The sequence below is a fragment of the Pseudochaenichthys georgianus genome, chromosome 13 (assembly GCF_902827115.2).
Source record: "Pseudochaenichthys georgianus chromosome 13, fPseGeo1.2, whole genome shotgun sequence".
In the NCBI taxonomy this organism is placed as follows: Eukaryota; Metazoa; Chordata; class Actinopteri; order Perciformes; family Channichthyidae; genus Pseudochaenichthys; species Pseudochaenichthys georgianus.
In genome coordinates this window covers 30,842,561-30,960,150 of record NC_047515.1, presented here as the reverse complement: position 1 = coordinate 30,960,150, position 117,590 = coordinate 30,842,561, and the positions used below count along the sequence as shown (strand labels likewise).

General features: G+C 41.7%; 1 long non-coding RNA gene across 2 annotated transcripts; it reads right to left on the bottom strand.

The window, feature by feature from the left end:
• Nucleotides 1-40,975: 40,975 nt before the first annotated feature.
• LOC139435015 (uncharacterized) lies at nucleotides 40,976-116,897 on the bottom strand. Of its 2 annotated transcripts, XR_011644292.1 has the most exons (6): nucleotides 116,736-116,897; nucleotides 116,601-116,620; nucleotides 43,788-43,863; nucleotides 43,668-43,704; nucleotides 41,701-41,770; nucleotides 40,976-41,095 (listed from the first exon to the last, which is right to left on the bottom strand). It is a non-coding gene; the product is annotated as an uncharacterized lncRNA (long non-coding RNA). The 2 variants fall into 2 exon arrangements; XR_011644291.1 differs by lacking the exon at nucleotides 40,976-41,095 and having other exon boundaries at nucleotides 41,537-41,770.
• Between the last annotated feature and the right edge of the window lie 693 nt (nucleotides 116,898-117,590).

The window sequence follows — 117,590 nt, the reverse complement described above, 5'->3', positions numbered from 1 at the left end:
ACACACACACACACACACACACACACACACACACACACACACACACACACACACACACACACACACACACACACACACACAAGGGCAGAACAAGTGGAAAATTAGGTAAGATATAGATGAAATCTGCTACTGACACTGTAATACACTGAAAAGTAATAATGCTATTAAAGCACCAAACAAAATGTTAAAAGTACTTGGAGTACTTCTCTCTGCTCTATGTCTGTTCTTATCCTAAATATACTAAAGACCCTGGTTCGCGGAGGATTAGCCTCAATTCAATTCAATTCAAAACCTTTATTTATCCAGGTAAAATCCCATTGAGATCAATGATCTCTTTTTCAAGGGAGACTTGCAGCAGTAGGTTCCACAAGAAGACATAAAAACATAAACAACAGAACAACAAAAGGACATCATACAGCAAAATGTACAGGGATTACAATTTACATATTTAACCACATGTACAGGTACCAACAGCATCTGATTTTGTAGCATCCAACCGAGCTTTAAAAACATGTAGTGGAGCTTGGTAATTTTCCATTCTTTTTGCAGACCGTTCCAAGTTAGTGGAGCTGCACATCTAAAAGCTTTCTTCCCTAAGACAGTCCTAGCACTTGGCACATTTAATAAAACCACAGTATGCGATCTCAGGCCTAGAAAGACAAGGTCAACTTAACTAATGTGCATTTAAAAAAGAGGAATAGTTTTGACGAAAACTAAAAGGTACCATGGGGTCAGATTAGAATTTTCCAAATGGGGGTTCGTTTAGCGTAAAACACTTGAAATAACTCAAGGATAAGTTAAAAAAGGAAGTAGAAAGAAAGTGAGGTCATAGAAAACTACTTCTGCTAAAAAGTTAGCAATGCAGACCTAAACATTTCAGATGTGTGTATCTCACACTGCGCTGTAACTTGTATTCATGTACCTTCTTTATCCATGTTTTACTATCTTTGCTTTTAAATAAATGTTTTTAAATGCCATTTTATATCTTTGCTTTAAATTAGTGTTTTTAAATGCCATTTTATATCTTTGCTTTAAATTAGTGTTTTTAAATGTCTTTAAGCACTTTGAATTGCCTTGTGTTGAAAGGTGCTATATAAACTTGCCTATTCAATGGGAAGAAGATTTTCTGTGTGCGTATGTGTGTGTGTGGATGCGTGTGTGTGGGTTGCAGCATATTCCTGCTTGAATGATATTGCATTAGTCTTGTATTCCCTGAAGAGACTCCACAGTTAATAGATGTATTGCAGTGTAACCTTAATGTCTAGTGTGTGTGTATGTGCATATGGGGACGGCAGGTTTGTCTTTCGGCAAGAATGTTAACCATTAAATTAAAAGGCGCTGGTGTGATCTCCATCATTCATAGACCTGTTGTAATTGCTGAAGTTCCCTTGAACAGGGCTCTACACAGTACGTTGGTGTAAGGACACCTCAGCACTATAGAAAATAATATGATTTCTGAATATTTCGAATACGATTTTATATCGATATTGCTTGATAAATAATACTCTGAAAGACATGTTACGTGACAGAAACGTGTAGTTTTCATTGGTCTAACAAGGTGATGTTGGGAGAAGCAGATCAATATAGTCAATGCCTAATCCCATGGTAAACTAACTCTACATGGCAGGTGTCTGAGGCTTCTTTGAGTTGAGACTGGCTACAATTATAATGATGATGGTTCGTGTTGTGGTATGACAACTGATCTACGCTGCATCTTCTAAATAGTTTATGTATTTCCAACCATAATGTTAACAATGCAACACAATGGTGGTTGATATACAGCTGCACTGTTGTATTTAACAACGTCATAAAAATGAATTTTTCGGTATTATTGTATACTGTATGTCTGAGGAAACATTTGAACTCTGAAAAATAAAGGTGAATACACTTTCAACAGTTCTCATGAGTGTCACATTTTTAAGACAGATACCTTGAAAAGACTATGGGAATCACAATATGCCACTCAGGGTAATACAAACAAAAAGGACATTTTTGTTTTCGTGAAAAGTCCCTTTAATATAGTATTATTTTTTTTCATCCATTAAGGAATGTGCCTTTCACTACACAGCTTCACAAACTTTGTTTTGATTTCACACAAACAAGGCATATTTTAGAGACATACTGTATATGTTATTCTTTCTCTTTTTAATACACACACTCACACAAACATGCTGTTATAATACAGCTTCTGGTTTTGGCCCAAACGGGCTGGTTTCCCAGAATTGGTGTGGTCCTGATGATATATCTTATGTATATATATCTTATATCTGAATTGTACTAATATTGGAAAGCAACACAATCTCATTTTGAATGCACTGTTCACAAATCAACAAGACAAAAACAAAACCAGGAGATGGCATTTCAGAATAAATAACATTTCCCTTACGTGCCTTTGGATACTTTGCATACTATGTGTGTGTGTGTGTGTGTGTGTGTGTGTGTGTGTGTGTGTGTGTGTGTGTGTGTGTGTGTGTGTGTGTGTGTGTGTGTGTGTGTGTGTGTGTGTGTGTGGCCTAGCATTACTATACTTGTGGGGACCTAAATCTGTTTACGCAGTCACGTGTGGGGACTCGCCTCCCTTATGGGGACAAATTGGAGGTCCCCATGAGGGGGATCATTAATTTTAGGGTGAAGACTTGGTTAGGTTTAGGATTAGGGTTAGGGTTAGGCATGTGTTGGTTATGGTTAAGGTTAGGATAAGTCTCCAGGAAATGCATGTAAGTCAATGTAATGTCCCCTGAAGTGATGTATACATGGCATGTGTGTGTGTGTGTGTGTGTGTGTGTGTGTGTGTGTGTGTGTGTGTGTGTGTGTGTGTGTGTGTGTGTGTGTGTGTGTGTGTGTGTGTGTGTGTGTGTGTGTGTGTGTGTGTGTGTGTGTGTGTGTGTGTGTGTGTGTGTGTGTGTGTGTGTGTGTGTGTGAGACTGATTAAAGCCATACTTATTATATGAATAAAACACCTCCTCAGGTACTGTTTTAGACGACAGTCTGTTTCATCTATGATAGGAAGACTTTGGCTAACAGAGTGGGAAAAAGATACATCTAGTAATGAAATACACATACTAGAATCAAATGGAGTATCTCGCTTGTTCGTAGGATGAAAGGACATGATAAGAATTGGACATTTCCTTAAATCCTTGTATTCATGCAAGCCTGTGTGGAATACATATTTATATATAATACACATTTATTTTTTATTAATTCTTCAACCTTGGTTTTATTTTGATCTAGAATGACTCAGATGGAGTGTGGGTGTAAGACATTTGCTTTGCAGTATATTTGAATGAAAACTGCTAGTGTTAAAAGTTTTTTAGATGAGAAATGTGGGTAAAAGTTGAAAGTTAAAATCCTGTCTTAGCCATCGTGCTAAAGTAACACGCATAACCAACACAGGGGCTGCAGGATAATTAGTCCCCAAATGTGCAAGGGGACAAGATTTGAATATGTTTGAGTGGGCTTTCTTTAAGTGCAAGCAAACAGTCACTGCAGAGAGCAAAAGAGGCAGGAGGCACTAGCCTAAATGCAATCAGAGACCCCATTAGCTATAATAATAATAATAATATATTTTATTTATAAGCGCACTTTTCATTTGCGTAAACAAAACTCAAAGTGCTACAAAATTAAAAATTAAAAAGGGTGAAACAACAATAAAAAAAAAAAAAAAAAAAGGCCTTTTTTGAAAGCCTCCACAGTCTGTGGTGTCCTCAGCTGGCTTGGGAGGGCATTCCACAATCTCGGAGCAGCGGAGCAGAAGGCTCGGTCTCCCATGGTCTTCAGTTTTGTCCTTGGTGGGATGAGGAGGTTTGCCTTTACTGAACGTAGGTTCCTCGTGGAGGTTTGTGGGGTGAGCAATTCCTTGATGTAGGAGGGAGCATTTCCATATATGCACTGATGAGTGAAGAGGGTGATTTTGTAGTCAATCCTGAGTGAGACCGGGAGCCAGTGCAGTGATTTGAGGATGGGTGTGATGTGTTCGTACTTCCGCACTCTCATCAGGATCCTAGCAGCTGTGTTTTGGATGTATTGCAGCTTCTGGATGTTCTTGCTAGGAATCCCAATGAGAAGTGCGTTACAGTAGTCCAGCCTGGAGGAGACAAAGGCGTGGACAAGCTTTTCAGCATCTGGCAGACTGAGTGTGGGGCGGAGTTTCGCAATATTTCTCAGGTGGTAGAAAGAGGTCTTGCATATTTGCTTGATGTGGGCCTCAAAGGTCAGGTGAGGATCCATTTTAACTCCCAGATTGGTAACCGTTGTTGAGAGTGGAATGTTCTGACCGGAGAAGGTGATGCTGGTGATGGCAGATGAACAGACCTGATGTGGAGTGCCAATAAGAATGGCTTCAGTCTTGGAGCTGTTTAGCTGGAGGAAGTTGTGCTTCATCCACACCTTTATCTCCTCCAGGCATCTGGTTATTGTGGATGATGGCAGAGGTGCAGAGGGGGTTGGGTTTGCTCTGATGTAGAGTTGTGTGTCATCAGCATAGCAATGGAAAGATATTCCATGCCGGCTGATGACACGACCAAGGGGGGATATGTATATCCCCCCTATCTGACAATGACACAACTTTCATTAGATTAAAAATGATCTTGTAAACTGGCTTCTATTTATACAATATTTTCATACAAGTGGTTTCTGAACTCCAACTCCCTTATTGCTTCAAGTTGCTAATCAGACTGTAAACAACAGTAAAGCACTGATATCCACTGGCTTCACCAGAACACCAAACACATATCCCCTGCACCCAGAGGTTTAATATTGTATGACCGATAGCCGATGCATTCCAAGAGATGTCCCTGCCCCGAACCTTGTAAAGGTAAACATTACGGCCTTTTTACACATTGCAACCTTAATAGAACAGGGAATCACACATCCTCTGAATCACTACCTCACCACAGTTGTCTTTCATCTTGTTTGTTTATTTTCTGCTGCTGTATGTATCGTTTTCTGTTGTTTACAGTGCTGTGGAGAGGAATTTCCCTCGAGAGACAAAGTCTAAAAAAAACATAATTCTGCAGTCACTCAATTTCAGATATGCACCACCACTAATAGCCCATGTCAAAGGTGAACAGGGCAAAGACCATTGTTCTCTTTTATTTTTTAAATGTCTCTGCCTATTTATTCTTTTGTCCTCGTTGTCTCATCCCCTGCTCACCTCTTCATCCTTCCATCCTTTGGCTTAATGTCAGATGAAGGGGGGATTAGCTTCGGTAGAGGGAGACGTGTGCAGTGTTTTAGTATGGATTGTTGTGTGTGTGTGTTGGCATATATAAGTGTACTAACCAAAAGCCTGAGAGCCATGTCAAAGACATTTCTTTTAGACAAGTTAAAAGAAGCAATCAATATCGAAAATAATAGACAATAAGTGAAACGGAGAATATATGCACTCCAAGTGTTGCAGCTGTGGCATTTCAAGCATAGTAAAACTAAAGTATTTTCCTATGCTTGAAATGCCACAGCTGTTTATTTGGACTCAGACAGGTGTTGTTAGTATTGCATACTTTTGTAAGTAACACACATTTGAGCCGACCACAACAGCTATTATATTCAAGTGAGAAACTCTAACTTTAACAGGCACATCAAAGCCTGCCAGAAATTGCTCCTTAATACTAAAATAATATTTTTTGGGGGGCTAGCACCACCTAAAATCCTAAAATGTTTGCTCCTATGGCAGAAATGAAAAGATAACGATATTTTTTCCACATACAATTTGATTTTGTGTGTGCTTGTATGTTATTCGTTCTAAGATACAATGTTGTAAGAAGCTTTGGCCTATGTTGATTTCAAGTAAAAATAATAATGGTTTGTTCGAGTTGGAAAGATTAAAAAATATGCTCTGATAGACATTAGGACGTGGCTCTATTTCCAAATTATTTAAAATAACCGATAATTTACTTAGTTTAAGACTACGTTTTCAACATAACATATTGCTTTGTTCTATTGTTTAATTTCCTGTACGTCTTGTACGTCTTGAATGTGTGTGTAGGTCAGAGGGGCAGATTCCTCCAGGTTCCCATGTCTGTCTTTCTTGGCTACCCTCTGGGAATCTCTTAATGAGCTCATCATCTGTGTGTGTGTAGGTAGGAACACGTGAGTGTTTGCCTACCCATGTATGTTTGTCGCAGTATGAGCAATGAGGCATGCAGTTCATGTTAGGCTGGTTTCATGTGCTGGGCTTGCATTATGTTGCCGTGTAAGGGGAGGAGAAAGGTGAGTGCACGTCTGTGGAGTATGTTTATGTCAGTCTTCGTGTGTGTGCCATTTCAGTGGCAGCGCAGTTTGCAAATGAATGCAAAATAAATCATATTACTTTACATGTGATTTTGCTTTATTTTGCCAAATTGTGACGATATTGGAAAGACTTTCTTTGCTACCATATTGTGTGTGTGTGTGTGTGTGTGTGTGTGTGTGTGTGTGTGTGTGTGTGTGTGTGTGTGTGTGTGTGTGTGTGTGTGTGTGTGTGTGTGTGTGGTGTGTGTGTGTGTGTGTGTGTGTGTGTGTGTGTGTGTGTGTGTGTGTGTGTGTGTGTGTGTGTGTGTGTGTGTGTGTGTGGCCTAGCATTACTATACTTGTGGGGACCTACATCTGTTTACACAGTCACTTGTGGGGACTCGCCTCCCTTATGGGGACAAATTGGAGGTCCCCATGAGGGGAATCATTAATTTTAGGGTGAAGACTTGGTTAGGTTTAGGGTTAGGGTAAGGTTAAGGGTAAGAATTAGGGTTAGGCATGTGTTGGTTATGGTTAAGGTTAGGATAAGTCTCCAGGAAATGCATGTAAGTCAATGTAATGTCCCCTGAAGTGATGTATACATGGTATGTGTGTGTGTGCGGTGTGTGTCTTTATACATGCTTCGTTCCGCTGTGTTGTCCTCCCAATCGTCAGTAATTAGAGATTCTGTATCTCTAAGTTGAGTTACGGCATCCTGTAGTCTAGAGGGATGTGACCCTGTGACCATCTGAGTGTGACGCATGTTCACCATGAACACAAGAGACACACATAACATACACATACTGTACAAGGCAGCTTTCATTTTTGCATCTAAATATTAAGGTGTCAGTATAGTTCTGATGAATTCTAATTATTTTTTGTATTTTCATCACTTCCATCTCAATCATTATTCCTGAACTTGCTACTATATAAAATGCATTGCCATGCATTTACAAAATCTGTTTGTTTATTCAGGGTGAGCGGTGCATTTTGATTGATATATATATTTATTTTGCTGTCATGCAACTGAATCTGTCGTTACTGTAGTAACTACAGGGTATTAAGAACATAAAAAACAAACAAATCTGTGTATGAAGGTAATCACTTTTAACAATGCTTTGTTTGTTTGTCTTTTTAATTTGGATCCTCTTGTCAGCTGTTTCAGTAGAACAGCAAAATTATATTACTTAAGAAGTAACTTACGATGAAAGTAATCGGTATATTTTTGGTAATTGCAGGTTTTTCTTGTGAATTTCTGTCAGTTAGTTATGTTTCTTAGTGTGTGGTTGTCTGTGTTTGTGCTTGTCTGTTGTTTGATGTGTTTGTGGCAGCTTATCACTGGGTCTGTGTGTTAAGCTGGCTTGATACACAAAGCGAAGGAAGGATTATTATGACAAGCTTATCTGTCCTCTGATATCCTATGATCCACCAACACAGTTCCAAGGTCTACAGGTTACTATCACATGCTTGCATTAGGCTTTATAAAGTCAACTGGTGGCATTACATGCAGACATACACACAGGCATGCATACGACAGTTCATACACACATTTTTGGATCAGGCAGGTGCACACACAGGACAAACACATGCTCTAGCAACATGAATATAACAACAGCAGTGCACAAAAGCTGGCCTTGTAGAAATTAATGAGACAACCACCCATTACATTAAAAAAGAGACACACATAGAAAACATTCAAGCACACACACACGCACACACACACACACACACACACACACACACACACACACACACACACACACACACACACACACACACACACACACACACGCACACACGCACGTGCACGCACACACACACACACACACACACACACACACACACACACACACACACACACACACACACTCAAATGAACAAAACATGGTTTAATACACCACTTCTACACAAGAATAAACCAAGTAAAACGGTCCCTGACATAACTAATTGGCTTCGTTCCTGATTATCAAGCACACAGCAGAGTCATACAATGTTAAACTAAACCCTTTACGGTCATTACAAGAAAATAAAACACCTTTTTTAGTGTCTAAGCATTGAAAAGCACAATAAAACACAACACCATTTTCTCAACAGGACGTTAATTCAATTGTGCATTAAAATGGAACATTTCCAATGGTTTTCTGAAACTTAATCATGTCTAAATAATATATAACACTGTAATCAGATAATTTGTCATTGTCACTTTCTACTTGTGTTACCAAGGAGGTCCCGCTATTCTTAAGATCCAAATGTGAGTATATAAAAGAGGGTATAGGTTAGGAGTGGCATGCCATTAATGGTCTTAATGAAAAGTGTGCTGTTCGGTGAATGGTTTCAGTGTGGGTAGCAGAAGGGAAAGGTAGTTTGAGGCTTGTAGGAGGTCCAAGCATTTTTACATTTTGAATAGACGACAGCAGGGAAATACATGTGAAAAGGGGGTTATAAATAAAGAAGGATCGGATTCAGAAGTATTTTTTAAGTGTTTGGGAAATAGTTCAGATGACAAATATAAATACAAAATATACAATTCTGAAGCATGTGGCGGGTACCCATAATATCTGTTGTTATTATTAATATTGTTAGTATTACAGCAGAGATGGTGAAAAACACACTAAAGTTGGTTTCATAGAAGTAAAATGGATGGGATATTTATACTGATTCTGCATACTGACACTATACAGAATGAGCCTTTTCTTTTTTTAATGCGTATTTGTCACATATTTCAACCATTGTGCAGTTGCCACTTGCCTTGATTCATAAGGCACTAGAGGCTACAGCACTACAAATACAAATACACACTGAAACCGTACAATTGAAGCCAAAAATGTTAAAAAGCAGTAGCTCCACTTGTACGTGAATTTACTCTTTTACCTCCTTTTGATAGATTCCCCCATTTGAATGTTCGAACTATCTCAAGACACATTATTATTTAAATAGTTTTTTTATTGTGTTAAGACCATTTAACATTCTAGTCATACTAAAGAGTGGTGGCATAGATTGAATGGCCAATTATGGTTTGTTCCATTACAAGTTTAGCTTGTCTAATTTAACTCGGCCAGTGTATCATCATGATTTATAAAGTGCACACACTGTGCATAATCTAGTTGACTTGAAAGAGTTTCCAACTGATGTTGAAATTATAAAGGATAGTCTAGCCTACTACAGTATATTAATAAATGGGACTGTATGCGTGTGTGTCTGATAAACTGCAAAGATGAGTTGATGAGAAGTTTGAATAATTAGTCGACTGTTACTGTTATTCCTTAGGCCAATTTTATTTTTTATTTTTATCTTTTTTTTTACATATTGTGTGTATATGTATGTGTTGTTTCTAAATAACAGTGAAGCATGTTTGCAAAAAAAGTATTTTGTATATTATAGGTTGTGTTTCTCGAAATGTCAAGTAGTCTCCAATGGGCCCGTTAATCCCTGTTTTTCACTGGTGGTCTGCACAGATATTTAGCATGTGACGTGACATGATAGCCTGATGCACACACACATCTCACATACGCACACACACTTTTCTTTTTACCTCCCTTATTCTCTGTAGTATATGAGTTTTCTCTTCAACTGTAAATGAACCTGTGCGGAGTCGAGATTAAGGAGTGTGGGATTCCCTGTTGTATACATTTCCAAAATCAAGCCAAGCCTGAAAGGCTTCCACTCAATTCAATATAACCATGTAGCTTTTGATGGAATCGTGCTACTGGCTGTCAACACTTATTTAGTTTGCTTATCTCATTCTCAAGCTCCCTAAACCAAGGGAGGGAAGACACTGCAATGCCATCGTTTTCTCTGGAAAAGAACAGCCGTTTCTGTGTTATGTATTTCTTTCTAAACAAAACATATGTTGCAATCAGAAATGCAATGACTTAGACATTTTAATTATAGTGTGGAAAATTACATGTATGACTGTGGGTGTTAGTGTATGGATGTTAATAACCCAGCACTTACAACAATGCTATATTCTCTCCACCTTTTTGAATCAGTTTTACAGTAAGGAAAGTGAACGGCAACATCTCTGCAGTATAAGCAGCAGAAGGAGCAGCTGGGATCTGTTGATCCCGCAGCCACAAACTCATTATTTCCCATAGTGCATAACATTTTGTGTGTGGCATTGATTGATTAACTGACTGACTAACAATAACTTATTCAATTCATTATGCTACTGAAATCAAAGCAGCATAAATCAAAGTGTAAAAGAAAATGTAATGTTAAAAACAACATATTTTACAGTAAGTAATACAGATTATAATGAACCACAGCGCACAGTATGTTAAGTAACCAAGGCACCCACTAATCTGTGCGGCTGAAGTACTAAACTAAAGGCAGAAATATGCAAAGGAAAAGTGACTACACTGCACCAACCCTTCATCCTCGCTAATTATTCTTCAATCCTGTATTCCACTTTTGGGGCTAAGTGGATACAGGTCAGTGACCTTATTTTGCATTAAGTTTAAAATGTCTCTAAACTTTATATATCCAGGGAGATTCTTCTGCCCTAATTCACATTCATAAGCGTACTTTTTGTATTTTCACAACAGGATGCTTCTGCTGACCCCTGAGCTGCTCTATTGAAACAGTTTGGGGTTTGAATGCTGTGCTTATGACTGTGCTTGTTTTTTGCCAATTCAAGAGATCAAACCGATGATCCGTTTCTGAAAGGCATCGTTCTCTCACATTTGGGCCACCGCTACCCAAACAGATAACAACTTTACCATGGCAGGGTGTCTGTGTTCTAAGTGCCGATCCTTAATGTCTAGATTATTTCAATTTCCCATATAAACAAACATTGCAGGTACTCAGTTACTGAACAGTGCACAATGTAGTTTGACTTTACATATATGGACATCATCAAGAAGGACACAAGCTAAACAGGTGAATCCTGATCTGCTTAAGACATTTTCTTGATTATATCTGTTATGGCCAGTGTTTACCATACCCAATTCTAAAGAGTATGTGTCACCCCCCTTAAACTGATAATCTAAATGCACCCACATGTAATATCAAAAGATAGATAATAGCAAATGGAGTCATATCTGCTTAGTTTATAAGATCACTCGTGGGTTGGCTCCTCCTCCTCTGGCTGGCTTTATCAGCCTAAAGTCCAGCTCAACCAGGGTTACTAGAGGTGCGGCTAGGGGAGACTGCACCATCCCATTTAGGAAAAGCGCATTCAGCCAGGCTGTCTTTTCATTCCACGCATCCCATCAATGGAATTCAATACCTCAACCAATAAGAGAATCCTCATCCTACTACACATTCAAGCACAGTGTTAAAAAGTGGCTCATTAATAATCGACAGTGTCAGCACTGATGTGTGGGTGTAGGTGTGTGTATGATTGTGTATTGTAAATGTTTTATTTATTTATTTATTATCATGACTTGCTTTTATCTGTATTCAGTGATGTCATCTATTGTAAATGTGTACAATGGTATAACAATGTTGTGGTATTTTTATTATTGCTATTAGGATGTCTATCACCATCTGGCAAAGGGACTATCGATGAAAACTAGCCTTTTGGCTAATTCGAGTACTTGTACATGTTTTTAATATGTTGATTAATGTACACTGTCCCTTGTTTTAAATAAATAAATTCAATTAAATTCAATATTTTATATTGACCTGCCTTCCATAAGCCTCCATTAGGCCTATATTGCACCATTTTGCAGGGTTACATTTGATCATTCCCAAAGAGATGTGAATGTTATACGGCTCCTTTACACACTGTGCGTCAAAAGACAACAACACATTGAACGATTTATGTTTAGTGATTATTTTCTACACCTGCAGAGGATTTACAAAAGGCAGAAGGATATAGCGTACAAATAGTTTCATAACAATGATGCCACTTCACCCCCTTGAAAATACCATACAAATGTCGTCCCTGAAAAATTATTTATTTGACCAAATAAGGATGGTTTTTCTGTTAGTTGTTCTTTTCTGAAGAATAATGTGATTTGCTAGACATTTGTAATGTTATGAATGAGTTTTCTTTTTTGGCCAAAGCCTAAACTGTTGCTGAATGGGAAAGATTTATGTTCTTCTGTTGTGTCCCACCCCTGAGACAAACAAACTGGGCAACAACTGCTAGTTTTCATATTCTAATCATTTATCAGTTAATTATTCATTCCCCTCAGGCTTGTAGAGCAATATGATTGGCATACAATAAACACATACTGTAAATAAAGATGGTGAAATCCTTCATGCAAGCAGTCACACTGACAAATATAAATTGCTCTCCGGTCCAAATGCTAGTGTCAGACTGTTCCTGCCATTTTACTCACTGCACCTTCAGGCACTTTGAATGAAAGCAACCACTTACATTCACTTAGTGGGCATTACATTTTACAGTATATTTTCATATTCTTAAAGTCAAGGCCGTGGGGTAAATCATTTTTTGGCAAATATTAGGGTTGACTTTCTTTGTAGTAAGCCAAAAGGGAGATGATGGGCATGTGCTCAGAGAGAGGAAGACACTGTAGGGCACAAAAAGAGGGGAGGGAAAAGACATGTCTGAGTGAAAGAGAGAAAGAGGGAGTGATGAATATAAATGAATGGCAAACTCAAGAGTATAAGCATCGAGTATTACATTCATCAGTCATAGTACGCTGCTGATTCAGCTGGGATGATCAAACACTTGTCTTGCATGCACAGATTCTCTGTCTTTATCTCGTCTGTCTTTTCATCCCTTGCTCTCTCCCATCACCACTTTGTCTTTCTTTCTCTTTCATCCCCTCTATCCCTTTTTATGGATGCAAAGTAAATACATAAGACAGCATCCTTCAGAATTCAGATCAATGTGCCTCAGGCCAAAAGTCCTCTGCAGCAACTCCAGAGGGCCAACACACTTATTATGTGTCTTTGATCCAATCAGAATCTAAGTTCTTAATGTAATGTAGTATCTATATTCTTTTTGTAACTGCAAAGTTAGGTTTATTAAAATGGTGGTTATTATTCAAAAATACTATCTACTTTTGATCTTACAGTCTATTTAGCAAAGCATTGCATGGTTGGTACTGTATGTCCCTATCTTTGGTCCCGGGCCAAACTACTGTATGGTAGCGTGCTAAACTTAGATTGTAAACCTGGTAAATCGTAAATGATGATGTACGAAATTTTAAGCGCAGCCTCTCAAAGCTGCTTGCACGACGGCAGACTTTAAGACCTGTTATGAGTTGTTTCTCTTTTTATAAGCTTCTCTTTCTGACTCTAACACCGCTCCTTGGATGCAGCTCTACCGTCTTTCTCTTTCTTTAGATGGATGTTCATTTATTCTACTACCCAATCCTTCAACTCATCATTATGCTCTTCCTATATTCCCTCCATTCCTTCTTCCCTACCTTTCAAGTTACTCATCCTGCTTCTGTCTTTTACAATCCCTTCCTTCCTTCTCGTTTCCCTCTCATTGTCACGCTCTATTCACAATGCCTTTCATCCTCCAGCCCTCCATCCCGCTGTGCTCTGCCACCTCCCTCTTTCCTCTGTCCTCTAATCATCTCTCGGTTTTTAATTTCACCGGCAAACGGATCCAGTGCTGGTCCATTTAGTCACAGGCTTTTAATTAGGGGAAAGTAGATTAGGAAGGCCACTCTTTACCCTGTGAATTCACACACACACACACACACACACACACACACACACACACACATAGTATGCAAAGTATCCAAAGGCACGTAAGGGAAATGTTATTTATTTTGTCTTGTTGATTTGTGAACAGCGCATTCAAAATGAGATTGTGTTGCTTTCCAATATTAGTACAATTCAACGGACAAACTTTGTGGCTGAAGGGAACACATGGTGTATATTCTTATCGGACACATTGCTCATAGCGAAATGACAAATTGTAACTGTTGAAATGTAATATTTGGATTTAGGTGTAAATAGATCTGTTTCCCTTAAACATACAAGATGGGTCATTAATGTAGATAAAGACCTTTCTATATCACTGTGAAGCATGGATTTTGATTTAAGTCTCCCCTGACACAGCTGGGGCTTTAGAGGATTTAAAACAATTACTACATGATCTAGTAAATACATGTAACGACTTATTGAGCAGCAATTTGACGGATTTACAAGAGGAACAACAACGACAGGCATTCCTATTACATTATCATCTTCAATTTAGGGCTTTAAGTAATCCTACTCGGTCAGGTTTAAAAAGAAGGAAGTGGAAACAAGGACTCATGGAAAATCTGTTTAAATTAGTGTGGAAGGAACATCACAGCCTCCTACACATTGACATGAAACTGAGAGCTAATGCATAGCTCGTGTCAAAACAATGTGTCATGTACAATAAACGTATAGCTCTTTAAACTCCATATAGCAACATATAAATATGTCGTTTCAATCAAGAATCCACATTCCCAAGCAACACTCAAAATATATTGAATCCAACTCGTACCCAAGAAGATTATCCTAGCTGACAATAAAGTTAACTTTCTATCCAAACTAATTCTGCATTCCTGCTGCACCTACTGCAGATTAGCGATAACACCTTATTTAGATTATATGAAATTGGTGCTGCTTCCTCCCAGCTCCTGACAGAGTATAACCATAGCTCTACAGGAGGAAGTATGTGTGTGCATGGGTGTGAGCGAGCCTTTAATCATCCTGAGGTGGTCATCAAACTCTTGTTATCTTCCAGTTTTCCAGCAGAGTGCATGGGTCCTAGTGTCTGCATGGGCCAAATTAGAATGCCTTAAGCATATCAAGTGATTTCTGTGTGTATATCAGTGCATGTAGACACACATTAAATTAGCACACATTATTGTGTGTGTTATTCCTCCTAATGGGATTTGAATAAACACGAATTTATACTCTTCTGCCCAGAAGGCAACTTCTGCAGTTTGCAACACAGCTGTTCTTTTTGCTGTAAGACAATAAAGCCGGGCTTGATCGTGACATCCACTATGAAGCAATGTTTTATTTTTCCATGAGAGTATAATCATGGCGTGACTTTCCAGAGCAAAATACAATTGCAAACTTATTTTTGGAAGTAGAAAGTGCTATGCAAGGCTGTACAGGGCAATATGCCAGTAACATGTGTGAATACTCTCAGTTTATCTTTATAAAACTTTAACCTTTCGTCACTATCTCAACTAACTAGTTATTCCTAACTCTTTCTTTTGCTCAACTTTTCTTGAGTTGAACTTTTCTCATTTCATAATTTGTTTTGCTACCAACCTTTCCTTCTGTTCCCTGAAAACACCCACACACACCTCCAAATGCTTAAGCTGTGCTACTGTTTATCATTACAGAGACTGTGATTCACACTGACTGAGTGGCTGGCAGTGTTGGGAAAGTTCACTTTCTACATGAACTAGTTCAGTTCACAGTTCACACATTTTAAAATGAACTAGTTCAGTTCATAGTTCATAATTCAAAATGTTGAACTAAAGTTCATGGTTTCAAAAATGAACTAATTTATAGTTCATAGTTCTTTTTTCAATATGTTGCTGCGAGCTATTATTTGTCTCCTGTACGATGTTAATGGGCCATTTCAATTTTTACAATATCCTCAGAGGGCCGTACAAGTTATTGACCTCTGCTTAAAAAAACTAAAATCACAGCCCATTCATTTCATTCTGTGCAAAGAAAAAGCAACCTCTTAATCCAGATATCTCACCATGACTCGCGTATGCATGCACGTGCACGGTGTGGCGTGACCACCAAAACAGAAAGATATGGACACAAGATGTGTGCAAATGTATTTAGTTTCCTATTCATGTGAACATGATTTAAGTGGGGGAGGGGGGACCTAACCTCCTCTAGGGGGATCCGGGGGGCATGCTCCCCTGGGAAGATTTTTTTTAAATGTTGAAGTTAAAAGCATCAATCTGGTGCACTTTGAGAGCAACATTAGGAGAGCTATGGACACATCTCTCAACACCCAAACACAACTGTAAGCAGATTTTCTTTTAATTTATGGATATTTGACAAATCACTCCCCTTTCAAACTGTATTCTTCTTTATTAATAACTATCATATAGTATTTTATACCTGTTTACTTTATTCTCTTATTTTTTTTATAACTATAATGATCATATAAAGATGTGCCTTTACCTCACTGGTTGTAGACAAAGCTTCTTATATTCGTTAGCATAGCTAGCTAACCAGATGCTAATGATAACAACAAAGTTATTGACTGTATGACAGATGAGCAGATCGCCACTGGGCTTTCAACTAAAGACACAGACACGCAGAAACTGCGGCATGTGTATGGACTTTCTGCCATTTCTGAAGTGCTGGAGTGGCGTTCTGGTGCTCTCCGTCAGAACTGCACCCCTGTCAGTCGAGACATATACCACGTGATGACACGTTAGGCTCGTGTTGTGTTCAAGGACCCTGATCTTGGCCAGGAAAAACAGGCACTTCCTTGTTTAATTATTTTGCGGTCTAGATTTCTTTCATTTTTTTATTTTTTGCGTGTGTTTATAAATTACCTCGAGGGCCGTACCAAATTGTCTCGCGGGCCGTATACGGCCCGGAGGCCGGAGGTTCCCCACCCCTGCCGTAGAGTCTCACTCTGAGCGAGTGCTGCTGCAGCTGCTCTCGGCTTCGTCCATACTAATTCATTCATTCAATGCTCGCCGGTTCCGCGGTTCCACATTGTTTGTTGTGAGGAGTCTGATATATTTAGTATATTTATATTTTAGTGCGACAGCCAGGGGTGACAGGCGCGTACGCGTCACAGGCAGCTTGCTGTTGCCAAATTGGGTGGTTTTCCGCATTATTTTGAAGCCTGTTTACGGTGTGTTTTAACTGGGTTTTCGGCTGAAAGGCATATGAAATCGGGTACACTTTTGAACGCCGTTATAATACAGTGCTGAGAATGAACGCACTTTTGAACGCCGTTATACACCGCTGAGAATGAACGCGTTCTCAATTACGTTCATCTAGCGGAAATACAGTACGTTCAGTTCACGTTCGCCCAAAATATGAACGCGTTCATGAACGATCGTTCATTGAACGCGTTCAGGTACATCACTGGTGGCTGGCATTTACAATACAATACCAAGGGAACGTCAGTCTTCCAATTCCTCATTAAAAGATGACCTACTGTAGTAATGTCAATAGTACCACACAATGTGTCTGATCTTTTAGTATAGTGTGATTCATTCTCTTTACGGTTTAAACATAATAACATTTCTTATAAAATCACGAGTGGGACACTTGCATTATTCTTATACGTAAATAAACCAACCAAACAAATAGAGAAAGGTTGATTTACTTATGGTAGGCTATAGGTCAAGTTTTGATTGCGGATGGAAATTAGCTCAAAGCTAAATCTGGCACTGTTACACTTGACACATTATAATGTTTTAAGTGTTCATTACTGTGCATTGTCCCTGCCAAATAAACGATTAAATGAAATGATTGTCATTGACCATTTTTCTTTTTTTTCTGATTTAAGTACAGCTCAATAAATTAATACATAGTACACTTGAAATACACTTACATGATCTCGGTCACTCAAATAATTATAAAGCCTGATTTAAATACAGGTTACGAACATAATACTTAGTACACTTCAAATACACTTAAATACAATATCTAAGATATAGTATGACAATACAGTTCAAATAAAAAAAACGTTGGCATGACTGGTTGCTTAATATCATTTTTTTTGCACCATAAGAAAACATTGATTGTAGTCTTTAATACGTTTGAGTAACGTTGTAATTTGTTCGTAAAAGACTGTTGACTGGGCAGAATATGTGTTCTTGTGTTCAGCCTTTTTTATTTTATTTACCATTCTCTTCTCCCTTTTCCCTCTCACTGGTAATGTTATGTTAATCAAGTGTCACAGAGAAAGTTAATGTGTTAATTTGACTTTTTTTTTGTAAGTGACTGCTGGTGTGTAGGTGTTAGTATTCCCTGAGAGTGTTGGCATGTATTTCTTTCTGTGTGCAATTCTATTTGCACTTGTTTATGAATGTTGGATATAGGTTCATGCATGGGCCATGGCAATATGTACAACTAATACAATAGCACGCATGCACACACGCACCTATATTAATTCTAGCTGCACTGGTTCTGTTCAACCCAAAGTCCTTCTCCTCAGGGCTGTTCTTTCATTGCTTTCGTACAGCCTTGAAGCCACACACAGCGTATCACTGAGGAACAGACTACCCTGTGTATTTGTGTGTATGTGTACTTTTTAAAATGTAGTGTTACTTAAAGTGCTGTAAGGTAGTCTCGATATTATATAATTCTGCTGTCAAAATAACTCTCAGTGATTTAGCAATGTCTGTTTTGAACTATAAATTGAAGAAAAATTGAAAGAATGCAATTTCTACAAAATGACCTCAAAATTATCTTCCCTGCTTCCAAAGCATGTGGCCCGATTTACAGTAAGATTAATCTGAAGATGCTTGAAACAAACACACAACTTCACAAACTGCCTGACTTTATAATGATACAACAAAGCTTCTTTTCTTATTAACTCATATATTCTCTCTTGCTTAGAGGTAGCCAAACTACATAATGCCATTATGTAGACAATTAAATTGGTTGGTTTAATTTATGCTCCTACGCAGAAAATGAAGGAGAATTACATTTTGATTCTGGTTTTGGTGAAAAATGTATTATCTTTGGCTATAATATATATTTATTACAGATACACTGGTTATAGAGATTTCCATAAGAGCTGCCATGTTTTTCTCGTTAAAATCCGAAGCAAAGCCCAGTGACAGCCTAGCAAGTTGTGCACTCATCCAGTCAGGTGAAGAAAGGTTTCAATTCTAATGTCTCAGTGATGGAGAGAGCTGTCAAGCATCCATTGTAAAGCCATTAAATGGCATCCGTCCTAAATTCATCAATGGCCTTGCCACACAACATCTGGATTAATCAGACTACACACACACACCCACACCCACACACACACACACACACACACACACACACACACACACACACACACACACACACACACACACACACACACACACACACACACACACACACACACACACACACACACACACACACACACACACACACACACACACACACACACACACACACACAGTGATGTACCTGAACGCGTTCAATGAACGATCGTTCATGAACGCGTTCATATTTTGGGCGAACGTGAACTGAACATACTGTATTTCCGCTAGATGAACGTAATTGAGAACGCGTTCATTCTCAGCGCTGTATAACGGCGTTCAAAAGTGCGTTCATTCTCAGCACTGTATTATAACGGCGTTCAAAAGTGTGCCAGATTTCATATGCCTTTCAGCCGAAAACCCAGTTAAAACACACCGTAAACAGGCTTCACAATAATGCGGAAAACCACCCAATCTGGCAACAGCAAGCTGCCTGTGACGCGTACGCGCCTGTCACCCCTGGCTGTCGCACTAAAATATAAATATACTAAATATATCAGACTCCTCACAACAAACAATGTGGAACCGCGGAACCGGCGAGCATTGAATGAATGAATGAATTAGTATGGACGAAGCCGAGAGCAGCTGCAGCAGCACTCGCTCAGAGTGAGACTCTACGGCAGGGGTGGGGAACCTCCGGCCTCCGGCCGTATACGGCCCGCGAGACAATTTTGTACGGCCCTAGAGGTAATTTATAAACACACGCAAAAAATAAAAAAATGAAAGAAATCTAGACCGCAAACAAATTAAACAAGCGAGTGCCTGTTTTTCCTGGCCAAGGTTACGGTCCTTGAACACAACACGAGCCTAACGTGTCATCACGTGGTATATGTCTCGACTGACAGGGGTGCAGTTCTGACGGAGAGCACCAGAACGCCACTCCAGCACTTCAGAAATTGCAGTACCGATAAAGTCCGTACACATGCCGCAGTTTCTGCGTGTCTGTGTCTTTAGTTGAAAGCCCAGTGGCGATCTGCTCATCTGTTATACTGATCAGACAGTCAATAACTGTGTTGTTATCATTAGCATCTGGTTAGCTAGCTATGCTAACGAATATAAGAAGCTTTGTCTACAACCAGTGAGGTAAAGGCACATCTTTATATGATCATTATAGTTATAAAAAAAATAAGAGAATAAAGTAAACAGGTATAAAATACTATATGACAGTTATTAATAAAGAAGAATACAGTTTGAAAGGGGAGTGATTTGTCAAATATCCATACATTAAAAGAAAATCTGCTTACAGTTGTGTTTGGGTGTTGAGAGATGTGTCCATAGATCTCCTAATGTTGCTCTCAAAGTGCAACAAATCTTCCCAGGGGAGCATGCCCCCCGGACCCCCCTAGAGGAGGTTAGGTCCCCCCCACTTAAACCATGTTCACATGGATAGGAAACTAAATACATTTGCACACATCTTGTGTCCATAAATTATCTTTCTGTTTTGGTGGTCACGCCACACCCTGCACGTGCATGCATACGCGAGTCATGGTGAGATATCTGGATTAAGAGGTTGCTTTTTCTTTGCACAGAATGAAATGAATGAGCTGTGATTTTAGTTTTTTTAAGCAGAGGTCAATAACTTGTACGGCCCTCTGAGGATATTGTAAAAATTGAAATGGCCCATTAACATCGTACAGGAGACAAATAATAGCTCGCAGCAACGTATTGAAAAAATAACTATGAACTATAAATGAGTTCATTTTTGAAACCATGAACTTTAGTTCAACATTTTGAATTATGAACTATGAACTGAACTAGTTCATTTTAAAATGTGTGAACTGTGAACTGAACTAGTTCATGTAGAAAGTGAACTTTCCCAACACTGCACACACACACACCAGAGTTCCCGTTAGCCGGTAATTACCGGACTACGACCATATCCTTAGGTTGGTCATTTATTACAATTTAAAACATGTTTTAAACATAAAATATTGCCTATAACTGGTCAGTTGGTTTAAGTCAGGTGATTTCCTATTTATGTTCTCAGGTGTGTATATTTCAGTATAAGAAGTGCATATTCCTGAGCAGCAGCAGAGGAAGGTTAGTCGAAGAAGCTCATTAATATACAGTTCACTCCGAAGACAAGAGAAACACTCCACCTGTCTCTTCATCTCTATCTCTAACCGCAACAACACTGCGTTTATCAACCACTTACCTTCAGACTCAGACTGTCTGTCGGTCTTTCTCTCACACAGACACACGCACAGAAATATTTCCAATTATACTTTGAAATTGCCATGCTTGAAATCTGTCATGCAATTTTAAAGCACATTCTCTTTAAAGATGCACACACAGTTCATTGATATTTAAATGCATATGTTGCTAATGATATCAACAATACCCACAAACATGTGCATATACATATTCATTCTCTTCTTCTTCTTCTGGTGCATGCTGGGAGTTGTTGGAGTGTGACAGAAAGAGAAGAGCGAGACTTTTTTCGTTATATTTTCCGTTTATTTTTGTGTAATGGGTGTTTATTTAATATAGGTTATCGGTGGTGGTTTTGATTTTCTGTACCTTTCGTGCTTTTTGGTGGTGTTTTTGGGGTGTTTTGTGGGCTTCTCCTGCCGGTGTCTCGCCGGCCGGCGTCTGACGCCATGGTAAATGGAGAGTTTGCCAAACTCACGAGGAAGCACGGCATTACAATCGCAGCCGGCTTCCCATGCACTGTGGAGGAGATCGGGCTGGCTGTGGGAGAGAAGGTCGGGCACAGCAGCATTAAGTCCCTGGCGCGGATGAACAGCGCGGTGGTGATCTTTCTGGATCAGGTGGAGAAGGCGAACCGCGTCATCGAGACGGGCATCGTGGTGAGAGAAATGTTTGTCCAAGTACAGCCGCTGATGCTTCCCGCAACCAAAGTTGTACTGTCTAATATCCCTCCCTTCATAACTGATGAGTTCCTCAGTAGAGAACTGTCCAGACACGGGAAACTTGTTTCTCCCGTAAAAAAGATGCTGTCTGGATGTAAGTCTCAGTTACTGAAACACGTAGTGTCTCACCGCAGACAAGTGTATATGATACTGAACAATCGGAATGCGGAGCTTAACCTCCGTTTTTACGTTAAAGTAGATGATTATGACTATGTGATTTTTGCAACATCATCAGTTATGAAGTGTTTTGGTTGCGGGGAGGAGGGGCACACCATGAATGCCTGTCCGAGGCGCGGGGATCCGGCTCCGCCTGGTCCGGATGACCCGCAGGCTGGGCCGTCCAACGTGCCAGCGGCGGGGTCGTCCACCGCTGCGCCGGGGCCGGCCGCGCCGAGACCCCCGGCTGTGCCGGGGCTGTCCGTTGCGCCGAGGCCGCCCGTGGCTGCGCCGAGGCGGACTGCCGCGCCGGCGGCCGGTGCGCCGGTTGTAATGGAGCAGCAGGTGGCTGCTGCTGAGGGAGGGGTGTCACCCACGGTGGCGGCCGCTACGGTGGTAGAGGGCCCCCCTCCGGAGGCGGCCGCTGCTGCTGACAGCAACGCTGCTCCTGAGCAGTCGGCGGTGGCGTGCGATGTGCCGTCTCGGACGCGGGGCGGGCGGGGGCGCGCTGTACAGCGCGGTTCTGCTGCTGTGCCCGGCTTGCGGTGCGATGGTGTTGCACAGAGTGTGGGTGTGGGTGATTATGTCCAGGAAAATGAGGTGGTGGTTTTGTGTGATGCAGAAGAAAAGGGCGATGGGAGAAAAAAAGATAAAAAAACAAATACAACTGGTGAAAAAAAACCTGGAATAATCAATGAACCACAAGGTGATTTGGCAAAAGAAAATGTAGGCACAGGTGAAGTCAGTAAAACACAGGAGGAAGATAGGGAAACACATTTGGACAAAACAAGAGAGGAGAAGAAAACATGGGGTGAGCAGGTGGAGGTTGCTGAAATGGAGGAAGAGGAGGTTGCAACAGAAATGATAAATAAGAAAAAGACTGCTACTAAACGCAGGAGAAGTAAAAAGGATGTACCAACCGTTGCAAAAAGCATTAAAGTAGTGAGTGAGGGAAAGGAAGAAAGAGAGCAAGAACAGGCGGATGAGAGTTGGGATGATTGTGTGTCTGACAGCAGTGATGTGCCAGGTTTTATGAGCAGTAGCCAACAAAAAAAAATGTACTCGGCCGAAATGATAAAAAATTACCTGGTGCAGACAAAAAACCAACATAATGTAATCATAGAAGAATATTTCCCAGATTTGTCCGTTTTCTGTGCCTCAGCAAGACTCCACATGAGCCGGAAAGAGCAGTCTGTCCTGGATGAGCTGGAAATATACAGACTAAAAAGAATTGTTACAAAAGTGAGGAAGCAAATGGGCAGCGTTGATTTTAAAAACCTCGATGTCTGTGTTTAATTTATTTGTTTTTATTTTTGCTTTTAACATCTCACTCGAAATGGACACTTTTAGTGTGGGAAGTTTAAATGTAAATGGAGCCAGAGAGGAAAGAAAGAGGGCTTTAATATTTCAGACTGCAAAAATAAAACATATCGATGTCCTCTTTTTACAAGAGACGCACAGCGACGTTTTTAATGAGACGGACTGGAGAAAGGAGTGGGAGGGGGAAGTCATTTTAAGCCACAACACCTCTCTTAGTGGGGGGGTGGGCTTCCTCCTCTCCAAGTCTTTTAGTCCTGTCTCTCTGGAGGTCGAGCATTTTATCAATGGGAGGTTGCTTTTAATAAAAGCACGGTTTGACCTTTTTACAGCTGTTTTTGTAAATGTGTATGCTCCAACAAACGGTGCAGAGAGGAAGCTGTTTTTACTCAAAGTTAACGATGTTTTAAACGGTTGTGCCACGGAGGATTTTTTATTCTTGGGTGGGGATTTTAATTGTACAGAAAATGCATCTTTGGATCGCAACCATGCAGAGCCGCATCCAGCATCCCAGCATGCTCTGAGGCAGCTGGTCCACTCCCACGGCCTGGTGGATGTATGGAGAAGGATGCACGCAGACACCAGGCAATACACCTGGTCCCACATCAGAGAGAATAGAATCTCATCAGCTAGACTAGATCGTTTTTATTGTTTTAAGCATCATTTTAATATTTTTAAAATGTGCAGCATATCACCTGCTGGTTTTACGGATCACTCTTTGCTTTTATGTAATGTTTTTATTTGAAATGTTTTACCCAGAAGTGCATATTGGCATTTTAACTCGGTTTTAACATTTGATAAACATTTTAAAGAGGCCCTTATTTATTTCTGGAGTGTTTTTAGGCAGAGAAAGGGAGATTTTAGCAGTCTTAGGCAGTGGTGGGACCATGGTAAGACTGAGATAAGATTGCTCTGCCAACAGCACACCCTCAATGTCACAAAAGACATCATTAGATCTATGAAAGACCTGGAGAGTGATATCGTGGAACTAGAAACAATAAGTGAAACCACAGGAGATCGAGGATATATTGAAATCCTCAAAGAGAAAAAAATGGCTTTAGCCAACCTGCTGGACGTTAAAGTTCAGGGTGCACTAGTCAGGTCCCGGTTCCTCAACACCAACGAGATGGATGCTCCCACTAGCTTCTTCTTCGGCCTGGAGAAGAAGAATGGGCAGAGGCGAGTGATCCACTCACTGCTGTCAGACACAGGGCAGGAAATAACAGAGCCAAGCCAGATCAGGAGGCGAGCTGTGAGCTTTTATTCCACCCTCTACACAAGCGAGTATGAGGAGGGGGAAACTCTGTCCGAGGGGTTCTGCAAAGAACTACCTCAGGTCTCCGAGGAGACCAACTCACAGCTCGAAGGGCCGTTAACGATCCAGGAGCTGCAGACCGCCCTGCAAGGCATGCAGGGACGGCGGGCTCCTGGTATCGATGGCCTCTCCGTAGAGTTTTATAAAGCCTACTGGGACGTCTTGTCACATGACATTTTAGACGTTTTTAATGAAAGTCTGGCCTCTGGCTCGATGCCGATGTCCTGCAGGAGAGCGGTGATCACGCTGCTACCAAAAAAAGGAAACCTGCAGGACATCAAAAACTGGCGCCCTGTGTCTCTGCTGTGTGTGGATTACAAACTTCTGTCCTAGGCTTTGGCCACCAGGCTGGGGAGGGCTGTGGAGCAGGTCATCCACCGGGACCAGACCTACTGTGTGCCCGGCAGGTCCATGGTGGACAATGTCCACCTAATTCGAGATGTTTTGGAGGTCTCCAGCTCATTGGGCATTGATACTGGTCTGATTTCTCTAGATCAGGAAAAGGCTTTCGACCGCGTTGAGCACAGCTTCCTCTGGAAAGTAATGGAGAAGTTTGGGTTCAGCGCTGGATTCATAGCCAAGATCAAGGTGTTGTACAATAAGATTGAGAGTGTGCTGAAGTTCAACGGTGGGCTGTGTGCTCCGTTTAGAGTGTGTAGAGGGGTCCGACAGGGCTGTGCTCTGTCTGGCATGTTCTATGCACTCTCCCTAGAACCCCTCCTCAACAAAATACGCTCCAAACTGCAAGGGCTGTTTTTACCTGGTTTTAGTGGAGGCATGGTTTTATCAGCATATGCGGATGACATCATTGTTTTTATTAGAGACCAAAAAGAGACAGACATTTTAGTTAACATCATGAGGGATTTTAGTTCAGCATCGGCAGCGAGGGTGAATTGGAAGAAAAGTGAGGCCCTCGCTGTCGGTGAGTGGAGTGGCGGTCTCCCAGTTCTTCCCCAGAACATGCTATGGAAGAAAGATGGGCTAAAGTACCTGGGTGTGTTCCTGGGTAATAACAGCATAGTCCTGAAGAACTGGGAGGACGTCATAGCAAAGATAGAGGGAAAGCTGTCCAAGTGGAGGTGGCTGCTCCCTCAGATGTCTTTTAAAGGTAGAGTGTTGGTTTTAAACAACCTTGTGGCATCCCAACTGTGGCACCGTCTTACCTGTGTGGACCCTCCCTCGGGCTTACTAGCCCAAATACAAAAGAAGTTGGTAGATTTATTTTGGGAGGGTCTACACTGGGTGCCACAGGGGGTGCTGTTTTTATCTAGAGAGGAGGGGGGACAGGGCCTTATCCACCTGGCCAGCCGAACAGCCACTTTTAGAATACAGTTTTTACAGAGGTATCTGACTGGCCCGGCTGATTTGGTATGGAGAGATGTGAGCAGCTGCATTCTCCGACGCGTGAGTAACCTGGGGCTGGATGCTGCTCTGTTTTTAACTGATTTAAACATTTTAAAGTTAAGTGGGCTACCTCCTTTTTATCAGGGTGTTTTTAAATCTTGGGCCCTTTTTAACCATAAAAGGTGTCCAAAGACTGACTCTCTGTACTGGTTGTTGAGGGAGCCTCTCATTCACAGAGCCAGGTTGGACGTCAGCAGCAGCGAAACACCCGGCCTGACGGTGTCGCTGTGCCGATCCGGGACCCTGTGCCTTCAGCAGCTGGTGGATGCAGTGGGGTCGGAGCTGAGCGATGCCCGGGCCTTGGGCTCTCTGCTGGGTCTGCACTCTGTCCGGGTGGCCGAGAGGATCCTGCAACTATGGAGCCAGATCCTCTCCCCTGATGACAAAAGACTTTTAAGGAGCTATGGACAGGGAAGAGCCAAGCCGGACCCAGCAGACCCTTTCCCGGAGATCTACCTGAGCCCAGGGCTCGGAGAACTGACCGGCCCCCTGCTCAAGGTCGCAAACCAAGGACAAATGACCATCCACAAAGCTGACAAAAAAACAATATACATGAACATTGTAAAGATGACCAACAAAAATGCACTGAAGGACAGGGCCTCCACTGTGTGGAGCACCAGACTGGGTGCAGGAAGCGGACCAGGCCCACAGTGGAGGATTTTATACAAACCTCCCATAAAAAAACGTACTGCCGACCTCCAGTGGAGAATTTTACACGGTGCCATCGCCTGTAATTCTTTTATCTCCATTATTAATCCTGCTGTTTTTAACAAGTGTCCATTTTGTGGTTTTAGAGAGACTGTTTTCCATGTTTTTACAGAGTGCAAGAGACTCACGGGTTTCTTCTCTCTTTTAACATTGGTTTTTAGTCTTTTTAGTATAGCTTTTACCGAGAGTGTTTTTATCATGGGGGCTCCATATAAAAAGACAAACAAGGAAAAGTGGCAGCTCCTGAATTACTTCTCTGGCGAAGCAAAAATGGCCATTTATTTAAGTAGAAAAAACAGGGTTGAAAATAAGAAAGGGGAAGAGGCAAAAGCGATCTGGCTGTGCAACATCAGAGCCAGACTCTGGCTGGAGCATCGTTTTTATAAACATATTGGAGACTTGGATGCTTTTAAACAACGTTGGTGTTATAATGATATTGTGTGTTCTGTGGTAAATGAGGATTTGCACTTTGCACAAGTTTTTAAGACATAGGTTTTAATATACTATTTTAAGTGATTCGTTCATTTTTTTGCTCAATGAAGCACTTTATTGATCGAATGTATAACTGATCATATGTAAATAAAGTGTTTTTGCAAAAGTCTTCTTCTTCTTCTTCTTCTTCTTCTTCTTCTTCTTCTTCTTCTTCTTCTTCTTCTTCTAAGGCAAAGTAAGAATCTCAAGTTTTAAAAGTGCCATGGTGTCTGTGAATGTTTGTCTTCTCGCCTTCAATTCCTCTGGAAGGTCAGTGTTTTCTTTAAACGAGAAGGCAGTCAAGGATTTCTTTTCAGCTTTATCAGACTGAGACATTAGTCATCAACACATTCTCATGCAGTTACAGAAGTGTAAAGAACTATATGGGAAATTCACATCTGTGGAGTCGCCATTCATTGACTCATGTCTTGTGAATCTGTGTTTGCAAGGCAGCAAATGTTCTCTTCTGGTGTTGCGTGTCTTCAGGCTTTGCTTTCTAGCTGTGAATGTCTCTATAGGCCTTTGTTTGGCTGTCATGGCTTAATCTATATTGCATGTTCATGCGCACCAGTCATCATTACGCGACACCCCTTTGGATCAATACTTCACCAACCCCTACAATTCCCCCCCCCCCCCCCCCACACACACACACACACACACACACACACACCAGAGTTCCCGTTAGCCGGTAATTACCGGACTACGACCGGTAAAATATGCTGAAGACCAGCAAATCTAAATCTCTCCGGTCAAAGTGTCCGTTCAAAATAATTTCCGTTTAGCGCAATACCACATCAGTTGCGCAACTTGCACCATTTATGTGACAGACAAAAGAGTATGTGACAGACAAGAATAGTCAATTCTAATGTCTAACACGTAATGTGGAGAAAGAGATGTCCTGTATGGGTTAATTGTGCGTTGATCTGTTGGTAATGCCTCGGGGTTCCGGTGGGCATGTAAACAAATGCATAATGCTGCGCTATACTTTGTGGCCTCACCCGGTTGCATAGCGACACTTATTGTTTAGGTGTCTTTTAATAAGCAGGTAGTCATATCATTAGCTAGAACTAGCTAGATCTGATTGATATGGACATAAACGCGTGTGAAGTCTAATCTGACGGGAGAGAGATCAGCTCCTGACGAGTCGACACGCAGCTCTGCATGATCAGCGGTGAGCGGACAAAACACAATTCAGGTTAGAATATCACACGTAGCTATTTTAATTACCTCTCAAACTACCGTAACTAGTTATAGAAATGTTTAGTTTCATCAATCAATCAATCAATCAATCAATCAATCAATCAATCAATCAATGTTTATTTATATAGCCCAATATCACAAATGTTACATTTGTCTCAGTGGTCTTCACAGTTTATACAGAATATCAGTATGACAATACGACACCCTCTGTCCTTAGACCCTCACATCGTACAAGGAAAAACTTCCAAAGAAAACCCAGTTTAAAGGGAAAAATGGGAGAAACCTCAGGGAGAGCAACAGAGGAGGGATCCCTCTCCCAGGACGGACAGATGTGCAATAGATGCCGTGTATAAATTGAAAAGATAATACATTTGCAACATAGGTAGTCCAAATGTTTGGAAATGCATGTGTGTATAATAGGAAGATGAATCCACGAGGATATCCATCCAGGACCACAGCCACGACTCAAGATCCAGCGCTCGCGATCCAGGACACAGGACCGCAGGATCATCCATGACTCCGGATCCCAGCGTATATAGACACCAAAAAGAAAGACATTTGGGGAAGCTGGGTTAATCGGAACATGAGAGTACACAGGTATAGACAGAGAGAAGGAAGAAGTAAGATGTCCCCCGACAAACTAAGCCTATATCAGCAAAACTAGGGGCTGAATCTAATCAGCCCTAACTATAAGCTTTATCAAAAAGGAAGGTCTTAAGCGCACTCTTAAAAACGGATAGGGTGTCTGCCGCCCGAACACAAACTGGAAGCTGATTCCACAAATGTGGAGCTTGATAAGAAAAGGCTCTGGCTCCCATTGTACTTTTAGAGATTCTAGGAACAACCAACAACCCTGCATTCTTGGAACGCAATGCCCTAGTAGGACAGTAGGGTATAATGAGTTCTTTAAGGTAAGATGGCGCCTGCCCATTAAGGGCTTTGTAGGCGAGAAGAAGAATTTTAAATTCTATCCTGTGTTCTATAGGGAGCCAGTGTAAGGCAGCCAGAACAGGAGTAATGTGGTCCCTTTTCCTAACTCTGGTTAGTACACGAGCCGCAGCATTTTGAATCAGCTGAAGCGACTTGACTGACTTCTTGGTACTCCCTGATAATAAAGAGTTACAATAATCCAGCCTAGAAGTAACAAATGCATGGACTAGTTTCTCTGCATCGTTTTGAGGCAAGATATGCCTGATTTTTGCAATGTTACGTAGATGGAAGTAGGCGGTCCTTGAAATTGATTTTATGTGGGCGTTAAAGGATAAATCCTGATCAAATATAACACCAAGATTCCTTATAGTCTCACTGGAGGCCAAATTAATGCCATCCATAGTTAGTATATCTTTAGATAATTTGTTTCGTAGATTCTTCGGGCCAAGTACAATAACTTCAGTTTTGGTCGTGTTTAACATCAAAAAGTTTAAGGTCATCCACGTTTTTAAGTCCTTAAGGCAGTCTTGAATTTTATTTAGATGATTAATTTCATCAGGCTTGATTGATAAATATAGTTGAGTATCATCCGCATAACAATGAAAGTTTACAGAATGATTCCTTATAATATTGCCTAACGGAAGCATATATAATGTGAACAAAATAGGTCCGAGCACTGAGCCCTGTGGCACTCCATGGCTAACTTTCGTTTGCGTGGAAGATTCATTGTTAACACGTACAAACTGAGAGCGTTCAGATAGATAGGACCTAAACCAGCCTAAAGCAGTTCCCTGTATGCCAACTAAGTGCTCTAGTCTTTGCAATAGGATATCATGGTCGATAGTATCAAATGCAGCACTGAGATCGAGCAAAACAAGAATAGAGACAAGTCCCTTGTCTGAGGCTATTAGAATATCATTTTTGACTTTAACCAGAGCTGTCTCTGTGCTATGATGTGTTCTAAAGCCAGACTGAAAATCTTCAAATAAATCATTGTTTTTTAAGTAATCACACAACTGTTTTGCGACCGCTTTCTCAAGAATTTTTGAGAGGAACGGAAGATTAGAAATAGGTCTATAGTTGGCTAAAACCTCTGGATCGAGGTTGTGCTTTTTAAGAAGCGGTTTTATCACTGCTACTTTGAATGATTGTGGAACATAGCCTGATAATAAAGACATATTCATAATATTTAATAAATAAGTGCTAATTAATGGAAAAACTTCCTTCAACAGCTTAGTTGGAATTTGGTCTAACATGCACGTTGATGGTTTAGAAGAGAGAATCATTGAATGTAATTGTTCAAGGTTTATGGCTGAAAAGCATTCTAGTTTATTATCTAGTGTAATATTAGAACTTACGTTTCCGGGAGCTGTTGATAACACTATACTGGTCAAAGGCAAGAGGTCATTAATTTTGTTTTTAAGAGTAACAATTTTATCGTTAAAAACGCACATAAAATCATTACTACTGAGTGCTATGGGAATAGAAGGCTCAATGGAGCTGTGGCTCTCTGTCAGCCTGGCTACAGTACTGAAAAGAAATATTGCATTATTCTTATTCTCATCTATTAATGAAGAGTAGTAGGCTGCTCTCGCTTTACGCAGTGCTTTCTTATATTCATTGAGAGTAATATGCCAAATTAAACGAGATTCTTCAAGTTTAGTGGAACGCCATATCCTTTCAAGTTGTCTAGACTTTTGCTTTATTTTGCGGGTTTCGGCATTATGCCATGGAGCTAATCTGTGTTGTTTTATTTTCTTCTTTTTCAAAGGAGCAACAGAGTCTAATTTTATTCGCAGCGCATCTATAGCACTATCAACAACATGATCAATTTGGGGTAGTGTACATTTTGTATAAGTTTCCTCCCCTACATGCAGACATGCTATCGAGTTAAGTATTGGTGGAATCTCTTCCTTAAATGTGGCTATAGCACTAACAGATAGGTTTCTGCTGCAAGAGCTTTTGACTAATGCTTTGTAGTCTCGTAATAGTACTAAAAAAGTTACTAAGAAATGGTCGGATAGAGCAGGATTATGCGGTTCGACTAATAGTTGCTCAATTTCAATACCATAAGTCAGAACAAGGTCGAGAGTGTGATTATAGCAGTGGGTTGGTTTATTTACACTCTGACAGAAACCAACAGAATCTAATATAGAGTTAAATGCAACAGTAAGGCTATTTTTATCATCGTCAACATGAAGATTAAAGTCACCTACGATAATTACTTTGTCTGTTTTAAGAACCAAAGTTGATAAAAACTCAGAAAATTCTGATAAAAATTCTGAATAAGGACCTGGTGCACGATACACTGTAACAAATAAGATTGGCTGCAAAGTTTTCCAGGTCGGATGCGTAAGACTAAAAACGAGGCTTTCAAAGGAGGTATAATTTAATTTTGGTTTAGTATTGATAAGTAAACTTGAGTCAAAGATTGCTGCAACTCCACCTCCTCGGCCCGTGCCTCGAGCAATATGAGTGTTGATATGGCTGGGTGGAGTGGCCTCATTTATGCTGACATATTCTTCATGTCTCAACCAAGTTTCAGTGAGACAGCATATATCAATATTATAATCTGATATTAAATCATTTACCAATATTGCTTTAGATGCTAGAGATCTTATGTTTAAGAGACCACATTTAATCTTCCTGTTTTGTTGCACTGTAGTAGTTGTTACATTTACTTTTATTAGGTTATTATGTATGACACCTCTACATACACCGACTCACTGTCGGGTCACTCATTACTGATCCGCGAGCTCTCAGTGGCGGAGCTAGGGGGTGGCTACTTGGGCTCAAGCCCCGGATGTTTTCTGAAAAGCCCCGGATTTTTTTTTTTCCTTTTTGAAAACGTCTCGGGAGTAATGTGCAGTACCGGAGTCCACCAGAGAGGCAGCCGCTGCGGGACATTAGCCTGCATACTGCGTAGCCTGCCCTGAAGAAGAAGTGATCCTTCCTAGTGCCTGACGAGTTTTAAGCTAATAGCCTATACAGTTATGGATATTAGAAAGTTATTGTCATCGAAGCAGGAGCCACAAGCTGCAGCAGCAGCAGTATCAGCAGCTGACAACAATGTCATCACCAGCAGTGAAGAAATGGATGATGTTTCAGGTTTGTGAATCTAATGGTGATATCTGCCCTCTGGCTGACTGAGTAAGAAGTGAAAAAGAGTGATGTAACGTTAATGTTATAGCTAGTAAACATGGAGTAACCACACTAAGTATACCCTTATATGTTAGTATGTATAAAGAACATGACTAAAAATTATCCTACGATGTAACGTTAACCCTTCATACCCCAGTCTACTTTTAAGACACTAAAATAACATATTCCAATTTGTATTTTGTTTTCGCGCGTGGAATTATACCGGCTCTCGTTTCAGTACACATAACAACAGAACTGACATCCAACCCTCTGAATCAGACTCCGATTGGCTGTGACTGCATCCACTCAGTGTCCGATTCAGAAACGTGACTCTTACACTCTTTACGTCACAAACAAAGATGGTGGATGAGAATAGATCTATAAAACGATAAGCAATGCGCCAGAATCAAGGTGAGACTATCCGCATCCCTGTGTATTTGTGTGTTTGTGTACTTTTTAAAATGTAGTGTTACTTAAAGTGCTGTAAGGTAGTCTCAATATTATATAATTCTGCTGTCAAAATAACTCTCAGTGATTTAGCAACGTCTGTTTTGAACTATAAATTGAAGAAAAATTGAGAGAATGCAATTTCTACAAAATGACCTCAAAATTATCTTCCCTGCTTCCAAAGCATGTGGCCCGATTTACAGTAAGATTAATCTGAAGATGCTTGAAACAAACACACAACTTCACAAACTGCCTGACTTTATAATGATACAACAAAGCTTCTTTTCTTATTAACTCATATATTCTCTCTTGCTTAGAGGTAGCCAAACTACATAATGCAAATTTAGTTGAAGACAATTCAAATTGGTTGGTTTAATTTATGCTCCTACGCAGAAAATGAAGGAGAATTACATTTTGATTCTGGTTTTGGTGAAAAATGTATTATCTTTGGCTATAATATCTATTTATTACAGATACACTGGTTATAGAGATTTCCTATAAGAGCTGCCATGTTTTTCAATCTAATGTCTCAGTGATGGAGAGAGCTGTCAAGCATCCATTGTAAATCCATTAAATGGCATCCGTCCTAAATTCATTAATGGCCTTGCCACACAACATCTGGATTAATCACACACACACACACACACACACACACACACACACACACACACACACACACACACACACACACACACACACACACACACACACACACACACACACACACACACACACACACACACACACACACACACACACACACACACACACACACACACACACACACACACACACACACACAACCACTCCATTTAAGCTAAATTGGCCACATTGAGCTGTAGTGAGTTTCACTACCTATGAAGTGCAATAGAATGAAGCACATTACAGTAATATTGTGTATATTGTTGTGAAAAACATGTATGATGTGTGTTTTGAGTTTCAGCTTCACAAAAAATCGTAGTATAATATATACTGTATATTTATATATACATATTTACCTTATTTCAGTTTGGATTGTACAGTAACTTGCGTAACTCAGTTAGATCTAATTTGACGTGGAAGTAACGTTTTTGTGATGTTATGTGTAAATAGTCGGACTGGTGGATGTTTGTTGTTAAAGATTTTGCAAATTCACCCTTACATTTTGTCTGGTTGGCATGGCTTACCTTCCACACTCTCCTCCCACGAGTGTGCTTTCTTGTGACTCACCTGTCAACATTTCCAACCCTACCATCCTCTTTTGCAATATACAAAAATATTTTAAACCACCAATACCCTGTCCGTGTCTTGTGTTTGTGTCCCTCTTATGTACAGGGTTTGCAATTTACAGAAAGAGTTTTTTTTCTCAGCATTTTGACACCTGGTGTTTTATTGTAGGCTTTTTTAAATTGAGAATTTCTATGAGTTTAAGCTGATATGTGTGTGTGTGTGTGTGTGTGTGTGTGTGTGTGTGTGTGTGTGTGTGTGTGTGTGTGTGTGTGTGTGTGTGTGTGTGTGTGTGTGTGTGTGTGTGTGTGTGTGTGTGTGCGTGTGCGTGTGCGTGTGTGTGTGTGTGTGTGTGTGTGTGTGTGTGTGTGTGTGTGTGTGTGTGTGTGTGTGTGTTAATTAGTGTTTATAGTGTTCCTCCCTAGCCAGTAAAACTAGAACAGCAGTAAAACAAGCTAATTGCCCCCACAGCCCTGTGAGATAGAGAGGGACAGAAGGTAGCAGGGGATGAAGTAAGTGATGGAGGGAAGAATGGATAAAACTAGGGCAATTAGTTAATAGAGATACCAGGTTGAGAGTGAATGAAGTGGTGAACTGATAGCTATTCTGAATTACATATAAAATAAACATATCTTCATTAACACAACAAAATACATCCAGATGAGAAGAAAATAGCATGGTTTTACTCAGGTTTTATAATTTAGATCCTTTTTTTGTCTTTTGAATTGATGCCTACATTAGACTTTTCACCTTAATTGTTCCACACACCCTCACAGGTGTTTTCACTTATCTTGACTAATTAGGTTTATGTTTGGTGCATCTGTGTTGGGAATGGATAAGGTCACTGTACGCCATGTATTCAAATGACTGTAAGTGTATCCGCCCCAAGGTGCTACGAAGTAAACAATATCAATCACAGTCGGCAAGCTCAAACTGTTCTTTACGTGTTCTAAACTAATCCAACCGAAAATACACTTTCAAAGGACCAAGACCATAGAGGCTCTGACTGAGCCTGCATTTGAACAGGAATTGTCAAACCCACCTATAAAGCTTGTAGTTGACTGTAATAACTCATAGATAGCAACTTTGATTTGGCCTTGAAGTTGCTTGCAATGTGCTTGTGCTTTTTGAGATCATCGATTTTAGTCCAAAAATGTCAACTAAAACATTGTGCATTTCTAAAGGTAATTTCTGTTAGAATACTTACAGCTCCTTTTTTTTCCTATGGCTGTAGAATCACTCAAAATTCGACTTTATTAATACATCATTGAATGGCATAATTAATAGTCTGAGCAGAGGCAGCTAGGCTGGATCATACCCACATGTGTGTCTTTGAATGCATACACCATGTTGCAAATCATAACTTGGATGTGTGTGTACGTGTGCCTTTTCGTGTGTGTGTTGTGTGTGTGTGTGGTGTGTGTGTGTGTGTGTGTGTGTGTGTGTGTGTGTGTGTGTGTGTGTGTGTGTGTGTGTGTGTGTGTGTGTGTGTGTGTGTGTGTGTGTGTGTGTGTGTGTGTGTGTGTGTGTTTGTGTCAGTGTATGTACGAAGGCCTCGAAGGTTCCCCTTGTCATGCATTCTGAAATTTGCCCTGTGGTGGTTCGACTGAGCAGCTGCTCTCTCCTCAAAGGCTCTCTCTCATCTTCTGCTCCCATTTCTCTCAAGACCTATCTCTCTGCTTCTGTCTGTTTCTGTTTCTCCCTTCATATCTCATTTGGTGTCATCGCTGTTTATGCTCATCTACTTCCATCTATTCCGCGTGCAGAATAAACATGGACTTGCACCTGGAAATACCACACAGATCTCAATACACCTTAAAAACGTTACTTCTATTCCCGCAGAAAAAATCTGGTGCAGGTGCAAGTCACACTGATTTTATTTCCAAAACACTTAACATTAAAACCAATATTTTCTCTTGCTGTTATATACATAATTTAGCTGGTTAAAAGACATTTAAAGACTTAACTGACCATTTTAAAATGAAGCTAGGCTTCTAGTGTAGAATTAAAGGGGGTCTGTCGTCTTCAAACCTTAACACAATTGTAAATGTATGGAGAATTTGTGACGCTGCCACATCAGCACTTCAGCAGCTAACTCCTGTGTATCATAGTACATAACACTTTTCCACAATTTCTTCCAAATCAATGTCTTTTTTTCAATGAATCTTATATCTGATTAAGGCCTTGTAACTGTGTAGTTGTTTTGTTTCTGATATGCCAATTGTGTTTTTATGCCTATTTCTTGTGCTCTTTTTTCTCTTTTTTAATCCTAATAAGTCTGACTGATTAAATAAAGATACATTAAAACATTTATGTAAACTCAAGTAACACATCTAATGATTTTGGAAACATCTTAAAATAATTTACTTGTGAATGATTTATGATATCACTATGGCGTTTGACCTTAAAATAACTAAGGATTAATCAACATAAAACATTTAAATGTGCAGTGTAGCTATCTAATGTAAAATGGACAGAAGTATCCCAATATGTATGATGTACCAAAACCCAATTTATAAACTCATATTGTCTAATTTTGTTCCAGTGATAACCAGTAGAAGCATAACAAAAATACAAATGTGTTCATAAGACATTAGGTTACCAGCAGTAAATAGCCATCTTGCTGTTCACAGAAAGCAACAGGATTGCATACATAGTTAATAGAAAGCTGCAATAAGATTCAAATTGCTCAGTGGTGGTGTGAACTATGGCTTTATGTATTGACATCATGAATGTGGAAGTATGAGAGAGACTTAACATTAAGAAATAACATAAAGGTATTTAGCTGACTGCTGATATCGGTCATAGGCTGGGACACACATGGCACACTCCCAGGCATCCATTGCTAACAGCCAACGTTGTATACAGTTGTTGAATTGGCCGTTAGGAGCAAATCAACTCAGACTGCACACAACCTGACATCCGTCAAGTAAAACAAAATAAGCTTGGCTTTTTGTCTCAACCCGACCTTGGTCTTTGTTTGGTTGTTGCATGTTTTTATCTCACATTTTGCTTATCTTTACTTCAAAAGATAATTGTTTATGATTGAACTCTAAATGTGGTTTTAAAATGATCCATACTTTGTAGTTCTCTCTCTATTCATCCAACTCTGTTTCTCCCTCATCATTTCCACCCACCACCCCTCTATCCTCCACCTCAATTTTCAATTAGAGAGGAAATGGAAGTGAAACATGACAATGAGGCATTTTTCTATTTCACCTCAATGTTCAATTAGAGAGGAAATGGAAGTGAAACATGACAATGAGGCATTTTTCTATTTCAGCTGGCCAAATAGGAGAAGGCTATTGCATACTGGATGAGAGTAGAGAAATACAAGGAGAAGCAGACAATCTGGTGGCTGTTATGTGATGGAAGTGACATGCTTCCCTTTGCACTGTGATGCAGAAAGGAATCGCCCTATTGCTTATTCTCTGTGCTTCCCCCCACTTTTCATTTCTTCCAACACTACTTTCCATCTCTCACCATCACTTCCCCTCTTAAGTCTCTTGTACCTATCAATCCCTCCATCTAATCTAACTCTCTGAGTTTCTGACAAACTCTCTTCCCATCTACACCGTTGCCCCTCCCCCTCAATGGGCTCTTTAGATTTTTAATGAGCCTATATTTAGCACTGCTGGATAGGAGGAATATTTCTGAAGCATTTTACCCTGAATAGCATTTCTCCTGTCACCTTGGACATTTTTCCCCATCTGCCACATTAATGTAATAGTCAAGTGTCTCATCCTTGCCTTGTACAACTACTTTTATCCATCTAACTTTCCTTTCAAGAGCACCATTATGACATATCAGATGCATTAGGAGTAGAAATGAGGGCAAAATATACTTGTCTCCAAATAACAACCTGTTTTCTCCATTAGGAACCTATCTTCCTGCTCTCAAATGTTGTGAACGGTGTGTGTGTGTGTGTGTGTGTGTGTGTGTGTGTGTGTGTGTGTGTGTGTGTGTGTGTGTGTGTGTGTGTGTGTGTGTGTGTGTGTGTGTGTGTGTGTGTGTGTGTGTGTGTGTGTGTGTGTGTGCGTGCGTGTGTGTGTGTGTGTGTGCGCATAAGTGCATGGTTTATCTGCCTGCATAAAGTGCCAACATGCATATTTTAGTCCAGCAGAGATTTTACTATCCCTAAAAAGCAGCAGATTGCATGGTGGATGGAGATATAGTTCTTAGCAAGACTTTTAGGTGGTGGTCTGAAACCATGACATTTTGTTTTTTTATCAATCCATCTGCAGGCCACTATACCCAAAGTGTGTCAGTATATTTACTATAACAAATCGTACCCTAAACACACACAATATATTCATAAATGAGTATTAAGAGAATGTGTATATTTATATTTTGTATATTTATATTTTGTATATGCGAGGGTCTCTTTAACCATTTTAAAAGAGTGTATTTTATAATGATAGATTATGGGGGAAAGGTTCTCAGGGCTGGGATATTTTATTGTAGTACTACGGTTCGTCACAAGGAAGAAATGGTCGGAAAGAATAGCATGGGATGACCCTGACATGCCATATGGAGTACAAGGCCTAACATTTGTGATAAAAAGCAAGGTTTTCAAACTCAACTTCTCCATTTTGCTAATGTCTCTAAACCTAGTCAGACACATGTGCGCCTCAATTTGCAGTACAACTTTCAATTGGCAAAAATCAAAGCTGTTGACTTGGATTTTCTTTTGTACGGGAATATGTTTCCCTCTTGTAGGAGGTCTGGCAAACTGTAAAACAATATCTTGAATGTAGATACCATTTAGTTCAGTAATCATCTTGTAAAGGGAAAAAGAAAAGCATACACACTTTTCTCACTAATGGTATGCAGTGCAGAATTCCCTAACATGGCCTAATTGCTTGATTCATTTTGACGTCTAACAGTTCTAATGTTCCTTCATCCGACAGCACTGTGGGGTTCGATGACTGTAGTGAAAGGCAAAACGAAAGTGGAAGGCAACTCTATATTTTACTCACAATCAAATTCAGATTAGGTTATAGTGCTCCTGGAAGGTTGGTAAGAAAATACATTATTTAAAATATGGAATGCAGTGTTAAGTGCAGAAGAGTGCCTTATTCAAAATGAGCTACGAACAAAATTGGAAACATTAAAATGACTCGCAGTTTAAACGCTTTATACGTCTTTTTTAAGATAGATATTGCGTTACATGATCTGATTTATTCAGGCAAGAAAAAGTATTCTGCAGATGCGGTCAGATTCCCAAGACTTTTTAGGCAGGATGATTAGTACTGTTCGTGATTATTATGCTCATAAAATCCAAACATCAAAGGACAATGTGCTTTCATAACCAGACCCCCTGGACATTTATAACACAGCCTGCACTGACCCCTGACAAAAAGTCACGACCCCTTCATGGAAACTCTTGGCACTTACTGTAAAGGTAAGCCGGTTCCTCTGGAACACACACATGCAACACATTTGTGCTAGGTGGAAGCTGAAGTAAAATACAATAGCAGGAAGCTCTCACACACGCACAGTCAGACACACACTCTAATGAAACAGTGGAAACAGAATGGAAGATACATAAATGCTCGAGAGAGAACAAACATGCTGAGGCAGGAAAAGACACAAACAACACTTACGCACGGGGCTTTTCTCAGCTGTTGAAAACTGTTATCCAGTGTTGGTTGGCGGGGGATCAGTGTTGTGTCATTAAACTTTAAAGAGAGTTGCTTCTTCTTTTATCACCTTCTGTCAGGAAACACTTCACCATCGGATAAAACATGAACAACTACTTCACAGCTGACCATCTTCTCTTTCCTCAACAGCCTTTCTTTCACATTTTTTACTCAATTGCTCTTGTCCTCTTTTCATTTGAAGTATACCTCTCCTTAACCACCTTTCCACAGGAGAGCTGCCATTGGGTTGCCAGTGAGATGCGTTTCATTATTTATGTATTGTCTTAAATATTTGTTTGTTTTTCAAACTAAATTGGAATGAGTTATAATACAAATCAACATATATGGGATGTGCTATGTGTTAAAACAAGAATAAAGACTAGAATAAAATGAAATAGATCATAATCAGGCCGGCTTACACATTCTAATTCCAAACTGGTAAATTACCATTTTTATTAGATACCTGTGAGAAAATTAAGCCTGCTAATCTACTGACTAACAATCTTGCTACTATTCAGCTCACAGTGGTGATCAGAGTCGTATCTCCCCTATCATAAAATAAGTCTGAATAGCATTTGCAATAATGTTGCCAAAACCTACTGTTTCTTTCCTTTGTTCTGTACACACACACACACACACACACACACACACACACACACACACACACACAACACACACACACACACACACACACACACACACACACACACACACACACACACACACACACACACACACACACACACACACACACACACACACACGCACACACATACACACACACACCACACACACACACACACACACACACACACACACACACACACACCAACTTTTAATCAGGAAAGGGATGGGTTCCTTTTATAATAGATCATCATGTGCTCTGTGTGTGTGTGTGTGTGTGTGTGTGTGTGTGTGTGTGTGTGTGTGTGTGTGTGTGTGTGTGTGTGTGTGTGCGTGTGTGTGTGTGTGTGTGTGTGTGTGTGTGTGTGTGTGTGTGTGTGTGTGTGTGTGTGTGTGTGTGTGTGTGTGTGTGTGTGTGTGTGGGGGGGGGGGGGGGGGGGGTACACTGAAGGTATGCATGTGCCTCTGTATTCCTGTGTGTGAGCTTGTGATGGAAGACAATAACAGGTGATCAGGAAACAGGGGACTCCAGGAAATTCCTCGGGGCATGGGAGAGAGCATCTGCAGGATGCAGGAATGTGCAAACACAACAAATACCCACAAGAGAATGAATGTGCACGCATGCACACACGCACACACGCACACACACACCCACACACACACACACACACACACACACACACACACACACACACACACACACACACACACACACACACACACACACACAGGCTTTTTTATATACTGTAATGAAACATTTATATACAGTATAGTGAAACATTTTTTCCCAGAATGTTGAACATTATTGCAACATCAAACACTATGCATTGTTAAAATATGGCAGTTAGTCATTTTAGGACAGATAGAAGAACTGTTTGTCAATTTGAGACATTTTGAAGTCTTTAAAATAATTTTCATTTGAAATCTAGTGTAAAAGAGTGGAGCTAAAATAATGTTTTCAATTTTGACATGTTGTGAAATAGAATTAGTTGCGAAGTGCAACAAAAAAAGTAAATTATAAGTAATTAATGTCAGACTGCAATATAATTACTGCAATATAATTACACCCATCACAAGAGTCTAATGTCCACTTTCACACTTCCAACCCCCTGCTCAGACCACACCCACCTTCAATGTCAGACTTCATTTTAGTCTCAACTACTCACCTGTGAAGTTTGTTACTGCCTCCTGCATGGTTGAGGTGCTTCTACTGGAACCACTGTCGACATATAGTACCTGGAAAGGTACTTAAATCCATCTCTGTGGTACTGCTCACTCAGTATCTTAATAATCATATTTTATCATTATGACACGCTCCCTCTCAAAGAGTCCCAGTGTAATGTTCCTAATGAACATTAACAAATGTCTGAAGTAGAATGGACATGAATATTCTTAATTGGCTCTTCGCATTTTCAATCCAAACTAAATTTGGCAGAAGCAGATTCAGTAAGGAATGAAATCAAGCAAACATGTTTCATTGTGAACGTTTAACGGTTTTACAAGTTGTACAGAGACATATGGAAGAAAGGCGTGTGGAATAAAATAAATGAAGCTTTCTGGTTAAGATTTTAACTCAGTCTGTCTAAACACATGCTGCCTGTTTCCAATGCAGTTAGGGAGCAATATGTGGCCAAACACAATCATTTACTTTCCTTTATATTTAAACTCAGCTGGCTTGTTATTTCGCTGAGAGGGAGAACACAAAACCACAATTTAAAAAAAGATTCTCCAAGGCTCCTACTGTGCTGCTAACATAGCAAAAACGTATTTTGTTGACACTGCAATCATGTTGTACATCAAGAGAAATCGTTGTTTTTTTATCGCAAAATGCTGTGTCATTATATATGGTGGAATGTAATGAAGTACATTTACTCAAGTACTGAAGTTAAGTACAATTTTAAGGTACATGTACTTTACCTTCTGCTTCACTATTGCGGAAGCAATTATTGTACTTTTACTACATTTATCTGACAGTTGTGATGAACACATAAATGCATCAATAATAATAATAATAATCCATTCATTTTTTATATTTAATAAGTATACTTTAAGTATTTGATAAGAATATTGTTGTACTTTTACTTATATTAGACTTTGAATGAAGGACTTGAGTTATTTTACGCTATTGCTACATAAGTATCTGAGTACTTCTTCCACCACTGCTTTACACCCTTAAACAGACAGAACTATCAAGACAAAGATAGATCGTTGGTCTCTTAATGGCTTCCCACATGCTAATAATGCAAATTAAGAGAGTATTGAACTCTAACCAAGTCAGGGGCACTGCTGCTGTTAACATTAATCAAAATTAGGCTTCTTGTTGGTATTTAACTCAGTTGATGTATTGTTTTATAAGAAGTCTGTATCTAGCAGATAGCCTTAGTCCTCAGCCGGTACCGCATATATCATAGAATCTGTCACTCCACAACCTTCATTTAAATAAAAATGCCTTCATGTTTGGTGGTCAAAATGCTTTCTGGGAGTGCTGAGATCATGAAGCTCAAATGATTGTACCGACAGGTGTAATAGGAACTATGCTGCAGTAATGAACAGGAGGTAAAGTGATGTATCGGGAGGGAGCCGCATGAAGGAGGTTGGGGGTGCTGAACTTACCTGCTGTCTGAGAGAGGAAGAATACTAATGACACTGAGACAGAAGAATGGTGTGTGAGAAGGAGAAAGAGGAGGAGAGAGACGGGTAGCTAGGAGTAGATGACAGAAAGCTGGGGGAGGTAATGGAGGTGGCGAAAGGGAGATAAATGGTATGAGAAAGTTAATAACAAGCATTGTGGCTTCTCAGCGTCGAGTGTAGGAGAGGGGAGAAATGAGGAGAGAGAGAGGAAAATGGCTAAAATGTCAATTCCCTCAGAAAAAGATAAAAGACACAGATTCCTCTCTTTCAAATGTTCAGAAGCACAAAGACCAAAATAATAACAGTCATGAAAACTGTGATCACACTGACAACTCCTGTCAGAATGAACAAAGAAGGAATATTGTAGAAGTCAAATATTTCTGCTCTTTGTTCGATGTGTTATTTTTTCAACTGTGTCTCTGACGTTTTAAAGAGAGCAAGAGTGTCCTGTTTTTCATTATTGTATGATCTGTAAATGGCAGTTAAGTGAATATTTACCTACCTAACATCTCCAGTTCTGAAGTCTTCACACTGGCTTCCTGTGTGTCAAAGAATAGATTTCAAAATATTGCTGCTGGTTTATAAAGCTTTGAATGGTTTAGGCCCAAAATACATTTCTGACCTCCTGCTAAATTATGAACCATCCAGATCTCTCAGGTCTTCAGGGACTGGTCAGCTTTCTGTCCCCAGAGTCAGAACTAAACATGGAGAAGCAGCGTTCAGTTATTATGCTCCAAATATCTGGAACAAACTCCCAGAAACCTGCAGGTCCGCTGCAACTCTGACTACTTTTAAATCCAGGCTGAAGACTTTTCTTTTTGTCGCTGCTTTTAATTGAACTATTCACATCTTAAACTGCACTGTAACTTTTATCCATGTATTTTTCCATTTAATGTTTATTAGCTTTTCTTTTTTAATGCTTAATGTCTTTCATTTTTTGTAAAGCACTTTGAATTGCCTTGCGTTGAAAAGTGCTATATAAACTTGCCTTGCCTTGCCTTGCCTTGCCTTGCCTTGCCTTGCCTTGCCTTGCCTTGCCTTGCCTTGCCTTGCCTTGCCTTGCCTTGCCTTGCCTTGCCTTGCCTTGCCGATTTGTTAGAACTCAACACACAAAAGTCATCTTGCGGTCTTTGTCCTAAGTGAAAGTTATTTAATTTGATTCAGAGGGACTGTTTGAGTTTGAACATTTAAAGCTACCTCAGGGGGCTTTGCAATCTATACAAGTCATCTGTCCGTAGGCCCTTGGAGCAGAAAAAGGAAAAAAGCTCCCCACGAATACAAAAATAAAGGGTAAAGAAAATGTAAGAAACTTCAGGAAGAGCAAAAGAGGAGGGACAACTGTGGATGAACAGCCATGCAATAAACAACATCATACAATTGGAACATAGACAGTCCATATGTGAATTATGACAGTTTAATTTATATGAAAAATACTAATCCCACCAGAGCACCAACTCTGAATATGATCAAACAAAAGACGAGAGAGCAGGGATGATGCCCTGAATTCCAAGTTAGTTACATACATTTATGCAAAATGAATGGAAACACATTGAGAGAAGGAGAGAGGAACTGAGTGTAAGGCTAGAATTAATTATACTTCATGTATGTAGGTCTTAAATGTGTCGAAGACTGAGTTCAACTTGCAAAGTTCAAGTTCCCGTGGATGAAAGTTCAAAGACGAAGATGACAAAGAGATTCCCACAAGAGTGAAGAGTGTGAGAGGAAATGAGCAGAGGCTCACCGTTGCATGAGAAAATATTTGCTGGCATACCAAAACACAGAATGTGACAGATGACATGTGATGGCACACATATGTTAGCTCTCTGTCAGCAGCCTATGAGATAGAGAGAGAAGGAAGAGGCTGACGCAGAGGAAGGCAATTAGTGTGAGAGAGGAAGCAGTGTGAGAGAGGAAGCAGTATGAGAGAGCGACAGATCGAAAGTGACACTGGGGAAGAGGAGGCAGACTTTAAATGAGGAGGTGGATTTTTAGAGTAAGACGCAAGTAGGTAGGTCATGGAACAGTAAACAAGTACAAAAGTGAAATGCACTTTATACTGTAAGGCAAACATTTAGAAAATCTAATTCAACAACCCCACTCACTCACCCCAGCCTCAAACAATTATGTCTCTGACAGAGCCTCAACACAAATTGACATTTCCTTCAAGTCAAGTTGTAAAATGCGATGATTGCTCACACAAACTACAATAATGACACATACTGTACAACTTTTCTTATGATCAGCCACCTCCATTGCCAGGATAACTTTGTTTCTACAGTATGCCTTTCAAAATCCTTTCTCGTATCACTATTGAGAAAAATATCAGTTTTTATGATGTGACAATGCTATGGTAAGTTAGGTGAGGTATGCTTTTGGCACATACATGAGTTAAGATCATTTATGATATTCTCCATAATTTCTAGATTCAAAGAATAATTGTAACATTTTGGTAAAGTGTAAGTTTAATAGGGGAAACATTCTTTATGGTAAAATAAAAAAAGAATAGTTGACTGACAACTATCTCCGGTGTTGTTGATATAAATCCACAACCTCCCTACACAGACTTTGTTTTGTATAACAGACAAATACATAATTTGTTCAATATTTACCCAGCTTTGGTAAATGAAGCTCCAACACAATACTGGGTTCATTTGATCCTGTGGAAATGTGTTGTCGTGACCCATAATACCAATCGGTTACTGGATCAAATCAAAGAAAAGGCCTTTTGTTTTCTAGCATGCCCAGTGCTTTGTCAAGTGCTTGTTGCCACCTCCCTTCTTTGCTCTGCTTTGCCACTTCACTGCGTCATATTTTGATTTGAGTGCTGGCTAAAACCTGCTAATGCTGTTGCTCCTCTATGGAGGAAATGCTCACATCATAAGCTGAACAGAAATAGGTTTTATTGCAGAACTGTTCAATTTGATAACATTAGATTCAACCAAAGGTTTCCCTAATGAATGTTTTAAATACTGCAGCTTTGTGAGCTACAATGTCAGTTCAGTGAGGATAAAGGGTTGTTCATTTACTTAATGGATTCTAGTTCTTCATACATGTCGCGTCTATTTAATTTACTCCAAGGCTGTGCACTATTCTCTTGCGTCTGTAAATGTGTTTCAGTGTCTGTGTGTGATTCATATTTCACGACGACCTATTTATTCCGCTTTTATGTATGTGTCCTTCTGTTACTATGCACATGTGTCTATGCATGTGTTTGGAGAGTTGAATGTGCATGCATGCGTGTGTGTGAAAATGTGCATACTGTATGTTTATATTCCACACTGCTATATGGCCACTGTGCTGCCATCCTTGAGCCCCTTAGGGGTATCATCTTAGAGAGAGAGAGAGAGAGAGAGAGAGAGAGAGAGAGAGAGAGAGAGAGAGAGAGAGAGAGAGAGAGAGAGAGAGAGAGAGGGGTGGGGGGAAGGCATAAAAGAAGGTTTTAAAAGGAGATGCGGCATTAGAGAGCTAAAGAAGGGACAGACTGATAGAGTACTCTGAAGATGAGAGAGGGAATGACATTTAAGGAGGAAGAACGAAGGAGAGGCCTTGCATAGAAATGCAACACTCAAGCCATCATGGAGCATCAATAATTAATTCTATGAATGTCTGATTTTGCTGTTTTAACACAAAATCAATTAAAATCATTATTTTATAATGTAAACACAAGAAAGCAGAAACATGCCTGTTCAAAACGGATGACAGCAAGTTCCCATTTTCTGCAAATGGTATTATTTGCACAAAACATTAGTAAAATGAAGAAAAGAAAAACAGAGAGTATAGGGAAGAAAGGCGACAAAAATGCCAAAGGCAACAACTGAACATTTCATTTCCAGTAAGAAGAGATTGAGTGGGACACTAAGAAAATGGGGACAGAGAAAGGAATGATAAAACTGTAAAATGTGAAGCAAGCAACACATGAGAAAGAAAAATCACAAGAGAGATGAAGAGTCATTTATGAGTTGTTCTTAATGTTCTCAGCAACTCAAAATCGAGGTGTATGAAAAAGATGAGAGACCAGAGAAGCAGTATTGAGTATCAAATGAATTTGTATGGCTAGCTCCATTATTATAACAGCAGGTGAAGTCAAAAGATACATTCATTTTCAGCTCTAGGTTTCATTCAGTTGTTTATTAGCATCAATATATATTACAGGAACAATCATGTTTGCAGGGGATTGTTTGTGTCCTCACTATTGAGGCGCTGTGAGCAATAGCACATGACTATCCTCTCTCAATCACAAGACAATGATAAGACTGAACAATTGAGGTAGACATGCTGTTGTGACCAATAGAGAGAAAATGACATTGCCAAGATCAAAGGGAAAATTACAAGCAAGTTTGAGGTGTGGGAGAGGTGATGCAGGATGCAGAGCTCTAGAAAGCCAGGGATGAATGAAAGATGAGCCATGGAACGTGGGGAGGAGGCTAATAGTGAATGCTGAAGTTCAAGGTGGTTAGAGAATAAATAATATCACACGAGAGAAATATGGAAGACAGTTAAATCTTTTAAAACCGTCAGGACAAATGATTCATAGTTAGATAAATAACTATCTTACAAATAGAAAACAGAGCTATTAAGGTTAGTCATGGAAAGCGTGTTGGCAGATCATTCTATTCCTCTTTCTATGTCTCCTTTGAATATATATACATATACAAATGTATATACAATACATATAGGCAGATGACTGAGTGACCATGTGTAAAAAATACATTTAAGGCTACAGCCATTGTTCGAAATAAGATTATCAATAGAAGTCGTGGATAAAAGGAACTTTGATGTAATCTCCATTCCACAGGTACATTAAAGTGTTTGTTGTATGTCTACCTAGAGACTGACATTATATTACAGCAGTTGTGAAGAAATCTGTAGTGTTGCATAGTAAACTACCTGATTCTCCTCCACAAAGACAAGACGCCAGGGGGTACAATATCAGCAAGGCGTTTTTCCACCAATTGCCACAGGATAGTAAAAATACAATTTCATACAATCTTTAATGCATGCAGTGTGAAGGCCAAGATGAATCTAGTCCTAACAGCCGCATTAAAATAAAGTCCAAACACCAAGTTGATGGGCTTAAGTCATTAAAGACGATGTCGATCTTCTTCATGTGGCTCCTCAGAAGTCTGCTCACACATCTGCTGTGCGATAAGTTTCAATCATGTGTTCGTTTAATGCAGTGAAACATCTGTGAGGGAAGTATGCCCTCTTGATCAGATATCCGCTCTTTTTCCTAATACACAACTAGAGTTCTCTAATCACACCATTAAAAAAATAATTATCATTTATTAGTATACTGCACTGTATAAACCTGCAATTGTTGGGGTTAGGGAGGTGACCAACATGGACACTTATAAAGATCAAATTTGAAAATACTTTACTGCTTTTGTTGCATACCAGCTTTTACATTTACATTAGAGTTTAAAGAATCAACACTCAAATGTATACTATAAATACCAATGAAAACTACTGTGTGTTTTTGTATGTGTGTTTGCAGTGCCAGGCTGCTGAGGGAAATTCGGCACCCAGAGCTGTCGGTTCTGTGCAGTGGAGAGCTCTGAAAGCTCAATGACATTTCTGCTATGTTAACTGGGGTGGCTTCTATTATCTGAAACTCAGAACACACAGAGACAGGCTACAGGAGAACATTCACACACAGCCAGACACACAGTTGTGTGAGCAGGAATGTCGACACTAAGCAAAGCCCACAGAGAGTCACTGAATACATGTATACACCTGAACATAAACACAAGCTCCACAGAAAGACACAGATGGGCATACAGACACAGTCACTGTTAGTATTCTTTTCAAGCACACTCCCAAATAATGTAATTCAAGTCTTCCTCTCTTCAGTGTGTTGGACCCTGTTTCCAGACGTTGAATAGTTCTGTCTGTTTGAAGCCCGGGCTGAAGTCTGCTGAACAGTTGTCCCCCTTTTATCTTCGTCTCTATTCCAAACAGTGATCCCTCTGATGGCTAAACTTCTGGGAGTGCTGCCACTGCACATTTAAACTCTGTTAAATGGTGAGAGAACTTTTACAGCGTTTCTTACAAAGAGCTACAAACTCCAATGCAACTGTCTGAAGTCACACTCAAATTGGTATTTGAATTCAAAAAGCAAAAATAATCTAATATGTACATGAAGTCAATTGATTTTGCCTTTCTCTTCTATCTTTCTTATCCTCCAGTATTGGCAACTAAGCATCACTAACCTTGGTAAAAATGCATGGATTTGCTCCTTCTCAGCATGATCCTCCTTTCTTAGCATTTCTCTTTTTTTACTTTTTGCTTCTGCTCTTCCTCTTGACCCTCATTTATCCATTTGCACACATTGTTTCCTCACCTTTTCTCCTTTCCTTATCTTCTTATTTCACTCTTTTGTCTCGCTTTGCTGCCCTCTATGAACTCATCTTCATCTCTCTATGCTTGTCTCCCTCCCATGCCTCTTCTCGTCTGCGGCTCTCTCTCTCTCTTTCTCTATGCTGGAGGTGAAAATTGAATGAGAGTGAATGAGCCCGCTGGAAATCCCATCTGAGATTCAAAGGTCTTCGCAGTTATTAATTACCTGAGATATTTATATCGGCATACGCTGCAGGGAGGGAAAACATGAACAATCCTGTCTGTAGATAGAAATGTATACAGAAACAGATGCACACTGTGTGCACAACAAGCACTGGGGAGAAGGAGGGAATCATCTTAACTCGTACAATAACATGTCCAACACTAAGGGCCGGAAGAAATTAAGTGTGGCAGGAAAAAAAGGTAAGGCAGGGAAATTGAAAGAATAAGGGGCATGTGTTTAGTGGCTTGGGTCTGATACATTGAGACTAGATATGATACGATTAGGGCTGAACGATTAATCGATTTTAAATCGAAATCGCGATTTGAAATGGTGCGATTATGAAATCGCAAAGCCTGCGATTTTTTTTAACTTTTTTTTTTTTTTCCTTGTGTGTCAGTCATCCACACCAATCAGAAGTGCTGTGCTCCACATGTACCAGCCATTGTTAATCAATCAGAAGTTGCCCATGATAGAAGGTGATAGACAGATTGATCCAATCACCTGCCAAGTGTTTTTGAAAGTGCCTGCCCTTTTCCAAATGGCTTCCAATGGAGCTTTCCTAGATGGTTCAGTGAAACAAACCACCTGAGTCAGGTTAGTAATGCTCCATCAAATGATTTACATATATTACAGGGTGAATCTTAAACTGAAGCTTGACTTTAATGCAACCCAACGGAAGTTTCATGTAAGTTTAGTTCTTTCACTCGTAGCTCGGGCTGCGAGGGTGCTAGAGACGGGAGTACGTTGATACGACCTTCCTAGCCGGAGTTATGGCCGCATTTTACAATAAACTTCCGTTGGGTCGCTTAAAAACAAATATCGCAATTCGAATCGCAATCGCAATATTTGTCAGAAAAATCGCAATTAGTTTTTTTCCCAAAATCGTGCAGCCCTAGATACGATACGATATACTTTATTGTCCCCGTAAGGAAATTTGTTCTGGGCTCCGTCCTGCAGTTCCGCATACATGTACAGTACATATACAAACATAGTGGACATTAAGAGACATACATATATCATCAGTCATACACCGTTGGAACAAACACAATACACAGACGCACTTACTGACAATGGCGACCTATTGCACCTCATGGCCAACATTTAAAAAGTACATTTCATTACATTTGACTACATTTCATTTCATGTGAAATAGAGATGTCGGCTTTAGAGGAATATTCCACTAAATACCTGTGTGTTGTTGAACGACTCATCACATGTATTTATAAAGTGTGTAGCTTGCTCCTTTGAGGATGACATTATCTGTGGTAAGCTTTGTTTAACAAATACTATGCATTTCTCTGTTGACCTTTTTTGCCAAAAATATAATGAAAACTTCCATTGAAACTTCTTAAACCACTCCTGCAGCATAATGAACTAAGACACTGAGGAGCAAAGAGATGGATCCGCTAATGTGTTTTGACCTCCACAGCAGCTGGCTTTACAACCAAAACATTTAGGAACTAATGGAGAATACGTATTTACTGGGAATTAATGAGCCTAATCTGTGATCATAAAAAATGGTGTCTGGAACCTCATAACAGCTGTGCTAACTAATTGGTATACTGTATATTTACCAGGTGTATACTGTATATCCACCAATACTCTCATTTTACAGGGTTGTAAAGGAAGATCATTTGCTAGATGTGCTTGGAGGTGAATATATTCAGCAGTAATTATAGAGCGATCAAATATTTAATGCAAGAGATTCTGATGGAGTCAAGTACAAGATCAAAGCTAAGAGCTGTGAGTGAAAAGCAGCAGCATGTATATAGACATTTATGTGCAGGGTGAACATGAAAAAAGAAATCATGGCTCAGAAGGCACAGATTTATGGGGAACTGCAGGTCCAGAGCAGCGGCTGTGGTCCACAGAGTGCAGAGAGCAGGTACACCGCATAAATATGTCTTTTTGGCTAAATGAGTGCACTTGGTCTTTGTCCAGATGATAGATACAGGCAATTTGTGTTACAGTTGGAGCTTTATCACCCAAGACTGAATGAGGGGGTGTTCAAATACCTGTGCACACCAATTACAGGAGTATATGATGCCACTGTTTGTAACACCAATCTTAACTATTTTGGGGCAGGGGATTTTAAAAGTCTGCACTGTGACAAACAAAATCGAGAACACTGGGTCCACCCTTACTCCCTAAAACGTCAGTTCCCATAATGCTTTGGGGTTGTCAACACATAGCTACAATGGAGAAAGTAGCACCACTAAAGGTATGCCGAATTAGCCAGTTGCAGATCCATGTTTTCACTCTACAAATATATAGACTATCAGATATTAATGTATTACTGAGGACTTGAAAACGTGTTGATTCTCAGGCAATTCTGGAGTTATATGGAACGTCTTTTTGTGAGTTTTCTAAGCGGATGAATACGTATTGAATCGCGACAGCCAACAAATATCATCGAAAAGTGTAAGTCGCTCTCATTTGAAATATATGTGTACTCAACCCAGTCTTATGGCATTTCGTGTTCACCAACACGATTTTTAATCTATTGATTTGTGTTCACCAACACGATTTTCCCCTTTTTTTTCGTGTTGCACAGCACGATTTTAAAAGCAATGTATTTCTACTGCCTGCAGCACGTCTTTTTCTCCGGTCGGGTCGTGGAAGACCGGAAGCTGTGTGGTTCATAAAAACATGTTCTTACTCAATATCAAGCCACAATTATTGCTTTTACTTTAAATCGTATAATTTCGGACTTTTGTTGCCATTTGTGAGGAAAATAAATGGGGCTCAGAGCCTCAGAAAACTGAAATCTGTTAGGATTATGTTTTAAACAGGACCCAGGCGCAGGCAAGGACTGAAGATGTTTAAATAATTTATTGCTTCGGAGACTCAGGCAGGTTTGGTGATATGGAGGTCCGGAGTGGAGGTAGGCAGTGAGAGGCTGGACTGATTTACAAGGCAGGCAGGAAGAAACAGGCAGGTTGGCTGGAAGCTCTGGTGGACGATGGCCGAGGGATTGCACACTGATGTAGAAAACAATCTGGCGGTGAGTTGCTGGGAGACTGGAGTAGATAAGCTGTGTCCCGATTAGATGATGAGGGACAGCTGAGTCGGACGGCCAGGTGAGAGCAATCAGGCTGCAGCCTGCAAGGGAAAACACACCCTCTCCACACACAGGAACACAGTTTGGACCGTGACAGTACCCCCCCCTCAACAGGAGCCTCCAGGCGAACCGCCAGGCTTATCTGGGTGGTCTCTGTGAAAGTCCCGAATGAGAGAGGGACCTAGAATGAGCTTGCGGGACACCCAGCTCCTCTCCTCAGGACCATAACCCTCCCAATCGACCAGATACTGGTACCCACGGCCCCGGCGACGAATGTCCAACAGCCGTCGGACCGTGTAGGCCGGGTGGTCATCAATAACAAGGGTGGGTGGAGGGGAGATGGCTGGAGGGCCCAAAGGGCTGGACAACACTGGTTTCAACTGAGACACATGAAAGGTTGGGTGAATTCTCATGGAGGGAGGCAGCTTGAGTCTAACAGCAGATGGATTGATTATGCGCTCGATCACATAGGGGCCAATGAAGCGTGGTTTCAACTTCTTAGACTCAGCTTGTACAGAAATATTTTTTGAAGAAAGCCAAACTTTCTGACCTGGTTGGAACTGGGGAGCTGCGGTCCGGTGGCGGTTTGCAATATGTCGATTGCGTTCATCGGAGCGGAGAAGGGCAGAGCGGGCATCCTTCCAAATCCTCCGACAACGACGGAGATGGGCTTGGACAGACGGAACTGCGATCTCGTCCTCTTGGGCTGGGAACAAAGGGGGTTGATATCCAAGAGAACATTCAAATGGGGACATACCGGTGGCAGCACTAGACAGTGAGTTATGAGCGTATTCAATCCAGGGCAGATGTAAGCTCCAGGAGGTGGGATTCCGGAAGGTGACACAGCGAAGTGCAGCTCCAAGGTCCTGATTGGCTCTTTCGGCCTGCCCGTTAGTCTGAGGATGATAGCCTGAGGAGAGACTGACAGATGCTCCAAGTGCTCGACAGAATGCTTTCCATACCTGAGATATGAACTGTGGCCCTCGGTCGGAAACAATGTCTGTCGGAATGCCATGAAGCCGGACCACATGATTGACTAAGAGGTCAGCAGTTCCAGAGGCTGTGGGGAGTTTAGGAAGAGGCACAAAATGAACCGCTTTGGAAAAGCGATCAACAATAGTGAGAATAGTCGTGTTACCCTGTGAAACCGGGAGGCCGGTAACAAAATCTAGGCCGATGTGACTCCAGGGACGACTAGGGACTGGGAGAGGCTGTAGTAGACCGATAGGAGCCTGGTGTGAAGACTCGCTACGGGCGCAAACAGTGCAGGCCAGCACAAAGGCTCGAGAGTCCGCTTCCATAGAAGGCCACCAGAAGTGTCGTCTCAGGAGGGATAGGGTCCAACTCACACCCGGGTGGCAGGCAAAGCGGGAAGCATGGTTCCATAGGAGAACCTGTGAGCGGACAGAGTCAGGTACAAACAAACGGTTATCTGGACCATTTCCTGGATCTGGATGGTCTCTCTGTGCCTTCCCCACTGAGTTCTCAATCTCCCATGTTACAGCGCCCACCACTCTGGTAGCGGGGATTATGGTGTCAGGAGCTATGGGATCCTGATCCACTGCAAACTGCCGGGACAATGCGTCAGGTTTAAGGTTTTTAGAACCAGGTCGGTAGGTAAGGGTGAAGTTGAACCTCCCAAAAAACAATGCCCAGCGTGCCTGACGGGAGTTTAGTCGTTTGGCAGTTTGTATGTAGACCAGGTTCCTGTGGTCTGTCCACACAATTAATGGATGTTCAGAGCCTTCCAGCCAGTGCCTCCATTCTTCCAGCGCAAGCTTTACAGCAAGAAGCTCCCTGTTGCCAACATCATAGTTGCGCTCAGGGGTTGTCAGTCGTCGGGGAAAAAAAAGCACAAGGGTGAAGCTTTTGGTCGGAGACTGAGCGTTGTGATAGAACAACCCCCACACCGGTGTTGGATGCATCAACCTCAACAATAAACTGAAGAGATGGGTCAGGGTTCGTAAGAATAGGGGCCGAGGTAAAACGTCTCTTCAGCTCAGAGAAGGCAGCCTCAGCCTGAGTAGTCCACGAGAAGGGGATTGCAGGGGAGGTGAGTTGGTTGAGAGGACCGGCAACACGACTGTAGTCTCTGATGAACCGGCGATAGAAATTTGCAAAGCCCAAAAAACGTTGGAGCTGCTTCCTGGTGGAAGGTTTGGGCCATTGGGCCACTGCTTTTACCTTCTCTGGGTCTGTTCTCAGCTGACCTTGCTCAATGATGTAGCCTAGGAAATCCACTGAATCCACATGAAATTTGCATTTCTCTACTTTGACAAACAGCTTGTTCTCGAGGAGCCTTTGTAGAACCTGCTGCACATGTTGGGTGTGTTCCTCCATGGTCTGTGAGAATATCAGGATATCATCAAGATACACAAATACTGAACGGTTCAGGAAGTCACGGAGGACATCGTTCACAAGAGCCTGGAAGACAGCTGGGGCATTGGTGAGTCCAAAGGGCATCACTAGATACTCGAAATGGCCTAGTGGGGTGTTGAACGCTGTCTTCCACTCGTCTCCTTGACATATGCGGACCAGGTGGTAAGCATTCCTGAGGTCGAGTTTCGAGAAAATGGTGGCCTTCTGTAGGGGTTCGAAGGCTGAATTGATGAGGGGCAGTGGATACTTGTTCTTGATGGTGATGTTGTTAAGGCCTCGGTAGTCAATGCAGGGGCGTAGGGAGCGGTCCTTCTTGGATACAAAGAAGAAGCCTGCTCCGACCGGGGAAGAAGAGGGTCTTATGATGCCAGCAGCCAGTGAGTCTTTGATGTATGTCTCCATGGCCTCACGCTCAGTTCGGGACAAGTTAAACAGGCGACTGGATGGGAGAGATGCCCCAGGAAGAAGATCTATTGTGCAGTCGTAAGGGTGATGAGGGGGCAGAGAAAGAGCTCGCTGTTTGCTGAAAACCTCTCTCAGGCTATGATAAACCGGAGGGACAGCGGACAAGTTGAGTGGCTCCTGCTGCACTGGGGGAATACCGACCTCTGCTGGGGGAATTACAGACCGCAGGCATGAAGAGTGACAAAAGGAACTCCAACTCCTTACTTGATTCTCCGACCAGTCCATGTGGGGGTTGTGCAGTTTTAACCATGGCTGGCCCAGAACTAGGGGTGTGTGAGGGGAGGACATGACGTGGAACTGAATCATTTCATGGTGATTACCAGACAGGACGAGATGTAGGGGTTCGGTGACATGGGTAACGCGTGCTAGGAGCTTCCCATTCAGACCTCGAGCATTGAGAGGAGCTGTCAGAGGTTGAGTGGAGATGCCGGCTGAAGCAACCAGTTGGGCATCCGAAAAAATCTCATCAGCCCCAGAGTCCACTAGGGCAGGCAGAGAGAGAGACTGTTGATTTAACAGCAGTGTGGCTTCAAGTGGCTTGCGGGTCTGGGGGGTTGAGGAAGAAACAGCTTTGCTCACCAGTATCCCCACCTTTACTGGCGAGCACCCTCTTTTGAGCACTGGGGGCATGTGTCCACGAGATGACCGGAGTGAGCACAGTAGACACAAAGTCCTTCTCTTATTCTCCGGAGACGTTCTTGGGGAGTGAGTCGGGCTCTGCCTAGCTGCATCGGTTCCTCTGAAGACAGGAGAGGAGAAAAGACTTCAGATGGAGCAACAGGACTTGGGAAAGTCTCCGACCTGAATCTTGCGAGAGGAGACGAGACAGGGCGAGAGGGGAGTGACCCAGGAGATCGGCTGGCTCTTTCCCTACGGCGCTCCCTAAGGCGGTTATCCAGTCTTATGGCTAGGGAGACCAACTCATCCAAGTTAGCTGATTCGTCCCTCACTGCTAACTCATCTTTAACAGAATCAGTTAGCCCGGTTTGAAAAACCCCTTGAAGCGCTGTGTCATTCCACCCTGCCTCTGCAGCTAAGGTCCTAAATTCCACCGAGTATTCGGCTACACTACGGGAGCCCTGTCGCAGTGAGAGGAGGCGTTTAGTAGCGTCCCTACCGCTGACGGGGTGGTGGAAAACTTTCTTCATTTCTTCTGTAAACTCTGGATAAGAATAACAAAGGTTGGACTGACTCTCCCATACAGCTGATGCCCAGGCTAGGGCGCTACCTGTAAGTAAACCTATCATATAACAAATCTTAGCTCTGTCATTAGCATACGTAGACGGCTGCTGCTCAAACACAAGACAACACTGCATTAAGAAAGATTTACATGTCCCTAAGGCACCTGCGTACCGCTCTGGAGTGGGAATGTTTGGCTCACGTGAAGGGAGAGCGGGCTGGGCTGGAAACGGTGCTAACTCTTGTGGGGGAGCTGGATCCTCAGGAGCAGGCGGAGCAAGATGAGTGGAAACCAGGTTGAGGTGATGTCCCATCTGTGCTACGTTGGCGGCTAGTGATGCGAGGTTATCCATAACCTCTCTGAGCATCTGGTCATGCCGGCCCACGAGGACGCCTTGGTTGGAGAGAGCCTCACGAATTGGGTCCGGGCCTGCTGGGTCCATGGTGGCCAGATTGTTCTGTTAGGATTATGTTTTAAACAGGACCCAGGCGCAGGCAAGGACTGAAGATGTTTAAATAATTTATTGCTTCGGAGACTCAGGCAGGTTTGGTGATATGGAGGTCCGGAGTGGAGGTAGGCAGTGAGAGGCTGGACTGATTTACAAGGCAGGCAGGAAGAAACAGGCAGGTTGGCTGGAAGCTCTGGTGGACGATGGCCGAGGGATTGCACACTGATGTAGAAAACAATCTGGCGGTGAGTTGCTGGGAGACTGGAGTAGATAAGCTGTGTCCCGATTAGATGATGAGGGACAGCTGAGTCGGACGGCCAGGTGAGAGCAATCAGGCTGCAGCCTGCAAGGGAAAACACACCCTCTCCACACACAGGAACACAGTTTGGACCGTGACAAAATCTTTTTTTTTTAAATATTTTTTTCATTCTAATTTGTTATTCTTTTCAAAATAACACACTGTTATTTACTCACCAATAACACACAATTATCCTTGCTTTTATTTATTAGATTAATTTCATAATCTCGTGCTTTTTTGGCGTCCGTCAGGAACTGAATTTCAAAATAAAAATAACCGGAAACAGACGTAGGCATTTCGAGCGATTACCCAAGATCCTCAGCTATGGTTTAAGCTCGCTGATTGGATGTTTTAGCCGCAATGCATGCTGGGATTTGGTGTTTATATGATATGAAATCCGGAAAACATTTTAAAAGAATAAAATAATACATAATTCCGAGTGTTCTTGCTTTTCTCTTTGAAAGTCATCACATAACGGCATTGTAATACACGGTTCGGCTGCATTACATATTACAGATCTGCCGTAGTTCTTTATTTATAGAGCCCTGATGAGAAGACCTTTGGAAAAACTGGAAGAAATGCCGCCGAAACTGAATCATAAATATATCAACAATTAAACAACATCTTCAATTTCTCTTCACGTCTCCTTGCAGTATCAACACTAATTCGGCTGACTTTTACATTTGATTTAATTCATAGATAGGTTATATTTACACCATAACGGTGCACAGCTGATATAAAAGGACTTGTAGTTTTTAAAGATATTACTGATTTTCTTTGAATATAAGAATGTAAATACTGAGTCAGAAATAGTATAGCAATATGCTGTAAAATTATGTGACAGCATGAATAAAACTACACATCTTCAGATGTAATACATAAGTGTCCTACATCCTACATAATACAAAGTTATTATGTCTGTGTGTACCTTGTGTGCACCGCCTAGTGGTTAAAGCATGTTATTGAATTATTGATTTTATGTGTTATATTTGATTACAAAAATATTAAGAGTACATACTTTCATAGGAGGAAAGTAGAAGGTCTGTGATAGAAATATAGAATATAAAAATCAACCTTTGAAAAAAAAAATCTATCAAATATCTCTCCTGATTGTTGGCACTTGACAATCAGGAGAGATATAGTTGTTGCTTGAGAAGACTAAACATGTATCTGCAATTGACATGAATGGAAACGAGTAATAAAGTATATTCATTACTCGTTATTCTCTACTAATAGTTAATTAAAGACTGTATATTATACTATTTTGCATATCCCTTTCAAGATTTCAAGATTTTCAAAGGTTTATTGACATTTCATATACACAACTAGGGTATGCAATGAATGCAAATCTTGGGTCACAGGTTCCTCAACAGCGCATTACAAGACAACTATCAATATGTGTGTACCTCCACCATTAAACTGTCATATTCTGTAAAAAAGGGGAAAATGGTGTTGGTGAACACGAATCAATAGATTAAAAATCGTGTTGGTGAACACGAAATGCCATGAGACTGGGTTGGTGTACTATATCTGTGTGTTGAGATTTGACCAAGCTACGACTCGAGAAGGATTCGATTTTGGCCCAAATTGCCAAAATCCGCTGTTTTAAACTAGTTTAATTGTCTCCATGTCGCACAGTTAGACATGTCTCACAGCTGAGCGTTAAAACTTCCTGAGCCTCTGCAACACGTTCACAATCTGAGTATGTGACCATTTCAACATGAATTATACCTTGCTCAAAGGCTCTGCAGTCTCCAGTCTTTAACACACAATTATTCTTATACGCTAACATGCTTTAGTGACAGAAAGAGAGGAGTAAGGGTTGAGTCCAGTGCCAAGGCTGACAGATTGGTTGGATTGTGGGTTTGGATTACTGCTAAGTAAGAACGAATCCCTCACGGTTTAGCAGTTTAGCCCATCAAATCTGTGTTAGCTACCACAGTGTCACCCAAACCATGATGCAATTTATCTTCTGGATTTTATTGTTCCCATATTCTCTCTCTTTTCTCCTTCCTATCTCATTTTTATTGATTCCTCCATCATTTGCTTCTCATCACTCTGTCTTAAAGGTTGCAGTGTCCCCTCCTTCACCTGTAAAATGACTACAATTTGAAATGTACCCAATTTAGCTCTGTCTGGTCTTTTCACCTGCTGTCATATTCACTCATCTATGCACTGCTTACTTTAACCTGTTTGACTTTCATACATCTGCTCTCTCATTTGTACATTGCATGGCTTGCTGTGATTGCCCCTTTGTTTAACTCACCTCCCTCTGTACACCTGCTGCAGACATTCCCTTTCACCATACATGCTATGCTACCCAGTGTTCATTATTATTACCTAAATGATTACTATTAGAAGAGGTTTCTCAATACTCTAATTTCCCTTCCTTGACTCCTATCCTCGAGACTTAGTGCCGCCCACAGGAGATGCGACCGGAGGAGCCGAGGAGGGGAACCGAGGAGAGAGGAGGGGAAGCAGCAGACGGTTAGAGAAATGAGAACTCCTTTCCTCTGAGCGGTCATTTTAAAGAGACGTCCATTAATGATGACAGGAGGCACAGCAGCCCTCTGTCTGATGGACAGATATGTTCATGACGACTTATATATTTACTTGTAATTCATTGACAGTGTGGTATAATGAGACAATAACAGGCTACAGATGCGGACATATACACACACATATATGTATATACATATATACAATTTCAGAATCAAACAAGTATGAGAGCACTCTCATAATAACTTAACACAATCAGAGACTGGATATATCCCCCCCCCCCCCTCTCTCTCTGGTCGCTGAAATGGGGAATTTAAATTATGGGCCAAAAGTTGTATTTACAAGTATTAAAAGTAAGCAGAGGACACCAAACCAACTGAGACCTGTCTGTCCGCCGCATCTACGCACTGTACAACAACACACCTACACACTGTACCACACACACCTACAGCTCCTAAAGCATAATCAGGCTACAGCCGTTGTGTAATTTATTATGTGAAGCACTAAATGGTCTTAGAAAAATATCGACTCTTTGTTTGTAGATATCTACTAAACTACAGCATACAAATACAGAGAGTAATGTAGGCGGGTCATTCTACAGAAAAAGTGGAAGTGCTGTCACTTACTTTTGCAGACACCAAAATATATGACGTTGACCTAATACTCACATTCATTATATATGTTGAATAAATAGAGATTGTCTTTGCAATGGTACTAAATAAAAAATAAATAAAAAATGGTTTTATACATAAATTGCAATTTATTTAAAATGCCAAGTTCAAGGAACTGCCTTGTCACTTTGATCATACATGGAAGTGGAGCCTATAGTTTTAATTTAAAATATATATTTTTTAATAAATAAATCTAATTTATATTTAAATGACATTACATACATTAAATATAACACTGAAATGGTAAAAAAACGCAAATTATTATTAATAATATCAAATAAATGTCAGTCACCCAAAATTACGTCATTGGTGTTACTGCTACACAAAACGCTTTTATTTTTGAAATAATGTACTGTCTCTGAAGTGCCTCCTGTAACAAGAGATCATTTGAGGCAGTGCAGTGGACAAAGACATAAGGAAAGTCAGATACTTCTTACTTTGTTTGTTAAAGGTGTCATTTTATCTTCAAATTGTACGTGCGACTTTCAAGTCTGTCATTAGTGTTACTCATTGTTCAGCCCTAGGGGTGAACATTTGAATGGGAAAATGTATTGTATTGAAGAGTTAAACTATTTTGATATTGACTGAAGCCATATTTTACGGTGGCCCTGAAGTGCAAGACACCACAGCATTTCAGAAAACACCACAGCATTTCACAAAACACTACAGCATTTCAGAAAACACTACAGCATTTCAGAAAACGCCACAGCATTTCACAAAACACTACAGCATTTCACAAAACGCCACAGCATTTCACAAAACACTACAGCATTTCACAAAACACTACAGCATTTCAGAAAACACCACAGCATTTCACAAAACACTACAGCATTTCACAAAACACCACAGCATTTCACAAAACGCCACAGCATTTCACAAAACACTACAGCATTTCACAAAACACTACAGCATTTCAGAAAACACCATAGCATTTCAGAAAACACCACAGCATTTCACAAAACACTACAGCATTTCAGAAAACACCACAGCATTTCACATTGGACGGAAAGGGTATTCCTTTAGGGAGAACACTTCTTGTTTGTGATTGGACAGAGCCAGCCAGAGAAGCACTGCTGTGATTGGTTGTTTTTGCTGCCAGTCAAGAAATGACGCTTCGTGATTAGCCCAACACATCAGCCGTTAGCTGTTAGCACACACTCAGAGCTCACAGCTCCTCATATCTGTTCAGAAACTGGACAAAAGTTAAACATGTACAAACCACAGACTGTCTATGTCATGGTGAATACAGTCGCTGCTTTATTTATGTCTGTATGACGTTGTTGTGAGTGTGGACGGAGCAGCTACAGGTTAGCTCAGCCTGATGGATCCGATTCCGATTTACATGGAGCAACAAGTCCTCCAACTCATACGACCAAATGGGTCGATTGTTTAAGCCCTTATTACGACCAAATATGTCGTTTGTTCAAGCGCTTAATACGACCTATAATTACGTTTGAAAATTGTCGGCCTCGATTGCTCCCGTTGAATGCAAACGTTACAGAGGGTTGTTTATTCACAAATAACCCTCTCTGTAAAATCCTAAATTGGAGGATAGTTTGGCCATTAAAACGCTTTATGATTAGATTTCTAGCGAGAAGTATATATTGTACTTTTAGAATCCACGTCCAGTCGATATGTAGGATCTATAGTTTGATAGATATTACGAAGATGATTTGAGATTTCGTCAGGAGAACGTGTATATGCGGCAAGCTTCCATGTAAAGTTACGGGTTGAAAACAGTATTTCCGGTCTCGCCGTTTTCATAATAAAACCAATGATCAAATGATTTAACAGTGATATCTGCACTACTCATCCAGTAAAAAAACATCAGTTTATCCTAGTTAATTATACGACATTAATTGGTTTAAATTGTGTACAATGCTTTTGTGTTTTTCCCATAGGTTTTTCTCTTTCGATTCTGAGAGACACATTTCTTTTTTCAGAGGTTTTGATAGGCTAAAATCACGCCGCAATGCACGTCGGGATATGGTGTTTATGTGATATGAAATCGGAAAACATTACAAAAAATAATAATAATACTTTATTCCGAGTGTTCTTGCTTTTCTCTTTGAAAGTCATCACATAACGGCATTGTAATACACGGTTCGGCTGCATTAAATATTACATATCTGCCCTAGATATGTATTTATAGAGCCCTGATCAGAAGACCTTTTGACAAACTGGAAGAGATGCCGCCAAAACTGAATACGTGACGTGGACCATAAATATATCAACAATTAAACAACATCTTCCATTTCTTTTCACACAATACGTCTCCTTGCAGTATCAACACTAATTCGGCTGACTTTTATATTTGATCCAATTAGTAGATAGTCTGTATTTACACCATAACGGTGCACAGCTGATAGAAAGGGACTTTTTTGTAGTTTTTAAAGATATTACTGATTTTCTGAACTACCTTTCCAACTCCTCATGCAGTTGACTGTTACAGGTCTATACAGGTTCATGGTACAATGCAAGCTTCACATCGAGAGACTGAAACTGTATTTTCCTTTACCGTTCTGTTTTAAACTCACAATAAAGTGAATAGTCATATTATGTACGATATTATTATCTTTTATTAACTAGACCACTGGTCTAAACCGCACCTCCTAGTGGTTAAAGCACGTTATTGAATGTAGTTGTTGAATAAGTTATATTTATTTAGTTATTGATGAAAACATTTAAATATTAAGAGTAGCCTACATACAAAATAGGGGTCAATGATAGAAATATAGAATGGAAAATATCTAGAAGATACTGTAGTGATCTCTACAATAAAACAGTTTAGTGCAGGACGTCCAGAGATATTAACAGGAGGATGTGCAAAACAGACAAAATGATAAGGCTGAATTTTACTCAGGTGTAACTAAAGTCTGATTTAAGGGTTGTTTATATTTCACATCATTAATCAGAATCTGCAAAGTAACAAAAATAAATGTAGTAGAGTAAAAATACCAGGTTAACCTCTGAATTGTAGTGGAGTAGAACAAAGTAGTACATGCTGCTGTAACAAAAACATTTCCCAACTTGGGATCAATAAAGTATCTTATCTTAAGATGATCGATGGCTACTGCCATTTTTGCTAAATGTGCATCTGAACCTTGACAAGTGCATGTTTCAGGCTTATCAATTAACAACAGGAGGGGTCACAGACATAAGACCAGCTGTCATGTGGTATTAATGCTGCCCATTATGGACACAAGCAATTTTCACCCATGTATTAATTATATGTTTTAAATTTGATAACACCAATGTGTTTCGTGTCCCCTAAACCTCCAGGGATGTATACAGTTTAATACTGGCAACTTCTAATTGTGGGAAATACGAAAACGTCTTTTAAAACTACATTTCCCAGTAGAGACGTGCCATAGAACATGTTGCGAAACACACAATAGCCAGCAAGTGTAATTCTGGGGGGGAGGGCCGGGCTGGACCCGTCCAAGTCCAGTTTTGGATAGTCTGGCGTGGTTCCATTCCATTTCAAAGAGCTTTGACGCTCAGCGTAACCTTGTCGCACTGCCACTCCAATATCCAATCACAGAGCTTGAGGGCTAATCACGGGGTTTGTAAAGCAAGGCGGATGTTGTAGTCCCAAACGATAGCTGGGGATTCTGGGTAGTGTAGTGTCTTCGGAAACTCTGTAGCGTATAAACTCCGAAAAAACAATTTGTTTCTCCGAATCGAATGTTAAAAACACAAAAGCATTGTACACAATTTAAACCAATCAATATTGTGTAATTAACAAGGATAAACTGATGTTTTTTAGTGGATGAGTAATGGAGATATCACTGCGTAATCATTTGACAGTGTGGGGAATACTTCCGGTTTTATTATGAAAACTTCGAGACCGGAAATACTGTTTTCACCCACGCTAACTTTACATGGAAGCTGCCCCATATACAGTACACGTTCTCCTGGCGAGACCTCAAATCATCTTCGTATTTCTAGCAAACTGTAGATCCACACATCCACTGGACGTGGATTATAAAAGTACAATATACACTTCTCGCTAGAAATCTAATAAAAAAGCATTTTAATGGCCAAACTATTCCACAATTTAGGATTTTCCAGAGAGGGTTATTTGTGAATAAACGACCCTCCGGAGCGTTTGCAATCGACAGGAGCATGTTGTTTCTTACACGACCACTAGAGGGGCTCCACTTTAAAACGTGTCTCTGGGTCGTATTTAGCTGCTGAACAATCGACCTATATGGTCGTTTTTTGTAGGAGGACAGGCTGACATGGAGATACGGCCCGCCCCCTCTCCAGCGTCTTGTTTGAATGACAGGAGTAAATACAGAATTAATGCTTTATTAACTCATGGTTTTTAAAGGAATGGTCCACTCATTAGATAATTAATCAAAACTTCAGTATTTAGTGAAACGTTATGTTTAAACCATACCCTGAAGAAATCAGCGATATTCCCCGGTAAATAATGATTTTATAGCTCTTTTTTATCAAGACCTGTATATTCCGTCTGGCCGCCGCCATGTTTGCCATTTTCAGTAGTCACGTGATGGTCGTGACGTCATCCATGCGTTCACTTTGTCAACACACGGAAACATGGTGGAGTATTTCAGTTCGGACTCGTCAGCAGAGGAACAAGTTTTGACCAATGTGAAGAGATTGGATGGGGGAATTCAGCCATACATATCAGTATGACAATACGACACCCTCTGTCCTAAGACCCTCACATCGTACAAGGAAAAACTTCCGAAGAAAACCCACAGTTTAAAGGGAACATGGGAGAAACCTCAGGGAGAGCAACAGAGGAGGGATCCCTCTCCCAGGACGGACAGACGTGCAATAGATGCCGTGTATAAATTGAAAAGATAATACATTTGCAACATAGGTAGTCCAAATGTTTGAAAATGCATGTGTGTATAATGGGAAGATGATATAAGATACTATATGTATGCATGTAGTACCACCCTTGCTAGCGATTCCCTCTCTATAGTTTAGCATACTCAGCTTCGTTGTCCCTGGCCATAGAATCACGATTTTATGGGGCCGGAAAAACTGGGGGGAAATACACACTAGTCGGTACTACGCTATATGGAAAGGCCACCAAAAACTGTCCTGGCCTGGACGTTAAAACGGGGCTAGCCGCTGCAATGGAAATGCGCTATAACATACCTTATTCTTACTCCGAGCACTACTTCTGCTCCTCCGTCGCTTCACACTTGCAGAGGGCGATTTCTCTACTGGCCGAACTGGTGTCCTGGTCGGTGATGACACCAGAAAGACCGATGGTACTGCATCTCAATTGAGTAATGGTTGTTCTTTAAATCCCATGTTATGTTTGATCATACTCTCAGAGTAGTCGTCCGGAAATGTGAAATGTTCGCTGCATACATGAGCCTGTAAATCTCTCGGTTCGGGCCGGCCACATTTCGCTAGCCACTGCCTCCGAATGTACTTCTTATGCTTACCTTTTGGCAACAGATGGAACCGAGCATTCCGTGGATTGTTCCTATCCGAATTATGGCAATATTTCGCGATACAGTGAGGCATATTTGAAGAGAGAAACTACAGTAAATAACATGGAGATCAACGTGTCTTCGAAAACCAAACGCATGGATTACGTCACGTCCGGGAAATGGCGGCGCCCACAGTGTTGATGTTATTTCGGTATATAATCAGTTTAAAATCACTGATAATGTCATCGGATTAAAAAAAAAAAAAGAGAGACTGGCAGAGACTGGTCTGTTTTATCGGATGATAATTTTTTAAAAATGAGTGTCATGAGCATACCATTCCTTTAAGGGGCTTATCTCCATGTAAATACTATGGTAGACCACCCAATATTCGCATCGCTCTAATCGCTCGAGTTTCACCGCGGCTGTCAGCTGTGTTTGCTCCTGTCAATGCTGTCATTCAAACAAGAGGCGCTGGAGAGGGGACGGGGCGTATCTCCATGTAAATCCTACAACAAAATGAACATATTTGACCGTGATTTAATTGTAATACACGTTTCAAAGTGATGCCGAAGTAACTACATACTGATAACAGTTAGTAAAAACCATGAATTAACGCTTTGACAAATCTGCAGACAAGACGGCAGGCGAAAAGCTTTTAAAATGCGTGTTTTCTGAATCGGATTCATCAGGCTAAACTAACCTGTAGCTGCTCCGTCCACACTCACAACAACATCATACAGACATAAATAAAGCAGCGACTGTATTCGCCATGACATAGACAGTCTGTGGTTTGTACATGTTTAACTTTTGTCCAGTTTCTGAACAGATATGAGGAGCTGTGAGATCTGATTGTGTGCTAACGGCTGATGTGTTGGGACCATACGTTGTGGGACCATGGTTGGGACATATTTCGCTGTCGGGTGTTGACCAATCACGAAGCGTCATTTCTTGACTGGCAGCAAAAACAACCAATCACAGCAGTGCTTCTCTGGCTGGCTCTGTCCAATCACAAACAAGAAGTGTTCTCCCTAAAGGAATACCCTTTCCGTCCAATGTGAAATGCTGTGGTGTTTTCTGAAATGCTGCGGCGTTTTCTGAAATGCTGTGGTGTTTTGTGAAATGCTGTAGTGTTTTGTGAAATGCTGTGGTGTTTTCTGAAATGCTGTAGTGTTTTGTGAAATGCTGTGGTGTTTTCTGAAATGCTGTGGTGTCTTGCACTTCAGGGCCACCGTAATATTTGGTCTGACACATTGCAGCCATTTTGTTAAAATGGTAGTGTTTTCTCCAAATTGTCACTGGTGTTACCGTCACTGGTGTTACTCTTCTTCCTGGTAACACGTAACACCAGTGACATTCCTATACAAATAAGCTTTGTATAAAGTATAAAAAAAATAAAAAATACTTTAAGCTCTACTTGTTGTGGATTCATCAAGTTAAGAGTTAGTTATTGCTATTTAACAGGTTTTGGATGTTTTTAGAAGGAATATATTTCAGCAGATTTGTATCACCCAGATTCCACCTTTTCTGTAGAATGACCCAGGCCTGTTATACTGAGTGATATATATTTTACACACTGCTCTGCTTTCTGCACCTCACAGCTGTTCTCACTGTTAACAACGCATCGCAATAAAAGCAGTTACTAAAATAATATCCAGGGGATGCATGCAGAGCTGTCATTGGCTGAGATCAGCAGATAAATCCGGCCGTGCGTAACGCCTCCACCGTTCCCGGAAATGCATCCGCGGAGGACCCATCAGTAGACGCTTCTCAATACTCAAATGTCCCCTCCTCGACTCCTCGGTCCTCCGGTTGTGACCCGGAAATGAATTTCAGCACGCCATTTTGAAGGACATCTCATTTCTCTAAATGCACACCGAGGACCGAGCATCGAGCGTCGAGGAGGCTCTCTGGAGGAGCTATAACCGAGGATACACTGATGGTTCCTCCACGGCTCCTCCGCGGATGCATTTCCGGGAACGGTGGAGGCGTGACGCACGGCCGGACTTATCTCAGCCAATGACAGCTCTGCATGCAACCCCTGGATATTATTTTAGAAACTGCTTTCATCGCGTCGCGATGTTTACAGTGAGAACAGCTGTGAGGTCCGTGCAGAAAGCAGAGCAGTGTGTATAATATATATCACTCAGTATAACAGGCCTACTCTCTTTATTTGCTTTAGTTTAGTAGATATCTACAAACAAAGAGTCGATATTTTAGTGCTTCACATAATAAAATACACAACGACTGTAGCCTGATTATGCTTTAGGAGCTGTAGGTGTGTGTGGTACAGTGTGTAGGTGTGTGTGTGGTACAGTGTGTAGGTGTGTGTTGTACAGTGCGTAGATGCGGCGGACAGACCAACACACTCTCACTCCCTAAGCGTCCAATAGCGACGTTTGGTCAGTGTCCGTGGCGTCCAATTGTGACGCTCCTAGGCTCCTTCAGCGTCATAAAGGGACGCAAATAGCTTTCAACTGATTGCAATGTATTCCCATCTGCGTCGGGATTTGACGCTCATGGAAGCACGGCATTCGTTTATGTCGGCTGCCCTTAAAGGTAATGTGAGCGTCCATTCCCAGGAGTAAAGGATGGCAGAAGACACTACACTACCCAGAATCCCCAGCTATCGTTTGGACTACACCATGTGCTCTTGACAAACCCCGTGATAGTCCTCAAGCTCTGTGATTGGAGAGTGTGCTCCGAGGGTTAAGCCGATTCTCGAACAGCACTTGAAATGGGATGGAACCACGGCAGACTGTCCAAAACTGGATTTGAACGGGTCCACCGCGTCCCCCCTCCCCCACCCCGTCCCCAGAACTACACATGCTGGCTATTCTGTTTCGCAACATGTTCTCTATGGCACGTCTCTACTGGGAGTTGTAGTTTTAAAAGACGTTTTCGTATTTCCCATAATAAGAAGTTGCCAGTATTAAACTGTGTACATCCCTGGAGGTTTAGGGGACAGGACACACTCACATTTAAAACATATAATTAATAAATGGTGCCCATTATGGGCAGTATTAATATATATACCCACATGCCAGCTAAGGTCAGAAGAGCTTTATTTAACAGCTGGTCTTATGTGTGTGACCCCTGTGATAACATTACATTACATTAATTGATAAGCCTGAAACATGCACTTGTCAAGGTTCAGAGGCACATTTTGCAAATATCGATCAGCTTAAGATAAGATATACTTTATTGATCCCAAGTTGGAACATTTGCGTTACATCAGCATGTGTAACAGTTAAATATGCAGTTGTGTTTATTTGAAAATCATTTAGTATAATCACATACATTCTGTGTTTTATATTCAACAATTCTGTGTTCTTTATTTATTGATTGTTCAATACCTGACAAGGCCGGAGATGAAATATCTACATACATCTTATAATACATTATGTATAATATCAGTTAAAATAAGTGCTTCAACATAGTTAACATTGCTGGAGGTATGCACAAATATTGATAGATGTCTTGTAATGCACTATTGAGGAACCTGCAACCCAAGTTTTTCATTCAGTGCAGAACTACACCACAGTTGTGTAGGCCTATATGATATGTCAATAAACCTTAGAAAATCTTGAAATCTTGAAAGGGATGTGCAAAATAGTCATTACATACAGTCTTTAATTAACAATTAGTAGAGAATAACGAGTAATGAATATACTTTATAGGGATCGTATTAATATCTAATAATAAAAATATTGAAATTCAATAACATGCTTTAACCACCAGGTGTCCCTTTATATCAGCTGTGCACCTTTATGGTGTAAATACAGCCTATCTACCGATTGGATCAAATATAAAAGTGAGCCGAATTAGTGTTGATACTGCAAGGAGACGTATTGTGTGAAAAGAAATGTAAGATGTTGTTTAATGGCTGATATATTTATGATCCACGTCACGTTTTCAGTTCCTCATGTTTGTCTTCTCATCAGGGCTCTATAAATACAGAACTACGGCAGATATGTAATATGTAATGCAGCCGAACCGTGTATTACAATGCCGTTATGTGATGACTTTCAAATAGAAAAGCAAGCACACTCGGAATAAGGTATTATTATTATTTTGGTCTGTTTCCGGTATTTGTTAATGACGATGTGCTCTGAGATGTGAGACTGGAATTGCACAGGGGGGAAATAACGTAGGCTATCTTTAGATGCGGATTTTGTTAAACTAATATGTTTAGGCTGTGGACCAACACTATACATTGACGGGGAAGGGGGTAGCAATAAAGATAACACCATTAAACAGTTACACAACATAACAGAAATAATATCGATAGCAGCGTCCCTAGCAACCACCTTGGTAACAATGAAAACGTCGTGATTTCCTGAAGTAATCTTCGTAATAACTAGCAAACTAAAGATCATGTACATCCACTGCACACATAATCTGAAATAACAACTCATATGTCTCGCATCAAATGACATCAAAACGCATTTTAATGGCCAAACTAACTTTAAAATAGGCATTTTCCACCCAGAATAAAACGAAGTTCGGCCATGTTTTCTTTTTCTGCAGGGAGAAATTTGAAGATCATGTGACATAGTTGGGGATTCTGGGTAGTGTAGTGTCTTCTGCCATCCTTTACTCAGAAAAAATATTTGTTTCTCCGAATCGAAGGGGAAAAATACAAAAGCATTGCACACAATTTAAACCAATCAATGTTGTGTAATTAACAAGGATAATCTGGTGTTTTTTAGTCGATGAGTAGTGCAGATATCACTGTAAAATCAATCGACAGTAAGAGGAATACTTACTTCCGGGTGTACAATTCTCCGTTATTCAATGGGAATGGATGCTCACATTGCCTTTAAGGGCAGCCGACATAAACGAATGCCGTGCTTCCATGAGCGTCAAATCCCGACGCAGATGGGAATACATTGCAATCAGTTGAAAGCTATTTGCGTCCCTTTATGACGCTGAAGGAGCCTAGGAGCGTCACAATTGGACGCCAAGGACACTGACCAAACGTCGCTATTGGACGCTTAGGGAGTGAGAGTGTGTTGGACAGACGGGTCTCAGTTGGTTTGGTGTCCTCTGCTTACTTTTAATACTTGCAAATACAACTTTTGGCCCGTAATTTCAATTCCCCATTTCAGCGACAAGAGGGGGGGGGGGGGGGGGATATATCCAGTCTCTGATTGTGTTACGTTATTATGAGAGTGCTCTCATACTTTAAATTGTATATATTTATATAAATATATTTGTGTGTGTCCGCATCTGTAGCCTGGTATTGTCTCATTATACCGCACTCTCAATGAATTCAAAGTAAATATGTGGGGGAACAATGTTCAGCTGATCTAACAGAGATTATAAAATACAGCGCTATGACAAAACACTCGACAGCTGATGCAGCTGTTGCCGTAATAATGAACGGAGGTCGCTTTAATATGACCGCTCAGAGGAGAGGAGTTCTCATTTCTTTAAACGTCTGCTGCTCCCCCTCCTCTCTCATCGGTTCCCCTCCTCGGTCCTCCGCTCGCATCTCCTGTGGGCAGGACTAAGTCTCGAGAAGGGGAGTACAGGCTACAGATGCGGACACACACACACAAATATATTTATATAAATATATACAATTTAAAGTATGAGAGCACTCATAATAACGTAATCAGAGACTGGATATATCCCCCCCCCCCCCCCCCCCTCTCTCTCTCTGGTCGCTGAAATGGGGAATTGAAATTACGGGCCAAAAGTTGTATTTACAAGTATTAAAAGTAAGCAGAGGACACCAAACCAACTGAGACCCGTCTGTCCGCCGCATCTACGCACTGTACATTACAACACACACCATACACACTGCACCACACACACACCTACACACTGTACACACCCACAGCTCATAAAGCATAATCAGGCTACAGCCGTTGTGTATTTTATTATGTGAAGCACTAAATGGTCTTAGAAAAATATCGACTCTTTGTTTGTAGTTATCTAGCCTACTAAACTAAAGCAAATAAAGAGAGTAGGCCTGTTATACTGAGTAATATACATTTTACACACTGCTCTGCTTTCTGCACGGACCTCACAGCTGTTCTCTCTGGAAACATCGCGACACGATGAAAGCAGTTTCTAAAATAATATCCAGGGGATGCCATTGGCTGAGATAAGTCCAGCCGTGCGTCACGCCTCCACCGTTCCTGGAAATGCATCCGCGGAGGAACCATCAGTGTATCCTCGGTTATAGCTCCTCCAGAGAGCCTCCTCGACGCTTGATGCTCGGTCCTCGGTGTGCATTTAGAGAAATGAGATGTCCTTCAAAATGGCGCGTCCTTGACAGTACTCATTCCACTGATCCACCACCTCTCAGTGTGCATATTGTTAGGTGTTGCAAAGCCCAATATGTACCCACATGCTTTTACAGTCTGCTCCACCCCACCACACACACATACCAAGCTGGGTCGATATACATTGTGGATGAATAGTCATTGGTGTGAAGCAGCTGTATCGACTGGCGGAACAGCCTTTATTGATAAGGCCATAAAAGAAGAAGCATCTAAGTATTAATAACTCACCACAAAGCTGTCCTCCGTATAACACAGATATCATTAACTGTGGCACTGCTGTCACACTGGTAATGGCTATAATCAAGCTTCCTGCAGCAGTTAAAAGTTGTGTGAGTGTATGTGTGTGTGTGTACTCACAGTTGTCTAATGAAGGAGTATGGAGCAGACCTCTGAGCATTGTTTTGACAGAAAATGGATAAAGCAGGGTTGCTTTCGTGAAAGCAAAGGCTAATTCCATCTGATATGGCAGGGGCTGACTTGAGTATAATTCTATATTACAGACCATAAGGTCTCATTACAGAGCCAAACAGTCAGTCATTTGTAGTTTCTGTGTCCATACAATATACTGCACATGTGACTATATTTACAGTTTTATTTTGTATTACTTTATTTATTTGTATTATGATGGTACTGAATATCTAAATAAATCATGTAAAATTATAACCATTTATCACATGAAATATAGGTTTAAAATAAGTGAATATCAAAGTTATTGTGTTCATTTAAAGTTGGAGGAATGAGATTTGTTAAAGCATCTTTTTCTGTCAGGCCTACTTCATTTCTTGTCAATCTTCAGCTGGCTGATAGAATAACCAATTTACTGAAACCGCCAGCTCATGCTTTCAAACGTGTTGAGCACATAAGCAGATCTATGCATTGCATACACCATTCCATTTTGGGGAACAGAAGGTGTTTGATCCGGAGCATAGTGGGGGCAGATGGACATTAATATTGTTGATTAGGATGAAGGTTTTTATTGATATTTTGTGACTTTTGCTGTTGAAAACTGATATGAATCTATGCGCTTTTGTGTCACTTTCTCTCTCTTTTATTTCACTTTCAGTTTGGGCACACGCATGAGGCATTATAAAATGTAAGAAATCAAAGACGCAGATGACAAGATATCCTGACTTTTAGTCTTTAGTCATTAAAGCACTGTATCATACAATTTACATTACACTGCTCTACACCGTCTTCCATGTGAAGCCCAACAGACCCAATCCTTTTAAACCCCACAACTCTGATTTAGGGCAGGCTTTCTGGTAAAAAAATCAATGTTTCCAAAATAACCATGATCACATCATGAGAGCTATTTTTCAAAATACAGAAGATACTTTACTCCAGTTAAGAAGCATCCCTTTTAAAATGAGCTATTCAGTTTGAAAAGGCCCTAATGAAAAATGTGCAACATAAAAGTATCTTTGTTTGCACCTGAAGTCTAATAGTTTTATTTTTAGCGGGACAACAATCCTGAAACAATATTAATATTTTGATATTTAGTAAATAGGAAATTGTGATGATCACTGACTGCTACCATCCCATCAGTGAACAGTTTCAAACACACACATTAACTCATTCTTTAACACTCACACACACTTATTCTCTAACATATAAATGCGCTCAAGAGTTTGCCACATAAGAGGGATTTTCAGTGGAAACACTTTCTCTCGCTGCTATTTTAGTACTAAATATGCAGGAATTATCTTCAAATACAAAGAACATGGTTAATGCATTAGTGTGAGTGTGTAAGGAACATATGCCAATCTATGTTTAGCAGTGCAGAATAGGTCTTTATTTTCAGAGAGCTTTTTCAGGACGGACTTACAATTGCAGACAGAACAACTATACCCTTTTATGGTGCTTTTAATAGGGTTTGCAGTCCATTTTCATTTCTGTTTCTTAATTTAGTCTTTTGAATAATGACACGTACCTAAATGGAAATAAAGTGATAAAGCAGATAAAGAGATAGTAAAATAACTACTTAGGTGAAGAATCTGAAGGCAGCAGGGAAGGAAAGTTGGCAGTTTTATGGCAACTTGATTGTGTTTAATTGCAAGGGCAGAGCAAGTTACATGAGTGGGATGTTGAAAATCACCTATTTGCCTAAATGGAGCTTAGCAATAGTTAAATCAGGAAGACTCCCTTGAGTGTACATTCATTTTTTTTTGATAATATCAAGTTTATCCAACAGAACAAGAATCTGGAAATAATACAACATGTGAAAGATATTCAATTGTTCCTTAAACTATTAAGAAAGGTATCAATATATAAAGAAAGAGTGACATTTTGCAGTGTATAAAACTCAATTCGATCCTATTGTCATCAGTTCGTTTTTTTGGTGTAATTTTTTCATTATTTTATCCACCCCATTTATATGAATTACAATAATCAACTAAATATTGAAAGCACCTCTCAGTGCAATGACAATGGGTTAGCTACAGCTACGGAAATATTACGAGACCACTGCAGCATTATCAGTTGCTGTGGTTTTACTATTTATAGGTAGGCCTATGTGTTTGAGTACAATAATTGTTTTGTAAATTAGTTTATTTTTAAACTACTCACAACATTTCTCTGTGTTGGAATTCAACAGAAACTGAAATGGAATGGCTGCCATACATGTATAGATTGAGATTTAAGAACAATTTGGAGTGGTCTCTTAATCTTTTCCAGAGCTGTAAATCTTAACAGCAAAATGAATCAAAGCCCCCAAAATAACCACAATTGAATAAGCAGCCCTCTTAAAACAGTTCCAACTGAAACTTGACATTATAACCTTGATGATAGGGGGATTGTATTTATTAGTATCAGCTTTATTGCAGTTTAGGTGAAACAATGCTTTTTAAAAATCAAAACCTTACTGTTCCTAAACAACGGTTTTGTTGCAACTTTGAAAAGTTAGTTAATGCGTTAACTCAGGCGGCAAACATTGGCTCCAACTGAGGGCGACATGAAATCCTCTATGGACTACAGTCTTGTTTTGACTTTTCAGGCATATTTTAGATATCAACATAACATCAACATCAACATCTTGTACACAAATAATTAGAAAGTCATCCTTTAAGGCGTTTTGTCCTCAGAACGCTCTTTTAAGTCCAATTAAGCAGTCGTACTAAAAACAAAAACACGATTCAACATTACAAACCCTTCTCATCATGAATAATTAATACTTCCATCCCTTGAAGCTGTAAACATAATGTTCAGCACTTTATAACTGTCATGTAGATTTGGCCTACGCATGAGTGTGTGTTTTCCACGCCTGCTTATGTATGAGAGGTCATAAATCTGCCTCAACAAAACATAAACATAAAAGAGATCTCTGCAGAAAACATGTTTTACAGTAGAAATCAAAAAAGTCCGTTAGAATCAAAATACAATATGCAAACCTCAAACATATACTCAAACCAGCCTGTCTGATACCCATAACAGTGGCAAATTCAAGTTGATTAAATCCCTTTTTGTAGTTCATTCTGTTGCTTGGTTGGAAGATCGTCTTGACAATGTCATTTCTAATTGCACTGAGTTGCTGCCACGTAATTGGCTGATTATATATTTGTGTTGTGTGTGTGCGTGCGAATGACTGTGAAACGACAGTTCAGATATAAATAGAGTGGAAGTCACGCAGGTTAAGGGGGAAGTAAAGCTGTGGTCATTTATTATGAATGACATGACCGGACCACCTATGGTGACTGGAGCCTGCACCATATAAGAGACTGAGGACAATGTAAAACTAGAAAAGTTAGCACAGACAGAGATAGAGGTTTATTATAAAGAAGGGGAATGGACAAAACCAAGGAAACATTTACAAGATGGGTTTGTTTAGGCTTAAAGCTGTGTGCAATGACTAAACAACGATTAGATCCTGCGCAAATAAGGGACACAATCTGCTACCACTGTTAAAAAGGTTTTTGAGAGAGGAATTACATTCAGCAGCACAAGGGTCTCTTTACCTCACGAGAAGATCTCAAGACACATAGTTATGTAAGAAAAAAATAATTCTTCATCTTAGAGGGGCTCGTGTGGAATGGACTGTTTTTGACAGCCAACACTAACTGGCATACAAAGCTGTTTGGTCGGTTTTCAAGGTCTGGGGCTTGCAAACACTCACTACTTACCGATTCCTTGGCGGCTGTGAAAGCTGCACCCCATTGAATACATAACAAAAACGAAGCTTAAGCAACAGTGTTGGGAAATGAGGCACACTGCAGGTATCAGATTAAGGCTTTAAAGGCACCAGAGTGCAGGAATGGGAAGTGGTCAAGTGGATTTATTTAGGTACTTTTACTCCTTTACAATTCTGTTCTGTGATATATACAAACCACACGCGTTTGTGTGTGTGGGAGCAATCAAACATAATTTAGTTTATTTATACACCATGACATGACAACCCATAATTTGATATGTGGATAACAAGCTGACAGCATGGTGTTTGTTGCTATAGATACGTTAAGCTTTCTGACTTGGACAATTTTTTACCAACGCCCTGTCACGCTGCTATGTTACCGTGATATAGCTACTGATACAAAATGTAACCACCATATCCCCCTGTAATCTAAGGGAGCCTTCCTTTTGTCTGCATGCATGTACAGAGTTTTACATACAGCCACAAGCATGTTCAATATGTGCAGCTGAGAAGGTCACGGTGATTGCAAATAACCCTTGCTAATACTGTGTGTAATGTTCTTGTGGTCCCAGTAACCACTATTTATAAAGAACTTGTGCACAGGGCTATTTCTATCGATAGTATCTCAGCTTATCAGTCGACAGCAGAGGTACCACCCACTGTTGGATCATCATCTATTTATAGTGAAGAGAGAAAAAGGGCATAAGGGCAAGTCCCAAATAATTAAACTTAATGAATAAACGGTTAGTAGGAATATCTCGGGCTGTCCCAAATACTTTTTTTTGGGCTCCGGACTGTCAAGGTAGTTATCTGCAGCGAATAATTGATGCTTTGCCCGGGGGAGGAGGGGATTTCTGGGCTCAACCTGCTCTCAGAGTTTACTCAGAGTTTTACAGCGGTCCTAGAGACATCACCATCATGAAACAGCTGTGGCTTTGTTTCCTACTCCTGCTTAATCTGCCCTGTTTTGACGTCTCGTGTGAATGATGCACACATGTGTGAGCCTCATCTCTATGTGTGTGCGAGAGTAGACGTACCAAACTTATGTGTGTGGGCTTTTTCCCCTCTGTTTTGTTTATCCTGAAGACATGTAACACCTGTTTTTACCTGTCAACTATAATTTTAGTTGAATGTATTATTTCATTTGATATTAAAAAACAAAACAAATTGTATATTGTGAAATATTTGTATCCAACTATAGAAAAATGAATCCAATGCTATACAAATAATGTTCTGGTGATGTATTCTTTATTTCATATTGATTGAAGGAGCTTTTTAAAACCACCCTGCAGCCATTTGGCAACGAAACAGTGCAGAGGGATCAATGTCACAAAATCATTGGGATTGTATTCCCTAGGGTGATGTTAATTTAGTATTGTTAGAAAAATGGCCTAAGTATTCCAACGCATTCATTTCAAGTGTTTTATTGTTATTCTTAGTTTTCTTAAAAGTGGAAACCTACACATAACAAAGACCACCAAAAGTTGCATTCAGCAAAAAAATGTATGCAAAGCGAGACATATAACAAAGAACATAAATTAGAATAATACAATGATAAAGCAATTACTAGGTCAACATAGGTGTTATAGAGGTGATATGAGATAAGTTAAGACACGTTAAGTCACGGTTGATTTGTAGTCCAATCTGGGAACAGTAAAATGTTCTTGATCAGTTCAGCCACCTCGGACCACCTTAGACAATATGCCTCATTATAAAGAATACCATGATTTGTGGCGGTCTTCTTCATTACTATGATGTCAAGAAAATAACTCAACCACTAATCACCATCCCATAAATCTGTATGTTTCTAATGCAGTGCAGTAGATCTTTTGGCTGTCATGTAACCAATAGCTAATATTTGTTTTTAATGTTTGGACAGTAAGTCTTGAGGTGTATTTAATGATGCACAGGATAAGATGCCTTAGGGCAGGGGTGCCCAACCTTTTTTGAACTGAGAGCTACTTTTAAAGTTGCCAGTCTGCCGAGATCTACCAGTCCAAATAGAGAGGCATAGCCATTACTGACAGCCAACAACCAGGTAAATACATACTTCTACTTGGATAAACAGGGCCGCCCCTGGCCAACTTGGGGCCCCAAGCGACATTGTGAGATGAGGCCCCCCCCCCCAACCGACAGGAGTGAACAACATTTTTTGGAAACAATGTTTCTTAAATGTGTATTCAAATGTCGTTCCCTCTGTCAGCAATGTATCAACAACTACACACACATTTATCTCAGTATTTCTCTGTGTTGTGGTTGACATGATGATGACTGTTAGGAGTTAAAGGGAGAGGCTGAGCATCACCATGATGATGACTGTTAGGAGTTAAGGGGAGAGGCTGAGCGTCACCATGATGATGACTGTTAGGAGTTAAGGGGAGAGGCTGAGCGTCACCATGATGATGACTGTTAGGAGTTAAGGGGAGAGGCTGAGCGTCACCATGAAATGTGCAAATTGACATAAAAATGAATAAAAGCGGAAAAAATGCTCCATGTTTTTTAGGCTGTAACTTTAACTGTTATATAAGCCAACTAGACAGACAGTGTATCTCTCTTCCTCCTGTACATTAGCAGATCAAAGGCATCACATACTTGAATGAATGTTAAATAAAGAATGCTGGCAATAACTGCATCTCCATTAGCCTGTGCTCTGCAGAGACTGCCTTCTTCATGTCGTGAATTGCAGCTGATGTTTTAATATGGCAATTGGCAATTTGACTTCGAGTGATGCTCTAGTTTCTTCATTTTGTTTTTTTCCCTCTTGCTTGTGCCGGACTGAAACTGTCTTTTCACCGACATCTCTTCCCCTGCACTAGTGGCCGTATCAAAGCCGTGATTCGATTTGATTCGATTCATTACAACGGTGTTGGGTTACAGACGTGCTCCCCTTGTCACCTCTCCCTCTCGCGGGGGGTGCGCGGAGAACTGCGCACAGCAGCTGAGGCCCTCTGGGCGGGGCCCTCTGGGCGGGGCCCCCTACGCAAGGTGGGGCCCCATGCAGCCTGCGTGATTGGCCTGTAGGGAGGGGCGGCCCTGTGTATAAAACTGACCTCTGTACGATTAATACTTCATAAAATACTGCAGATCCTTTATCTCACCTCTTTCTAATCTACACACATACAAGTATTTAACTGAAGTTACACAACAGTGTTGTTGATACAGAGTTGGAGAGTTGGAGTTTATTCAAACGTCAGATACTACAGTGGGTAATGTTTTCAAGAAACATTGAACAGTCCTGCCACATATGACACATGGAAAAAAGAAAATACTCTGAACCCTTTCTTTGCCATTATATAAAAATAGTGTTGCTACAAAACTATAAATTAGGCTTACTAATAAGACAACTCAGATCTGAAGCTACGCAGGAATCGGCTGCCAAAGTGCAATAAAAAAGACAAAATTAATAGAATCAAACCCTTTTTTTGTTGTATTTTAGTAGAGTATAAAAAGAAATGCCTTTTAAAATAGGATGCAAGCAAGTTTCTTAACCTGAATATAATCAATTTAAGTTTGCATTCTTATACCATTTTGTGCATTAATTATAATGAATAAAAACAAACTAAAACTTACAGCCGATTAATATCGGTATCTAACTTGAGTTTTTATTATATCAAAAACCTGTTGAAATGCTACTGTTATTTTTACTGTCCCCAAAAAGCGCGTCGGCAGCCTCCAGGAAATTTCTTTCACAACTTCGCCATCTTTGAAAGACTTCATGTGTTTCGCAAGAACGTGACTGACACGATAAGATGCTATGGTAGCAGCCTTGCTCTTGTTGTTGGGCCTGGTGAAAATGGACTGCTGTGCATTTAGCTGTCCTTTCAGGCCCCTCCCCTTTTGGGAGCGTAGGGCAGAATTAGGAGGGAATTCCGTCTCGTAGCGTTTGTGCACTGTTTTGAAATGCCGCTCCTAAATTACCCTTCTTCGATAAAGCCACGCTCGCATTGCAGGTGAGACAGATGGACTTTGAATTGGAATAGATATAAAATTAACAGAATATTGTTGTTCTATTTTTAGACACATCTCGCGATCAACTGGGAATCTCCCCTCGACTGGTTGGGCAACCCTGCCGTAGGGGGACTGTGTTTGAAAAAGATGCCAAGCGCTAAGACGCATCCAACAAATCCTTTCTGTTCATTCTCACTAGAGTGACGTTTATAGGCTCGTTCACACCGGAGTACTGTTACCCGTACTTTTCCCGTTTAGTTCCGTTAGTGCCTGGAATTTTGCGTTCACACCAAAAAAGGCACGTTCACACCGCAGTACTTTTCCCACTTTAGTTCCGATATAGTTCCGAAATGTTGCGTTCACACCAACAAATCCGGAACTAAAATTAGTTAATGAGAACCTTTTGACCCCCTTTTCCGTCCCTGCTAGAGAGCAGGTACTTTCATGGGAGAAAAAGGTTCCTAGTGAAGGCAGTCCCTAACTCCGGGGACTTCCGGCCGGGAACTTCGGGTGGCAGTATACGCGGTGAAGTTGTTTGCGGCCTGCCAGTAAACCCAAAGCAGAAGAAGAAGTGACGTCAGCGGCTTCATTTGTGTAATCTTCCCTCAGGGAACTTATTCCGGTGTGAACGTAATCTGTACTTAGTTCCATGGGGGTACTAAGTGCTGGCCACTAAATACGGAAAAGTACTTGGTGTGAAAGCGGCTAATGCTATGCCTCTCTTATCTAGTTATCAGCTTGTTTATCACTGATTGAGAGACTTGGTATACATTTTTTTTAAATTGAACCTGACACATCTTTTTCTAAGGTTTTCCCCAGGTCCTGCTACCGCTTTCCCCAATGTCACTCATCCAGCCTTCTTATAATATCTGCATGAAAGAAGAAAATGATGCTAAACACAAAAAAGTATTTAGTCAGCCACCAATTGTGCAAGTTCTCCCACTTAAAAAGATGAGAGAGGCCTGTAATTTTCATCCTAGGTATACCTCAACTATGAGAGACAAAATTAGAAAAAAAAATCCAGAAAATGTCATTGTCTGATTTTTAAAGAATTTATTTGCAAATTATGGTGGAAAATAAGTATTTGGTCATCTACAAACTCCACTATGGCCAAGACCAAAGAGCTGTCAAAGGACACCAGAAACAAAATTGTAGACCTGCACCAGGCTGGGAAGACTGAATCTGCAATTTAGGTAAGCAGCTTGGTGTGAAGAAATCAACTGTGGGAGCAATTATTCGAAAATGGAAGACATACAAGACCACTGATAATCTCCCTCGATCTGGGGCTCCACACAAGATCTCACCCCGTGGGGTCAAAATTATCACAAGAACGGTGAGCAAAAATCTCAGAACCACACGGGGGGACCTAGTCAATGACCTGCAGAGAGCTGGGACCAAAGTAACAAAGGCTACCATCAGTAACACACTACGCCGCCAGGGACTCAAATCCTGCAGTGCCAGACCAACCCTGTCTCCTAAAAATTACGTTCCCACAGAACTAAACTGCATTCTCAATTACGTTTAGCTAGAAACGTATTTACTCCCATGTTACGTTTGTTATGAACGTATCTCAAATACGTTTATTTTCTACATATCTTCTAGAAACATGTTTTCTCCCAGGTTACGTTCCTTATGAACGTATCTGAAATACGTTTATTTTCTACATATCTTTGCCATTTATTGTCTTGCTTATAATGATGTGTTTTATCTTTTTATTTATTTGTTTTTATTTTAAATCGTATAATGTCGGACTTTTTTTGTCGTCTTTGAGGAAAAGAAATGGGGTTTAGAGATTCAAAATACTGAAATCTGTATTTTTTAAAATCTCTTCCTTCTAATTTGTTATTCTTTTCTAAATAACACACTGTTATTTACTCAACAATAGCACACAATTATCCTTGTTTTTATTTATTCGTTTAATTCTATAATCTTGGGCATTTTAGCATGCTTTTTAGCCGTAAATAAAGTCACCAGAAACAGACGGGACATTTCGAGATTTAGGATGGCCCAAGACACTACACTACCCATAATCCCCAGCTATCGTTTGGGACTACAGTCCCGTTGACAAACCCCGTGATGTTGCGCCAAGGTTACGCCGAGCGTCAAACTCTTTGAAATGGAACGAAACCACGGCAGACTATTCAAAACTGGACTCGAACGCCCCACCAGAACTACACATGCTGGCTATTGTGTTTCGCAACATGTTCTCTATGGCACGTCTCTACTGGGAATTGTAGTTTTAAAAGACGTGTTTCCCAAATGTAGAAGTTGACAGTATTAAACTGTGTACAGCCCTGGAGGTTTAGGCGATAGGAAACACATTGGTGTGTACACATTTAAAACATGTAATTACTAAATGGGTGAAAATCGCTTGTATCCATAATGGGCAGCATTAATATATACCCACACGACAGCTCATTGTTACTTTGTAATTCTACTCCACTACAATTCAGAGGTTAACCTGGTATTTTTACTCCACTACATTTAGTTTAGTTACTTTGCAGATTCTAATTAATGATGTGGAATATAAACAACCCTTGAAGCAGACTTTAGTTACACCTGAATACAATTCAGGGAAGGTGATTTTCAAGTGCCAACAATCAGGAGAGATATTTGATAGTTGGTGCTTGAGAAGACTAAACATTTATCTGCAGATCTTTATAAAGTATATTCATTACTCGTTATTCTCTACTAATAGTTAATTAAAAACTGTATAATGGCTATTTTGCACATCCCTTTCAAGATTTCAAGGTTTTCTAAGGTGTATTGATCTTATACACAACTTGGGTCGCAGGTTCCTCAACAGACATCTATCAATATGTGTGTACTGTATACCTCCACCATTAAACTGTCATATTCTGCACATTTCTTATTCTATCTACATACATAAGAGTATAATTAATGTGTATAATATCATTTAAAATAAGTGTTTCAACATAGTTAACATTGCAGGAAAGCAATATTTTAGACGTTAAGTACTTTGTCAGGCTTAATATTCATCTGTAGATAGATACCCCCAGAGCTTTTTTCTTGTTTAAAAGAAGACCTTAACCTAAAGTATTTTTTAATGTGTTAATAAAGGTTAATTCGTTTTTCTGTTTTGCACATCCTCCTATTAATATCTTTGTACATCCAGCACTAAACTGTTTTATTGTAGAGATCACTTAGTATCTTCTTGACTTTTTATATTCTATATTTCTATCATTGACCTTCTACTTTCCCCCTATGAAAGTATGTACTCTTAATATTGTTTTGATCAAATAAGATTATTCAACAAAAATAATTCAATAACATGCTTTAACCACTAGGCGGTGCACACAAGGTACACACAGCATACTAATAATAACTTTGTATTATTAGTGTAGACACTTATGTATAACATCTGAAGATGTGTAGTTTTATTCATGTTTTTACATAATTTTACAGGATATTGCTATACTATTTCTCTTGTTTTACTTCTACACATTAATATCTGATTTGTAAAACATCACAGACAGAAAGGCATAGGCTATCCGTCATTTAATAGTAAGCTATTGAAATTGTGATTCCATAGATGTGTCTCCCATCACCCAAATCCCCTGACTATTCTCTCAACTCAGTATTTAGATTCTTATATTCAAAGAAAATCAGTAATATCTTTAAAAACTACAAGTCCTTTTCGATCAGCTGTGCACCGGTGCACCGTTATGGTGTACATATAACCTATATACCAATTGGATCAAATATAAAAGTCAGCCGAATTACTATTGATACTGCAAGGAGACGTATTTTGTGAAAAGAAATTGAAGATGTTGTTTAATTGTTGATATATTTATGATCCACGTCAAGTATTCAGTTTTGGCAGCAGTTCTCCTGTTTGTCTCTCTCTATAAATAAAGAATTACGGCAGATGTGTAATATGTAATGCAGCCGAACCGTGTATTACAATGCCGTTATGTGATGACTTCCAAAGAGAAAAGCAAGCACACTCTGAATTAGGTATTATTTTATTTTTCGTTGTCGGATATCATATCTCCATATCATATCAACACCATATCCCAGCGTGCATTGCGGCTAAAACATCCAATCAACAAGCTTCAAGCTGAGGATCTTGGGTAATCAGTTTAGTGGGTTTGTGGTGTGTATCGTTCAAAATGTCCCGTCTGTTTCCGGTGACTTTATTTACGGCTAAAAAGCCCAAGATTATAGAATTAAATGAATAAATAAAAACAAGGATAATTGTGTGTTATTTAGAAAAGAATAATAAATTAGAAGGAAAAGATTTAAAAAAATACAGATTTCAGTATTTTGAGGCTCTGAGCCCCATTTCTTTTCCTCACAGATGGAAAAAAAGTCCGACATTATACGATTTAAAATAAAAACAAATAAATAAAAGATAAAACACTGGCATGTAATTTACGTTAGAATAAATAGAATGGTTTTGAATAATAGATGAGAGTAAATCTACTTCACTTTACAGCCCCGCCCACTTTTGGGGAAACCAGCGCTGTCATTTGAACGGCGATCAAGCCTGAAGTCACAGAGCTCTTCTGTTACTGTCCTTTCTTCTTAGAGGAAGTACAGAAACACGTAACTCTGGATTTGTTTTAATGTTTGAGGTGCAATAAACGACACAGCAGCTTTTTGGCATGTTAAAACTATTATGTTCTGCCTCGCACATGAGAGTAACAGCTGGCGAAATTACAGCCTCGCCTACTGATTTTAATTTAACCATATATCGAGCCCGATTGTCGATTTCAAAGGTGTGCTCTAAAATGATATTTATAAATAACTAATTATCATTATTATAAATAAACGTATTTAAGTTACATTCATAACTAACGTAACGTGGAAGAAAATATGCTTCTAGAAGATATGTAGAAAATAAACGTATTTGAGATACGTTCATAACTAACGTAACGTGGGAGAAAATACGTTTCTAGCTAAACGTAATTGAGAATGCAGTTTAGTTCTGTGGGAACGTAATTTTTAGGAGACAGGGTTGGCCAGACGTGTGCTCCTGCTTAAGCCAGTACATGTCCAGGCCCGTCTGAAGTTTGCTAGAGAGCATTGAGATGATCCAGAAGAGGATTGGGAGAATGTCATATGGTCAGATGAAACCAAAATAGAACTTTTTGGTAAAAACTCAACTAGACGTTATTGGAGGAGATAGAATGCTGAGTTGCATCCAAAGAACACCATACCTACTGTGAAACATGGGGGTGGAAACATCATGCTTTGGGGCTGTTTTTCTGCAAAGGGACCAGGACGACTGATCCGTGTAAAGGAAAGAATGAATGGGGCCATGTACATGATTTTGAGTGACAACCTCCTTCCATCAGCAAGGGCATTGAAGATGAAACGTGGCTGGGTCTTTCAGCATGACAATGATCCCAAACACCTCGCCCGGGCAACGAAGGAGTGGCTTCGTAAGAAGTATTTCAAGGTCCTGGAGTGGCCTAGCCAGTCTCCAGATCTCAACCCCATAGAAAATCTTTGGAGGGAGTTGAAAGTCTGTGTTGCCCAGCGACAGCCCCAAAACATCACTGCTCTAGAGGAGATCCGCATGGAGGAATGGGCCAAAATACCAGCAACAGTGTGTGAAAACCTTGTGAAGACTTACAGAAAACGTGTGACCTCTGTCATTGCCAACAAAGGGTATATAACAAAAATATTGAGATGAACTTTTGTTATTGACCAAATACTTATTTTCCACCATAATTTGCAAATAAATTCTTTAAAAATCAGACAATGTGATTTTCTGGATTTTCTTTCTTCTCATTTTGTCTCTCATAGTTGAGGTATACCTAGGATGAAAATTACAGGCCTCTCTCATCTTTTTAACTAGGAGAACTTGCACAATTGGTGGCTGACTAAATACTTTTTTGCCCCACTGTATGTGAGTATCAGATGACTACGATTTTTGGATGAGGTCAGCCCTGATTGTAATGCTATAAACAGGACTACTTTTCTGAAACTGGAGTTCACTATTCTTATTTAAAGTCACACACTGTTAACTTTTTATTGATACTGATGTACATTTTGTAATTTGTGAATCTGTTGGAGAAGCTTTGGGTGGGTGAATTAATATTCTTAACACACAAACACACACACACACACACACACACACACACACACACACACACACACACACACACACACACACACACACACACACACACACACACACACACACACACACACACACACACACACACACACACACACACACACACACACACACACACACACACACACACACACACACACACACACACACACACACACACACACACACACACCCACGCCCACACAAACACACACACAGGGACTAAGAGAGAGACAACCATCTCAGTCTTAATTGAAAGATGTAATCTTGCAAATGGAAGCCATGAAACATTCAGAGTGTGTGTGTGTGTGTGTGTGTGTGTGTGTGTGTGTTTTTTTTTTATACGTATATATACAGTTAGTGAGTACGCCTCAAGAGACCCACTCCTGTCTGAATGAAGAAAAATAAACACTGGTGAATCCCAATCCCTTCCATACTCTCTTTCCTTTATTCTCTACCTCCCCCACCCACCTATTCCTCTCCCGCTGTCTTACTTTCTCCCTTTCTCCTCATATCTCCCGTTCACCAATAGCTGTCCCCATCTCTCACTTCCATTGCACCCTTGTCATCCCACACACTTGTCCACTCAATCACTATAATTTCTGCTCCCCCCATTTACACTTGCTCCTGATATCTACAACGTCTCTCAGGCCCTGCTCATGTTTTTTTTATGTTCCTTCATATCTGCTCTTTTTTATGCCCATAATGCTCCCTGCGACATCTATCACTCCAAACAATATTTTGCACGACAGAAACAATATCTTGTCTTTTACTTGAAATACTGTTCTGAAGAATCGCCCATTTCATTAAAAATAATAATTTACCAAGCTTTGCTAGTGTTACATAATTGCTCTGACATATTTCATAGTCAATGTAATCACTATGGATGTAGCAGTGCTATGTATGGACAGTAGGCTTTGTTCAGGTGCAGGCTCGAGCTTAAGGACGTCCCGTCGTCCCGGGGCCGAAAAAAATAGTGTCGGGGAGGATAACAAATAATTTTGGGACGAATTTGGGACGAGAGTTAAAATAAAAATACCCTGTTAACTCTACTACAAACGGTGATGAAAATGAAACCGACTGCAAGTTTTGTGTAGCACACAGTTATTAAACCTCCTTGTCAACATAAACACACATGCACAAAACATTTAGAAACCCGCGAAATACACACACATGTAGCTACAGCTGTGCCCGCGAATTCCTGGCCCGCACATTTTCGGGTCTAGCTATGTACTGAGTGTGTGTATTTCGCGGGTTGAGTGATGTACAATGGCATCTGAAATGTTTTACCATTACATCACAAAAACACAGAGCAGAACCAGACCCTGGAGCGCCGGCCTCTTTATTTACTTACTCCTCTTCATCCCCTATGGGTAATTAGCCTGAGATGAGATGAGAACCCTCCATCGTATTTAGTCCTTAGCAATATGCTGCGCCTCTCCCCATGTAGGGATGGATGGGTACCGAGCCCCGGTATTAAACGGGCCCCGGGCCGGAATTATTAAAGACAGTAACGTTAAGCTCCGACGTTATCGGACTTTTTATCGGTACTGGAGACATTTCAAAAATATATGTCATATGTATTATTGCTACATACACATTATATCGCAGTTTTAGTTTCACCAACTCCGTTTCTAATATGCAATAAGACTACAAAATGCGTCTATGATGTATTTTCGAGCTTTCCAATCCAGACGAGATCTCTCTCTCTCCCGTCTGTGTACGAGGGGGCGGGGCCGTTCGTAAAGGTCTCCTGACTGTGTTACAGGCTGTCATCCTGGTTAGTGGTTACTCTGGGTTCTGTCTTCAGGACACAGTGTTGGATTTTTTTGTTAATAGGATGGGACTCGATTGGATTCAATATTAGAGTAATTTTCTCGTTTGTGTGTTTGTTTAAATATATTTGGCCTTTGTTTATGTGATTGAATGATTTACTCAAATAAAAAGGTTGATGAATTATCATCTAATGATTTGTATGATGTTTTATTTATGTTAAAGGTCACTTTGAATGATTTCAACTAATGATAATGTAGAAAAACTAACATTTTAAATTCGGGACGGTCCACATTAATTTCGGGACGGCTTAGATTGTATTTCGGGACGGTTCCGGGAGGATGGGGAAAAAAGTTAGTCGAGAGCCAAATACATGCTACAAATCCTCAAGACCATCCAAACCTATAGGTTACTTACGTAACCCCAGTCCTCATTCATAACACTCCGTTCGATGTCTCACTATGGGATGCGCCTCATCGCGGAGAAAACAGAAGCATCAATCTCATTACGCCAATCCTGATTAGCTGGTGATCTTGACGTCAGCGTCAGGGAATTCACCCCCTATAAGTAGCTTGCGCCACGACGTATGCGTCATTCAAAAATAAGCACCTCTTCTCGCTTCACCATAGCAAGGAGGGCCATCTGGTGAGACATCTCACTTCATGTTACTCTGAGAACTGGGGTTATGTAAGTAACCTATAGTTCTCATTCATAACACTCCGTTCGATGTCTCACTATGGGAAATTGTAGCTCCCGTATTGCCAGACGAGCTTATCTCGAACCAAACCGACCAGAACTTTAACAGGTAGAGCTCTGACTCAACCAGGTGCCCAGCACTGCTTGAGACAAAACTGAGTAGACGTTCTACTGAGAGTAGAACGTCCAGACTATTAAAAAGGCGGACAAAAGTGAGCGGCGAGGACCAGCTCGCCGCTTGCACCAATGTCTTGGATGGGAGACATCCTGAACAGAGCCCAGGATGCAGCCAGACCCTGAGTCAAAAGAACTCGCGAACCCGAGGGTGCCTGCGAACTCTGACTCGTATGGGCCCCACAGCAATTGCTTCCACAAACAGCGCAGAGCCGTTGCTTAGTAACAGGCTTGCCCTTATAAGGGATAGCTCAGGACACAAGGGGCTTGGTCATTATAACGAAGCACCCCTGATCTGTCCCTGTACGTGCGTAAAGCACGGGCTGGATACGGCAAATCCGGCCGCTGTTCCCCGGAGGAATACAGTGGCGGGGAGGATGCCTCAATGTCAAATATGGTACCTGAACCAACCGCCTTAAAATAAAGGCAGGGTTGGGCTTCAACCACACTCTGTTTGCCCTGGGGTGAACCGAGTGCCTGAAGACTGTACAGATAACGCATGAGTGCCACTGGCTCGCTTTGCAGCTGCCAGGGTCAGCTTCATGTCACACTGTATTCAGATTGTACCACTCACGGGCCAGGCCCATAGAGCCAAGCGCTCTGGGTGTGGGTGAAAGATCGCCCCCCCCCCCCCGCTTGGGACAGTATGTCCCTGCGTAGTGGGAGCTGCCATAGCTGCCCGCACAGCAGCTGATATATCTCCGCTAGCCAGTACATAGCTGGCCAGTGTGGAGCTATCAGAATAAGTGTGTGGCGTTGCTCTCTCACTCTGGCCAGAGTTGGAGGTATCAGAGCCAGGGGTCGAAACGCGTACAGAAGGCCCGGGGGCCAATCGTGCGCGAGTGCATCCACGCCTAACGGTGCATTCAGATCACGCATCGAAAAGAACAGCTGACACTGAGCGTTGTCTTTCGATGCGAACAGATCCACCGCGGCTCTGCCGTAACGCACCCACAGCTGGCTCACAATCCTTGGATGTAGAGTCCAGTCTGCATACCTCTGGTGTACCTCTGGACAGTAGATCTGCCCCGAGGTTCATCACTCACTCACATCACCGGTAATTACCGGCTAACGGAAACCCTGGTACCGGTACCAGGGTTTCCGTTAGCCGGTAATTACCGGTTTTTAGCTGGTAAAATTTATTAAAAACCGGTAAATTCAAAACCTGACGGTCAACATGTCTGGTAATAATTAGGGAGGCTCCGATCGATCTGCCGCCGGTCATTATCGGCCGATATTCACTCTTAATAGTTTGATCGGTGCTCTCTATAAAGGCCGATCAGGAGAGCTGGATCTGATCGATATGGACATAAACGCGAGTGAAGTATAACCGGACGCGAGAGAGAGATCAGATCAGCTGCTGAGTCTGACCGAGACACGCAGCTCTGCAGAATCACCTGAAGCCCCGCCCTCTGTTTAGCGGGCTGCAGGAGCTGCATAAGAAACTGACGTGCTGTCAGGAGAGAGAGAGGGGAAAAGAGAGGATCCGTTTCTCCCGTGTTATTATTCAAATGTAATGTAAACTTTTGAATAATGTACGTTATCTACTACAAGTAGTTTGTTTGAATGTAATAATTATGTTGTTTGTTGTTTGTGGAATCATTTATTGAAAAATGAATCTGAATTTTTCGATCTGTTACGATTATAAACTGAAGCAATATAAAAATGAGCCCGTGAACTGAGTTTTAAACTGAAGCATATCTGCTCATAGTCCGGTAATTACATGCTAACGGAAACTCTGCTACACAACTCTTATTATTATTGAAATATGACCGGTAAGTTTCAAATTAGTCCGGTAAAATAAATTCTGCCCGGACATTTGACCGGCGAGAAAAAATCCTAGCGGAAACCCTGCCCGGTACGTGCGTCGCTCTCAGAGAGAGGAGACGTCTACCGCTCCATAGGATAAGTTTGCGCGCCAGTGTGTGTAACTGGAGAGAACGCAAACCCCCTTGGCGGTTAATATACGATATTGTGGTCGTATTGTCTGTCCTCGCGAGGACGTGATGTCCCCTGAGGAAAGGCAGAAAGCGTCTTAGGGTGAGAAACACTGCTAAAAGCTCCAGGTAATTTATGTGCGCTCGCTGGAGGTCTCTGCTCCAGAGACCCCTCACCGGGCGACCTTCATAAATACCTCCCCAACCTGTCAGACATGCGTCCGTGGTGACCACTTTCCGTGAAAGGACAGCACCCATAGGCACACCTCGTACTAAAACAGTCGGGTTCAGCCAGTGGTGTAGTGCCATTACGCATTTCGCAGTAACCATCACTCTCCGCGGGCCATGGCGCGCAGGGTTTAGTTTTAGGGCGGCCACCCAGCGCTGAAACTCCCTCATGTGTAAGCGTCCCAGTCGTACGACCAGGATGGCTGACGCCATGAGCCCCAGCAATCGCAGGCATGATCTGAAGAGAACATGTTTGCGCAGCTGGAAAAGAGCAAGACAAGCTCTGAAAGCTTTCACTCTTTCCGCTGACAAGCGAGCTGAAAAGGGCACCGAGTTCAGGCGTAAACCCAGGAAGAGTATAGTCTGCGCGGCGCACAACGTGCTCTTCTCTGTATTTATTATGAAACCCAGGTTGAGCAGGTGCTTTACGAGGACATTTGTCTGCGTAACAGCCTCCTGCTCCGACTGTGCGGTAGGTCGCCAGGCGAATACCCTGTTGTCTCAACGGGGCTATCGCGGCTTCCGTACATCGTACAAACACCCTTGGACTGAGAGACAGACCAAAGGGGAGTACTCTGTATTCATAACAGATCCCCTGAAATGCGAATCTCAGATATTTTCTGTGTGGGTAATATACTGGGATGTGGAAATACGCGTCTTTCAGGTCGACTGATGTGAACCAGTCATTTTGTCGCACGAGCCGCAGCAGAGATGTGTGAGTGAGCATTCTGAATTTATATATTTTTAGATATTTGTTCAGAGCCCTCAAATCAAGTATTGGCCGAACTCCGTTCCCTCCCCGTTCCCAGGAAGTACTTGGAATAGAAGCCGCCCTGACTCTGCTCGGCGGGTACAATAGATATAGCTCTCTTTTCTAGGAGTGAGAAATGCAGAATGCCCGAGAAGCGAGGGGGGGTGACGGTGACTTGGAGTCTGTAGCTCCGTGTAACTGTCTTGAGAAACCCAAGCAGATGTCGTGAGCATCTCCCGCTGTATGCTCCTTAGAGCCAGCTGAGATGTCACGTCTCTTCCCCTCTGAGTCTCTATTTGTTGTGTTATGGGGCCCTCCAGTGTCTGAGCACTGTGGTGCCCCATTTCGACAATCCCCACCGACACAGCGCATGCGTGTGGTGCCCTTACGGCTCCAGCCGGCACTGCGCATGCGCGTGACGGTGGTGCCTTCACGACCCCAGCCGGCACTGCGCATGCGTGTGACGGTGGTGCCTTTATAGCTCCAGCCGGCACTGCGCATGCGCGTGACGGTGGTGCCTTCACGACCCCAGCCGGCACTGCGCATGCGCGTGACGGTGGTGCCTTTACAGCCCCAGCCGGCACTGCGCATGCGCGTGACGGTGGTGCCTTCACAGACCCGTCAATTGTCCGCCCTTTGAGAGAGGCCGTAGCTGCTCTCAGAAGGGGAACAGGTGACGGACTGTTTATTGTTTTTCTTTTCATTTTTTTCGAGCTGCGCCCTCGGCTCGAAGCCTGGATGCGTCAGCGGAAAATGTTTTATGACAGAAAAATCAATAAGTGTGTGACATGTGTTTATGCGGACTTGAGGATGGTGTTGAGGCATCTCTCGAGGCGGCGGGAACACATTTAGAGCTGGGGAACCGTAGACTTCCAGCTCTGTCACAGAGGGGAGAAGGAGGGGCTGTCACGCCGCTCGCTTCTTCTTCCTCGACTGTTGGCCGAAATTCTGGGTTGGCTGCGCCTGGGCTGCAGCCGGAACCGGAGATTTTCTAGGCCAGCTCGCCCTCGTCCCCTGCCCGGGCTGGGGACTCGGGGCGGACTGCGACCTCTGCGTTTTCGGTATGTTGAACCGAGCAGGGTTCGGGGCAGTTTGGACGAAGGGCTGCCGCTGCGAAGGCAGAGCCCTGGCGGACAACGCTGCGGCTCTGTAGGACCGTTCAGTCATGGTCGACTGGAAACGGTCCACCTTCGCTGGCAGCGTGGGGTTCCTGCTTGGTGGCGGGCCCATCCTCGGTAGAAGGTGGGCTGCCACCAGCAGTTCCATCGGCAGTATGCGGAGCAGGCCGAGCCTCCGCGGGCGAGACCATGGTGAGGTCTCGCCGGGAGCTCCCGCCTGGTGAGGCGTGCGGCTCCGTTCCCGCGTCTCTTGCCGCCACCGGGTCCCGGCCTGACACGGCGTGGGATCCCGGTTCCGCAGCTGCCGCTGTTAGTGAGCCCCAGACCGACACAGTGAGGGGCTCAGTCTCTGCGGCGGACGCACCCGTGTCTTGATTGCCAAACGGCGAATCAGTGGACATGAGGGAGTCCTGTTCCAACAAGGCGTCATCTTGAGGACCCGCTCGTAACAGGTACGTCGTTGAGAGAAAAGTGTTACCAACCCGTCCTTAATCCGGAGAAAAGGGACGGTGTGGGTCCTTTGTTCTCAAAGAATATTGACTGGTGTGTCAATATACTTCTAATCCTTTTCTCCTCCGTGAGAGAGAAAAAGAAAAGCTTCCTCGCTACCGTGACGGTAGTAAGGGGAAGCTAGCTAGCAACAGGTGTTGCTAGCTTGAAAAAATCAGACCTACCTTCCGGGGAAGAGAAGGGCGAGGTCGATTTCAATACTAACTGGCGTTAGTATTACCGTCTTCCTGCAAAGCAGAAGGAGTAGCCGGCGAGCGCCCGTCGACCGAAATGGTTATATTTGGGTTCAGTCTGTGGACCGTTAAGCTTGTCCGGCTACTATAGAGATGTGCTCTGAAGCGAGAAGAGGTGATTGAATGACGCATGCGTCGTGGCGCAAGCTACTTATAGGGGGTGAATTCCCTGACGCTGACGTCAAGATCACCAGCCAATCAGGATTGGCGTAATGAGATTGATGCTTCTGTTTGCTCCGCGATGAGGCGCATCCCATAGTGAGACATCGAACGGAGTGTTATGAATGAGAACTATAGTGCAACTGCAAATTGTACTTATGTTCCAATTTATAACATTATTCTTGAAAAAATGTGGCAGCAGCTTATTTGTCACCTAGATAACACATTTCTGTGCTAATTGGGTGTGCATGCACTACACCTAGCTCACCAATTTCTACTTAATATCCTTACATCTACTTCTATATTATAATTGTTGTTATTTCTTAATATAATTTTAACACTGTCTAGACTTACAGTTTGAAGTAGCCTCTCAACACTATCGATTTATGTCTCTTGTTGCTACGGATATTGGAGTGTCATAGTCTAATGCAGGGGTGTCAAACTGAAATACACAGTGGGCCAAAATAAAATAAATGGTACTAGTTGAGGGCCAGGGTTCAATGTTTATAGCAAAACTTATTGAAATTAACTTATTGCACATATTAAACCTGGAACTAACAAAGCTTAAATGATTGCCTATAAAAACAAGTCTTATGATAACATTTTTCCACAGGCCAACAACAGCTTCAAAAAAACAATTTCCCTCAAAGTAAAATCAAACATGCCCTGTTGTCGCAAGAAAAAAGGTGCAGAAGGAAACATCCATGTAAACTCAGCGTGCTGCTCTGTGATGCTAGTTGAAGCCAGATACTTGGCATCTCATCTTGGGTGCAAGTTCATTAATGTTTGGGGTCAGGCTCTGAGCTGAGGAGATCCTCAGGATTGAGTGAAGGTGTGCGTGCAATATACCGGCAGGAATAGTAATTAAAAATCATCCTGCGGGCCGAAATTAAATCCACCAAGGGCCTGATTTGGCCCCCGGGCCTTGAGTTTGATACATGTGGTCTAATGCAATGGATTTCTACCTGTGTTCTGGTCAAACCTTACGGACCGTCCACACACAGGCATGAAAAAAATCTTGAAAAATCTTGATGCTGGGCGTGTCTGAAGCTTGGCGATTTTTTGCGAGCAACACGACCAACAACCAATCACATGAATCTCCCGCCCCCGACATACAAAGCAACAGCAATGTTAAAACAAAGTAAACTGGATAGAAACTCCCCAAACAGGCGAAAACCTACCAGTTTCACACACTGTCTCTGCCACCTCCCTCCATGCCTGGTTCCTCCGGTTGGTATCCCGGTAAATAGTCTGGTCGTAAGGAACTGGGTGATTTGCTACCGTAATTTCTCATTTAGAATATGAGGAAATGAACTGCGGTCTGGCTCTCCCAGCTTGCACGCGGTTTGATTGGCTAGCGCTTCTACTGGCGGGATTTGCATAAACGGGATTTGATTGGCTGATGCCAGCTTCGAAAGCATCGGGAGCATCAAAAGTTGAACATTGCTCAACTTTTGATGCTCACCATGCTTGCAAAGCCATGCTCCGCTCCCCACAATGCAGTTCGGCGAAGATTCAAAATCTTCTAGGTCACCCCATTCAAGTGAATGGGCGAAGCTTTGAAAGATTTTTTTCATGCCTGTGTGTCCGAATGGAGAATAAAGAGCAGCAGGTGGACAGATAGAGACAGGGGAGGATTGGCTTGGAAGACAGAACAAGGGGTACAAAGTGTCATTGATCTGAAAGCCTGCAGTTTCTGACCTGCAGTTTCAGTCTAACCTGTGCCACCTTTAGTCAGGGAAGTAAAAGCTTTAAATGCACCACTTTCAGGCAAATAGTGTTACATTTTCCATTCTTCTTTCTGTCTGTTTTTCTTTTTTTTTCTTTGTGCAGCTTTGTTAGGTTTTTAGTTCATACTGTTTGTCATTTTAAATAATCTGGCCTTCAGGTTTTTTTTGTAAAAAAAAGGAAGGGATCCATTCACATGATGTAGTCTTGTTAGATGTGCCAAGAGCAAGGACTGTCTTAGGTAAGACAGCTTTTATGTGCGCAGCTCCACTTGCTTGGAACAATCTTCAGCAATAATTGAAACTGAGCAATCTCATTCCTCTGCATGTTTTTAAAGCTAGGGTAAATGAAATGCTTGCTGATATGTATGTATCCTGTAAATATAATGTATAATGTCCTTTATTGTTTTATGTTTCATGTGGAACCTCTATGCTGCAGGTCTCCCTTCAAAAAGAGATCTATGATCTCAATGGGACCAATCTGGTTAAATAAAGGTTTGAAATGAAATGAAATGACATTGAGGAATATTGTGAAAGACACAAATCAAATATCTCGTCTATTATTTGGCCTATATTAATGTATCTTGCTCATCTGATAGTCGAGTGCATAAAACAGTTGCTAAACACTATACTAAGACTTAAAAAAGCCACAAGATGAGTTGTACCTACAAATACCTCCCAGGACATAATTCCTTGCTATAACTCAGGAACAGAAGAGGAGATTGTGTTCATAACTCACAGTTGATCCGAGACTGAATTGGAATTGAATCTTGGGTACTAACCTTGAAGCTGGGTTGATTCTATGGATCCTCTGTGCTGCAGAGAGATGTGTATAAAGCATCCACATTTTAGAATTGTAGCTGCTTTGCAGAAACATCCTAAAGTCAAATGTATGCATTGTCTACTGTAATGGTAACAACTGTGTGTTTTGTCAGAATCTGCTTTATCGGACTAGCCTGAGAATAAATGTGTGTGTGAATTCACAATCTGTATAGCGAACAAGATCCTCTATCCTTAGATCCTTGAATCAGATGAGGAACAACTCCCAGGCTTTGAGCTTTCACCTCATCTGTCTCTCAGCAAGAAATGCTATTCTGCAGCAGCTCATTGTATCGAGGGTGAAAAGTGTTATCCAAGATGGATTGTCCCTATATAAAGAGAGCTTAAGTGTTGTGAGTCCAGTCCAGTTTTGTATTGATTTGAACCCCATTTTAGGCTTTTGGTGACGGCCCTTGAATAATGTGACAAAGCTCTCTGTAAATATATCTCATCATTTTTACTGATGACTTCCATTTTGCCAGAAAGAATACACTCAAGACCTTTTATTAGAATTCCTCAAAGTACTAACTACATACTGTAACTGTATCACACATATACTGTATATTTGGTTGGCAGTATGCAACTCAAACAAGATATTCGGTTTTGTTATGTTTGAATTTAGCACATTTTTGTTTCATTGCCTGGAGGTGATGCAGACAATAACTCAACAGCTTCTCGTGGGGATATTGTGCTTGCTTTCAGTAAGTTCAAACCTGGAAAATAAACACTAGGAATGTGTTTACTATCTGAATGAAGCAAGAGATAATTTCAGAAAACATTTCTTGCATGCAAAAACAATGTAGTATATTAAATCCTTGAATTAACCAATTTGGCAGAGAAATAGGCTACCCATACAGTAGCACTAGCGAGCACACCCAATTCCACATTAAACTTCCCTAGTTACAGAGATACACACACATGCACGCACTTGTGCATGATTCTGTATATTGTATACTGTCACAATTCACATGTTATGTCACGTTTGTAGTTTTGTCTGTGTTGGTGTTTTTCTTGTATTTGGGTTTCCTGTCTTATTGTGTTAAGTGTTCACCCCCGTTTCCTGCCTGTCTGCTTTCTGTCTGTTTCCCTCCCTGATTACCCGATTGTGTTCACCTGTTGTCCTTGTGTTTCTCCTCCCCTGCCCGGCTGTTTCTCGTTGTCATGATTACCCCTTCTTGTATTTAGTCTTGTCTCTTTCAGTGTTGGGTCATTTTTTGTTGGTGACTGAGTTCACCGGTGAGTGTTCCGTGTTTTGGGCATTATCTTTGAATTAAAGGGTTTCTCAAAAGTTATCTGCATTTGGGTCCTGCTTCCTTCACTCGACCGTGACAGAATGACCCAACCCGAAATGGACCCAGCAGACGATCCTTTTGAGGTGGAGCTGCAACATTTTTATTTTCCTTTGGGATGTTGCCACGATTGGTGGAGGGAAGCGTCCAGTGTTCGGCTGAAGGAGGCCGCTCTGGTAGAGGCGCACCGGTTGGCGATGGAGAAGCCCGACTTGGTGAAATACTTGCCTGACTGGATGTTGGACTTCCTCTGGAGGTGTGATTTCCAGCCTGCTGATTACAGACGTCTCAGAGTGGTCCGTCTGGGGTCAACCCATGCTTCTGTCCTAGTTCCTGCTCCTGTTCTGGAGTCATATGCTGGAACTCGTCAGGCTTATGGAGGCCCGCGGAGTATTCAGGCGGCTGCTAAGAGGAGTCGTCGCAAGGCCAGACAAGGAGCCCGGGCCCCAGCAGCCATGGTTCCAGTCCCAGTACAGGCCCCAGCAGCCATGGTTCCAGTCCCAGTACAGGCCCCAGCAGCCATGGTTCCTGCCCCAGTACAGGCTCCCGCAGCCATGTTTCCGGCTCCAAGACCGCCCCACACAGTCATGATCCAGGCTCCAGAACTGGATCATACAGCCATGTTTCCAGCTCCAGGGCCGGCCCCAGCGGCCATGGTCCCGGCTCCAAGAGCGCCCTTTACAGCCATGTTTCCGGCTTCAGAGCTGGATCTTATAGACAGGATTCTGGCTTCAACAGCCATGATTCTGGCTTCAATTCCGGTCCCTGCAGCCATGGTTTCAGCCCCAGTTCTGGACCCAGCAGCCATGGTCCCGACCCCAGCTGCCTTGGTTCCAGACCCAGAGCTGGTCCCAGCTGCCACAGTCCCATCTCGGGTTCCCTCCTCTGGTTCCTCCTCGAGTCCCCTCTTTGGTTTCCCTCTCGAGTCCCCTCTCGAGTTCCCTTCTCTGGTTGCTCCTCCAGTCTCTCCTCTAGTCCCTTCTCGAGTCCCCTCTCTGTTTCCATCTCCAGTTCCCTCTCGAGTTCCCTCCTTTAGTCCCTCCTCTAGTCCCTCCTCGAGTCCCCTCTCGAGTTCCCTTCTCTAGTTACTCATCTAGTCCCTCCTCTAGTCTCTCCTCTAGTCCCCTCTTTAGTCTCTGTTCGAGTCCCCTCTCTGTTTCCATCTCAAGTTCCCTCTCCAGTTCCCCCTCGAGTCCCCTCTCGAGTTCCCTCCTTTAGTCCCTCCTTTAGGCCCTCCTCGAGTCCCCTCTCGAGTCCCCTCTCTAGTTCCCCTCGAGTTCCCTTCTCTAGTTACTCCTCTAGTCCCTCCTCTAGTCTCTCCTCTAGTCCCCTCTGTAGTCCCTTCTCGAGTTCCCTCTCTGTTTCCATCTCGAGTCCCCTCTCCAGATCCCCCCTCGAGTCCCCTCTCGAGTTCCCTCTCGAGTTCCCTCCTCTGGTCCCTCCTCTGGTCCCTCCTCGAGTCCCCTCTCTAGTTCCCCTCTCAAGTCCCCTCTCGTGTTCCCTTCTCTAGTCCCCTCTGGAGTCCCCTCTCCAGTCTCCTCTCGAGTCCCCTCTCAAGTCTCCGCTCGAGTTCCCTCTCCATTCCCAATTCAAGGCCCTACGCAAGTGTTGTTGGAGGTTCCGCTGGGGGTCCTGCCAACCCTGTGTCCTGTGCCGTTGGAGGTCCCGCCGTCTACTCCCCTGCCGGGGGTCCTGCCAACCCTGTGTCCTGTGCCGTTGGAGGTCCCGCCGTCTACTCCCCTGCCGGGGGTCCTGCCAACCCTGTGTCCTGTGCCGTTGGAGGTCCCGCAGAATACTCTCCTGCCGGGGGTCCTGCCAACCCTAGGTCCGGTCTCGTTGGAGGTCCCGCCGTCTGCTCCCCTGCCGGGGGTCCTGCCAACCCCGTGTCCTGTGCCGTTGGAGGTCCCGCAGAATACTCTCCTGCCGGGGGTCCTGCCAACCCTATGTCCTGTCCCGTTGGAGGTCCCGCAGAATACTCTTCTGCCGGGGGTCCTGCCAGCCCTGTGTCCTGTGCCGTTGGAGGTCCCGCAGAATACTCTCCTGCCGGGGGTCCTGCCAACCCTATGTCCTGTCCCGTTGGAGGTCCCGCAGAATACTCTTCTGCCGGGGGTCCTGCCAGCCCTGTGTCCTGTGCCGTTGGAGGCCCCGCCGATTACTCTCCTGCCAACGCTAGGTCCGGTCTCGTTGGAGGTCCCGCCGTCTGCTCCCCTGCCGGGGGTCCTGCCAGCTCTGTGTCCTGTGCCGTTGGAGGTCCCGCCGTCTACTCCCCTGCCGGGGGTCCTGCCAACCCTGTGTCCTGTGCCGTTGGAGGTCCCGCAGAATACTCTCCTGCCGGGGGTCCTGCCAACCCTTTCTCCTGTCCCGTTGGAGGTCCCGCAGAATACTCTTCTGCCGGGGGTCCTGCCAACCCTATATCCCGTGCCGTTGGAGGTTCTACCGGGGGCCCTGCCAGCCCCATGTCCATCACCGGTCTCGCCGGGGTTCCTGCCAACTCCTGGTCCTTTTCCGTGGGGGATCCTGCAGAAGCCTGTCCGACCGGCGCCGGTTTTTGTCCGGCCGACACCGGGTCCTGCCCGATCTCCGGAGCTGTCCCATCAGCACTTTCCTGCCCGGCCTCCTGATCCTGTCCGGTCGACACCGGCTCGAGCCCGGCCCCCTGAGAGCCGCGGTCTTCGCCCTCGAGCCCGGCCCCCTGAGAGCCCGGCCCCCTGAGAGCCGCGGTCTTCGCCCTCGACCCGGCCCCCTGAGAGCCGCGGTCTTTGCCCTCGAGCCCGGCCCCCTGAGAGCCCGGCCCCCTGAGAGCCGCGGTCTTCGCCCTCGTGCCCGGCCCCCTGAGAGCCGCGGTCTTCGCCCTCGAGCCCGGCCCCCTGAGAGCTGCGGTCTTCGCCCTCGGGCCCGGCCCCCTGACTCTTCCTGCCGTTGCCTTCGCCCTCGGACCCGGCCCCCTGACTCTTCCTGCCGCTGCCTTCGGTCCTCCATGGTCCCCACCTTGGACTCTGTTTTGACCCCGGGCCGTCCGCCCGAGACCCCTTCCTGGTTCTCTGCCTTGTCCCCGGGCAGTCCGCCCGAATCCCCCTGCAGCAGCAGCAGCAGCAGCAGCAGCAGCAGCAGCAGCAGCAGCTAACAATGTCATCACCAGCAGTGAAGAAATGGATGATGTTTCAGGTTTGTGAATCTAATGGTGATATCTGCACTCTGGCTGACTGAGTAAGAAGTGAAAAAGAGTGATGTACTGTAACGTTAATCTTATAGCTAGTAAACATGGAGTAACCAAGGCAAGTTTATTTATATAGCACCTTTCAACACAAGGCAATTCAAGGTGCTTTACAAAAATGAAAGACATTCAGACAAAGGCATTTAAAAACAGTAAAATATAATAAAAGAAACATTAAAAGAAAAAATACATGAATACAAAGTTACAGTGCAGTTTAAGATATGAATAGTTCACACAGAAGTTCCACTTTACTGATGAACACATCAGCTCAGTTTAAATTAAAAGCAGCGACAAAAAGATAAACCACACTAAGTCAATACCCTTATATGTTAGTATGTATACTGAACATGACTACAAATTATTCTAAGATGTAACGTTAACCCTTCATACCTCAGTCTACTTTTAAGACACTAGAATAACGTATTCCAATTTTTATTTTGTTTTCGCGCGTGGAATTATACCGGCTCTAGTTTCAGTACACATAACAACGGAACCATAGCAACGGAACTGACAGGCAACGGAACTGACAGGCAACACTCTGAATCCGATTGGCTGTGACTGCATCCACTCAGAGTGCCCAATTCAGAAACGTGACTCTTACACTCTTTACGTCACAAACAAAGATGGTGGATGAGAATAGATCTATAAAACGATAAGCAATGCGCAGTGGATCGGAAGAGGACGGTGTGTCGGCGTTGTTCGATAGCGGTGCGGTATGCTAATAGGAACACACGCCAAACATGCTAAATCACATCAGAAGGCATCACCCAGATTTGCCAATCACCGCAGCCCGGCAAAAGACAACAGCAGTTCAACAGCTGATCCCCGCTGTTTTTAATAAGCCAATAGACATGAAAGCCGAGAGACCAAAATAAATAACGGAAGCTTTTGGCATATTTTTTCAACGACTTTGCGCTCTGGAAACACTTTCTTATTATTTATGATGTAATATTTTCAAGACATTCTTTTTAGTTTTACAGCTTGATGAAACCTTTTTGTTTGACATCAGCCATTATAGATACTATGGCCATCTGAGTGTGTGTGGTACTGTTTGTGGTTTGTTTTTAACTGTTTAATACAGTTAATTATTCAAAATGTCAGAGTTCCTTATTTTTAAACAAACCTAGAATTATGCATTTGGGACTTTTTTTAGCTTTTTCTTGTTGTACCGAACCGTGACCCCCAAACCGAGGTACGAACCGAACCGTGACTTCTGTGAACCGTTACACCCCTAGTCCCCGGTGTTCCAGGGAACTCACCAAGTGTCAGAAAACACGACCCTCTCTCTTTTCCTCCATACCCAAATCTCTAAAAACGGGGCTGCAACGGATCTGATACAGACTGATCTTGAATTATTTTCTACGTCACAGAAGTGGTGCTCCGCTTATTGGTCAATTCTCCACCTATCAGGGGAATGTGGGGTTGGGCCACGGCCGGCGATTGCGCTGTAGTACATATGCCAGGCGCTGTAGTACATATGCCAGGCCTGTAAGGGGCGCTGTAGTCTGCCACAAAAGCAGCGAAGAAGACTTCCCGCGCATGGTTGCCCTTCTGTTTATACTCTGCTCTGGCTCTTTTTCTCCCTCCCCGAGGCAAGCGTTTGCTCCCGCTGCTGTAATTAAATGCAATCCCTCCCTCGCTGTAATTCTCTCCGGTAGTCCACCAGCAGATGACAAACACCCTCCTCTCCGGCTCTTCCAAGGAACGAGGGGACCGTGCGGCAGAGTTTCAGTTAGATTTTTATTTCGCCGGTCAACATGTCCGTTAAAGTTTAAATCTTCCGGACAACATTAGAAAAGTGCCGGTCAAAGGTCTTCTTTGTTATTTATTGAGCTTTAAAACAAATGAATAACGACTCTATATAATAATATAAGAATAAAACACGGAGGACGGAGATCCCTCTTCTCCCCGCTGCAGCCCAGCAGCTGATCTCAGAGCACGCGCCCCTCTCCTGCAGAGGGCATGGTGCAGCTCACAGAATCAGCCCCCTGCAAAAACAGCGCTGGAAAGAGCAAATAGAGCGAAATGAGGCATGGCTAAAATGCAGGATCTGTTTGGTATTTTGAAAGAAAAACTATTTATATACTTTATATAGGTATGGCCCTACAATATATTGTAGGGCCCCCCCGGACCCCCCTAGAGGAGGAGACGACCCCCCCTAAAGGATGTTTGGTCCACCCCCCACTTGTAAAAAAAATAGCGCTTTACCCCTGCCCCCCCCCCCCCCCCCCCCCCAACAACTCCTGGGCTAATCCCCGGATCTCCTACAATCCTAAATCCGCCTCTGGTCGGTAACCAGCTTAATTTGAAGGCAATAGGCGGGTAGGAGACAAAACGGCAGATAGTAGGCAAAGGGCTGGTCGGGGACAGGCGAGGGTTCTAGGAGAAAGCAGGACGGGAGTCGCAGGTACAGAACGGGTCAGGGAGCAGGCGAGGCAGGCTGGTCAGGGACAGGCAGGGTCGAAACCGGGAGAGCAATCTGAAGGGTAATGCGGGAAAGACTGGCATGCTGCAAAGTACGATCTGGCACTGAGGTGAAAGTGAAGTGGGCCTAAATACTAATGGAGCTGATGGGTGTAACAGAGTGAGAGAGAGACAGGGTGTGACTACCAAGTGACTAAGGAATGTTAATGCAGAAAATAGGTGAATGAGAAAGCAGACTGTGACACACTTCATGTTACTCAAGGACTGGGGTTACGTAAGTAACTTATAGTTAAGCAACACATAGGATAAGGTTGATCGTTTGATGCTGTATTTGACTGAAAGTATTTGTGGGAGTGGATGTGGTTGGTCGAAAATGTGCTCTTATTTGAAGTGTAATTGAGGCAGTTGAAATGTTTGTGCAGAGAAAGGCTGCAAGGCAATATCAGTGAGCCCTTCATATACTGCTAAAGTCGTGGACTACCAAAGCTTATGAGATATTAATCGATCTTCAGTTTATTTTTAAATTAATCATTTAGTCTTATTTAAATAGTGGAGGGTCGCCATCAGAAGATACCATGAGCAAAAGGGATGTCTTTAAAGCACATAGGAGTTTTTCTACATTATTAACGTTTATGACTAGTTTAGGAACAATAAAGATAAGAATCTGATATTAAAAAAAGCCTTAATTATTATTTATTAAAAATGTATATAGTTGACAATTTAAACAAAAATAGAAGTCGTTAGGACTGGCTCACTTTATGGCGCATTTCCATTACAGTTTAGGAAAAGGGGTAGTATCTATAGCAGGGGTGCCCAACCTTTTTTGAACCGAGAGCTACTTTTAAAGTTGCCCGTCTGCCGAGATCTACCAGTCCAAATAGAGAGGCGTAGCCATTACTGACAGCCTACTACCAGGTAAATACACACTTCTACTTGTATAAAACTGACCTTTGTACGATTAATACCTCATAAAATACTGCAGATCCTTTATCTTACCTCTTTCTAATCTACACACATACAAGTATTTAACTGAAGTTACACAACAGTGTTGTTGATACAGAGTTGGAGTTTATTCACACGTCACTACAGTGGGTAATGTTTTCAAGAAACATTGAACAGTGCTGCCACATATGACACAGGAAAAAAAGAAAAGACTCTGAACCCTTTCTTTGCCATTATATAAAAATAGTGTTGCTACAAAAGTATAAATTAGGCTTACTAATAAGACAACTGAGATCTGAAGCTACTCAGGAATCTGCTGCCAACGTGCAATAAAAGAGACAAAATTAATAGAATCAAACCCTTATTTTGTAGCATTTTAGTAGAGTATAAAAAGAAATGCCTTTTTTAAAATAGGATGCAAGCAAGTTTCTTAACCTGAATTGATGATAGACTATAATCAATTTAAGTTTGCATTCTTATACCATTTTGTACAATAATTATAATGAATACATTCAAACAAACTAAAACTTACAGCTGATTAATAACGGTATCTAACTTAAGTTTTTATTATATCAAAAACCTGTTGAAATGCTACTGTTATTTTTACTGTCCCCAAAAAGCGCGTCGGCAGCCTCCAGGAAAGCTTCTTTCACAACTTCGCCATCTTTGAAAGACTTCATGTGTTTCGCAAGCACGTGACTGACACGATAAGATGCTCTGGTAGAGCCTTGCTCTTGTTGTTGGGCCTGGTGAAAATGGACTGCTGTGCATTTAGCTGTCCTTTCAGGTCCCTCACCTTTTGGGAGCGTAGGGCAGAATTTGGAGGGAATTCCTTCTCGTAGCGTTTGTGCACTGTTTTGAAATGCCGCTCCTAAATTACCCGTCTTCGATAAAGCCACGCTCGCATTGCAGATGAGACAGATGGACTTTGAATTGGAATAGATACAAAAATAATCATCCTCCCATTCGGAGTGAAAATTATATATTTTGGCCTTTTTTGCTTCTGCCATAAAGCCACACCCCGACACATGGGGTCACGCCGGCCAATCACAAAGCTTTGATGCGTTCAAGTGCATTATTCTGGCACAGGAAGATTATGTTATAGGACATTAACGATAAAACAGAATATAGTTGTTCTATTTTTAGACACATCTCGCGATCGACTGGGAATCACCCCTGATCTATAACGCAGTGTAGGCGGAGCCGTGACGTAATCTTCAATGAGAACCGCAGAAATACAACACAGCCGTTAGCTGTTAGCACTCAAGGTCACAGCTCCTCATATCTGTTCAGAAACTAGACAAAAGTTAAACAAGGCAAGGCAAGTTTATTTATATAGCACTTTTCGACGCAGGGTAATTCAAAGTGCTTTACAAAAAAGAAATGAAAGACATTAAGCATTAAAAAAGAAAAGCTAATAAAATAAACATTAAGGAAAAATACATGGATAAAAGTTACAGTGCAGTCTAAAATATGAATAGTTCAATTAAACATTACAAGAAAAAGTACATGGATAAAAGTTACAGTGCTAATAAAATAAACATTAAGGAAAAATACATGGATAAAAGTTACAGTGCAGTCTAAAATATGATTTAATTTAGACAGACTTTCTTCACCATATTTTGCTCGCATGACATCCACAATCGGACCCTCAGGAGGCTGTACACACCCCCTCCCCTGCTTTGCTTCCATAACAAAGTCTTTAAAAGTGTTACCAAAACACTCCGTGTTACCAAAACACTATTTTTCCGTCGATGCCAGATATTCCAAATATCTCTGCTTTCGAGCAGTCCCTCTCATAAATGTCATGGAGTTTAATTACATTTAGAAAAAGTACATGGATAAAAGTTACAGTGCAGTTTAAGATATGAAAAGTTCAATTAAAAGCAGCGACAAAAAGAAAAGTCTTCAGCCTGGATTTAAAAGTAGTCAGAGTTGCAGCGGACCTGCAGGTTTCTGGGAGTTTGTTCCAGATATTTGGAGCATAATAACTGAATGCTGCTTTACCATGTTTAGTTCTGACTCTGGGGACAGAAAGCTGACCAGTCCCTGAAGACCTGAGAGATCTGGATGGTTCATAGTTTAGCAGGAGGTCAGTAATGTATTTTGGGCCTAAACCATTCAGTGCTTTATAAACCAGCATCAATATTTTGAAATCTAGTCTTTGACACACAGGAAGCCAGTGTAAAGACTTCAGAACAGGAGTGATGTGGTCCACTTTCTTAGTGTTAGTGAGGACTCGAGCAGCGGCGTTCTGAATCAGCTGCAGCTTTCTAATAGATTTTTTAGTGAGACCTGTGAAGACACCATTGCAGTAGTCGAGTCTACTGAAGATAAAGGCATGGACAAGTTTTTCCAAATCCTGCTGTGACATTAGTCTTTTAATCCTAGATATATTCTTTAGGTGATAGTAGGCTGATTTAGTAACTGTTTTAATGTGACTGTTGAAACTCAGGTCAGAGTCCATGACTACACCTAGATTCCTGGCTTTATCTGTTGGTTTGAACATTGCAGACTGAAGCTCAGCGCTAACTTTTAAACGTTCTGCCTTGGCTCCAAAGACCATTACCTCAGTTTTATCTTTGTTTAATTGGAGAAAGTTCTGACACATCCAGTCATTGATTTGTTTAATGCACTTACTCAGTGTTTGAATTGGAGCATAGTCTCCTGGTGAAATTGTTACGTAAATTTGTGTGTCATCTGCATAGCTATGGTAACTTATTTTGTTGTTCTTCATTATCTGAGCCAGTGGTAGCATGTAGATGTTAAAGAGAAGAGGCCCCAAGATGGAGCCTTGAGGAACCCCACATGTCATATTTGTCAACTCAGATGTGTATTTACCTATAGAAACAAAGTTGTTTCTATCCTTTAAGTAGGATTTAAACCAATTTAGAACTGTTTCCGAAAGTCCCACCCAGTTTTCCAGTCGGTCTAGTAATATGCTGTGGTCAACAGTGTCAAAACAAGTACAAACCACAGACTGTCTGTGTCATGGTGAATACAGTCGCTGGTTTATTTATGTCTGTATAGGTCGTTGTTGTGAGTGTGGACGGCCGGAGCATATACTGCGTTAGCTTAGCCGATCTCCATTTAGGCAACACGCATTTTAAAAGGTTTTTCGCCTGCCGTCTGTCTGCAGACTTGTCAAAGCATTAATTCATGGTTTTTACTAACCGGCAGTGGCGGCCGGCCCATAGGGGTGCTAGGGGCGCCGCCCACCTACACATACAAAAATAAAATAAAATATATATTTAAAAAAATATTTTTATTTTATTTTTATTTTTAATAAACAAGGTAAATATTATATAATTGGTATCAGTAAAATGTATTATCTACAATAAAATCTCGTTTAAAATTGTGTTACGACGATGTCTAAAGTTACTGATAAGTCACATGTTTCCTGCCTGGCCTTGCCCATGTGTCATTACCTTTAATATATACAGTTTATGGTCATTACCCTCTCTCGTCTGGGCGGTAAGAAAGGAGCCCTCAACCAGTGCAGCAGCAGCCACTAGCAGCTGACTGTTGCTATCTGTAAACTTTGATGCCGAAACATAATTTCAGCCAATCAGCGTCGTCAAATCTGATGATCACCGGGCGCCAATGTCAGCGCCCGGTCCAGTCTGTGAGTAGTTTGGACACTAGTGACTTGTATCCGGTGTGGTGACGCAGTACGGCAGTAGTTGATGAGGATGGCTTCATGTGCAGGTGGAGTCCCCGCCCAATTCCGTTCAAGAGCTAAGCTCCAATCCTTTTGAAAGGAAAAGTTTGGGAGATAAACTGTTGCTTAAAGACCGAATACAGTCACTGGTTTATTTATGTCTGTATAGGCCGTTGTTGTGAGTGTGGACGGTCGGAGCATTTACAACGTTAGCTTAGCCAATCTCCATTTAGAAAACACGCATTTTAAAAGGTTTTTCGCGTGCCATCTGTCTGCAGACTTGTCAAAGCATTAATTCATGGTTTTTACTATCCGGTATCAGTATGTTGTTACTTCGGCATCATTTTGAAATGTGGATTACAATTAAATCACTGTCGAATATGTTCATCTTGTTGTTGTAGTTGTTGCCCCCTTGTCAGCGATTCTCTCTCTAGTTTAGCATACTCAGCCCGACTCAGCCTGGTTGTTCCTGGCCCTAGAACCACGATTTTATGGGGCCAGAAAAACTGTGAATTAAGACCCGCTCGCCGGTACTAGGCCAAGTGGAAACGCAACCAAAAACGGGCCCCGCACGGCTCGGCACGCTTAAAGCGAGCTCCGCACTGCAGTGGAAACGCGCCATTACATCACCAGAAGTCCAAATCTAAGGGGTCATTTCTCCCAAAAAAAAATGTTTTACTCACTATATCAACAGCCCCACCAAAAATATTTTCCACCAGCCGCCACTGCTAACCGGTATCAGTATGTTGCCAGCGATTCTCTCTCTAATTTAGCATACTCAGCCCGACTCAGCCTGGTTGTTGGCCTGGACAAAACCTCGATCTTATGGGGTCAGAAAACTGTGAAATAGTACACGCTAGCCGGAACTACGCCAAGTGGAAACACAACCAAAAACGGGCTCGGCACGCTTAAAGCGAGCTCCGCGCTGTAGTGGAAATGCGCCATTAATGATCTGTACCCAAAGGAAGTAGACGTTACACAGACATAATGGATGCCACTTGACAGAAAGACAGAGCACATTTTATTAAGCTACCTAGGTAAAAACCGAAAGTAAAGGGCAAGAGTCAGATGTATGGAAATCCCGACAAAGTGATAACTTATGGGACAAATGGCAAAGACAAAGAGGAAATAATATGTATGAGATTATGAGAGCGACAGAACGGAAAAAGGACAGGCCAAATAAAAGACAGGAAAGGAGGGTGCTGGTTTATGGGGAAGAGATTTGCGAGATAACTGAATAGAACAATAAGAAGCAGCGAAAATGATGCCTCTGAATGTAATGGTCCACAATAGAGTCACAGAGAATTTTACAGAGAGGATTCCTTGGAGGGACAGACAAAATAAAAAGGATCTGAAAGAATGTGCAGCGTGTGATTGAGGGAGGAGAGAAGATTTCATTTTTAAACTGGAAAGAATCAAATTAAAATGAGCAGAACAAGAGCTATTAAGTATTGGCCATATAGTGAGAAATGGGGGGGGTTATTCCTTAAAGAGAAACTGGGGTGGGGAGACAGTTGTAAGGATGGTCGAGACAGAGAAAAAAGAATGAGAGTCAAAGTGGGATTCAGAAAGCGATAGGGAAGAGGTGGGGGCACCCCTTCCGCTCAGCTGTGTGTCTTGGCCGACTGTGAAAAGCCGCTCTCTTCCTGTCAGCACAGGAAGCCCACAGGGCGCCATTGTGCCAGAGTCAGAGGGAGAGACAGGGACAGAGAGACTGGCTGACAGAGATTTGAATAATTTAGTTGAATTATTGATGAACTTAAGTTTCTGAAGGTTAAGTGCATTGACATTCAAGTTACACTGGTTTTGCTTTATTACCTCTCTCTCAATGTTGCAGTTATTTGTTTGCATTGCCAATACCGGGCAAGTATCATCAACTAATAAGTGACTGATCGGTGTTTGTTGGATTGATTCAGTCTAACTGGCTACAAAGACTGCATGAGGCTGCCCTTAAGAATGACGGAAGCTTACTGTAAAGCTAAGAGCTTATTCCCACAGCCCCCCTTCTTCCACCTGTGCCTATTTTGACCAATAAATTGAATTATAGTGAGGCTTAACTCCAGGCCTCTGATTCACAGACAGTCTATTGTCCTCTTTATGGTCACAATTTGCCCTGATGCCAGTCACAGATGAGTTGCCAAGGGTCTGCAGCCGTGACTGGTTCTCCTCCAGGGAGATGACTCTTTCAGGGAAATGAGAATATCTTTCATTTCACTTGTTTTTGTAAGTAATTGAGCAAGACGCATATAGTCAGAAGAACTGGCTCAAATAGCAGAGCACAGCTGTGTGTATACTGGCACAAACATGTGAATCATTTCTCCTGACTCATTCAAACACTGGAATGAATGAGCCCAAATTGCACATCACAAGAATACAGTACATGACAGGCAATCATTTAACTTTTTATTGTTTATTTTTTTTATTTAGACAAATTATTGTTTAAATATGGTCAATCATCACTGTGGCTCCTATTGTATTTTTGGCCTTATTTTTAATTTATTGTATTTAATCTCCAGAAACAACCAGAATAGGGTTAATGTAATTGGTTCAACCATTGAAAACAACAACCATATTATTGGAGTTTGTAGAGAAAGAAGCTGCAACTGAATGCATTTGAGATCAGTTTCACGCATCCTTAAGTCCTTATTAAAAAAATGTCTCCTTAAAGTATGACTCAATTCAACTCTACTCAGTTTGTCCGTAGCGCTGTTATCCCACATGCATTGGTTGTGTGAAAGGAAATAGGACAGAGACAGAGAGAGATAAACATAAAAACATGACCTGGAAAAAGTAAGCATTGGATCTGATTATTTGTGGATGTTGTCATGCTTTTTTGTGGCGGTGTTTGTTCATGATTGTATGTTTACATTAATTGCATTCAACAGCCTGTTCCACAGTGCTATAGCGCATATATCCTGCTCCATTTACTGCATGTTCGTCTTGTCTTCTGTACGTGGCGTAGCTTGATATATGTCTCAGCAATGACATGACTCCAGAAATTAGAGTAATTGGTAGCAATCTGTTTAAGGGTGAAAGGGCACGAGAAGGAGCAATAAGGAGAAGGGAAATGTAAAAATGAGGAAGAGATGCAGAAAAAGCAGAGATAGGAGGGAAATGCTAAAGAGAGCACTGCCCCTGAACCTAGAAGAAACCCTGCACGGAAGAGAGATAAGCAAGAACGGATCGGAGAGAGGAAGTGAAGCAGTGGATGAATAAAATATGTTCCACACTTATCAGGAGTGAACAGAGATCCAGGGATATACCTTAGGTTTCCCAGGCATCCCTTGCTCCTTTGTTTAGCTATCATTTGTGTCCATTCCCAGCAGTTTTTTTATCGTTTGGGTTTCCTTTGTTCGTATTTTCTGCTTCTTCTTTACTCCACTGTTTTTTTTTCTGTCCCCCCCTTCATCTTCTCATTTCCCACTCATCCCTTGTTCCTCTAAACTACTATGTTCTACTTTCCAACTCCCCGCTCTACTTTTCTCTCTATTATCCTTACTCCCTCTTGTACCCTGTTTTGTTCTCTTTATTCTGTTGTGTTCTCTCCTTTTGTTTTAAACTCTCTCCCGCCCTTTTAATCCATCCTTTTCTTTCATCTTATCTTCCATTATTCCCATCTCGTATTTTGTATTCTCTGACCCATTCCAGTTTCTTCTCTCATTCCTGCTTCTTCTTTTTCCATTACTCCACTAATTCCCCTCCCCATTCTTGACTTTTCATCTTCTCTCCCCTCCTCCCTGTCCATTGATACAACTACTCCACCTCCAACACATGTCAACATGGAACAGTTGTAGGCTATACTCTGCCTATTCACCCCAATGCCTTAATACTACACTAATGCCAAGCCATACTCAACACATCTGTCTACTCTATTTTATGCAAAGATGCTAATGTTAGAACAAAATACCCAAGGCAAGCTTCTGAACGTTCTTCAACCCTAATTATATCTAGCTGCTAGCTACTTAAGGCACAAGCCCCACTGTGTATTAATATGCTGCACCATTACAGTGTCAGTGCGGGGTTTTCTCTGCTCGTGCTTTCCTTTCACTCAATGTGATGCCATTTTCAGATTTTCTGGCTTTAAAATATTGTATTATTTGGACCAAAACAAAGCCTCTAAATCAAGTTAGATTTAAATACTATGGTAAGTAAGCTTTATTCTGTGGAGAATCAGTATTTTTTTAAGTGGTGCTTTTTTAAAACATGTGTTTATGTTCAATGAGACCCCTAGTGGCTGTTGTAATTATAACAATAGAAAAGGCAGATGTCAGTAAGCGTAGGGAAAGGTCAGGGTGGAAGGATGGGTCGACAAAAGGTCAGGCTTGAAGAGACTGACATTTTTTCTCAGTTTCCTTCCAAAGGGTCAAATTCCACTTTAATTTTAAGTATTATCACAATAATCCCAATGTTTTACTCAGTCTTTTTATCCTAACTACGACTAAAAATGTCCCCTAACCTTATTGAATTATTTCGCAACCAACATCATGTTTCCCCTAACCTAACCATGTCATTTGTTGTGCCTTAACCTAAATCTAGCCTCCAACTGTCACATTATAAAACAGATTTCCTTTTCAACAGGTTTGTAAAGATTTGAAAAGCCTCACAAATGACATCCTGCAAAAGGAGGCGTCGGATCAGAAAACCCTTCTATGTGTTGTTGAGGAGGGCATGCACAGAAAATGTCTTCTGTTTCATTTGGAGAACACATTTAGTTTAGCTGTGCTGTAAACCAAGACACTTTTACCCGTTCAGGTTATTCAAAACGGAAGATGGTAAAGATAGAAATCAGGATTGAGGCAATTCCTAAACGTTCAATAAATGAAACCAGGCAGCCTCTAGGGGAAATCCCACAGCCTGTAGTGTGTTACGGTGCAACAGATTACTTTGATGTCATGGCGAAAATATTCAAATTTGAGTAAAGGCATGTCAGATATAAAACCATTTCTATAAGAATATCCTAAACATTTTTTTGGTTCCTTAAAATAACAAAATACTGCCTTGTTTTTTATTTGCAGGGTGGCACCAGGCATTGCCAGAAAGTATATATAAAAATGTTGTCCATACTATAAGAATGATTAGCAGTATCTTTGTAAAGTACATCCTCTGGTCCTCTATATTAGCACTGCATCACATGTAGGATCTTAATTCTGTGTTACTGTAGCAAGGCTGCTATGCCATATGTGTTAGAGTGGTGTTGACAGCCACACATACACACACATGCATGTTCACCCACATACAATGCTCAGCGCACACACACACACACCACTCCCTGTCGCCCCCCATTATCATCATGATCATTTATTAAACGTGTCTTCCGCAAGAACGAGAGAGGCTAAGAGTGAGGGAGCTTAGGGGAAGGAGGGATTGCTTTCTTAATTAAACGAGAGGAAAAAAGAGAAGGGGTACGGCGCCACAGGCCGACTCCTTTGAATAAAAAACATTTATCTCATTCACTGCATTCCCCTGCTCCTCGTTTCTCCCTCTCTGAGCTGGCTTAGTTACTCTGAGGCAAAGAACATCCCAGACAAATACACACACCTACTGCAGTGTACTGCGGCTCACTTTTTGTAGAGGTGTAACATGACATGTGTTTCTTTCCAGGTCAAACTAAACCATTTTAAATTATAAAACGTTTTGACTTCAGCCATTAGGGAAGTTGACATTCCATGGTGGCTGGCAGCATGGGGTTTTCCCCAGAAATAGAGGGTACTTTTTGTTTTTTTATTGGAACTCGAGCCAATATTGTTAACCTACCAAATTATTTGGAACAGGAAGTGACTGGGATGATAGAGGTCTTTAACAATGAAACGATGATTGAAGAGAAGGTAAAATACATTGAATTGTTGCTATCAACACAGTCACATACATGGGATGCTTCTATATGCAGAGCTTCTATGGAGGCCAATCTATATGCAAGCATTGACACACTGTCAACCACACACAAGACGTAGGGTTTGGTTTTTGACCCCTTCTAAAAGTGGGTCTTAATCATTTGGCTTAAATATCTCAGACTAACAGTATTGGATGACTCATTAACAAAAAGGTTTAGTATGTTTGTTAATGAGTAAAAATGACCAATCCTTTTTACTGATTTCAAACCTAGTGGAACAGCTGTCTTGACAGAGAGGACCTTAAATGAAATGTGTTCAAAGAGGACTCCAGAGAGCTTTGAGCTCCACCGGAAGCTCCAGCTGAGGGGATTTAAACACACTCTGTTTCGCCTGCCTCACTCCCTGCAGGAAGCATATTAAGATAAAGTCACTGAGTCTTTTTGCCAAACTCCAAATGATAAGGAAATATATGAAACAAACACCTGATAAAGGATAAAAAGAAACAGGGCTTCTATTAAAGCATGTTGTCGTGCTGCACAGCGCTGCATTGCTCGAGGCCAGTTAAGACATGATTTTCTCAATAAAATTTGCAAAAATAGACATTTGAATAGTTTAAAACAATGTGTTATTTAAAGACAAATATTCAAATGTCATCTTATGTTAATTTGGAAAGCCCAACTCTTAAGTAGAGTTTTAAGTTATAATAATAATAATAATAATAATAATAATAACTTGGATTTATATAGCTCCTTTCATGAGACCCAAGGTCGCTTTACAAAGAAGAACAGGAGTAGAAACAAACATAGTAAAAACAAAAGACAGTCAGACAAACAGTTAGACAGACAAAACAACAAATAGACTAGGGGCCAAAGGCCTTGGCAAAGAGATGGGACTTGAGGGCCCTTTTGAAGGCGTCAAACGTGGGGATGTTGCGAATCTCCGCAGGGAGAGCGTTCCAGAGGGTGCCGGCTGCCATACTGAAGGCTCTGTCCCCGAAGGTTCGCAGGTTGGTGTGGGGGGTGGTAAGCAGGCCAGAGTCTGAAGACTGCAGGTTCCGGGGTGGGGCATGTGGGCTGAACAGCGAGCCAGCTAGCAGCTAGCACCATTGGCCTGGTAGAAACCGGACCTCGAACCTCAGCAGCGGTGATGGAAAACAGCCCAGTTGAGATGGCAGGACTGAGGGAGGGTTCGTGGATAGTCCTGGGAGCGTGGCAGAGAGGAGCCCAGTCGGGGTATTCCGGAGCGGGGATTCCACGGATAGCAGAGCACGACGGTGAGCTCGTTTTGCTAATGGCAGGACGGCAGAAGCTAGGAGCTAAACAGCAGCCAACATAATCGGCTGAGCAATGGAGATAGCAGAAACACAAAACCAGAGCAGAACAATCTTTTCGCTGTGTATGTGAAAAGAAATTGACAGCAGGGAGTGATATAAGCGAGGAATAAGCGTCGCATGAAGATCGGCGAAAAACACGCCAGTGTCCCCTCTAGCGGACTTCCTGTGACGTGAAAGTCGGCTAGAAAGGGGAACAAGACAGTGACAGTGACAGTTTTAGGCGAGAATGGTTGAAACATCAAGTGTACTTTTGATCATCCAATGGGGAAACGACTCAAAATGTACTAGACAGATCCACTCAGTGCCCAAAGCGGTTGCCTCCAACTGTCATCTGGCCTATTGCGCCTTTCATCTGAAAAATGCTTCCCTGAAGGCTATTGACCAGGGAGCAATAACACAACAGCTTCCTACAAATGCAGCCACCCACAGGAATGGATTTTCTCAATAAGTTCCAGGAAAACCATGGGGTACAATAGATCTTCAGCCTTGATACAAACAGTAGGAATTCCATCCACATGAGTCGAGTCTCATGATGTGAGATGTCATATAAGTATGACTTCAGCACTGAGGATGCTAATGCCTGTCAAAAAAGCAAATATTCTCGATTGGTCTTATTTCGTTAGATGAAGAGGACATAGAATCACCTATCCATCATATCCATCTTCTATATTGATGTGACCTATAGGTCACACACCATCAACTGTTTTTGATATGTTGGTCCCCTCTCCAACCCATAATGGATGTAAACACTGACACATACTGGACGGACACTATTCTAAGAAGTGTTTTCCACTTCATAGAGTGATTAAGTGGCAGATTTACTGCTCCAGCAACATTTAGCATGTGCAGCTATTGGCTGCTGAGGGGTGACGCCCTCATATTTAATGAGGGGGGAAGGGAGCCATCGAGTGACGTGTAAGTGACTCGTGTTAGGTCTTCCTTATTGAACTTGCGCTAAGCTTCATTTCAAACCGGAGAGACGTGATGTAAGAATTACATATTTATTGTTTACACGTCATATGAATGAAATGATTGCCATGATAATACAACAGGAGAATGTAATGGTGTTTGGCGATTAGGCCCCGGTTTGCAGGATAATCATTCAGGAGGGAAAGCACCGCTCCGATGAAATCCCCAAAACCAGTGAAGTATGAAATACTGAGATGAACTGAGTTGCTTACCTTGTGGGGTGACTGGTGATCTGGGAAGGAAAGATAATAGATTAACACATATATGAGCGACATAGTGCCGGAATCACTGCCGGAGCTTACGGGTCATTCTGAGACTCTGACTGCCGAAATCAGTGCCGGTCTTACCTGAAAACGACCTGCGGGTCGCATGCCTGGCCAGCAGGGCTTGACTACGCCGAGGAGCGAGCGGTTTCGTTTTGTATGTGAAAGTGTTTGAGGTGTTTCTAGTCCAGTCCAAACGCATTAGGCTCGTTCTCATCACAGCAGCTGATGAGGCATACAAGATACATGCTGACATTGAGGGAGGCACTAAAGCAAGGAAGGTGGAGACAAATGGCCACCAGTACAGATATGTTGCAAATAATTAACAAGTCTCTGAACTTTACTGAAAGGACGTTCAGTACACCTAAGAAAACCCACTGTTTGCTGTTTTGATCATTTTGTTAAAGAGCATTGTCAGAGCCAAATCTTCCATAGGTTTTTCATTGGGTTAAGATCTAGTGGGAGTGAGGGTCATAGAAAAGGATATAAATAATTGTCATAATCGTCAAACAATTGACTGTCCCCTTGTGGAAAAGCATCTCCATGTGCAATGTTTCTACATTCTTCTTATTCAGGTTTTAATTTCCATCCAAAATATCAATAATTGAAAATGGATGCAGGTTGGGGCTACATACAAAAGGCTATTCACGATCATACTATGGGAAATAAAGGGATGAAAGAAAAAGAGTGAGTAAAGACAATGGACGCTTTATTACGGAAAAGGCTGAGGGAATTGGAAACTTCCAAAAGGACAAAAAATGACTACTAATCAAGACGGACACATACCATATTTGATCTATATCTCAATTGTTTTGTTATTCTTAACTATTGTTATACTCTTGGATTTTGCAGCTTTACTAGCTATTTAAAATGGTTTAATAAAACATTGATATCCATTCATATATAACAATCATTGTTTATTTATCAGGATAAATACCT